At 41.4% G+C, this 144179-nt stretch overlaps 1 protein-coding gene across 3 annotated transcripts; it reads right to left on the reverse strand.

Moving 5' to 3' along the window:
- Positions 1-4587: 4587 nt before the first annotated feature.
- On the reverse strand, positions 4588-104888 carry LOC309662161 (contactin-associated protein-like 3). 3 transcript variants are annotated; one of them, XM_082478868.1, is made up of 5 exons: positions 96576-96793; positions 60021-60131; positions 46906-47099; positions 5568-5672; positions 4588-4723 (listed from the first exon to the last, which is right to left on the reverse strand). In XM_082478868.1, the coding sequence occupies exons 1-4, from the start codon at positions 96658-96660 to the stop codon at positions 5631-5633; spliced, it is 432 nt and encodes a 143-aa protein (XP_082334994.1). In that variant the 5' UTR covers positions 96661-96793; the 3' UTR covers positions 4588-4723; positions 5568-5630. The 3 variants fall into 3 exon arrangements, 2 of the variants coding, with proteins under 2 accessions (XP_082334994.1, XP_082334993.1); XR_014264551.1 differs by lacking the exons at positions 4588-4723; positions 5568-5672; positions 96576-96793 and adding exons at positions 98571-98662; positions 104837-104888 and having other exon boundaries at positions 46384-47099; XM_082478867.1 differs by lacking the exons at positions 4588-4723; positions 5568-5672 and having other exon boundaries at positions 46384-47099.
- Between the last annotated feature and the right edge of the window lie 39291 nt (positions 104889-144179).

A 144179-nucleotide genomic window follows, 5' to 3' on the forward strand; every position in this document is an offset into this window, starting at 1 on the left:
ATATTTGATTATAAATATTTTAATAGAGGATCTGTATGATACAACCAAACAAGACCTAAATCAATGGAGAGACATATCGCATTCATGGATTGGAAGACCCAACATAATAAAAGGTCAACTTCCAACAGAATTTTTTTGTCAACATGGACAAGCTTATTCTAAAATGTATGAACAAAAGGTAAAGGCAAAGGAACCAGAACAAGTAACACAATTTTGAGAAAGCAGAATATAGTTAGAGGATATTAAGACCTACTGTAAAGCTATAAGTAAGACAGTGTGGTATTGGTGGAAGGATAGATACATAGTTCAATGAATAGGATAGAGAATACAGAAATAGACACATGCCAATACAACAAACTTTTTTTTTTTTTTACGTAAGTTAAAAAGCAATATAAAAAGCAAAATCTCTAGTCCTTATAATAACCCTGAAAGGAATACAAATCTGTTAAATGACTAAGCAAGACCATACACTTAGTGGCAGCACCAGAATCAGAACACAGGTCTACCTACTCTTGCTATGACTGAGCCTCTTCCTCTACATCTCCTAAACGTCACTCTGAGTTGAAGAGGGGAAAGAAACGGGAGGCCACCGTGATGCCACATCCTGTGCTTTAACCAGTATGTTTTCTTTATATACTGGACCATCTATTTCAGATTTTATTTGAAGCAAGTTTTGGCTTGCTTCAGTATGTATTTCATTTTCTATTTATTACCCTCTTTCATTCATGGCAGACAGGCTCTAGAGGTCCTGAGAATGTCTGAAACAAAGAATGCTATAAAACACCTTAGTAACTCTCGAAAATGCTAAGTGGACCCTGAATCAAAACTTCAAGTTTCAGAGAACTTACAGCCACTAACAATCTGCAAAACAAACAAATAAACAAACAAACAACCCCACACCCTAGCAACTCTCAACCTTGGATCAAACTACAATATGTTGGAAGAGGTATTACTGAAAAGAGCTTGAAAGGGCAGCCTAAAAGGCAGAGGGTACAGAACATGGGCCATGTCCCTGTAAAGGGGACATGGTTCATAATATTGTGAATCAAGGGGCTGGTTCACAATACTGGTCATGATGTTCAAAACTGTCAATCAAAGAGAGGTGCATTATTATATATTTGCTTGTTGCTATTGCTTTTCTGATTAGAAGATACAGAGTCACTTTAGGTAACTTCCATTTAATTTAATATTTATCTTCATTTTATATCCGGGTCACATTTTCTACATTAAAATATAATCATAAAAAAAGTATATATATATATATATAAAATCATGCTGACTCCCCCCACCCCCTACACCCTCAGAGAAAAAAAGTGAAGAACTTTACACAACTTGAAAGAAAGATGGAATGCACAGAGAAGTTGCTATTGCACCCAAGTAACAAAGAACACAGAGAGACCAAACAGTAGACATGTCAGAAGTGCATAGAAGACAGCTCAGGGCTCGCAGCAGGAAGGAGGAGGAATTAAAAGACTAAAGCTTTTAAATGCTATCACTTGTGCCTCAAGATTACCCTGAAAAGGCAGATAGGTCAGAAAGCAGGACCAAACAGGGGATTTTCCAAAGGCTGCTATCAAACAGAGTTTAAAATATCCATAGATTATATATATATATAAAACTCCATACACAGAAGAGCTTTCTCTTCCCCACCTTGCCTCTAGCATCCGGTCAACACTTTAGAAACTTAAAACCACTGTTAGCATGTCCGAATGTAGAACCGATATAGGTTTTTTCTTTCTTAAAAAATTGTATCCCAACTCTTTCCAACCAACAATTCTGTTAATTATTTTCATTATGATTCCTCTGCATGGAAACCCAGTAAGGGATCATCAAGACAGGGCATCTCACTACTATCAGATCAATGCCAGTTGGGCAAAAGCTGCATGATTCTGTGTTACTCAGAGGGAGGGAGAATGGTAAGACACAGGAGTTGAAAGTCATCCGTACCAAAGAGGAAAAGGAAACTCCTTTTCTAATCTATTCATTAAACAGGAAACAGCAGGTGGACAGGAAAAGCCGTCTGCTTAGAGCAGACCCAGAGGCACACCGAAATCTTAAAACAAGTGCTCAGGAAAGCGTCTCGGCTCGGAGAGGAAGAGTCTTTCAGACCCTATCTTGTCCCTAGTTTGGAGATCAAAGCATTGTAACTTCAGATAGTGATACTCTGGAGGGGGTGGACAGGGAAGGTCTGAGAGACCCAAATAATGAGGACACTAGGCAGCTAACTACACCACTACGTACAAATACACACATCAGTACGAAAAGTTCACCTCCAACCCTCAGCTACTTTAAACAAAGCATTGCAGGTCCAGGTTTTCTGAACAGGGGATATTTTAAAGTCTGTTAGCAGTTTGAAACATTGCAACACTGGCACAATATGTTACCTATTCTTTGTTTTTAATTACAGGGCAACACAGTAAACTCCAACACAAAGGTGGGGATGGGCGAGTGCAAAAGGAATAAAGAAAACAGAACCAGTATTTCACAAGAGCATCGAGCCAGCGATGAAGTAGCAGCTAATGCTTTGCAGCGTCTCGAGGGTAGAATTCGCTCAAGGTGCTCTGAGGGATTCTCTTCAGCATTTCTTTGGGGAAGATTCGGAGCAGTTGCCAGCCAATGTCCAAAGTCTCATAGACAGTGTGCTTTTCGTTAAGGACCTTACAAAACATTGAGATTAGATGAATAAAGGCCAAGTACTTCCAACTTATCAGCGTTTTTCAAAATTTATTGTTATGGGTCTAGCACTGTGAGCATGAAGTATAAAAAAGAGACACAAAGCAGTCAGGTCTCCCAGGACTGGATGTGACCAAATGTGGAAATGAGGGTCTAGACAGTAAGTACCCCTGGGAATCAGAGAAAAGGGAGAAAGCCCGCAGGCGAGACGTTGGGCGTGTGCGTGCGTGCGTGCGTGTGTGTTTAACAACGGGTGGGATCTAAAAACACTCCACTGAATAATGGAAACTAGACCCAGAGTTTTGTCCAGAGAGTAGTGAGAAAAGCAGTTTCCCAGCAACACAGGCTGACCTGAAGGAGGCTAGTACAGATACTTAGAAGGCCTTAAATGCCAATTAAGCACCTGAATAGGTCCATGTGAAAGTTTTCAAACTTGCTATTGCTATTATTATTTTTAAAAGCAGCATCATTCTTACCCTGCAAATAAATCTCATTTTTTAACGAAGGAGTTAGAGTGGCTAGAGTTCTGCATTCTTTTCTCTACCAGAATAATTTTTATCTTTTTAAGATATTAAGGTTCTGCATAAATTTTTTTTTTTTTTTAGAAAACCCAACAATCATATGTTCTGGGGATTTTAATGTTACTTAAAAAATGTATCACACAAATAGAAAAGTGCACAAATCCTAAGTGTGCAGCTGATGCATTATTCCAAAATAAACAAACACATCGTTTGTAAGTATCACTGAGGTCAAAAATAGAGTTTACCAGCATTAGCAGGGGTGGCAGGGAAGAGACCAAACAAAACAGCTTGAAAGCCCTACACATGCTATGTAATAAAAACCATTATAGACTTTTTAACAGAAGGACAATCAATAAAATTAATACTAAATTTACCCCGGCAATGGCACATAGAGAGTCAGGGAGACTGGTGAAGATGCTGGCACTAACGGTCAAGGATGATGGGACAAAGGTCTGGACTAGGTCTTGGGACACAAAGAGTGGTCAGAGATCAGCAGCTTCAACGTCACCCAGGAACTTGTCAAAATACAGGCTCTCTGGCCCCACCCACACCTACCGAATCAGAATCTGCACTTCAACAGGATCCCTGGTAGATTCAAAAGCATATTCAACTTTGAGAAACACTGGCCTAAGTTTTTTTAATAGGAATGAAAAGAGAACAGGATAAGATGTTTCAAAGGAGAACAATGCAAATTAGCAAATATTTGATGACTGGAGAATACATGAAGAGGCTTAAGAATGCCCAATTCCTGAGCTTGGGCTAACTAGGGTAATGGTCATGCCAGAGGTAGACAGAAATTGAAAAGGGAATTGTTAGGCAGGTGGTCAGTTGGGAAAATACTCTGGCTCTCACCACGCTGAGCCAGAGAGGATGGTGGCATAAACACAGGCTTCCTAGCTGGAGATGTGGGATTAGAGCTTCAGAAAGAGGGTAAAGGCTCATACACAGGAAGTTAGTCGTCAGCATAGGGGAAAAAAAGCGCAGAAAGAACAGGTAATTAAGCCTTTGGGAACATTAACAATTAAGAAGCAGGAAGGTAAGAAATCAGGAGGATGAAAACAGATGGACTGGGAAAGTCCAAAACCCCCAAAGCCAGAGGAGAGCATTGCAGAGAGGTTAAGAGGGAGGAGACGCGGCAATGGAGGTAGGAGAGCAGAAGGCCGGTTGTAAGGAAGATAAAAAATAAGACAGGAGCTAAATAAAGGGATAAAGACATCGAAGGTAGAGGGGAAGGAACCAGAGGGCTAAGAACAAAGACATGGCAGGCGGCTGGAAGAACCTCTTCTCTCATCAGAAGGAAAACTGTATGGAGACCAATGTAAATTCTCTCAGACTAGGGAAGAAGTCCTCAAAACTACATATGATGCGGTTTCTATTCATAGGAAAATAGTAATCTTACCCTGAGCAATGAAGTTCCTCTCAAACTTCTGCAGAAATTCCAAGTAAAGCAGATCATCTGAGGTAAGGGCTTCTTCTCCAACTACGGCTTTCATGGCCTGCACATCCTTACCAATAGCATAGCACGCATACTAAAGAGAAAAGAAGGTTTACATGAACCTTTATAAATGGTAACGGTACTCTGGGCTATATAAGTGTATTGCTGTAGCTATCTTCACAGTATTTCACATTATTTCCAAACATAATTCACATATGCAAGTACTGGAAAGACTTTATTATACAGTAGTCTCACTAAGAAAGGAGTCTTCAGGCATGCAATACATAGACATTACTAACACTCTACAAAAAATACACTCCCTCAATATATCAATGAGCTTCCATTTTGTAGAGCATTTAAAAATCAAAACTTACACAATAGGAGAAATCCATCTCTAAATTCTATTCAAAAAAAAATATCTGTGTTATCAGTAGGTTTATTTATCATTTCTACTTTAAGGTCAAATGTATTTTTCTTTAATTATGCTTGGTATACAATCTCAGGACTATAGAAACCAAGGATTTCATAGAATATACACAGCTGTATCCCTTAGCGTTCTGGTGATTGCCTAATATGTTAAACAAAAAATTAGTTAGAATAGTCTTTCAGAAATACTCTATAATAAAGGTTACTACTAAAAACTTAATCGTCTTATGCCTTTTTTATTTAAAAACTACCTCATACAGCATTAGAGGTGGGTTTCAAGCATGTGATCTTTAATCTTTGTCATGAGCAGTTATCCTTATGAAAAAGACTGTTTGGCTCTAATGAATGTTTCTGTATTCCAGTCTTCTGTATTATATATTCTATATTAAAATTCTACTTTGATGGGGGGAGAAGAAAAGTGATATGGAAGAAAGACAAGAGGTATAAGACAGCAGAATGAACTGAGAAAGTATTCATTTCTTTAAACACAATCCTGGAGAAAACATACGTACCAGCTGGTTAGATACATCGGCATGATCCTTTCTGGTCATACCTTCTCCAATAGCCCACTTCATTCACCGAGACAACGAGGGCAGCACATTAATAGGCGGGTAAATCTTGGGTAAAAGGGGAAGGGGGAAAATATTATATTGAAGTACAAAATTCAAGCTTTACTGGTAGTAAAGGAGGATTTTGAAACTCATTTTTATTGCTTAAATTGCATAAAACTGCTACATTTGTTTCCTAGATGATTCCTAATATCTCTTCCTGGTAAGAAAAGGAAGTAAGAAACATTTTACAGGTTAAGATTTCTTTTTGAGAATCAAATCCAAAAAGTAAAATCTACAGAACAGTACAAGATTCTATTAAAAAACTGAATTTTCAACATCTGCCTACAATAGCAAATCCAAATGGTCTTCTGAACTCTGACTCATAAAATCACACATAAAAAGATTAACAAGAATTTCACCTAAAGGCTGATATCAGAAGCTGGCATCTACTAAAGAACCAATACAAAATCTGTTTTTGATTATTCAGTCATAAAAAAGAATGAAACCTTGCTGTTTGCAACATCATGGATGGACCTTTAGGGCACTATGCTAAGTGAAATAAGCCAGACAGAAAAAGATAAATACCATATAATCTCACATATATGGGACCTTAAAAAACAAACAAAAAAATGTCAAGCTCACAGATAGAGAACAGACTGGTGGCTGCCTGAGGCAGGGGATGAGTGAGCCAAATGGGTGAGGGAGGTTAAAAGGTACAAACTTCCAGTTATAAAATGAGTAAGTCATGGGGATGGAACTTTCACAGCATGGTGACTATGTACGTTAATAATACTGTATTGCATATTTAAAGGTAGCTAGAAGAGTGGCTCTTCAAAATTCTCATCACAAGAAAAAAAGTGTTGTAACTATGTGAGGTGGTGGATGTTAAGTGGACTTATTGCGGTGATCACTCTGCAACATCTACAAACATCAAATCATGACATTGTACACCTGCGACCAATGTAATGTTACCTCAATTATACCTCAATTAAAAAAATTTTAACAATAAAAGACAAAGAAAAAACTCTGAAAAATCTGTTCTTGTATTAATAACAAAAGTGTGTGTGTTTAACAACGGGTGGGATCTAAAAACACTCCACGGAATAATGGAAACTAGACCCAGAGTTTTGTCCAGAGAGTAGAGAGAAAAGCAGTTTCCCAGCAACACAGGCTGACCTGAAGGAGGCTAGTACAGATACTTAGAAGGCCTTAAATGCCAATTAAGCACCTGAATAGGTCCACGTGAAAGTTTTCAAACTTGCTATTTCTATTATTGTTTTTAACAGCAGCATCATTCTTATCCTGCAAATAAATCTCATTTTTTAACGAAGGAGTTAGAGTGGCTAGAGTTCTGCATTCTTTTCTCTACCAGAATAATTTTTATTGTTATATATATTATTATTATATGTGACCTGGAGGGAGTCACTCACTCTTTGAGACCTTGTTACAGGGAAGAACCAAATCTGACTACACGGTGGATCTGTTTCTTTTACTTTAACCTTTGCCTTCCGCTGCTTTTGTTCACTAAAAGGATACATAATGGCCTGCCTCTGGGAACCCTGTTCCTCTGTCTGAATGTTAATCCAAAGTGCCTTTGTTCAGAGAAACATACGGACTCTGTCCACCTGTGGATGGCTGCAATTAAAAAGAAATTAACACATCCCCTCCCTGAGGCTGGCCATTCCAGGGGATATTCGCAAAACTTATGGCCCTTTTACTTTACCTCCTCATCTCCTCCCTATCTCTGTGCTATAGAAGAAACTGGCATCCAAACCCCGATAAGATGGTTATTTTGAGACTTTAGTCTGCCGTCTTCTCGGTCTGCTGGCTTTCCGAATAAAGTCGTATTCTTTCCCTCAATGCGTCATCTCTGATTTATTGGCCTGTCGTGGGGCAAGCACAGCGAGCTTGGACTCGGTAACAACCTTAGTTTATCCGGATGCGGGTGCTTTGTACCAGGTGAACTCTAAAGTTTTCCCTTCTGTAGATAAGTTTACCTCAACACGTTCCAGAAGGGAAAAGAATAATCTCTCCTTCTGCTTGATTAAAGTAAGCAAACATCTACCTAAAGTGCACTTAAAATATTTGCTTTCCAGACATTTAGGTAATATATTCCGCCATGAAAATCTCAAGTTGTGGTCAATGTGTTGGAAAAAGTATGCACTTAATCAGTATTTCCAGTTTGGGTTTATGGCCTCTTGGTGGAAACAAGTCAGGAGAGTCAAAAGCAGAAAGAGATAACCATCTCCGTGTGTCCCACCACCTTCTCCTACAGCAAGAGGGAACCCACCTGCCCCATGGCTGAGCACAACTACACCACACAGGAACTCACAGCGCCTGGCCCTGAAATAATCCGAACCCCAGGGCCAATGCAGATCTGTGAAACTGGGTCCTAAATGCTGCTTTTAATTGACATGCTTTTGTTATCTGTATTGTTTAGACAGCTGCAACGTAAGCATGATAGAAATATTATTGAAATCAAGTATTTTTCAAACACATTGCTAAAGTTATAGGCTTTTACTTTTTTTTTTTCCCTCCTGCTTGAAATATTATTAATCTAGGATGGAACACAGCTCACCCTTCCTGTGCAGCAAAAGTACAGCTCAAGTTTCTCAATACTCTTTCGTTCCCAATCTTTCTAAATGATCAGGAAGAAAACATTTTAGAAGACATCTGGGAACATATCTTTTGCTGGCAAAGATGTTGAAAACAGAGAAAAAGTCAGAAAAAAATTACTTCCAGTGACATCAAGACCGTATTTTGAAATTGTTACCGACCAAGGTTCTTGGCGTCCTTAAACAATAAAAATTGATCAAAGGCCAGACAAGAAATTCAGGCAAGGCTTTATTGGGGCCCCTGCTGCAGCAGGGGGGAGCGAGAACAAACAACAGGTTCCTTTGCTTGCGTGCTCCCTAAGCGGGGGCGAGCTTGCTGCTTATATGGCAGTGGTCCCCAAACCTTTTTGGCACCAGGGACCGGTTTCATGGAAGACCATTTTTCCACGGACCGGCAGGGGGTGGGGTGGGGGGATGTTTCAGGCAGTAATGTGAGCGATGGGGAGCAGGAGATGAAGCTTTACTCGCTCCCCAGCCACTCACCTCCTGCTGTGCAGCCTGATTCCTACCAGGCTGCGGCCTGGGGGTTGGGGACCCCTGTTACATGGCGTGAGGGCAGGGGTGTGTCCAGGGGTCGGGCCAGAAGGGTGGCTTAGGTGGTTTGCCCACCGCTTAGGTGGTGTTGTGTGCAGGGGGCACGTGCAGTACCCTGCTTTTGCTCTGGGATCTTCAAAAGTGGCAGTTGGGTTTTTTGGTCTCTTTGTATCTTTTGTCCAGAATTTGCCCCAACTGGGCATGCACGTCGTTATTTTTAGTCCCATACAGTTTCTTTGTTATTTTGTTGCTCGAGGAGAGGTGTGTCGAGGTGCAAGCACTGCAACACTGCAGCAAAGGGCCCCAGGTCCCAGCAAAGGGTCCCAGGTCCCAGCCTGTCTCAAAATCAATATATGGCTGTTGAATACAATACTAGAACACTGCAAATAAAAGTATGTTATTTGATACATGGCACAAATTTAGTTCTGACAAATGAATTGGCTTCTAAACTTCAAGAGTAACACAAAAGAAGAAAATGAAGTATGCTTAGTGTTATTAAGGAATGCCTCAAAGGAGTGCTGGGTAGTGGGCATATTCTATTAGCAGCTTCAAGGAATTAAATAAATTAATGAAATTAAAGGAATTAAAGTATTTAACTGTGAGTCTAGACTGTTTTAGGACTACTGGGAGAATAGCACTAACCCAGTGGCCTCCTGTATATGTTGAAAATAGTAATATGCAAATTGGGTCATTTGTACAAAATTTAGGAAGATTTCTCATTAAGAAGTTCCATTGACTTAAAGTGATACCAATATGTGTTTAGTTCAACATTAAACTACTTCAAATGGTAGGGAATTCCTTTAACCTACTGTTATGTTGAAGCCCTAACCCCCAGTACCTCAGACTGTGACTGTATTTGGAGAAAGGGTCTTTAAAGAGGTGATTAAGGTAAAAGGAGGCCATTAGGGTGGGTCCTAATCCAATCTGACTGGTGTCCTTACTAGAAGAGGAAATCTGGACACAGAGAAGCACCAGGGAAGTGTGCACACGGAGGAAAGACCATGTGAGGACACAGCAGGAAGACAGTCATCTGTCAGCCAGGGAGAGAGGCCTCAGAAGAAACCAACCCTGCCAACACCTCGATCTGGGACTTCCAGCTACCAGAACTGTGAGAAAATAAATTTCTGTTGTTTAACCGTCTGAATGTGGCATTTTGTTACTGCAGCCCGAGGAAAATAATACTCTTAGCTTCTGGATTGGCCTGTGGTGGCCTTGCTGAGTGACTTGGATCGGTGAGTCCCTTCCGGCTCAGCCACAATCCGTTATACTCATGACCCTCAGGGTCTCACAAGGTTTGTATGCTGGGTGGGTGCCATGTTCACTACCACTCTCTAAGTCTGCCTTATTTCCAAAGTAGTTTAAGTTTCTCCTCAGACCATCACTGACCAGTCTAGTTCTGGCAAGCAGAAGGCACTCGGTGGCATTGTTGAAATTCAGGAAGTTTTCAAGTTTAATTGTGTCTGCCAGTTGAATTCCCGGAAGAGTTTGTGTCTGAGAAGGACCACGATGGTACCTCCTAGCTAACTCAGACCATCCTTAACCACATTCCACACCGTCCGTGCCTAACAGACACTTGTTCACTGACTCAATTTTCAGGGCCAATTGGTCATTTCTAGGCCTTTCCATTCTTTCTAGCGCAGGCTCCTTGTTCTCTCCCATAGAGAGGGCCAGTCCAGAGGTGTCCTCTATGAGCCATCGCTCTTAAGGACTCAGGGAAATCACCCTGAGTCCTTATTTTTGAAATGTGGCATCACTTATTTTTGAAATGTGACAGATTAAGCGCCTTACTAGGGAATGACCATTTCTTAGGTAATGAATGAAGGGCCTTGGTCGTGCCCTCCTCAGGAGCAGAGCCTCCAGAGCTTCAGAAGGACTTGGTGTGTTCTGTTCACCTTAGCGCAGGACCATGCTGGTATTGTCATGTAAGAAACTAAGGGTGTTAAATCAGATCATCTTATTAAAATAATAGAATATAAGATTGAAAGTAAGAAAGACTGAAGGAAAGGAAGAAAAAAAATCAGAACCAAAAGAGATAACAGTGATAACATCGCAGGCCTGAGTCACCATCCTGAGAAAGGCTTGCTGGTGTCTAGGCACCTGAATTTTGGGAGGGCTTTCACCACTCCCAGAATTGATAAGAGTGGCTCACTGCTGCCTAAGATGTTTATGCAAACAATGTGGTTGGTGCTGAACACTTGCTTTCCTTCTGGAATCTGGGATTTTGATATGTACCAGGGAGAGGGTGCCTACATGACCATCCCCCATAAAAGCCTGGGCTCCTAGGCTGAGGCTAAACTTCCCTGGTTGGCAACATTTCACACATGTTGTCCTCATCGCTGGAGGACTTAAGCGTGTCCTGTGTGGTTCCACTGGCAGAGGACTCGAGGGAACTTGCCTCTGGTTTCCTCCAGACTTTGGTCCACTTGCCTTTTCCTTTGTTGACTGTACTTTGTGTCCTTCTGCTGTAAGAAATCACAGCTGTGAATATAACGCTAGGCTGATTCCTATGAGTCCTTCCAGTGAATCATGGAGCCTGGGAGTGGCGTGGGGGACCCCAATACAGGAGTGATCACGGAGAACTGCCAGAGGCAAAGAACCCAGAGTGGAATGCAGCCTGGAGACATTCCCTATAGGACACAAGTCACCTCCATGAGAACTGCACAGAACAAGCTCTTAACATAGCGTCCTCCTTTCCACCTGTCACAGATGGGCCTTTCATAATAACAGGAGATCTGTTCTGCATTTCCACACTTTCAAGTAACAATCACAGGTCACAGGAAGACGCGTGACACAACATACTTATATATTCCAAGCGCTTTATCTAGTAACAGGCCAACTCTACGAGGCTTTCTCAAGATTTGGCTCTTTCGGTGATTTCATTGCTTCTGAGAATGAGATTATTATCTTGCGCTCAATAAAACATACAAACAAATAAATGTGTTAATGTCTGTACTAACTGTTAGATTTGGGTAGACTAGTATAGGCTATGTGTGGTAGGATTAATTCTTAGATTTGCCAAAGTCCAAAAGAAGAGAACCAGGTAAGCATCAAACTTCACACTTGTCATCACAAGAAAAAGAATGTGTAACAATGTGAAGTGATGTTTGTTAACTAAGCTTATTGTGGTAATCATTTCACAATATATACATACATCAGATCATTCTTTTGTACACTTTAAACTTACACAGTGTCATGTGTCAATTACGTCTCAATAAAACTGGAAAATAAATTTCACGCTAATGGTAGACATCTTGAACAAAAATTCCATTTTTAAATAATTTGTGAGGAAGAGTGAAAGCCACTGAACAACTAAACCCTTCTGAGACATTCCGTATGGATTTTTAACCTCTTTCAAGAGGCTAACTGTCCATTTTAATATTAGGGAAAAGTAGACAATCCTGCAACAGTGGAATGAAAAATTCCTCCATTCAAAATTTTCTTCTCAAATCAGAATATTTAGATTTATCCTACACTGTGTTTGTAAGGGAAACATACTTACTACCACAAGATTTTGCTCTCATTTATGCAAAAAATAGTAGCTCTCTTACAGTGTTTGTCACAATTTCGATTTCAGAGGAAGTGTTAACTTACATAGGATTTAGCCAAATATGTTTTAAAATATGTCAAGATTGGGACTTCCCCGGTGGTCCAGTGATTAAGACTTTGCTTTCCAATGAAGGGGGTGCAGGTTTGATCCCTGGTCAGGGAGCTAAGATCCCACATGCCTCAGGGCCAGAAAAGCAAAACATAAAACAGAAGCAATATTGTAACAAGTTCAATAAAGACTTTAAAAATGGTCCATATGAAAAAGCTCTTTAAAAAAAATATGTCAAGATCAAACAGCTGTTTTTAAACTAATTGTGTATTTAAAGCTCTTTTGGTAGTTTTAGTGACAAAATAGAGATGCTTTTTAAATTTGAGTTAGCAATACTGTTAAACCAAAATGATTAAGGTCATACGGTTCACACTGTAATTTCAAAATTAACTCTTACACAAGAGAAGTTAATCTTAGAATAGGACAAAGAAATATATATTTGAAAACTAAGTTTAAGTAAATGTGAAATAAGTCCTTTGCAACATATAATTGCCATTTCATAAGAAAAGTAAAAGGCTGTGTGTTAGTCAGAGCAGAGGTAAGACAATTCTCCATGGGCTTCTCACATTTCTGCACATCTTACAAACAGAAGCACCGACAGCCCTTTATGCTCAGCTATCTTTCCAAGGATGTTTATATAGAAAACAGCCTTGTAAGATAATGTCTTCTTCCAGAGGTAAGGGCAAGCATGCTTACCTCCCAAAAGATTCTGATTCCCTGAACTCTTGTATTATAACCCACTGTGTGTGCAGGCATCCATCTGGGCCTAGCCACACAGCCCCTGTGTGACTCAGGGTCAAGGAGAACCAAGGCAAATATTCGGATGCCCATGCTGGCTGCAGTGGTTTATGAGTAACCAAGTAAGTAATAGAGTCCTTTGTTTCTGACCCATAAGTCTTCTGTCTTCTACCTGCATCCATGGAAAACGGCAGCTTAACTTGTTGCAAATAGGGCAAAATCTCAGATACTCCAAAGTTCTGGATGGAAAGATTAAAGTTCATCTCTCAGAAGACTTACTATAGAATGCATATGAAAAGGTCTATGACTAAATAATCTATTTATTTCAGGTCACTATGCAAACATTTATATATTTTAACATATTGATCTGCTCAATATGTTAAAATATATATGTATGTTTGTGCTCTTTTGTTTTTTATTGATGCATGATTAGAAATTCTTCTTTGTTTCCTTTTTAAAAATGGTATGTATTGCATTGTTTTTTGATAGAAAATAACAATGAAAAAAAATGTAGTCTGTGGTCTCACTAGTCAGAAAATCCCTGGTGACCTAAAAAATAAATAATAGACATAGGCACACTTGGCTAGAAAATTCAAATAGTACAGAAAAGCTTAAGGAACACAGAAGCCACTCTTTCCAACCCAGCACCAACTTAACCATTTTTATGGCTTATTAAAATTGTCTGGGCTTTCCTGGTGGCGCAGTGGTGGAGAGTCTGCCTGTCGATGCAGGGGACACGGGTTCCAGCCCTGGTCTGGGAAGATCCCACATGCCGCGGAGCAACTAGGCCCGTGAGCCACAACTACTGAGCCTGCGCGTCTGGAGCCTGTGCTCCGCAACAAGAGAGGCCGCGATGGTGAGAGGCCCGCGCACCGCGATTAAGAGTGGCCCCGGCTCACCGCAACTGGAGAAAGCCCTCGCACGGAAACGAAGACCCAACACAGCCAAAAATAAATAAATAAATAAATAAATAATTAATTAAAAATGAATATCTGCTTAAAAAAAATTGTCTTTTACTTCTGCATTTACTGCTTCCCATAAATCCTTTCTTTTCAGATTTTCTGGTAGGAAACTCCACAATCTAAGACAGGGAAGGCATCAGGTTCCTGGTTTAGGCACGGTGGCCACCATCCCTCTGCCATGAGATCCTTCTCATCATTAACAATGTTCTAGGGAAGCTGCAGCTTAGGTTCCAGGCACTGGGGGAAACGTAAGCAAATACTTCCTCCTTCCTCTTCCCAACAGGGAAGTGTGCTGGGCCCACAAGACTCCAGTCCCTGTCACCTGGGGACACCCTCCCCTTTTCTCTTCCAAAAGGGAAAGAGAAAAAGATCTACCATGGCCATAGTTAATCTTCTGAAGAGCAGATCAGGAGCTTATTTTTGCTTTAACCATGTAGAAGCAGGATCAACTGAAGTCACTATTGTGAACTGATTACCATTCATTTTTAATTAAAATGTGACATAATAAAAAGCATGCATCTCGTTAACTATATGTCACATTGGCTCAGCTCTAAATTTTGCTACACCATATTCTATTCATGTAATTTCAGTCTTTGAGTTTGTTTCTGCAGTAAAATTTCCACCTACATAAAATTTAACAGAATTGAAGAAACATGTTATGTGTACAGCCAGGTCTTTATCATTTCAAAATGTTTATATCCATACTTCAGTATGCTTTGATGATCTTATTTTTAACCTCAGAGTACAGGTTGGACTCTTTAGATATGCAGATTAATCTATGATCTTGCGATTTCAGAGTCACAGGCAATGATGGTATCATTCACCAACCAATTGCTAGTGTCAGGAAGCAGACTTTTCTTCTGCCCTATTAGGTTTAGTAATTAGAGGCCTGCAAATTAAAATGACAAAAGATAGTTTAACAGGAGAAGAAGTTTATTCATATATATGGGAGCTAACAAGAGAAGTAACTATCTCACTAAATGTTTAAGTTAGAGGTTTATATATCTAACTTAGCAGAGAAAAGGAAAGTGGAAGAAAGGACTTCTATTCTTTTAGAAGAATAAATGAACGATAAGTAATTTTGTGATTATTTTGTGTCTGCACGTTCAAGGGGTCTTTCCTTCTTCTATGCGAATCTCCCCAGAGAGGGGATTTGTGGTAGGTTTACTCTTGATTTCTCTCCTGGGAGTAGACCTGTCTTGAAGAGGGAATCATAGAAGCCTCATTTCTCAGAAATGTCTGCTTTTCGTCAAATAAGGAAAGCTCTTTCTGCATCTGTTGATTCCCAAATGTTTTGAGCTTAAAATAATCTCCATACCAACTCTGAGGGTCCAACTGGGTCTCTAGGCATTCCTCCCTATATGTCCTCACTTGTAATGCTGTGAGGCAGTGCCTACTCTACCTTGCACAGATAAGGAAACTGGCTCAGAAGGACTCAGTTACCTGCCCCCGGTGAACAACTAGCCAGTTTCAGAGCTGGATTATTACAAGGGACATCTGAATCCATGGCCCAGCCTCTTAGCCCTTTGAGACATGATCACTCAAGAGATCTTAGAGGGCTTCCCTGGTGGTGCAGTGGTTAAGAATCCGCCTGTCAAGGCAGGGGACACGGGTTCGAGCCCTGGTCCGGGAAGATCCCACATGCCGCAGAGCAACTAAGCCCGTGGGCCACAGCTACTGAGCCTGTGGGCCACAACTACTGAAGCCCACATGCCTAGAGCCCGTGCTCCGCAACAAGAGAAGCCACTGCAATGAGAAGCCCGTGCATTGCAACGAGGAGTAGTCCCCGCTGGGTGCAACTAAAGAAAGCCCATGCGTGGCAACAAAGACCCAACACAGCCAAAAATAAAATAGAACAACAACAAACGTTTAAAAAAAATAAGAGCGATCTTAGAGCTCATGTGATCCAACCCTCTTTATGCTATAGAATAAATTTGTTTACCTCACTGTCAATCACTAAATCACTAAATGGGGGGTCTTGGACAATTTTCTCAGCCCATTTGTGTCCCGGTTTTTCCATCTGTAAAATGATTACAGTACTCACTTCAGAAGCATGCTTTGAGGAACAGTGCCAGCCACATAGTAAGTGCTAAGTATCTGCTCTTATTATTATTTACTTTATAGACATCAACACATTCTTATAAAATATTCCAAGACTAAGTGTACAGAATAAAACATGTAAATCATCTCTTACCCACCTGCCCACCCTCTTCCCAGGGGTCACCATCAGTGGATGTGTTTCTAGTCCTTTACCATCATAGTCATACCTATTTTTAATCTGTGCAAACACTCATGAGCTGTCTTCATGCATTTTAAGAGAAATGGAATCATATTTTGCAAATTATTCTCCAACCTCCTGTTTCCATTTAAACCACTCAAGTCTTATAGATCTTTCCATGTCAGAACATCTCAGTGTTGCTCATTCTTTTTTAACAGCTGCATGGTGTTATACTGAATGGACTTAAAATGATGTACCCTTCTGATATTGATAAGCTTCTAGGCAGTTGTGGGGCTTTTGGTTTTGTTTTTTTCATGTAGCTAGACAAGCCCTTAGTGATTATAGACATGTGGAAAAGCTAAAGAGAGCATGTTGTTCCAGAAAAGTTCACATTAATATACAGCAGAGACTCTTCTCTCATGATTGGCTTCGTGTCTCTCCAGCTCTGATAGATAATATCATCTAAACAAACATTTGGGGGTTTTTTTTTACCCATTTCTAGTGGGGCTGCACTTTTGGTTCCCTAACAACTTGCAGCTTCTGATCTGGGCAGAGTGAAGAACAAAAATAAAGGTGATGGTGGAGCTTGTGCCTAGGATGACACCCACTGGACTGAGATAATGAAACAGCCACTGAATGATGCACGTTTGACCCTGGGGATGTCAGAGGTTCCTAAGGGAGCTTTTAATGGGCTAGTATCACAGGGTCACTTTTTAAAAACAGGTTCTACTTAAGTGGGACTGCATCTTTCTGCATGTTTCTTTCTACCATCCTAGTTTCCTTCCAAACCAACGGGATGACAGACCATGCTACAATAACATGAACATGTCGGTTTACATGAGGGAGCAGGGAGTTTACCCTTATCTGGGGAATTCTGAAATAGAGACTCCTGGAGGCACTATTTCTACCTGAATGTTTTGCACACTGCTAACTAATCACTTCTTAACTGCATGAGAGAGGAGTTTTTCTATGTACCATTTCAAATCAGAATCCGATGGTATTTTACCATTAGGCAACAAAACATCAGCAGTTTCCAAAATTTAGTGAAATTTACAATAATTGAAAAAAAATTTTGTGCTAGCAAAAGTATCCAAGAGAGAAGAATCCAAGCCAGGAGCAAATATATTATCAAATTATTCATGAAATAATAATGATAATGATGTTGTGTGTTTGTGGAGAGCTTCCCATAAATGACGCCCTGAGCCAAGCACTTGGCTTAGATCACCTCACTTAATTGTCTCGACAGCGTAATCACTCTCACCTAAATATGAATTCAATCAGTCTGACTGGTTGAAATGCAAGGAAGAGTTCACTGATGTTCCCTGGTTTATAAAGAAAACTGCTTGTTATTACTTCTCTTCTGGATTATTTCACAGACATTAGATCGAAGTTTTAGAAGAAAATTCCCCATTTTAGTTTAGCAGATCTTCCCATGTTTTTATCATGTCTTAGCTATAAAAATTTCAGAAATGCAAATATAGAATGTAATATAATATACTCTTTACAAATAAGTAAAAGCAAAGATTTATCTCATTCACAAAAATGCTAAAAAAGCAAGATAGCAGAATTAATGCTTTAAACTTACTTAACACCTGACTACTACAGGCTACTACAGATGAATAAACGTCTATAGAAGACAAACTACAGGGACTCCCCTGGTGGCGCAGTGGTTAGGAGTCCGCCTGCCAATGTAGGGGACACGGGTTTGAGCCCTGATCCACGAAGATCCCATGTGCTGCAGAGCAACTAAGCCCGTGCGCCACAACTACTGAGCCTGTGCTCTAGAGCCCGCAAGCTCTGCAACATGAGAAAGCCACCGCAATGAGAAGCCCGCGCACTGCAACGAAGAGTAGCCCCCGCTCGCCTCACTATACAGAAGGACTATATGATGAACAGCATCAAATTTATAATCACTGGGCAAACCATGAGGTACGATTTGAAATATACTAGAAATAGCAGTGTCTTTCAAAATATCCCTTCTAGTCTTCCCCATAGTGTCTAAGGGGGCACCATGGCATTGAAATATTGATTTACTGTGAATCTCAAAGACTTTTCAATCTTAAGAAGTGTCTTTCTGAAATGGAACTACCCTTTGTGGCATTCTTTTTTTTAAAAAATTAATTAATTAATTATTTATTAAAATAGATCTTTATTGGAGTATAATTGCTTCACAATACTGTGTTAGTTTCTGTTGTACAACAAAGTGAATCTTTCAAGTCAGGGTCTCTCATCCGTTTATTCATCCAACAATATTACTTGAACCACAATTGCCAGCAGGCGCCGTGTAAGGCTCTGAAGAGGATGGGAGACAGAGGCAGAGCTTTCCTAGGAAAGCTCACATTTTCACCTCCTTTATTTTCACCTGAGAGCAGCTGACACAGAAAGAGCAGGAGAAAATGTTGATGTCTGAGTAGGTAAGAGGGAAAGGACAGAACACTCTCTTTGACCGCCTTACTATGAGCTGCCATGGGCTGGCTCTGTGGACAGAACATAAAACATGTGGAAAGACTGTGCTGGGGTAAGTGGTTTCTACATGGACTATTTCTAAGACAGTGTTATGCTCTTACAATTTCTCACTTTCATTGTATAACTGTCTCTGCTCTGAGTACATTTCAGAGAAAAATCTTAGGTGAGCATTCAAGTAAAGCAATGAAAATGTACTGCAGTGTGATCAAGCGGGTATTTTAGCGATTTATAATTATGCCTCTAACATATAAAATGCTCTACACTTCACAAGTTGGGCTTGTTAGGAGGCAGATAAATTCATGAATGTGTGCAGTCTCTATTATATTTCTATCCTGGACTATTTTACTTAAAGATTTATATAGCTGCATAGGAGGTGATTTTAAGAAAAATACTTTGACTACTTTTTCGTGTTAAATACTCACTACAAATATTGTAGGAATAGTCAAAGATAGAATTCTTCTGTTCACCTCCTGTCTTGAAGAAGCTTTTACTTGGTGTTTTTGAGTGACATAAAGTCTCTTTGACTTTGTGTTTGAAAGTGACATAAGTGTGGTAGGTGTCCTGATACAAGGATGGCATTTTCGGTTCCGTGCCTGTCTCTCAAAGGTTCAATGAAGCACAGAGGAGCAGGTGACTTCCTTACTGTTTCTCTGTGGGCTCTGCCTGTCCTATCACTGAGTCTGCCTGTCATCCTTGTGCAAATGGGCAGGCAGTTTACAGGCCCCATGGGGTCTGTGTCCTGGCTTCAATGTTGGACCCATTAGGAGAGCCCTGGGGGGCCATATGAGTTGCCCACAGGGTCCTACCTGAGCTCAGGGGAGCAAAGGTGGAGATTGAGGGCAGTGAGAGCTCTCAGCACCGCTGCCCCTGGGCTCCCTCCCTGGAGGTAGTGATGAATGCCCAGACCTAAGAGCCTTCTGTCCATGTTTGCTGCACATACAAACTTAGTGAGGCAGTGATGAATTTGTGGAGAAAACAATATTTTTTTAAGTCCAAAGAACTAAATTAGAGTTCCTGACCTGTTGTGATTCCAACTTTGTATACATCTCTTAATCTCCATGAACCTCCATTTTTCTGCGCAAAAGAGAGGTAACAGTGATTGCCCTGACTACCTCCACGATGGAAGATGTATTGGTGTTTTATGTACAATGAAAAACTATACAGGAGTTCCATGGCCGATGGTTTGTAGAATGAGGCAAGGTAGAATAAAAACAGTGACAGAAGGAACAAAAACAGAAAGACGGGGTGTTCTTTTCTTGTTAAACAATAATGAATTCACTGAGGAGTCTGAAAAGTTCCAGGAGCTGGGTGCTGCAGAGCCCAGCGGACACCATGGAAACCTCAGCAGGATGTCCAGTGTTTCAATGTTGCATCACCGTTAACTAATAGGAAGCCAGTTTCCTCTCCCTAACTTTCGGAGAACTAAGGATTGTATATTTTGGAAAATAAGGTTGAAAGTGAGAATAAAGAGTGAAGATGATTGGATTGTAAATTTTTTTTTAAATTTCCTATTTTCCTGCTGCCTCAACACCCAGGGGACCAGGTGCGTGGGTGTGCCCAGGCTGGTTCCTGCCGCAAGATTCCCTTTTTGCCCTCCCCGACTGTGACCTAGACATTCCAAGAAACAATGAAATCTCCTCAAGCCTTGTTTCTGCTCCACCCAGACTTGCCCAAGGTCCTCACTCTCTCTCGACTCCCCACCTGCTAGGTGGCTGCTGAATGGTGAGGTGCGCCCTGTCTTCTCCTCTAGGACCTGTGAGTATAATAAACCCTGTAATTTCTTCTGCAGAAATATTGCAGTGGCCCTTAAAGACCCTACAAGGGGGACTTACTCCCCCATTTACAATGATACTGGCAGCAAATGGAATTTTAATTCCAAATGTATGCAGTTTGGGAAAGCTAGATGATTTCCTATACAGACTATCTAGAAGGTTCTGTTGGCTCCTAGACACCCAATAAGCTATTAGAGAGTCTGTTTCCCGGACCTTGGCTCACAATAGCTCAGTTTCTCAGGCCCCATCTTTATTTTCATCCTCCCCATTTACACTGGCGCTTAGGACTGTCAGCCATGGTTTATGACTAATAAAACCCTATTGTGTAAAATGCACTAGAGTGAGGACTTTGCACAACAGGTGATTTAGGCATAAGAAGCTATCCTTCTGCTATATTCTTTTAAAATACTGAATCATTTTTTAAAACATGAATTACAAGCTGTCAGGGATGTCAGTCATGTACACGCAGATATGCAACTAAAATTGTGCAGGTGTATCCCTCAGATTGTTTAGTGCTTACAGTTTATTTTTGAAAGACATTTTGTGCTAAGTGAATGTAATCTAACATATAATTTTGGTATGTTTTACGAAAGGGACAATCATACTTCTCACTATTATCATTTAATTAATATGAAAAGAGTTAGTTTGGCTTTTGCTCAATTTTGAATATGATTTTTAAATCTCATTTTATTAATTTAGATGAACTATAGAACTATGGTATATCATAGTATCAGCAATTCAGAAATCCTCAATGCAGTTTAACTTTCAACCTGTTCCAAGAGGATTTAAGGGCATCGTAATGTCCCAGGGCTGTAAAAATTTGCTTGTGGATGTATTAACGATACGCTTATCTCACATACAACTTTTCAGTCTTAGAATGAATGGTTTTTGTGAATTAAAAATTATTCTGCAAAAATTAGCATAGCTGTCCTTGCCTTTAAGCATCACTCTGGTGAGCTGGTATTAGGAATAATGAGAAGAAACTTGTATCAACCCTGCCCCCCACCACTGGTTAAACTACAATATGCTCTATACACCGTGAATCACTTCTTTTAAGAAAGTTACCTTATGAGATGGCAGCTGCTTATACCTGGAAATGTAGAAAATACTTCACTCACAACGTTTACGGAGACTAACTGATGAGGAAACACCCAAGGCAGAGACAAATGAGACGGAGCTGTGTGCTCAGGGATGCACAGGCTGGGATGCAGGAACCGAAACTAGCACCAAGTGGCCCCTGACCTGACGTGATTCTGCAGGGAATTGCAGCAGATACGTTTGCTAGGAAATCAGGCAATGCTCAAGGAGGAGGAGGCTGCAGATTTGTAATTTAATAACGAGGAATTTAAACTGTTGCCACAAGAGGAGGGGCATTTCTGGTAGAGCAAACCTCCATGCAGAGGCCTGGACTTGGAAGAAGGCGGTACACTCTCCCGACAAGCAGGATGCTGGGTGGAACTTGGCTGAAGTTTAGGAAACAGGATGGTGAGAAGAGTCTGGGGAGTCAGGTCAGGGCCACTCTGTGAGGGGCCCTGAGTGTGAGAGTAAGGAAGGGAGACCGCAGTCCCCAGGCAAGGGGGTGCCCAGGGAGGCACGGGGGAGAGGGGGGAATATGCCCACCTTCTCTGGGGGAAGATGCCTCCCCCCTCCCCAGGCCCCACAGGGGTGGGAGGCGAGGCTGGGGGATTTGCTTCAGAACACAGACGGGAATCTATTGTTATAGACTGTATCTGAAATGAAGAAAATTAGTAATCAGTAATGAGTTAAAATAGAGATCATTTCATTTGGAATTAGACAAATCCTTAAAAGGTGCTACATACACATGGAAGTTCATTTATCTTCTGGTACAGAGTCAGGTTTTGGTTTTAGTTTTGTTTGTTTTCCCTTTTTTCTAACCAGCCACAATGAAATCAGGGCTGGGGTAGAGTTCTCAGTAGCAGTGACTGCATTCCGGAGGGAGGGGCAGTGAGCAGGGTCTCACCTCCTCGCCTGGATGCAGCTCACCGAGCTCTCAGGGAGGAGGGCGAGCTCCCTGCCGTCTTCCGCGGTCCCGAGCCCTCGTCCTTCTCCAGCCCGAGGTCAGAGAGGTGAGCGGTCCCTCCTTCCTCAAGGGCACAGCCCTGCCTTCCCCTCCTCAGGAGTGTCTCCTGGGATGAGCCCTGGGTGTGGGGCCCTGAGAGGCTGCCCCCGGCAGCTCCCTGCAGTACTGAGGGCTCCTCCCAGCGTTTGCCAGCAGCTTCCGTGCTGGTGCTTGTTAGGGCCGCTGGGCTGGGAGGACGTGACCCACAGAAATGTGTCATTTAGTGACTCCACAAAGTAGCATCACTCAGCCCGGGTTGTTAGGATCACATCCAGATGGCCCTCAGGAAACATCTGATAGAAATTGGTAAGTGTAGGTCACCTGAAATGCACCTAGAGAGAGGAGATCCTGGGGCAGGGAAGGGCTTAGGGGACCGGCAGAGCCAAAGATAGCCAGACACAGGATAAGATAAGGCCTGGGTGGGTCAACAGGGAGACATTAGATGAAGTCATTAAAGGAGCTCAGGGTCAGGTCTGGTTTCTAACTGTGATACTAATTTTTTATCAAATCAAATCCTGGCCAGGTACTTCCTATGTGGAGTGAAGGCTGCCTTAGAAACTGGCATGTTTTTATATCTACAGTACTTCTCTCACTTCCTGAACAAGTATTGGCCTGGGAGCACGTCAGTACCCTTTATTTTTGTGAGGTGTCCAGGCATGCAGTGTTCCATTTCTAGCAGCATCTGGAGAGACTGACACCACCCTCAGCAGAGGGAGCAGAGCTGTGTTTGAGGGGAAGCATCTCCAGTTATACAAGGTCAATTGGTTCTCTGTAAAAAGTGACAGTGTCCACGTGCAGTCCTAAGGGCCCTTTTATCCATCACACGTGACAGGTTGGCAGAGTAAAGACTCTTTTCTTCCAGCAGTGATGAGAATATGTTCTTATTTTGATTTAAGTACATAACCAGAAACAGACTAAAAAGGCATTATAGAAACTATAGAAATGAGTCAAAGATCTACAACAACCAAGCGAACGCACCATCAAAAAAATGTCACATTTAAAAGTGTAGGAAACCTGTGGCATTTTTTAGTCACTTTTAAGTGCAGCTTGAGGAAAGTGGCAGCCAGATCCCCAGCCCCCTTTTGCAAACCTGAGAGAGAGCAGACTGATCTGCAATGTTCTAACCTGTCTGTGGGCTGCCTAAGGATTGGTCTTTTGACACCTAACTCAGAGTTCAGACAAACAAAAATGGCTTAGATCTCAGAATAAGGGAGCCATGGGAAGCAGCGGGTATGATTTGTAAAAACGGTTGCAAAGGTAACTACAGACCCACAGACACCAAGGACAAGAGATTACTGACTGAGGAGTACAATAGAACAGCTAAGGCCCCAAGAGTAAGCAAGAGTGAGACTCTTAGAAAAGCAAGACATTTAAAAGCAGATGTATAAATAGGAGAACTGGGGGAAAAAAAACACACACACTGGTCCAGAGACAACACAGGCCTGAAAAGACCCTAAGACATCACATTAGGCTGATTACAAAGGTCTTCCCCTGTGTAGAGCAAGTATAAGAAGACTGGGAGAGGTGGCTGTTTTTTAAAATGCCCAGTTTTCAACAAAAGATCACCAGGCATACAAAGAAACAGTAAAACTAGGCTCATTCAAAGGAACAAAATAAATATCCAGACACCATACCTCAAGAAACAGGTTTTGGACTTACTGGGAAAAGATTTTAGAACAACTATCTTATGTATGCTCAAAAGGTTAAAGGAATACACCAACAAAGAACTAAAGGAAATCAAGAAAACAATGAAATGAAAATGAAAGTGAAAGCACAACTTACCAAAACTCATGGGATGCAGGGAAAGCAGTACTTAGAGGAAAATATAATGTAAAAGCTTACATTGAAAAAGAAGAAACATATCACAATCAGCCACCTAACCTTACACCTTAAGGGACTAGAAAAAGAAGAACAAATTAAATTGAAAGCTCAAAGAAGGAAGGAAATAATAAAGATTAGAGCAGAGATAAACAAAGAGAGACTAGAAAAACAATAGAAAAAATCCATGAAACCAAGAGTTGGTTCCCTGAAAATCAACAAAATTGACAAATCTTTAGCTAGATTGACTAAGGAAAATAAAAAAAAGAAGACTCAAATAATTGAAATCAGAAATAAAGACAAAGACATGGCTACATATTTAACAGAAATAAAAGGATTATAAGAGATTACTATGAACTGTACACTAAAAAACTGGATAATCCAGGTGAAATGGATGAATTCCTAGAAACACATAACTTACCAAAACTAAATCAAAAAGAAACAGAAAATTTGAATAGACCTAGTAAGGAGATTTAATTGGTAACCAAAAGTTTCCTGGCAAAGAAAAGCCTTGGACCAGATGACTTCATGGATGAATTCTACCAAATATTTAGAAGAACTAAGAAGAACCAACACCAATCCTCTCAAACTCTTACAAAACTTAAAGGAGAAGGAACACTCTCTAACTCATTCTGAGGCCAGCATTTCTCTGATACCAAAGCCACATGGACACTACAAGAAGAGACAACTGTAGACCAACATGCCTTATAAACAATGATGCAAAAATCCTTAACAAAATACTGGTAAATCCAATTTAGCAGCATATTAAAAGGATTATGCACCATGACCAAGTGGGATTTATTTCTGGAATGCAAGGATGGTTCAATATATAGAAAACCAGCAATGTCATATACAGTATTAATGAAATGAAGGGGAAAAGCACAGGATCATCTCAACTGATATAGAAAGAGCACTTGACAAAAGTCAGCACACTTACATGATAAAAGCACTCAAGAGACTAAGAATAGAAGAAACTACCTCCACATAATAAAAAGCCATATATGAAAAACCCACGCTGAACATGATAATTTTTGGTGAAGGTTGAAAGCTTTTCCTCTAAGATCAGGAACAAGACAAGGATGCTAGATTTTGTCACTTCTGTTCAACATAATACTGGAAGTCCTAGCCACAGAAATTAAGCATGAAAGACATCCAAATTGTAAAGTAAGAAGTAAAATTATCTCTGCAGACAACATGATTTTATATGTAGAAAACCCTAAAGATCCACCCCCCCCCCCCAAAATTGTTAGAACTAATCAGGGAACAATGTTTCGGGATACAAAATCAATACACAAAAATCAGTTGCAATTCAATACACTAGTAAGGAACAATCCAAAAATAAAATTAAGAAAACAATTCCATTAACAACATTATCAAAAAGAATAAAATACTTTGGAATAAGCTTAGTCAAGGAGGCAAAAGACTTGTACTCTGAAAACTACAAAACATTGCTAAAAGAAATTAAAGACACAAATAAATGGAAAACCATTCTGTGTTCATGGATTAGAAAACTTAATATTTTTAAGATGTCAATGTTTCCCAAAGTGATCTACAAATCATTTTCAACAAGGGTACCATGTATTCAGAAAGGACAGTCTTTTCAACAATTGGTGCTGGGAAAATTGGATATTCACATGTAAAGGAATAAAACTGGACCCTTACCTTACACCATATACAAAAATTAACTCAAAATGGATCAAAGTCCTAAACCTAAGACCTAAAACTATAAAACACTTAGAAGAAAACATAGTATAAAAATTTCATCACATTGGATTTGGCAATGATTTCTTGCCAAAGAAACATATAAACATATATGTTAACCTAAAGTATAACATATAGCTATAAATGCTTACATTGAAAAAGAAGAAATATCAAAACATAACAACAGAATTTAAAACTTGGATACATCAAAGAACATTATCAACAGAGTGAAAAAGGCAACCAATGGAACAACAGAAAATATTTGCAAATCATATATATGATAAGGGGTTCATATCCAGAATATATAAAGAACTTTGTACATCTCAACAACAAAAAAATCAATCTGATTTTAAAATGCACGAAGTACTGCAATAAACATTTATCTAAAGAAGATACACAAATGCCCAATAAGCACAGAAAAAGATGTTTGTTAGGGAAATACAAATCAAAACCATAGTAAGATACTACTTCACTCCCTTTAGATTGGCTATTTTTTTTTTTTTAATGGAAAATAAGATGTGTCGGCAAGGTTATATAGGAAACTTCGTGCACTGCTGGTAGGAATGTAAAACAGTGCAGCCACTTGCAAGACCGTTATGGCAGTTCTTCAAAAAATTAAAAATAGAATTACCATATGATCCAGCAATTTCACTTCTGGGTATATATCCAAAAAAGTTGAAAGAAGGGTCTCAAGGAGATATCTGTACACTCATGTTCACAGCAACATTATCCACCATAGCCAAAAGGTGGAAACAATCCAAATATCTACCAACAGATGAATGGATTAAAAAAATCTGGGATATACATACAGTGGAATATTATTCAGCCTTAAAATGAAGGAAATTCTGACACATGCCACAGAATGGATGACCCTTGAAAACATTAAGTGAAATAAGCTAGTTACAAAAGAACAAAAATTATATGATTCCACTTATAATATGAGGTATCTATTCAAATTTATAAAGCCAGTAAAATGGTGATTGCCAGCGCCTGGAGAAAGAAAGGAAATGGGGAGTTAGTTTTTAATGGGTAGCAAGTTTCAGTTTGGGACGATGAAAGAAGTTCTGATGGATGCACTTGGAGGGCATTGTGCTGAATGAAAGAAGTCAGACAGAGAAAGACAAACACTGTCTGATATTACTTACACGTGGAATCTAAAACCTATAACAAACTAGTGAATATAACAAAAAAGAAGCAGACTCACAGATATAGAGAACAAACTAGTGGTTACCGGGGGGAGGGGGGCAAAAAAAGGGTGGGGAGTGGGAGGTACAAGCTATTGGGTGTAAGAGAGGCTACAAGGATGCCTTGTACGACACGAAGAATAGAGCCAATATTTTGTAATAACTGAACATGGAGTGTAACCTTTAAAAATTGTATAAAAAATATACACAGTAAATATTAGTTGTTTTACCTCTCAAAAAAATTCTGAAGATGAATCGTGGGGTGATAGTGACACAACAATGTGAGTGTACTTAATGCCACTTAAAATACTTAAAAGGGTAAATTATATGTTATGTATATTTTACCACAAGAAAAATTTAAACAAAGTAAAAGTGCATTTTCATTTAGGTGAAATGTTAGCAATGAGACCCAGACTGATACAATGAGAAACAGAAAGTTTCCTGCCTATGAACTCCCTGTGGTAATGGGATACTCTACTCGTCCCAGCCACTGCTGCAGATTTCCTGGGCACTCTGGGTGGGTGCCACCACGCCCACCCTCAATTTCATGTCAGTGACACAAAGCCCATTGCGACTGTACCTTGCTTGGTGTCACGCGGTGGCAGGACAGGACAGAATTTCTCAGTTCTTACCAGGGAATATAGTCATCATCAACTTCACACAGTGAGAGTCTCAAATTGCCCACAATCTTATCTAGCTCTTGCCAGCAGGAACACCTTTTTTATCTTAAGGTAATGAACTCTGAATCATTAATACAAATCAAGAGCTGAACGACGACGGAAAGTTACACACCCATGATTCAATCAAGATAAACGCCGAGAGGCCACGTGCTCCCACCCCCTGTGATTTGGATGCTTATATTACCCAGCTATGATGAGCGAGCCAGTTCTGACTGAAACTGCTTCCCACTGAAAACGGGTAGCGGAAAGTCTCCCAGGAGATTGTCTGTTAGGCAGCTTCCCCACTGTTTCTTGGGGAACACAGTGCAGTAAACAGATCATCTCAGGGGGCTGTCAAATAGACAAAACAGGAGTGAAGGTAACAAAATCAGCCCTTAGCAAACAACGTAAACTGGCATTAAGAAGAAGAAAATGGTGATTGAAAGAAAAGTGTTACTTGAAAGTAATAAAGCCAAAATCAGGAGAAAAAAGCAGAAAGCAAAACCAAAGTAAGTGTAAATGAGAAAATAAATTAAAATGACATTTGAAAATGACCTAACAACTTTCTAATAGAGAGAACTGAATCCAGTCAAGCTCTTCAGGCTCCAATCTGGAGGCAGGTAAAGTGAGGTGTGAACAATCAAGGCCACTTGCTTCTGTTCTGCAGGTGACAGCTGAGCTAGGACCCTTACCTGTGCACCTCTCCCCTGCATCCTCCTTTCATCCTTCCTCCCCTTCCCTGGTTGATTCTTGGCCTAAGGTAGTTCTTGAGGACCAAGCATTGGGTTCAGATTGATTTAGGGAATAATATACATCTTGATGCATCTTGAGGGCTTCCTATGACTGAGGAAAGGACCAGTAAAGGACAAAGACTCAGGAAAAACTGATGCTCAGAGAGGTTGTGTCCAGATAAGAGGGCAGAAAAGCAAAGCCTGGCCTGGAACTGCTCTGTCTCTCATTTCCCTGAACCAAGACGCCCCAGGTCCTGAGCTGAGCAAGTCCACACCCCTTTATGAAGCAGGGAATGCGTTTTGTCCAACGCTGAACTCCTCGTCGCTGGCTTCCAAACCTGGCAGGAACATCTGTGTCTATTCTACATCTCACTCCCAGTAGGGAGACAGAATTCACAAAGGCACCAAACAACCCAGCATCTTTGTTTCTATGTGGAACCTTGAGCAAAGATGGCAGATCCCTAAGAACAGAGCCACAGCCTGGGCTGGGACAACGGCAAAACCACAGCACATACGTGTCCATTCAGGATCCTGAGGTCAGCAGTTCTCCAGGTCTTTTCTGACCACTGCCCTTGGGTGCACCCTCACCTCCTAAACCCAGCCCTGAGGTGACCCAGACTTGCCTCTGCCCCACCAAGAACACGATTGCGTTGTAAAGTCTTCCTCCCTCTCATCCTCTCTTTCTTCTGTGTGTTCTGGGAATCTATCTCACTGCACATAATTAATAATAATAATAAACAGGAAAATAAAGGGCTACTTCAATCATACCTTAGAATATTCCAGAGTAACACAGAAATTGACCATTGTGTAACTCTGAGCCTCAGTTTCTTCGTCTGTAAAATGAAGACACTCATGGAGAAAGATTAAATGATATGATGCACCTGAAATGCTTAAAACCATGCCTGGCTCACAATAAACACTCAGTAAATGTCAGACACCAACCACGGTTCTTCACCTTGACACAAACTCCAGCCTCCCTTTCTAGATGCCACTCCTTGTAATACTCAGGGGTGTTGTTTGCTCATTTTCTCACATTCCATTTGCCATGGTGTCCAGAGCATTTCTTACCAATTTCTCATCAATTCCAGATTAATCTTCTTCTTCCCTTACAAAAAGTGGGCACAACAAACAAAATGAGAAAGTGCCTCTTTTCCTTTACGATAAGCATTGTTTGACGATAGCCACCTCTGTCCTTCCAGGCCACTGTCATGGTCACATTGAGATATATTGGAGTTCTTACTCGGGAACCTGTGAATGTGAACTTATTTGGAAATCTGGTCTTTGCAGAAGTCATCAAGTTAAGATGAGGTCATGACAGAGGACCCTAATCCAATATGACCTGGGTCCTTACAAGAAGAGAAGAGACATGCACAGAGGGAAGATGAAATAAAGACACAGAGGGAGAACACCCCATGACAGTGGAGGCAGATATTGGAGTGATGATCTACAAGCCAAAGAACTCCAAGAATTACTGACAACATCATAAACTAAGAGAATGACCTGGAAGAGATTCTCCCGAGACCCTTGCCCTGCCCATGCCCTGCCAAGACACTGATTTTGGACTTCCAGCCTCCAGAATTATGAGAGAATAAATTTCTGTTGTTTTAAGCCCCTCAATTTCCAGTACTTTGTTACAGCAGCCCTAGGAAACAAATACAGGGAGAGATTTAATTCCTTTCAGTTTAAAGGTGCCCTGTACTGTTTGACAGGGGAAGGTTTTCAAAAGACCCTAGATATCACAGTCAGGTTCCTTTAATAAGTGACTCATGTATTTATTATTTATTTAATCTAAGGCTAGAAAACTTATTGGCGATGTAATTCACTGACCATTTCACTTATTATGACTTGGGTATATATGGATGAAAAAGTGTTGCCACAGTAATTTTGCATTCCATTCTGACGATATTTTTTGGTAACTCTCAAATTTGCTTCCAATATGTAGGAGCTTTTCCTATGTCTGAATTTTCCATCAGTGGGAACTTTAGCTAATAAAGCATTTGCTGCAGCATACACAAGAGCTCCCCAGGGATCTCTTTCCACTGCTCAAGTGATTTTTCTCTTCTCTCTCTTCTAAAAAAGAAGGATACTGAATCATTAAAATGTTCAAAGCTGTGAGAGGAAGATAAGCCATTCAGGTTGAATGATTAAGAACATTAAAAAACACAAAAGAGAAGACAGGAGTTCAAATCCAAATAAACTTCATTTGTCTAATGCACATCAAACATTATTTATTTTGAACTTCTCTCCCTTGGCCAGAGCTGTAGTGTGAGGCTAAGTTCTGGTATTTCCACCACCTGCCCTTCTTCTTTCTTATGCACAGCTCCTTCTAGAAAAATGCCCTGACCTTCGACTCTTCTTCAAAACTGCTCTTCCTTAGCTCTTAACTGATCCCTCCTCAAGGACAAAGTGAAAGGTAGAGTATGCCAATAAAATAAGCAGAGGTTTTCAAGCACACCACAGGGTAATTGGGAAAATGACTGGAAGATGAGTCATGTGCTTCAGGTCCGGAGCTCACCCTATAGGTATTTAGGGTGCATGGCAGACAGATGCACTCCTGTCCATGCATCCAGACCAATGTAATATAATCTCAGAGCCAGCTTATCCTTTTATTTTATTTTATTTTATTTTTTTTTAAATTGAACTGATTGATTTTATCCTTTTTTTTTAAAATAAATTTATTTATTTATTTTTGGCTGTGTTGGGTCTTCGTTTCTGTGCGAGGGCTCTCTCCAGTTGCGGTGAGCTGGGGCCACTCTTCATCGCGGTGCGTGGGCCTCTCACCATCGCGGAGCACAGGCTCCAGACGCACAGGCTCAGTAGTTGTGGCTCACGGGCCCAGTTGCTCCGCAGCATGTGGGATCCTCCCAGACCAGGGCTCGAACCCGTGTCCCCTGCATTGGCAGGCAGATTCTCAACCACTGCACCACCAGGGAAGCCCTAGCTTACCCTTATATATGCCAGAAGAAAGCCACCTCACCATAAAACTCTTAGAAGAGAACATAGGCAAAACATTCTCTGACGTAAATAGTACCAATGTTTTCTTAGGTCAGTGTCCCAAGGCAATAGAAATAAAAGCAAAAATAAACAAATGGGACCTAATCAAACACACAAGCTTTTGTACAGTAAAGGAAACTATAAATAAAATGAAAAGACAACATACGGACTGGGACAAAATATTTGCAAATGATGCAACCAACAAGGGCTTGATTTCCAAAATATACAAACAGCTCATACAACTCAATAACAACAACAACAACAAAACCCAATTGAAAAATGGGCAGAAAACCTAAATAGACATTTCTCCAAAGAAGACAAACAAATGGCCAACATGCACAGGAAAAGATGTTCAACACTGCTAATTGTTAGAGAAATGCAAATCAAAACTACAATGAGGTACCACCTCACACCAGTCAGAATGGCCATCATTAAAAAGTCTACAAATAACAAATTCTGGAGAGGGTATGGAGAAAAGGGAACCCTCCTACACTGTTGCTGGGAATGTAAACTGGTGCAGCCACTCTGGAAAACAGTATGGAGGTTCCTCAAAAAACTAAAAATAGAGTTGCCATATCATCCTGCAATCCCCCTCCTGGGCATATATCAAGAGAAAACTATAATTAGAAAAGATACATGCACCCCAATGTTCTTTACAGCACTATTTACAATAGTCAAGACATGGAAACAACCTAAATGTCTATCGACAGATGAATGGATAAAGAAGACGTGGTACACATATGCAACGGAATACTTCTCAGCCATAAAAAGCATGAAATAATGCCATTTGCAGCAACACAGATGGACCTAGAGATGATCATATGAAGTGAAGTAAGTCAGATAGAGAAAAAGAAATATCAGATGCTATCACTTCTATGTGGAATCTAAAATACAACACAAATGAATTTATCTAGGAAACAGAAACAGACCCACAGACATAGAGAACAGACTTGAAGTTGCCAAGAGTGAGGAGGGCTGGGGGAGAGATGGATTGGGAGTTTGGGATTAGCAGATGCAAACTGTTATATATAGAATGGATAGACAACAAGGTCCTACTGTATAGCACAGGGAACTATATTTAATATCCTGTGATAAAACATAATGGAAAAGAATATGAAAAAGAATGTGTATATATACATAACTGAATCACTTTGCTGCATGGCAGAAATGAACACAACATTGTAAATCAACTATATTTCGATAAAATTCATTTTTAAAAAAGAAGAAAGTCACCCAAAAAGGTTTTTCTTAACTTGAAATAGTACTTACTCTTATCTATATCATCTAAAAGCCTGTATTAGGAATATATTCACTGTGGAAATGACTTAGAATCTACTTACATGAAGGAAACTTAAGTCTAAATCCCAATTTGAGCTGAAAATCTCAAGTAAGTAATGAGCATATTTTTATATTTTTTATGTTTAATAAAAAGGCCATATAAATGGTTTGACTTCTAACAGTTAGTACACAGATCTTATATTTGACATAATTTAGGTCGAGTGTATAATTTGGGAAACAAGATCAGCAGAAAAGCACCATGAAAGAGAAAAGACGATAACTGAAAGCATTCCAAACACCAGCACAGAGAGACTGAGCGTCGTATAGTTCATGGTCATCCAGAAAGACATCTGAGAAACGGCACCATTTTGGAAGCTGTTCGCGTGGCAGAGACACGGCTTAGTGAATACTGCCTCGGTTTCCCATGAACCTCCCTATGTGCTGCAGGTAATGCAAAGGGTCCAGGACGGATGATGCTGCAGGCAGAGGGCTGCCTTAGAGGATCAAGCACCACGCTCGGGGGATTCACTGCTCTTGTAATGAGAAGATGCAGACCTGCTCCTTGCCTGGGGGAGGCTGGCCTCTCATCTCTCAGGACTGCTGTTTCGCTAGCACACCCTGAGAATGGCCTGGATAAAATGCAGCTAGAGCCTTCACTCTTAGCCTATCTAGAAAGAGCACACAAGCACTCAGGGTCCATGTGGATTGCATCTCCCCACATATCTTGAGGCTATTTCAGTGGGTAAGGGAACCAAATAAAAACACTATTTAGGGGAGGATGCAGAGAAATTGGAACCCTTGTGGAAATGCAAAATGGTGCAGCCACTATAAAAAACAATATGAAGGTTCCTCAAAAAAAGTAAAAATAGAATTAGCATAATAAGCTCCAGCAATTCCTCTGCCGGGTATATGTCCAAAACAACTGAAATCTGGATCTTGAAGGGATATTTGTATACCCATGTTTATCACAGCATTATTCGCAATAGCCAACAGGTGCAAACAACCCAACTGCCCGTAGATGGATGAATAGATCTCTTAGTCCATTCAAGTTGATATAACAAAATACCACAGACTGGGTGGTTTACAAACAATAGAAATTTATTGCTCACGGTTCTAGAGGCTGACAGTCTGAGGTCAGGGTGCCAGTAAGTTTGGGTGAGGGCCCTCTTCTGGGTCTCAGACTTTTTTTTTTTTTTTAATTTAATTTTATTTATTTATTTATTTATGGCTGTGTTGGGTCTTCGTTTCTGTGCGAGGGCTTTCTCTAGTTGTGGCAATTGGGGCCACTCTTCATCACGGTGTGCGGGCCTCTCACTATCGCGGCCTCTCTTGTTGCGGAGCACAGGCTCCAGACGCGCAGGCTCAGCAATTGTGGCTCACGGGCCTAGTCGCTCCGCGGCATGTGGGATCTTCCCAGACCAGGGCTCGAACCCGTGTCTCCTGCATTGGCAGGCAGACTCTCATCCACTGCGCCACCAGGGAAGCCCTGGGTCTCAGACTTTTGTTGCATTCTCTCATGTTGGAATCAGGTAGGGATCTCTCTGGAGCCTCTTTATGAGTCACTAAGCCCTTTCTTAGTGGAAGACTTAGTCACTTCCCAAAACCCCCTACCTACTAATACTATCACCTTAAGGGGTTAGGATTTCAACGTATGAATTCTGGTGGGATACAAACATTCAGACCATAGCAACTGATAAACAAAATCTGGGATATACATACAATAGAATATTATGCAGCCCTAAAAAGAAGGAAATTCTGTCATGTGCTATAATATGGATACTCAAGGACATTATGCTACTTGAAATAAACCATCACGAAAGGACAAATACTGTATGATTTCACTAATATGAAGTATCTAAGGTAGTCAAAATCATTGAAACAGATAGTAGAGAGATGGTTGCCAAGGGCTGAGGGGATGGGGAGGGAAAGTTGTGTTTAGTGGGTTTAAGTTTGCTTTACAAGTTGAGAAAGATCTAGAGATCTATTCCACAACAACGTGAATATACTTAACACCACTGAACCGTACACTTAAAAATGGTAAGGATGGTAAATTTAATGTTATGTGTTTTTTACCACAATTAAAAAACTATTTTGTATTTCCTTTGCTTTTTTTCCTCTAATCCTTTCAAAACCTGGTATTGAATTGAACAGCAATATACGCATGTAGTTTAAAAATACCATTCATTGCGTACTCATGGCATATCTTTACCCAGAATGAGAAATGCTATTAATAATTTATCTTGTATGCTTCCAGAAATAGTCTATATATATTTACATGCACATATACGTATATGTTCATCTTGGAAATTTCTAATGGGAGCACAATAAATACATCCCTTTTCCTAGCTGTAAAAAAAAAAGGTTTCTTAAATCTCATTATGAATAAATGCATTTGATAATCTTGTACACATGAAACTTATATAATGTTTTAAACCAACGTTACCTCAAATAAATAAACAGATCAATTAATTAAATAACCTCATTGTTTTCAAAGGAATGAATTCCATATAATACTATATTATTCCATAAAATGGAGTATCGTAATTTCTTTGTGTTCACCTATTGACAGAAAACTGGATCTTGACTGTAAACAATGCACTTAGTTTTCTTACAGGCACTTTCTGTGCACCTCTGAGTGTTCCTGTGGGACTAACTCCTAGAAGTGGAATTGTTACTTGGTGTAGACGATATATTGACAGGACTTAAAAGCATTACTCCTTTTGGGCTGTCATCTTCAGCGCTCTAACTAGCGGGTGCTTTTGAACGCTTAAGTTTATAGAAATTGTCCTCCAAGGACGTGCATAATGCTGTGATGAACATGGGTGTACAAACATCTCTTCAAGATCCCGCTTTGGGTATATGCTTTGGGCATATCCCCATCTTAGGCCATTTTATGCTCCTACCAGCACTGTCTGAGAGTGCTTGCTTCCCACGCCCTGAGGAGGAGGATCCCCATCCTGTATCATCACTTTATTCACCTCCAACATGAATCCTCTGTACTGTGGTGAGGTGGTTTGAGTGTGGGCCCTGCAGCCAGACAGCTAGGGTTCAAATCCTTATTACATCACTAACTAGTTCTGTGATTTGAGGATAGTGAACTTGAACTTTTCATGCCTCAGTGTCCTTTTCTGTAAACTGGGCATAAGAGGGCTGTTGTGAGGATGTGTTTAATAAATATGTATAAAGCGCATGAAGCAGTGTCAGGCACTCACTAAGTACTCAGTATAACACTTCTTATTGGTTTAATAGTTTTCTTTAAATTGATTCTCTTTTTAACCTTAGTTTTATGCTAAATGCTATGTAATAATATCATAGATCAGATGTATACTATCTATATCTTATTCTGAAAGACATCAAATTACATGCATACATTTAAAATGAAAAGAAAGTTTTTCTAGGACACAGTTTGAAAAGGACTGTCCTAAGCAAGAGTATTAGCAAAGGTTTTGTGGAGTTCAAGTGGGAGAGGTTACATTGTGTCACACTGATGTTGTAATTTTCATTTCTTCATACTGAATCCACACATCATACCTTAAATAGATACAAAGTGGACTAGACCAGGGGTAAGCAACCTAAACCCAGAACCAGCTGGCTGTGTGGCTTTTTAAATAAAGTTGTATTGGAACACTGCCACACTCGTTCATTTACATATTGCTTCTGGCTACTTTCACACAACAGCAGAGTTGAGCAGTCACAACAGAGACTGCATGGTCTACAAAACCAAAAATATTTATTATCTGTCCCTTTATAGAGAAAGTTGGCTGGCCCCTGGTCTAAACCAATATTTCTCTCTGTCTGAGACCCTTAAACATGCTTGAACAGCATCCAGCTTCTCAACTGCTGCCCTAGTCTTAGCCACTCTGAAAGTTTGAGGTTTGCTGATCAGAAATTCTCAACATCTCAAGAGTTTTGAGACTGTGATATTAATATTAAAAAAAGTACTCAAAGCCTGTCTTCCTGTTTTGCAAAATTTTAAACTTTCATCATTGCTTTTGTCTATACAAATATATAAAATGTGGTCTGCATCAAAGGCAGAAAATTGTTCTAACTGTTAAGTGGCATAGGACTGCAGAGTGCAGAAACCATAGGAGTTATCAAGGGCTGTGAACACAGCAGTGCTCTAAACACTCCACCTCTGCTGTGGGCCATTTTCTCAAGATCCCAATTAGTTTGGTACCAAACCACTTGAGTCTTTTATGTCAAAACAACAGACCCAGGAAATCACCCATGAATAGCCTGAAGTACATACCATATCTGTACCTTCTGTACATTTACATTATGTGTGCAAATTGTAGAATTTTTAGACTTTGACTGTCGTTCCCTATGAGACCCACTATTAGTACAACATCCTATGAAGCTAAGCTGCCAGAACTGCAGTCACGAGGAAGAATTTCCATGAAACCCTGGTGAGATGCTCCCTGGGCTGTCCTGCCTTCCACCTTCCCAAAACTTGGCTCTGCAGCACTTCCTTTCAATGAGTCTGCTGCCGGAGCACCTTTTTTGGTAAAAATTCACTTTTTCCATCATTTACTTTTCTTGATCAAAAACAATACTCTTGCCATCTCCCAAATGAATAAAAAAGTCTACTTATAAAGCTATTTCCCCCACAACTCTGCCATACTCTGTTCATATTACTGTTTAAGATTTACCTTTTTCATAAAATATATCCTAATTTCCATATATCTCTAATAACACCACTTCTGGAACTACTTCATTCCAGGAAAAGTAAAACTGTAATTTGTAAGATGTCTCAATAGTTGCTATTTATCCTGCTGCATATTTAAAATTCTACTCACCACCACACCCCTCCCTCCCAACCTGATAACACCTGGCAATTCAAATGAGCAAAATCGTTACTTTTGCAAAGCAATAAAGTAAGTACAAAGATATCGGGATAAACAAGCTGTAGTCCCTGATGCCAGAATTGATGTGAAATAAGCACGAGGTGAATAAATATGGCAAAAGAAAAGTAATACTTGAGAAATAAAAATGAAAAATCCTAGGAGTAGAAAAAGAAGGGCGTGTCTACACAATTTTAGTACAGAGTAAAAGGGATTTGAGTGAAGGTTTTCAAGTTGGGAAGGAGTGTAATCGACAAATGGAAGGAAGGACGCTCCACACCCACCGAATGCAGCTGGCCCTGGCGAGAGGCAGTTGTTACTGGATCCTGGGTTTCCAGGGACCCATCGGCTACTTTGTGGTAGCAGCTCAGGTGTCTCATTCACTTCTCTGCCTCAACCTTTTCAGCTGCTCTGAGAGTTTTCGACAGACCAAATACAGCTTTTATCTCTATTGTCACTGAGACCTGCAATGAAGGGCAAATGGAACCACCTCTCTCTCAGGTTCAGTAGGGCATCGTCCTTGTACAACTTTGTGGGGAAGAAGTGTTAAGCCTCTTGTTACACTCAGGCTTGGCACCGAAAGCCTCTCATCACACAAGCAGCATCACACAGTTGGCTAAGTTTTAACTTAACTAACCATCTGGGTTGAGGTCTGTTTGAGAACAGCAACTTTTCCTTAACTCAATCTAACAACTCCTTATTGAGAATCTGTAATAGGCCTCGCCCTCTGAGGAGATTAACCCCTGACCTAACGGCTCTCAGAGCCCAGGAGGGGGAGACATGTACAGAAAATTCGACTGTGGTCCACAATGGTAAGTGCAATCAACAAGACTGTCCATGGTACAAAGTCACTGCCTCGGGGATCAATGCGCTTGACGTAATGAGGTGAATGGTTAGGACGGAGAGGGCCGTGTCCCTGACAAGGCCAAGTACATGGAAGAGATCGATACACAATCATTGAAAGGCTGCTCCTATTCTGCCCAAAACCACCCAGTCTCAGAGCCAAACTTGAAATCGGCAAGCCTGGAGCTGGCACAAGCCTCAGACAGCCAAGGCACACTCTGCAGACCCTTCTTTGCAACCTCCTACCTGATGTGGGGCTTGGCTCTGTTGAGTCATCAACTCATTAGCAATAAATGTATTAACCTAGACCTGAAATAAACCAACATATATTTAAATGACTGAATTAGCAGGAATCTCTGTCAAGAGAATTTCCGCTCCTTCTACCAATAGAGCTTCACACTTAGCAGAGTGTCTGCTTCCTTACATACAAACCCTCCTTATCTCTGAGTCCAGTGTTTCTTATTATGATTTGACACTGTTCTTATCCCTCTTTATTCTGAAACTACACAGTCATATGATCTTTCTATTTATACCAAGTAAACGTAATTCTTTTAAACCTGAATCCAATATTCTTTATTAATTTGATTATGCAATATTTCAAACATCCCCCCAAAACAGATATGCATGTACTGATAATCTAGATTTATTTTAACAAGGTAAATATTTTGCCATATGTGCATCAGCTCTTTCTCTTAAATAAATGAAGTGGGGCAGGTATAACAAACAGTCCCCTTCCCAACCCCCATGCTTCCAGTATTTCCGTGTCTTTCTTCTGCCCTGCAAATTTGGGGTCACCTTTGTTGCTCTCTTAGAGCACTGTGAGATTGTTGTGAATCTTTCAATACAATATTAATTAGCCTTATTAATTAGTCTACTTGGTGTTCTAGGTTGGAAATGATCTAGAGAAGAACAAAGGTTCAAACGATTTGCTATGTCTATTTTATATTCATTTAAGCACCTACTGCTACCTATTTTTTCAAGGCGAAAGAAATCTATTAAATAGAATTATTTATACTAGAACTGATGTTTATTTCAAGTAATTTCTTTTCTTATTTTTCTCAAATATATTTTGCCAGTCCTTTCCTAGAAGAATGCCTTTTTCACACAGAGGGCCTGCATAGGAAGAAAAATGCACTTAAATTCTAAGTTTAATTCAATGCATCTTGAATAACAATTTCCATCTTAAATTCATAAAGGATATAACTTCTGAATTAGCGTTCTGATGAGTTTTTAATATGAAGAATAAACTCCTAATGAATGCAGAGTATAGCGATTCAGGAAATATTATAGTTCTCAAAGATAGGACTAACTTTAACCACTTGATTGTTATTCACTGATAACAATGAGAAAATACCTGGGCTCCGCCCCCCTAGGTTGGTGACTATCAGGAAGAAAGAGGGTGTCTTGCAGTCAGAGGGCACTGGAGCAAGCTTCCTGAGGCCCTGTTACAGAGAGCATCACCTGTTCAGGCTAACACGTGCGTGGGATAAGCTGCATCCTAGAGCAGGCGGCACAGTCTCCTCTGATCCAGGCAGCTGGAGGATAGTTAAGGGGCAAAACAATTTCCCCCACAGATGGGACTTGGTTCATCCCAGTCAGTGCTTCTCACAATCTAGCTTGTACTGGAATCCCCTGCTCATCTTGTTAAAATGCAGATTCTATTCAATAGGTTGGGGTGGGGGCTGAGATTCCATATTTGTATCAAGATCCCGGGTGATGCTGCTGGTCCGTAGGTTACATGTTGAGTAGCAGGACTCATAGCAATCTAGGTCCTTTAATTCATAGAGAAAAAAGGAAGGCGAGGAGGAGAAAGATAAGATGTATAAGGAGAGGAAAGCAGAGAAATAGAAAAGAAAGCAAAAGGTCACGGAGAGAGAGTGAAAGAGAGAGAGAGAGAGACAAAGAACAGGAAATTTGATAATATGGCCCTCCCAGCATCCCTCCCTTCTAAGTGCCCCATTAGGGTGGACATCAAGTCTTTACATGGCCCCACCCCCCAATCCAGGGGCTTCGGTGCTAAGTGTAGGGTGGCCTGGGAGCCGTCCTGATCAGATCAGCTCTTCACAGGTGGTGAGATCTGAGACTCCCCTCAGCCAGAGCCAAGTAAGTCCGAGCATTTCCTCAGATTTTTGAACCAATATAGGAAAATGAATGCCAGAAGCTAATCCACAGAAGGCACAGGGCAGGGCTGCCTCTTAGTTACAGCCATGCCAGAGACCCAGCTAAATCCTCCCCTTCTCCGTGTGGTCGGATTCCCAAATTACCTAGACTGATTCAAGTTGATTTTCTAGAATTTGTAACAATACAGATAGAAGAGGGATATAGGGAAAAATGGAGAGAGAAGAGAGAAATAAGGAGAAAAGTATTTAATGATAGGTGAAAAAAATACATAAGGAAAGAATAGAAGGATAGAGGAGAAGAGGGAGAAATAGTAAGGAGATGAGAATGAAGACAAAGTATTGATAAAATAGAAGAAAAAACACCCAGGAATTGCAGGAGGAAAGGTCCCCATGGCCAATAGGGACCCAGTGGTCCCTGGGCCAGATAAGCCTCAACAGAGGACACCATTGCAGTGGACACCATTAGGCACGGTCTCCCGAAAGGAGAGGTGGGTATTGGCCTGGCTCTCATTGAGTCAGCCCATTGTTCCCAAACAACTGGAACGGGGAGGGAGAAGAGACAGAGTCAGGGCAGGCAGGTGGTCTGGGAGGGACAAGGCTTGCTATAGGGTCCCAAGAAGACCAAATAGGTGCCCAGGAGGGTGGTGATGGAGCTGCCCCAACACCCCTCTAGAATACTGCCAGCGCTCTAGGCTGCCCACTCACAGATCTCTCCTGCCCACCAGGGATGCTCACAGACCCAGACTCAGAGCAGGACAGTGGTTGGCGCCCACACCTCTCCCCAGCCTGGTCCAGAGGCCCCCAGGGAGCTCAGAGCTCACATTAGCTTGCAGGTAAGAATCCTGGTTCGCAAGGGCTGCCCCACAAAATTCTTGTAATGAATCTAAGAGTCACAGTAGATTGATGTAAGTGTTGGCTGACATATTCTCAGGGAAACAGTAGAAAATAAACATTAGTGAGCTCTGTCAGTGATCACTGATCTGCTGCACTGCTCACTGCAATGCTGTTCTATGATCCTCAGCGTCCTAAGACTCTGGCCACTTCCTGATTTAGTTGGGCTGAAGTTGCAAACTCATCTTCTAAGTCCTATGGACGTTTAGCACCAAGCTTGGTCAAGCCACCTGGTTTACTAAATGACCGATATAAACCATGATTGTTCACATCGTATAGGAAATGCACCCCTTCTAAACTTGTTCCAACAGTGATACTTCTTCCACTACATTTCAAGTGAGGACATTTACTCTGCACATCAAAAGAGTTTGTATGTCGTGAGATGTAGTGCATCCCTTGGTGAGAGATGGTGATGCCTTTTCTGTCATGTAAGACACATGCCTATATTTCCATTTAAATAAAACCCTTTTGGAATGTATTTCACAGATCTGAGTATTTGTTTAATTTTTTTGGTTATTTTCACATAGAAATCCAACTCAGCCATGGAAGCAGTCACTCATTAAGAAAAAATATTAAAGTGGACCATATCACCAGTGAAGAACATAATTTCTTTTTTTAAGAAAGTCAATTTGGATAACTAACCTTCAGTAACTGGACCTGCAGTCCTCAAATCTTTTCTTCAAAGACTTTGTGGCCAGCCATGTCTCAATTTTATAATTTTGAGAATTTAAAGAGGTATACATTGCATTTCACATATTAATTAATATTCCATGGCAGACATGTGGCAAAGCATATGGACAACTTGCCCAAAGGAACATAAGTAAAGACCTTTTGTCTTATTATCATCTCATGTCCATTTTCAGTAAGGAGTTAGGATAGACCTTTTTCTCAGAGTTTTCGGAATTTGGAAAGAGTTAACATGTATTAGCGGACAGAGTTAGCACAGACAGCAGATAGACCCAGAAGAACAAGAAAAGTCACTTAAAAAAATTATGACAGGGAGAACATCCACAAAACTTTTAAGGCCAGAGAAGGAGTGCTTGATTTGGACTTTCTTATAAAAGTAGAAGGAGGCTTCCTGAGAAGAAAGCCAATACACAGTCTTTCTTGCTGGGGGTCAAGGTTACATCAGCGAGACCACAAGCTGGGGACACTGCTGTGGGTGAGAGCAACACTAGTGATGGCGGGGCAGCAGCCTCTCAGGGGGGACACCTGTGACACACCAACTGCGAGCAGGTGCTCAGATACCCCTGCAACATGACTTCATATGACTCTGGAAAACATCTTCAGATCCAATGAGAAATGTGTTTGCTAGGAAAGGATACCAAATGCAGAAAGAAAAAAAAAATCAGAGATGTATAAATACAGTGGGGTGGGCAGAAAGGCCTCAAAGATGTCCAGGCCCTAAAGAAAGGAACTGTGAATATGTTACTTTGCATGGCAAAAGGGACTCTGCAGATGGGATTATGGTTAGGAAGACTGTCCTGGATTACCCAAGTCGATCCAGTCTAACCACATGAGCCCTTAAAGTAGAGGACTTTCTCCAGCTAGAAGAAGAGGAAATCAGAGAGGTGCAGCAGAAGAACAAGAACAAAGAGCAATTTAAAGATGAAAGGGACTTGACCCCCTGCTGCAAGAACAGGCCACACAGAAAGCATAAGGGATGTGGGAAACCTCTAGGAGCAAAGACCAGCCCCCAGCTGGCAACCTACAGGAGATCAGTGTCTCAGTCCTACACCCACAAGGAAGTGAGTGAGTGTGTACGCAGAAGCATCAGGAGGGCAGTCCTGACTGCTGCCCTCTGAAAGGACTGCTTGCAAGGCTGGCCCATTCCCAAGACTCTAATGATAAAGGTGGCTTACTGTGCCTAATGTTTGTTCAAACAGTGTGGTTCCTACTCAATACCTGCCTTCCTTCTGGGAGTCTGGGATTTTGTTACATGCAAGGCAGAGGGTGCCTACATGATGAGCCCCCAGTACATGAGTTCACCTGGTTGGTAATATTCCATGTGGGTTTCTATAACTCACTGCTGGGGGATTAAGCTAGTCCCATATGACTTCCCTGGGGGAGGACTGTAGAAACCTGGGCCTGATTTCCTCTGGGCTTCACCCCAAGCACCCCCTTCCTTTGCTCATTTTGCTCTGTGTCCTTTCACTGTGCTAAATCATAGCTGTATGACTACACACTGGTCCTGTGAATCCTCCCAGCAAATCATGGAACCTGGGGAAGGTTCTGGGACTCTCCAGACACCTTGAAGGACAAGTCTTCCCCAGAGGCTCCAGGAAAAATGCCTTAAGCAGAGAACCCAGCCAGGTCTACTGTACTTTAGACCTACAGAACTATGACATAATAACTCTGTCTTGTATTAGGTCACTAAATCCATGAAAATTTGTTAAAGCAGTGATAGGAAATTAAGTAAATGGCACCATGAATAAACATATTACTTTCACTAATGAAGAGTATAATATCTCAAGGACATTTTTTAAAATCTTAAATTCATTCTCAAGTTAACATCAGCAATTCATATCTAAAACAACCACGTGAAGAAGGGGTAGAACCTCTGGTAAGGTATATGGTTGATTTTTAAGAGCAGCTGACATTTTGTGAAAGGTCTGGAAAGCAGCCAAACCAGCCCAATCTTTTTAAAGAAACTGTGAGTATAATGTCAGAATCATCAACTAGTGTGATTTACTGCTGTCAATGCCAGTTGTGTATAGTCGGGCCCAGATTAGGAGAAGAATTCACTTAACCCACGGTGGTGCACGCAGAAGATGTGAGGATGAGCCCTTTTCCTAAAGGAGCTCAAACTGTAAGAGAGGAGAAACACCTCCACTGGAGCTTCAAGGATCACTAAGTTGAGACCAAGGGCTACAGAGAAGCACAGAGCAGGGAGCCAAGGAAGGCATCCTGCCAGAACGTAGATTCCACTCATTCGTTTTAATTCAGCAAACATTTACCAACGTGCTTGGCCCCAGGCACCATGAAGTGCTGGGGACACAGGGAGGGATGCAAGCTCAGCAGGAGTGTAAGGCAGGCCACTTTACCCATGTTTATTGTGTGACAGGATGGATAGGATTGAGGGGTCCACTTCTGCCCTCACCTGCATGATCTAGGATTAATAATGCCACTATATTCTTGACCCTACTTCCCCAAGGGTGCCTGACCTTTAAAGAAATCAGCAGAGGGTGATGCTTACATTTGATTCCTCTCCAACCTGCTTAACTAAAAACAAGAATTGTTAGAGTTGCTCAATCAAATGGGATTGGAGCGGGGCGAAAATATGAACCTTAATTAATACAATGAAGAATAAGTAGGCATTAACTATTAGTTAACTAATTTTGAAAAATAATATTTAATTTTGAACAAAAGTTCTCTATGTAAGTAGATGTTTCATTAAGCTTTAACTTACTTAAGCAATATTGACCTTAACCCTGCTTTGGACTTGGTGTTCTTAGAATAAGCACAACATTAATATCTGCTTCGGATCATACACACGGCAATTACTTGTTTGGAAACCTTAGGTCAGCCAGCCCTAAAAACATTCACATAGCCCTTCCCACTTTGTTCTTTTATCTAGTATTAGACAACTAACTAGTTTTTCTTGATTCAATTTGCATCAACATTTATTGACTAACTAATAAAAGCTCCAGGGATAAGAAATTAAGTAGACCACAATCCATTAAGTTATAATAAGCTACAGAGTTCTAAGGAAATTCAAATGAGGGCAGTTTGTTACACAACGAATATTATCATTTTGTTGCCTGTTAGTTTTATGGATAAGCTATGTGCTAAGACATAACGGCTTTTTAGCTGACAATTTTCTTCTTACTCTGACAATTAAGAAAAAAAATTTCTTAAGTGATACAACATTCTTAGCCTAAATTAAATGGAAGATACACTGTGTATTTTTTATTGTGGTAAGATATACATAACAAAAAGTTTAGCATTTTAGCCACTTTTAAGTGTACAGTTCTGGACATTAACATTCACATTGTTGTGCAAACATCACCACCTTCCATCTCAAGAACTTTTTCATCTTCTGAAACTGAAACTTTGTCTCCATTAAAACACTTACAGTCCATTACTCCCTTCCCCTGGCTCTTGGCAACCATCTAAATTATATTTTTAATAAGAAGAAAAAAGTGGGCTTCCCTGGTGGCGCAGTGGTTGAGAATCTGCCTGCCAATGCAGGGGACACGGGTTCGTGCCCTGGTCTGGGAAGATCCCGCGTGCCGCGGAGCAGCTGGGCCCGTGAGCCACAACTGCTGAGCCTGCGCGTCTGGAGCCTGTGCTCCGCAACAAGAGAGGCCGCGATGGTGAGAGGCCCGCGCACCGCGATGAGGAGTGGCCCCCACTTGCCACAACTGGAGAAAGCCCTCGCACAGAAACGAAGACCCAGCACAGCCATAGATAAATAAATAAAAAAAAAAAAAAAAAAAAAAAAAGAAAAAAGTAATTTCTTCTCCACCTGATGAATCTTCTTCAGGCCACACCCCCTCAGCCAATTGCAAACCTGCTGCAGACCTTTACAACACTCTACTCTTAGAGCTTCTCATTCAGAGCAGACTGTGATTTAAAGATATGAAATGATAAATATAGAATAAATTACATAAATTTTAATATTCAAAAAGTTAAGCAAACAAAATTTAATTCTTCTAAAAGAAGCATGGATATGTAATCAGAAGTAGAATCTATGTCACTGATGTAAAACAGTTATGATTCCAAAGAATCCTAGGGATCTATTGTCCATAAATTACAAGGGGCCACATGGTGCCCAAGGTCCTGTTGGAGCAGGAACTCAACATATCCCTCAACAAGTCCTCCACAGAGAGACTCTCCATTACATCTATTTTTACATGTTCAGGGTCTTTCAGAAATTTCAGTTTATCAGAGGGCACAGAGAAAATGAATTTGCTTTATTTAAAAATGCTGAGGCAATATAAACTATTGTGTTTGTTATAAAACAAAAATAAAATCAGTTGTATGTGACTTATTTATTCCTTAGACTTCACACTATTTAAAGGAATAATGGGAAGACATTTTCAATATTTCGCTACATTATAAAATTGTTTTACTTATTTCGTAAATTAGCCATGGACGGTGTATTCTGGAACGTCACATGTGGCTTACATTCAGTGGAAACATTTTCAAGTAACTTAGGAGGCTCTGGTTCTATACTTGATCTGACAGATGGGCAGCAACAGGCAGTAACTGGCATAATTCATACTCCGACAGACTGCTTTTCAATAAAGCACATACCCAGATGCTTTCCTCTCGTCGATATTGCTTCCAGTTCCTCCCGCCATCGCCGAACATCAGGAGGTAGCTGGTCACCCAGTCGGAGCTCCCGTATCCTCCCTGGGTGGCCACAGCTGTGACCTCCATTCTTTCTCCAAGGTCAATCTGCAGCCACTGGTATTTATTTGACACAAGGGGAGACCAGCCACCAGCTCCTTTTTGTGGGAATAAAAATAAGAAAACCGGTAAAGACAGAGAAATCTTTGAAATCTATATTAACCTGTAAGAATGGGGTCATAAATAAGATTTATGAAAATCATAGTTTCAAATTCTGCATTATATAATGCGCCTCATAATTATATAAACACACTCACATACACACACACAAACACAAAATAAAAACACAGGTTAAATGTAAATGGATGAAGCCTATATTAATTGTTTTGTTTCTTAGTTCATAACCCCTGACTCTCTGGTATTGGGGTGTCCCGCTAAGTGAAATTGCTTAATGTAATAGGTGGACAACTAAACACCATGCCATTACATCAGTGCTTGGAACTAGTGTCTTTATTGGCTTCAATGCATGACTTGCCATTTGTTGGACATAAACAAAGGGCAAACCTTCCTTTGTTGGAAAATAACAAACTTTCCTTTGTTGGAAAATAAAGCTAGAAAACCTTAATTCTGGATTCCCAGCATGAGGAAGTACCATGTTGAATGTTGGGATAACAAAGATGGCTATGGCATAGCCCTACACTCAAGGTGCTTACAGACTCATAGGAGAAGCAGACATTTCAAAGAACAATTTGAAATGCAATATGGGAGGGGTGGAGGTGAAAGTGATTTCTGTGCAGGGAGGGAGAGTTCTAAAAAGGTAGCAAGGAGGGTGAGAGAGAACCCAGAGGAAGTGAATGAGGAGGAGTTTCTCAGGTATTCAAGACAATAGGTGCAGAGTGGAAATTACTGTGCTTTGTCTTCTCCAGTGCCTGTGAGACACCGAAGAATTAGGGATACCTGTGAATGTATGATTGATATATCTTGTTCTTCTAGTTTAACAGAAACATGAGTTTTGAATTTGGATTTAGATGTCATATTAAATTTTCTGAATTTAAATTATTATGCAATATAAAAATTGGGAAACAGGTTTGAAATGCATTCTGGAACTGATATTTTGCTAATTATCCATGTCTAGAAAACACAGTGTCATGTAAACAGTCCCTAACACAAAAAAACTAGCTTTAAAAAAAATTTTCCCCATTGTCCTGACATCTCATTTGAGGCTCTCATAATAAGGTCTGACACTTTAGACAACATTTATTATCTTTTTTATTAGGGGCTATTATTAACATCCATGTCCTGTTTACAAAAGCTGTTACGACCAAGTACATGTCAGGAGGTGTGTGACATGGTTACAAGACAGCTCAAAGGAAAATGGAAGTGGAGCGCTTACATCAGGATGTGGAGGTGAAACTACCAAGTGGGCACATCTGTTGCTTCACTATGTCCTCCGCTAATGGCACTACGTGTATAACCCTTAGCAAAATTTAAAGCTTACAAATTCTTTAAAACTCAAATTCTTTCTAAGATTTCCTCATTTCCTGCAATCTTTATTCCAAAATTCCAAAATTTCCTCTCAACCACAAGCACAATGTCTTTTCCTTTGATCCACATCTTAAACATGCCACAACTCTGGCTGTTCTGTAATGCATTATTAAACTTTTTATTTTGAAATAATTTCAGATTTACAAACGAGTTGCAAAGATGGGATAGGGAGTTCCTGTCTACTTTTTACTCAGTGTGTCCTAATGTTAATATCTGACATCACCATGGTATTTTGATCAAAACTAAGCTATTAACACTGGTACAATGGTAACAAAACGACAAACTTTATTTTGATGTCTCCAGTATTTCCACTAACTAACTCCCTTTTTCTGTTCCAGAACCCCACATTGCATTTAGTCACCTTGTCTCCTTAGTGTCTTCCAACCTGTGATAGTTTTCAGTCTTTCTTTGTCTTTAATAACAAGATTGATCACCACCCAACACCTCCCTGCTACTTCTACTGATTTGTGCGAAGGTCCCATCTAATGTTTGATGAATGATAAGTCCTTCTGGGTTCTAGCTGAGGGTTAACTAACAGTCCCAAGTAACATTACTCTGCAACTGCCTGTAATTTTATAATAATTGCCAAAAGAAGTCAGAAATTAGGTGTTGGCTTTTAGCTGATCATTTTAACTTAAAGGTTCTACATTTGAAGTTTTATATGAATCAGTTTCAATCTCTGAGAAACTGCTAAATGTCCTGTATTCTTAGTATCAAGGTTGTAAAGAATGTACTGAAGATACTTCTTCTTTTTGCATTTCACAATCTTTCTCTGTCATCTTTCATCTCTCTTGAAGCGGGAAGTATCATCAACACGGGCACCACATGTACAGAAACGCAACAGAGTAAAAAGCGTCAGCATGCTTCCAGCATCTGCCCTGGGACCAGCCTCTCCCACAGATGCAGCCACGTCTCTGTCAGCCACTCTTCACCATCTGCAGGTAATCAACCTTGAACATTTCATATTCCTTACCTGTGGTGAGAAGGTGCTACTGGTATGCAAATTAAGCTATCTGATTAAGTAGGTACTCTGATAAAGTAATGAAACTGCAGAATTCCCTGTGCTGCAAAGCAATTCATTTCAGCTGGGTAACACAGCCACGGCGTAATCCCCAGACCCCTGTAGGGTGATGATGTTGAATTACTGTGCATTTGCCCATGCACGCAGTCCACTGGGGTAGATGCCCATTTTTCTAATGACTGGAAAAAGTGGGAAATGCACAAACATAACCTGAGGACTGTTAGGGAGCCCCGAACAGTTTTACTGACGGGTAAGGGAGATCACTGTTCTGTAATGGAAAACAAAACAAAATACACTGAAACAACATTAAAGTGGGTACGCTTGAGCACAGCCGCCCCACCAGCTCTTAGCTGCAGAGCAGTGGTTCTGAAACTGATCAGCCTGCATTATTCAATGTTGCAAATCTTCAGTAAATTCCCCCTGGGAACCAACACCCCCTGAAACAGAGCCCAGGGATTTGCAATTACTGTTTTGGAGTCACCAGTGCTGAACCCACAAGAAAGGCACTTGCCCTCCCACCCAGCTCTTCCCCTGACCACACCACAGACTGTCTTTTTCCATTGTCACCGTCCTGTCTCCTGCCTCAGCCCCTTAGTTGAATGAAGTGTCACAATTCATACAAAGGAAAACATGTCCAGAGGATCTGACTTGCACAGAACAAGGTTCCACAGCTTAGGACACTGAACACAAAACATCCCTCCCAGCAAAGTGTGATAGGTATGCTTTAGGGCTGCAATGAGAATTCAACAAGAAACTGTGTTAGAGCATCTAGCACAATACTTTCTCTCCCATACACGATCACAAGACGGGAGACAGTCATGGTGAAAGAGGAGTGACATCCAGAGTGTGGGGCATTGCAGTCTTTTCATTACTGAATGGCCCGTTACCTGCCACTTTATACTAGATAAAGGAGAGAAAATGAGGAAAGCCAAAACTTGTCACAAGCATGTGATGTGTTCAGGACCCTGCCAGATGCTCTAAGTGCTACCTCACAACTCCTCCATGCACCCGGCAAGTGGGACGGGTGTCACAGTCTCTGCTTTGCAGACAAGCAAAAAACAATCATTTTTGGTTGGGGTGAGGGTATTTTGTTAAAGCTTAGCTCCCTTTTCATTCTCTACCCCTTCTAAGAACATATCCCTGTGATGTGTCAGTTATTCAGTATTGTTTGCTCATCAATAGCAGACTGTCTTTTATAGTGATACACTGGCAGATATATTGGAAGGTTTCTGTCTCTAGTTATGCCTGCGTGATTGTTTCCCCCACCTTTCGCTGGCTCAGACACAGGCAGTGACTTGTGTCTTTGGGGAGAGGAAAGGCTGAACAGGAAACTCTCAGCGAGGGCCTTAATTATTCTGGTCACTGATCAAGATGAAAATGACCCCTGCCCCTGGTGGCCACGGGGCATGCACTGTCATAATGAGTGTCAGCTTTGTGCAGAGGGGGAAATTACCCAGAGGTGGAAATTACCCAGAGGTGAAAAGGAGAATAGCTCATGCCTTCTTCAAGTTGGAACAAGGTCCAGAGCAGAAAGATACCAAAGGGAGCAAAGTCAAGTGGGATAATCTGAAGTGAACAGACTAACCTATCTCCAGGGCATCTAAATGTCAAGCAAGTAAATGGCTACATTGAAACTGTAACCAAGGGAAGTTTCCCTCCAAGATCTTCATTACATTGTCTCAAATGGGAGCTCATCAAGCTCTGTGTATTTCTTTCCTCACTTCAATGCATCTTAATTCACAGAAAACTCATTCCAGATTCCAGGCGGTGCTGGGTGAGTGGGGAGAGGGTGAGATAAGCAGGAGTAACAGATGTTCCCAGGAAAAAGGGGCCATAGGGCAGCAGGCCCTGGGGATGCTCCCTGACCATCCCACTCAGAGATCTCTGGGATTTATATATTGGTGTTTTTGTCACAACCCTGCCTACATTGCTGAGGGAAATTTAAGCATTTGCTCCAGCTCTGATTTCTTAAGGAGCAATTCCAACTCTCTACATATACCATTTCTGGCTATCAGGATGTAAAAAATGCAGAAATCCTCCCTCTGGACCTGTCTAGGTAACCTCTGATTCCCTTTCTGCTGTGCTTCCTGCAGTCTGCTAGCAGCCTGAGCAGGAGACAACAGGTAGTTTTCCAAAAAGTGCATCCATAATGAAAAAATCACACAGAGCTGCCTAATTGTAAAACAGATTCCTCTACTAAATGCAGACATACCCAGTAATGGTTTTGTAAACAGACAATTTAAAATTAAATAAAAAATAAGTGTATACTTGTTAATTTGTGATTCAAATTAAATGCCAGTGATATTAAAGAAAAAAAGTACAGTGTGACTGTTCACACGTGACTCCCTTAAGTTCTGTGTGCAGTGTCCCGAGGGACAACTTTCAATGCCCTTGGCAATTAACATTCATCGCTGCAGCTCTTTCTGCATAAAATAAACAAAAATCCACTGCTACTGTGTGTTTTGTTTTGCTTCTCTCATAGACACTCCTGACCAAGTTTTAAAGAAACACACAGTAGCGAGGCATTCAGATCTGAGTTGATCTCAGGCTTTGCAGTTCTTATGTGTTTGAAGTTCTGTATTGACAAGACTATAAGATGATTTTGCTAATTTCTCACCTTAGAAATAAAATACGAATTGCCCAGCAAGCCTATAAACCATCCGAACATGTACTAAATACCTCATTCATGACTGAATAAAATGTATGACCAAGTTTATTTGTGCATCTCCCGGGAAATCTTCATGTTTAGGAGAGATGCAGCTCTGAGATCTGGTCTAATTCTATAAAAGCATCATTGTGCATCTTTCAGAGGCCCCCTGAGTTATTCAGAACAGATATGATTCCAGATCATTCTTGAGGCCACTCAGAATAGCTGCATCTCCCTCTGATATGTAGAGAACAGTGGGGAATCCAGGATGCCCAGAAAGGCAGGAGGCCAGGCGTTCTGCTCCAAGGCCCCCACCACTTCCCAGGGACACACCGTTACTCTTCTTAAGGCAAGAGCTCCTTTTTCTTTTTAATTAAATTCAGTGTAGGATCATGTCAGGAAATGCAAGGGTGAGATGCTTAGAAATAAAACCATGAGTACTAAATTATCCATCCATACTTGACTGCTCAGTTAACCAGAAGCCTTTGGAAAAAAAGTCCATTGATGGTAAAACTTACATTTTCTTTAGTGATGTTATGGAGCTGAATTCATTACAATTTGTAAGCACACTGTGAAAGCCTTGGATAAAAAGAGATATGTACAGACGAGCTGCTATACAAAATAGAGTGGTAAAATGAGAATGCAAAAAGGATAAGGTCTGAGCATCACAAAATGTAAATACTACTGACAAAGGTGCATTTTTTGGGGGGTAGGCATTCATCCCCAGCAAAGTATGGCATTATTTTGTGTCGAAGAAAAGCCTGCTCCACTGGATTTCCTTGGAGGAAACACGGCAACAAGGAAGAGTCTACTGCAAGGATCACAGGACAGAGAGAACAGGGAACCCCTGAAATACCATCTTCCAGTCAGCCCCTAGTCCAGAAGCTCCTCATTAATGTTCAGAGCAAAGGTGGGAGTAGCTGACCACAGAGTCCACTGAGATATTCCATTAGCCTTTGCCACTGGCTGTGGCCTTCCTGGACCAGTCTCTGTGCCACAAGTTAAACCAGAAGTTCAAGACTCCTGTGTGCTTTGGTCATTAGTGATCCCAGATGCCTCATGAAAGGTTGCTAATTGAACCTCACCCCTTTGGCAGGATTGAAGGTCACCTCACTTGGTACGTCTTTCATCAGTGACTCCAAACAAGAAAAAGGGAATATCCCTACAAGAGGCAATGTAATTGCATTGGATGAGTAAAGCAGTATGTAATGGGATAAAATATATCTCCATAGGGATGTCAATAATATTTATTAAAAGTGGAGTAAACAAAGACATCATGGTGTATGTCAAGGATACATACTGTTAAATAAATAATTTTCATGAACATTTTTGTATATTATACATGATATAAAAGTGATTACTTTGGAAAAGAACAGAGTAGAATTTGCTAGACAACTATTTTTGAATTTGGATAGTGCTTAGAAGGGCTTCCACATATCTTTTGGGAAGTTGCCAAGTACGTCATAGGCAGTACTTACTTTTGGAAAAATACTATGGCAAAATTGTGGCCACCATAAGATACTTACTGGGCAGATAATAAACACAGACATAATTTTGCAAGGATAAACTGTTGTGTTTTTCATTCCTCTCCGGTAAATCCTGTTAGCCGGTGATCATTATCCCATGAAGCCCTAGCGAAGCCAGGGAGGGCAAAGACCAACTAAGAAAATAGGAAACAGGACGTGTGCTGTCTCCCTCTTTGGCAGGAAGAAGAGATGGGAACCCAGACGATCGTGGGAAAGAGAGGAAATGGAGGAAGGGCAAAAGGTGGTGGGAGGGTGATTCAGACACCTTGCTCAGGAGCGAAGTCCCAGGGGGATCAGAAAAGTGAGAGGAATAAGCAAGCTGTGGAAAGGCTTTGTCTTGGCTTCCATTTGGAATTTTGGGAGATCACCTTGTAGGGGGCTGTGTAGTCATTACTAATGGTTGCCAACTATTTCCCTTCTTCTACCTTCCAGGCACTTGGAGGATTGCGATTTCCACACCCCCTGGTGGTTGGGTGGGGCTATGTGACCAGTTCTGGCCAACAAGCTCTGAGTGGAAGTGATAGGTTACTTCTGGACTAAACTGCCAGAACAAAACCATTTGACGATCTTTTTCCCCTTGGTATGGTGAACCAGACTGCCCACAGGCCATCAAAAGGGGGCACAGAAGTGAGATGAGAGTCTGACTGGATCTGAACAGAAGGTCAACTTGGCAAAGGCAAATTAAACCTGTAACCAAGGCTGCTCAGGCTGGAAACCAAATGAGACTCATGGTCAGGCTTCAGGGAGGCAAGAAGTGACATCGCAAAGATCCCGGAAGGGACAATGACCTGTTCCCTGGGAACACGGTCTTACCAAGAGGTAAATCCGCCACAGGCTTCAGGAGCAGGTGCCAAGTAACCCTCAGCGTTAAAAGCAGACAAACTCCCTTCAGCAGATAGCAAGGAGCTGAGCCCCAACGTGAGAAGCCCCACCATCCAGCTGCATGAGGGCACCAGCCCTTCTGTAAACCCAAACACTGTCTTGGAAAGAAGGAGGAACAAAGAAATCTGAGCATCCCTGGAAGATGCTCACCCATTCCAAAGAGTCCACTGAATTCAAAAGAGACTGAGGATTGCCTTATTCTGGGGGTAGTGCTATAATTTGGGCTACTTGGTAGAGAGAAATGACAACATTGCCTCCCTGAAGGTTGTTGACAACGCTGAAAAACACGTTTGGTTTGTTCTGGTTTGTCTCATCTAGCATCTTAGGTTCTATGGAGGTAACCTGGAGACTCCAGACCTTGAAAAGGACCATGGGAAAACCTGAGCAGATGAGTTCTGTGTGACAACTGTACAGCAGGGTCTGCACGAACCCTGGGATTTGGGGGCTTCTCCTCTCACATGCTACCATCAGGCTGTGATTTAATAAAGTTGCATGGTCACCAAGACAGTGCTCTGTGCTTTAGTACATGGGTGTATTTTACATGGATGCTATTACATTTGGCCTGTCCACTGCACTCAATACCCACAGTTGCATCTGCAGGATCATTTGTTAAGAAAAATCGGAAAAAGAATGTGTCTTGGCCCTAATAGGTCTAAAAACTTTTAGGAAGCACAGATAAACAGAATGAAAAATCTGACATCCAGAGGCAAAAATTCCCCAGTACATTCATATGCCTTTATAAAAATCTGGTTTGCAAGCCCTTTTATTGCCATCTGAATTGCTCAGACTAGTATTTGGGAATACTGACCAGTTCTACCAGGCACCTAGCCTGTGAATAAAAGATAGAAATACTGGAGAACTACGATTTTATGAAAAAATATGAGGGACAAGTTTATTATTATAAGATTTGCATCAAACATTTTTGATGTATTCAGTAATATTCTGATTTATATCAGGAGTTGATATACGTCTAGATATTTTAAATTATTATTCACTCTTTCCATTTTCTAACATTTCTTTGTAAAAAACAGTAAATTTTACATCATAGCTTATTTGGGATATTGCAGAGTCCAAATAATCAGACGTTCCAGGTTATAAGAAAATATTTAGTGTCTGATGCCCAGGCCTAAGCATTTTCTGCTAATCTAATCATGTGTATTTATTTCCTGCTAAAACCTGGAGTATTAACTTGTACTAGTAAATGTACTTCCTAAAGTGAGAAATAAATATCTTAAAGCTGAGAATTGTTGCTAATATGCTCAGCCATTAATTGTATTGGGAGCATTAGACAAAATCTTTCCTGGCTCCACCAACACATAAGTCTGTTGTGAGGAAATATGATCAATGTCTCAGTACGGGAAAGGTGAAGAATTACAAAGAGAAAAGAAAACATCCAGTCAGTTCAGCTTGTCTCCATCTACTTTCTGTTTACAATACACAATATAGTAATCTGATATGCCATTTTTGATCAAGTTAAATTTAAAGCAGTCTCATTTGCGCTGTCAGTGATCGAGTGGCTTGCCCCATTAGAGGGCGTGATTTTCAGCATCTGGGCCATGAATGGAGTTGTCCCTCTTTCTGGGGATGACTGTTTATGCAAGCACTTTGGGGGAACAAAAAAGGAGAACAAAATGTGTGTACACTTCCTCCTAATCAATCTCAATCAGCTCTGGCCAGACCACTCATCTCACCACCATGCCTGCGGTGACTAAAGAGAACACGTCACATGGCTAAAAAGAACACGTTATCCGGAGTTGGAAAGCAGCATCTGAAATGCTAAAGCCAGTTTCATGAAGGGTCACCTACAGTAACAATAATTGTAAAAACAAAAGGTTATTTCCACATGCAAGATCTAGAATGAAAGTCCAGCATGGTTTACTCTAAGGTAGTTTTTTTACTTTTGGTTTTGGTTTTTTAACTTTTGTTTTGAATAAACTTGGATAAACTGCATAAAGTTCCTTTAGGAGATTTTTGAGAAGAAAAAAATGAAGTCAATATTATAGCATGTTCTTATTTAGAATACACAGATTTCAGCAACCTTGATTTTATATGAGAAATATTAGGTCACTTGTAATTCTAGGAAATATCAATTTAATATTGATGGAAAGAAATTCAGCTAATAGGAATAGTCAAACCCAATTTGACTGTAAAGATGTAAAGCTTCAAGAACTTTACATTTTTAGCTAATGGCATCAATTTTCTTGAATAGGTATATGAATACATGTACGTGTCTGTGTTTTACCCCTTAAAAAAAATCCATCAGTTCTGAAAAATTATACATTCAGGCATTTCCAGTAATTTGTGTTTCTCTGTATAAAAAGGTAAGGTGTATGACCTCAGAGGGGATACTTTGTTAAATGTATTATCTGGAACCCAATCCCAGACTTCAAAATGGGAATGCTAGAGGAACCAGACTAGAAATTTCAAAAGTAAACTCCAGGAGCACTTAGTCCAATGTTGAGTGATGATACTAGCCCATTACTATCTCTACAATAACCAACAATTCCATTAGGGAGCTCACAGAAAACACTGGCAAACAGGTGGTAACATGCTCAGGAATCATGGTTTTCAAAGATGCAAGGTCTGCATCTCTCTGCTTTGGCCCACCTGTCCCTAGAAACGCCTGGATCCCTCCTAACTTCTCTGCTCATTCCTCTTAATATCCTTCGTAGACTTCTTTCTTCTATTTATTGCAAAGTCTTTTCTAAGAAATATTTTACTACTTTTCATAAATTAATAGAAAACAAAATAAATACATAAACTGCATAAGTAAAAAATATGTAAAAGAGAAAACATGAAATGTGCAATAAGTTCTAGTCAATTAATTAACATTTGTTATGTGTTGAATCAGTGAAGTACTTTAAAATCATCAAATGCCTTAAAGTTTGAATTATTTGGCTTTGGGGGGTTATACAGTGGGTCAAATTTATATATATGCACACACATACAATCAAAAATTATGTATAGACTATTCTCTTACTACCTTTATGTATCAGGTAGATGAATTGATCAGCTGCTATGTATAAAGTTCTTGGTGGAAGCTGTGATATTTGAGACATTTCTAATTCTTAATGAACATTCTAGAAGCGCAATGACTTATGGGCAAAATAAGAAACTAGGGATGTAAGACAGACCACCTTCTTTAAAACTTCCAAATACCACAACACAGACCAAGGAAATTTTAACCATACAATCAGGGAGTCTAACATGATTTTCCTCACTAGATCATACACAAAATATTCCAAAAAGCTAAAACTACTATATATGAAGAATCATCGCCCTCATTATATTCATCCACATTTCATACTATCCACATTTTACATCATAATAATATAAACTAAAGTGAACTAATATGTTCTCTAGCATTTACCAAGGCAAAGGAAATGTCAATAAAGACTCTGGGATGCTGGCTTTTAACAGAAAACACATATAGATAATCCTTCAGAAGGAATATTGATAAATTGTGCTGTCTAAAGCATGCTTTAGAAATGGGTCTGAAATCAGGTGGTAATATCTAGGGATATTTAGTGAAATGTACACTATATGCAATCAGAGTAGCAACAACCATTAAAAAGAAACCCTCATCAGTTGATTGCCACTCTTAAAATAATTAATTTAAATTTGCAAAGAGAGTAGTTTAAATATAAAAGATAAGCTTTGTACTTACCATTTTATAATGATGGCTTATAATATTCTGAGTTATTATTTTTTTAATTAAATATAATGGAAATAAGTTCATCTTAAGCTTCAGGATTTTCCCTTCTAATGTTTATAAACTTCCCAGTGCCACCATATTGATAGCACTGGAGGCCTGAATCATAAAGATACTCTACACATGCAAATTAGAAACACAACACACAAGCCCCTCGGGCCTCTTTAAACTAATTAAATATGGCTTACTTAGTTTTTACAATTTTAGGGAAACCACTGGAAAGTTTAGATGTTAAGCTGATATTAGAATAACCACCAGACCGAAAATGGGTAATTTGATAACTGATCTTATTGAAATCTGGTTTCAATGAGAATATATTTTTACTGGGGTGCTAAAAATGATTATGAATGATGCTTTGAGGAGTAAATATCTGGCCACAAAATGCTTTTTCCTGGGAAAAGACCATGAAGCTGGACAATTAATGGACATGCCTTCCCATCCTGAGCTCATTGAATTTCTTCACCTGTGTTCTTACTCTTCCCTGCCAATCTATTTGATCACTTACTAGGTTCCCAAATTTGATCCTTAAGGACACAGTAAAGCTCAAGCTAGACTTTAACTCTGATCTTAGAAATGTCAAAGAAAGGGAGGAAAACACTCAATTCCTTAGTATTATCTCCAGAATTTACAGCAGTGCGTTTACATGGGACACAGTTAATTTTAACTTTTACTTTCTGAATTAATCTTTCATTTAAAAAATCTATCCCTTAAAACAGTAGCAAAACAAAAGCAGAAATAGAGACACAGACGTAGAGAACAAACGTATGGATACCAAGGGGGAAAGGGGTGGGGTGGGAGGAATTAGGAGACTGGGATTGACATATATACATTATTGATACTATGTATAAAATAGACAACTGATGGGAACATACTGTATAGCACAGGGAGCTCTACCTAATGCACTGTGGTGACCTAAGTGGGAGGGAAGTCCAAAAGGGAGGGGATATCTGTACGGGTGTGGCTGATTCATTTTGTTGTGCAGTGGAGGCTAACACAACATTGTCAAGCAACCCTACTCCAATAAAAGTTAATCAAAAAAAGTAGCAAAGCATTTGAATTTGAAGTGTATGTATTCACTTATTTAATCCACTGAATTAGTATTTGTGCAATAGAAGAGGTAATTCACTGGACAACATTCAAGTAGCAAAAATGGACCTTTCCAAAAAGTAAGTCATTAACTCCCTTCCCACTAATAGGAAGGGAATCTTTATTTTCAGTGGCAGCCTTCACCTGGTCTCCTCCCAGGCCAAGTCCTGGGAATGGAGTCATTTTCCCATGACATCCTTTGGCAGCCTCACATCTCGCAAACATCACGCGGTGGCCTGTTCAGTTTTCCCCAGTGGCTGCAGCACTGGCTCCTTCTTGTGTTGTTGTAGTTATTCATGACCAGCGCACTTGACTAGTCACCCTTCTGTCGCCGGTCCTAAAACTAAAAAGGGATGATAACCCCGGAAAAAATCTAGACTCCAATAATTCCCTTCTCATAAATCTTATTGATGATCATTTGCTGGCAATCAACAGGGAAGGAAGATATCAAAACAAACCAAAAAATGGATCATAAGCAAGAAGAAAGCTAGCAGAGGAATACTAGCAGATATGATGAACCTGCTGCTTTCTTCAGTTTCATTCATTAAACTCAATATAATTAAGTTTTGACCTATAAGAAGGAATATGAACTAAAAATGAATATAATTCTCTCTGGGAAAGAATCAGCGTGGATTGACAAGAAGACAGCTGCAGACTCACCGTCTCTGCGATTAAGGCTTGCGAAGCCAGGGCCGTGGCTGCTGGACCGCTCTGAGGAGCTGCTGAAGGAAGCCCGGGGCAGGGCAGACGCCAGAGGAGCGTCACAGCTATCTGGGGGGAAACACCACGTGCGGGTTAATACACTGAGTAAAGCTTTCCTGTCCTCTCTTCCTCTCTTCTTCCTTCCCTTTTACTTTCCTTTCCTTCCTATTTCCCTGCCACCCTCCCTTCTCTTCTTCCTTAATTTCCTTTCTTTTTACTTAACAGGCTAGGAAAATGCTAGAGCCTGTGGCAAACATCAGTCTTGATCAGAGGTGTGTTAGTAAACGTTGAACAACAGGCTCTTAAGGAAAATTAAAAACCCTGATTGGCAGCATTTGCCACTTTCCATGGTGTAAATACTCCTACCATGGCCAATTCAAAGCTATCAACGTGATGTCACTGACCAGGAAGTTGGAAAAAGAATCATTATATAGTATTTTCACCACGCAGACACAAGGTATGTAAATCACCTCAAGAGCACTGATAACAGCAAGATGACATAAAATAAAGTAGGAAGTGGTGAGTTTTCAGAATGTATTACTTTTGTTTTAATATGATTTAATTAATTATGTTTATATAATTTAATTTTTAATAATGATTGTATTCTCATGCAAAATTCATGAAAAGTTAATGATTGGCTCTTGCTAGCTGCTAAAAATTGGTTCCAGCACATCACTCCTAAATGGGAAAATATTAAAAGTATTTCCTTGAAAATCAGAAAGAACACTTTCACAGACACCACTGTTTCTATTGAACATTGCACTGAAAGTCCTATCAGTACGTAAGAGAAAATTTAAAAATTAAACGCACAAAATTGGATAAAAAAGAGCAACCATTATCGTTTCCAGATGATACGATTATGGAGGTAGAAATTCTGAAAGTCATTGGCTAGCTTAACAATTCATTATACAAAAGCTGATAGTATTTCTAAACTTATCCATAGTTAGAAATTAAATAGAATAGCAAATACTAACAAAACATATAAAGTAGCTAAGAATGAATCTTACAGAATTTGCAGGACATTTATGGAGATTATTATAAAAATTGTATTGAAAGACATTAAAGAAAAACTACATAAATTCAGACTACAATGATTGCAAATAGGAAGACTACTTTTAAGGTACTGGTTTTCCCTAGCTTGATCTAAAGATTCATTAGAAGTTCAATCAAAGCTCAAGAGGGTTTTTCACAGAACTTGAAGCAGTGAACCACACAGCTCAGGGGTTCTTAACATGTGGTACAAATATGATATAGGGGGTCTGTTGAGATGAATAGAAAAAAATTACATCTTTATTTTCACTAACCTCTAGCTAAAATTTAGCATATTCTTCAGTCACAAATGTAGACAAACCAGACTATATTCACCAGTGCCCGTGCATATGTTACCAACATAAGTTACAGATATTTTAATAGCAATCGTTGTCACAGACATCTAGAAATATTGTTTATGGTCCCCTTTACTTCAAAATAACAGTATTTATTAAAGTCACCACTAGATCTTGTTTTTGAATGCGCTAATAACTAAGAAGACACTATGTTACAATTTCTAGTACATTGATATCAGCATTTCAATGTAACTATTTACTTTGTAACCCTATGTATACATTTTATGCATTTACAAGCATTGCTGTGAGAAGGAGTCAGGCTTCAGCAAAGTGCCCGAAGGGTCCTTGGCAAAAGGAAGAGCAAAGAAGCACCCGTTGTGAGTGTGTGCACTGCAAGTACAAAGCTGTTGAGACATTACTGGGGCATTATTAGCCATTCAGAAAATTCCAGAAGATTGGGATCATCCACAATCCACAGTCAGCTGTGCTAACTCGAATGTTAACGTGACAATTTCTCAGGGGACAATTTCTCTGCCTGTTGAGCAGACCAGGCCTGCATCATTCCCCCTTTAGGTAAAGGGGTCCCAGGGATCTAAGTAACCTGCTCAAAGTCACAGAGCTGGTTGAGGGTAAATGAAGATTATCTCCATCAACTGTTTAGCTTGGGAAGCCTGCTCCTTTCCCAGCCTCCCCCAACCCCCCCAGCAGGGCTTCCTTTCTGAGTCTCCCCAGATGCTCCCCACTCAGTCCCCTCTGCTCACATCTTTCTCATCTCACCGTATTGGGGTCTCTCCTTTCTGGGTTGGAAACAGTGAGGACCAAGTGTAGATTCTGGAGCCAGACAGGGTGTGGGCATGACATTTACCAAGCTGCCTACTCTTGGGAAGTCACTGGCCCTCCCTAAGCCTCAGTTACCTCATCTGTACAATGAGGATGTCACACAACTGAATCACACAACTGGACAAAGGGGAATCACACAATTCATAGGGTTTCTATGAGGATTAATAGTGTTTGCTCTTATTATTTTCAGTATGGTAAGACAAGTCATCACATAAGCTTCTTCAAAATATTCTATAAGGACGTTTTCCCTATAGAGAGATATAGAAGGCAGCATTCAACGTTCCAAGCCATATTCTCATTTTTTATTCTTTCCTCAAAAGAAGGCATATGAATCTTAGCCTTTAAAAAAAAAAAAAAAAAAGAGTAAGATGTACTTGCTCTTATGAAGTCATCTTTGCCTTTGAGAAACAATTTTAAAAGTGATCATTTTCTTTAAAACCCTAATTGGTTGTTCCAATTCACTTCCACACAGTCAAATTTGAGAATGCACGTGATCAAAAAACGTGACCACGTCCAATAAGGTACTTGGAAAAGAGCTGCTCTGTGTTTGGACAGTGTTTTCTGTACATTCACTGTGTTTTTAACTAAATTACATTCAAGTAAGGTGAAGTCTCAGATGCCACCCAAAAATCTCCTAAACCATTGTTTTCAATCTGAAATGTCTATATTTTATACTACGATTCCTGGAGCCAAAATTGTTAAGACACAATTTAATTTTCTTTTTCTGGAATCATTAAAAAATATTTGATTTCCACTGAATATTATTCTTATCAATAGTCTGATACATACTATTTCTATCCAAAAAAAAAAAAGATGAATCCTGAAATGCTTCAAAGCTACAACAATTATTCATAAATAATTGTTTTTAACAAACGAGATGGCAAAACAACTGAAAAGTACAACTATTTACCACTTAGGGGGAAAATGAGGTGAGTACAAGTAATAATCTTGTAAGAATTAACAAATGAAAATAGACAGATAATATTACAGTTCAATAGGCTAAAGCAAGTTTATTTCTCTTCATAATAACACTCATATTAAGAAGAAATTATTCTATGAAATAATCTCAGTTTTGAAATGCACTTATTCCTTCAAAAGTTCAAATGTACTCAGAAGCTCAAATGTTCTCAGAAAAGCTTAGGAACTCTAAAGGGAAACTGATGATCCATTGTAACGTGTCTTGTGGAAAATACAGACACACCGTAATTGTTCATGATTTATGTGTGATTCAGATCAGAGTGCTCAGAGCATCCTTGTGTGCATGCTTCTAGAATAAGTTCTTATGTATTAAATGAGCAAACATTGTCTCAGTAGTTGTACCTATTGTAACATCATTTTAATCAATAGCCTATTGTTTGTCCTGCCAACAGAACAGCTTTATACTGAAATTATTAAACAATATTTCAGCTTCTGTTTTTAAAAATTATATATATATTCTTTTCTCCAGGTAAAATCTTAGCAATTTGGAACTTCCCATAGCTGGGGAAAACATAGTTGCCTTAATCCTCTCAATCTAAGTGACACTATCTGAGTGTTTTCCAGACCCTTGACCTCCTCCTAAAACTACTTAAATCTACCCCCTCCATAAATAAAAAACAGTCCCAAACAAATCTCTTTGGATTACTACAGCTCCTTGGTGATGCATGCTCTTAGTTTCTTCAGAACTTTCAAATCCAGTTTATACACAACTGTATATAAATGGCATCTTTTCAATATGCATTATGTTCTAAAGTAGACTAAAAATTCCTCAGCAAAGAAAATGTCACTTTACTGAATTCATTGATGAGCTCTAGTAGTTATCTGGTAGCACCTTTAGGATTTTCTATGTCTAATATCATATCATCTGCAAACAGTGACAGTTTTACTTCTTTCTTTTCCAATTTAGATTCCTTTTCTTTTTCTTCTCTGTTTGCCACAGCTAGGACTTCCAAAACTATGTTGAACAAAAGTGGTGAGACTGGACATCCTTGTCTTGCTCCTGATCTTAGAGGACATGCTTTTAGATTTTCACTGTTGAGTATGATGTTAGCTGTAGGTTAGTTGTATATGGTCTATATTATTTTGAAATATGTTCCCTCTAGGACCCTTTCTGGAGAGTCTTTAATCATAAATAGGTGTTGAATTTTGTCAAAAGCTTTTTCTGCATCTATTGAGATGATCATATGGTTTTTATTCTTTAACTTGTGGTGGTGTATCACAGCCATTGATTTGCAGATACTGAAAAATCCTTGCATCCCTAGGATAAATCCCACTTGATCATAGTGTATGATCCTTTTAATGTACTGTTGGATTTGGATTGCTAGTATTTTGTTGAGGACAGATGAATGGATAAAGAAGATGTGCTACATATATACAATGGGATATTACTCAGCCATTAAAAAGAATGAAATAATGCCATTTGCAGCAACATGGATGGACCTGGAGATTATCATACTAAGTGAAATAAGTCAGACGGAGAAAGACAAATATCTATTAAAAAATTTGAAACAATAATTCAAATAATTATTTTAATAATATAATACTAACCTTCCAAAACAGAAAGCACAAAGTCCAGAGGGCTTCCCTGGTGAATTCTGCCAAACATTTAAGGAAGAAATCATGCCATGTCTCCATAATCCCTTTTAGAAGATAGAAACAGAGGAATACTTTTTAACTTATTCTATGAGGCTAATAGTACCATAATACCAAAACCAATCACAGATATTACAAGAAAAGAAACCTACAGACCAATATTTCTCATGAACACAGATGCAAAATCCTCAACAAAATATTAGCCATCAAATCCAACAATGTATAAGAAGAATTACAGGGAATTCCCTGGCAGTCCAGTGGTTAGGACTCCATGCTTCCACTGCAGGGGGCCCGGGTTCAATCCCTGGTGAGGGAACTAGGATCTCACAAGCCACACGGTGTGGCCAAAAACAAAATAATAAAGTAAAATAAAATAAAAATTTTAACAGATTTTTAAAAAATAGAAGAAGAATTACATACTGAAACAAGTGGAATTTGTCCCAGGTATTCAGGGCTGGTTCAACATTCAAAAATCAGTTTATGTAATCCATCACATCCACAAGCTAACAAAGAAAAATCACATGGTGCTATCGATAGATGAAGAAAAGCATCTGACAAAATCCAACACCCATCCATGGTAAAAACTCTTGGTAAACTAGGAATAGAGTTGAACTTTCACAAATTGATAAAGAATATCTACCGAAAACTTACAGCTAACACCACACTTAATGGTGAGAAACTGGAAACTTTCCCCACTAAGATCAAGACTAGGCAAAGATTTTCCCTCTCACCACTCCTTTTCCACATCCTACTAGAAGTCTTAGTTAATGCAATTAGACAAGAAAAGGAAATAGAAGGGATACAGATTAGGAAAGAAATGTCTTTGTTATGGATGACAAGATCATCTATGCAAAAACTCCTGGAACTAATAAGTGGTTATAGCAAGGTCACAGGATACAAGGTTAAAATACAAAAGTCAATTGTTTTTCTATATACCAGCAATGATCAAGTGGAATTAGGAATCTGAAACACTATGCTATTTACATTAGCACCTAAAAAATATAAAATACTTAGGTATAAATCTAACAAAATATGCATGAGATCTATATGAGGAAAACTACAAAACTCTGAGGAATTAATCGAGGAAGAACTAAATAAATGGAGAGATACTCCATGTTCATGGACAATACTCAATATTGTCAAGATTTCAGTTTTTCCCAATCTGATCTATAGATTCAAGGCAATCTCAATCAAAATTCAAGCAAGTTATTTTGTGGATATCAACAAACTGATTCTAAAGTTTATGTGGTAAAGCAAAAGACCCAGAATAGCCAAAACAATATTGAAGAAGAACAGAGTGGTAGGAATGACACTACCTGATTTCAAGACTTACCATAAAGGTACAGTAATTAAGACAGTGTATTGGCAAAAGAACTGACAAATAGATCAGTGAAACAGAACAGAGAGCCCTGAAGTAGACCTACACAAATATAATCAATTGACCTTTGACAAAGTAGCGAAGGCAATACAATAGAGCAAAGATAGTCTTTTCAATAAGTGGTAATGGAACAAATGGACTTCCATAAGCAAAAACATGAATCTAGACACAGACTTTTTACCCCTCACAAAAATTAATTCAAAATGGTTCACAGATCTAACTGTAAAGCACAAAACTATAAAACTCCTTGAAGATAACATAGGAGAAAATCTAGATGAACTTGTGTTCTGCAAAGACTTTGTAGATACAAAGCCACGATCCATGAAGAAAAGAACTGATAAGATGGACTTTATTAAAATTAAAAATTTCTGCCCTGAAAAAGACAGTCAAGAGAATGAAAACACAAGCCATAGGATGGGAGAAAATATTTGCAAAATACACATCGAACAAATGACTTTTATCCAAAATATGCAAAGAACTCAAACTTACCAATAAGAAAACAAACAACTCCAATTAAAAAATGGTCCTAAGCTGACTTTAACAGACACTTCACCGAAGAAGATATACAGATGAGAAAGAAGCATATGAAAAGATGCTCCACATCATACGTCTTCAGAGAAATGCACATTAAAACAACAATGAGATACCACTACACTCCTATGAAAATGGTCAAAATCTGGAACACTAATGACACCAAATGCTGGCAAGGATGTAGAGCAACAGGAACTCTCATTGGTGGTGGGAATGCAAAATGGTGCAGCCTTTTTGGAAGACTGTTTGGCCGGTTCTTACAAAACTAAACGTATTCCTACATGCAATCCAAAATCTGTTCCTTGGTATTTACCCAAAGGGGTTGAAAACTTATGTCTACACAAAAACAGGCACAAAAATGTTTATAGCAGCTTTAGTCATTAAACGTCAACACTTGGAAGCAACCAAGACACCTTTAGTAGGGAATGGATAAACAAACTGTGGTACATCCATATAGTGGAACATTAGTAATAAAAAGAAATGATCCATCAAGCCATGAAAAGACACAGAAGAAACCCAAATGCATATTACTAAGTGAAAGAAGCCAGTCTTTAAAGGCTACATACCATACGATTCTAGCTATATGATATTCTGGAAAAAACAGAAGTGTGAAGCCAGTAAAATGATCAGTGGTTGCCAGTGTTTAGATGGGAGAGAGGAATGAATAAGAGGAACACAAGGGATTTTAAGAGCAGTGAAACTATTCTGTATAATAATATAATGCTGGATACATGTCATTATACATTTGTCCAAACCCACAGAATGTACAACACCGAGAGTGAAACATCAACTATGGACTTGGGGTGACTATCATGTGTCAGCACAGGTTCACCAATTGTAAACTAAAAAAAGTATCAATACCACTCTGGAGAAGGATGCTGGTAATGGCAGAGGCTAAGCATGTGTGAGGGAAGGGGGTATATGGGAAATCTCTGTACTTTCTGCTCAATTTTACGTAAACCTAAAACTGCTCAAAAAATAAAGTTTATTTTTAAAAAAGGGCAGGGTGGCTTTCTCTTTATCAACTACCCTGAGTATTCACTTAAAAATAAGTGCTATGATTTAAATAACTTACTGAGAAAGAAGAGAAACTTTCAGGGTTTTTTCCCCCCAGTTATACATCCTGGAGCCCATTTATAAAACTTAGTTCTATCCCTTCATGGTTTTAAAATTGTGCAAGGGTGTGTGACTCTACCAGCCTTCAGAGGAATCAAATATCTGGAGGGAGAATGGCTGTAGTTTTTCATGGATTGTCCTGCTTCAGCACCCTAAGCAGACAAGGATTTAGACCTGTTTTAAAGGTCAATTTTAATTATCCCAATTATTATTCACTCATGACTGCTGAAAAATTATACTCGACAAAAGGAACAGATTCCCAGTGGTGGGAGTGTTTCTAAAATTATAACTTGTGGCAGTTTAATGAATCATACTGCTTCTCATACAGGAACAGCACTTTTTTTTTTTTTTAAAGAACCACTATTTATCTTTATTTCTTCAGCTTCTATCACAGTGCCTGGCACATGGTAAGCATTTGATAAATGTTTGCTGAATTAAATTGATCACAAGTCCGAGAGCAACTTTCTTAAATCTCCATATCTAAGTTATATTTCAACCCTGACATATATTGAGCTTAAAACATTGAAACAGCCAAGTTCATCCTAAAAGAAAAATCATGCGGTCTTAACTTCCAGGCTGGGTGTGGGGTAGGTATGTGATAGTGGGACCCAGGAAAATATAGATAGAGAAGAGGGGTTCTCACTAATAGGAAGGGACTGCCAATGAAGTATTCATTTCAGAAGGCATTCTCATTCCTGCTTAAACAGGGCATGTCAGTAAAATTCAGCAATCCAACACACTCAGATATTTTTCAAAAATAATTCACAAATGGAAAGATGAGAACATGTCTGTGTTAGAAGTAACATGTCTAGATTTATCAAGATTGTATAATTTTGTGCAATGAAATTCAGGGGAGAAATAGACACAGCAGTTTTTCAGACACTGATACCCAAGGGGCAATTCCCCATCCCTGCCCCTGAAATTCTGATTAAGTGAGAGGAGTTATTTGTGTACTTAAGGCAGACACATTCTGTTCTTCAGAGAAGAAAATGTACAACACTCGGGACAGGAGCTGAGAGATCTCTGCAGTGGATGAAAACCTCAACTGTGCCAGGAGAGACCCTCAACGTGGCCACCAGGAGTGTGCACTAAATTGCAGTTTTCATATGAGTAGCCCTGGTATCTGTATTATGTTCTGTGGTTATTAAACCAGAATTGGAGAGTTGGGCAGTGTAAAAGACATACTTTCAAAAATCTGAAGCCCTATCACGCTAGTGCCCAGAAAGATGCACTTGGGAAACTCAGCTGTTGACTCATATTAGTATTGATATTACTTTAGATATTTAGTTTAAAAAGACTTTCACTATCCATAGCTCATTAACTGGAAAACTTCCTTGCTTGTATATAAATCTGAAATATCCATTTAAGGGGCAAAGTCTAATATTCCACACAACTTACTCAAATTGTTGAAATAGTCACAGAGCAATGAAATATGCGGTTTTGGGGTGACGTCAGTATCATGATAGTGTGAATCGTTCCTTTTTTCTCTCTCTCCTTTGATTTACAACTATTAGGACGTCCATAACCAGAAAAAAAAAAAAAAGCAAAAGCACCTATCCACAGCATACAACGACATCCAAGAGATCCATCCACCTGTGCATCCAAAGTGGGTGGGTTGGACCATGGAGTAGGTAGCAGGGGTTGAGGTAAGTGGCTGCAGAGCTGGTGGCAGGAGGCTGTGACAGCACAGAAGGCGGCTGCTGTTCTGGCAGCGAGCCAGCACCACCTTTCTGGCAGAGGAGCTGGAGGATGAAGGCAGTGACTGGAAGTCTGCCCAGCCACGTGTGTTACAGCTGGCGGGACCAGTTGCTCTCTCTGAGGAGAGACTGCAGTGAATGGGCAGAGGGAAAGGAAAGGTAAGTAGACAGACAAAGAGAACTGAAGTAAAATGTCTCCTGCTGTCTGCCCCTGGAGGCAAGGGGACCGACCACCCTAGGACCCCTGGGACACCGCCCCCATCCCAACTTGAGGATACCTCTACCAGGCCATGGACACCCACAAAGCCCCAAGTGCTAAGTACACACACCTCCCCCCTGCGCCCACATTCTGCCACCACGCATTGTTTTTGTTGTTGTTTTTGTTTTGTTTTGTTTTAACTGTGTGGGTTCCCAATCTTAGAAGCCGCTAGTTAACGCTGGTAAGAGAAACCAAAAACTTGTGCCATAGCGCCACCTTCTGGAAAGGAAAGCTCCTAACTACCGACCTGTTGCATTCTTAGGATCAAAGTAAACAAAGTCTTAACTAAATAAAAATGGTGTTCCATTTTTTATTTAGGGAATCATGGTAATACGGTATCACAAAAAAAAGAAAGACAATTTTCCAGTAGCCAAACCCAAAGGTATGGAATATTGTGCTCTAACTGATAAAGAGTTTTAAATAGCTGTTACGAAGAAATTCAATGGAAAACTCATAAAGGCAATGCAATGATATTAGGAATGAAAATAACAAGCAGAAGGAATACTTTACCAAAGAGATTAAAATTCTAAAAAAGGATCTGACAGATTTCTGGAGCTGAAGAACTCAAATGAGATAAAGAATGCATTACAATGCACTGGAAATAGAGCAAATCAGGTGGAAGAGGAATTAGCAAGCTCAAGGATAGAAATATAGAAATAATTCAGGTGGAAGAAAAGAGAGAGCTAAGATTTTTAAAAAGTGAAGCCTATGAGAAATATCTGATTCTATTGGAAAGGGAAACGTAAGAATAATGGGCATCCCAGAAGGAGAAGAGAGTGGGAAGGGGACAGAGTTTATTTAAAGAAATAAGAGCTGAGAAATTCCCAAATCTGGGGAAGGGATGAATATACAGATCCACGAAGCTAACAGAATATCTTGTTATCTCATCACAGAAAGACCTCCAAGACACATTTTAATGAAGCTGTCAAAATTCAATTATAAAGAAGCAATTTTAAATGCAGGCAGGGGGAAAAAAAAAAGACAGCAACCTACAGAGGTACCCCCATTAGGCTACAGTAGATTTCTCAGCAGAAACTTTGAAGGTCAGGAGATAGATAGTGGAATGACATATTCAAAATATTGAAAGATAAAAATTTCCATCTAAGACTATGTGGCAGTTATCCTTCAGATATAAAGGAGAATTAAAGCCTTTCCCAGACAAACTAAAGCTGAGGGAGTTTACCACCACTAGACCTGCCTTATGAGAAATGTTGAAAGGAGCTCTTCAAGCTGAAACAAAAAGACAAAAGTACACAAAACTCTGATTAAGATGATAAATACTCATAATTAGAATACTGTAAATCTTTTCTAGAACAGTATATTAAATTCTTAACTATAATATAATGGTTAAAGGAAAAGAGCATTAAAAATAGCTATAGATACTACAACTTGGTAATGAAATCACAGCATAGAGATCATTTCTAACATTAAAAATATAAAAGGGGAAGAGTAAGCAGATGAAACCTTTATAGGTGAATGAAGATAAACTGGCATCAGCAGGAAAGGGGCTATTTTACCTGTAGGATGTTTTATGTAAACTTCATGGTAACCACAAGCAAAAATCTAGAGCAGAAACATAAACATAAAAAAGGGGAGAGTGAGCAAATCACCATGGAAAACCACCAACTTGTAAGGGCAGACAGAAAGAGAAGAAAAAAGGAACAACAGAGAGACAAAATAAGCAGAAGGCAAAAGATAAAATGGCAATAGTAAATTCTTACATAGCAATAATCACCCCTAAATGTAAGCAGATTGAACTCACCGATCAAAAGGCACATAGTGGGTGGTTGGCTGAAAAAACAAGGTCCAACTCTATGCTCTCTACAGAAGACTCATTTCAGCTCTAAAGGCACATAGGCTCAAAGTGAAAGGATGGAAGATGATATTCCAAGCAAATAGAAATGAAAAGAAGGTGGGTATAGCCATCCTTGTATCAGACAAAACACACTTCAAGCCAAAAAAGGTAAGAAGAGACAAAGAAGGTCAGTAAAGGGGTCACTACATCAAGAAGATATAACAATAATAAATATGTACGTTCCCAAAACCTGATCACTGAAATATACAAGTATGTAATAATAGATATTAAGGAACAAATAGACAACAATGCAGTAATTGCAGGATTTCAATACCCCACTATCAGCAATGGATAGATTGTCTTGACAGAAAATCAACAAAGAAACGTTGGACTTGAACCACACCTTAGAACAAATGGATTTAATAGACACATATAGAATATTCCATCCAACAGTAGCAGAACACACATTCTCCTCAAGTGCACATAGAACATTCAGGCTGGATCATATGATAGGTCACAAAAGAAATCTTAGCAAACTTAAGAAGACTGAAATCATATCAGCTATCTTCTGTGACCACAATTGGTATGAAACTAGAAGTCCACAACAAGAGGAAGATGAGAAGATCTACAAACATGTGGAAAGTAAACCCACGTCTAAACAACCATTGTGTCAAAGAAGAAGTCAAAAAGGAAATAAAAAATATCTCAAAACAAATGAAAATGAAAACACAACATATCAAATATCATGGCATGCAGCAAAAGCAGATCTGAGTGGAAAGTTTATAGCAATAAATACATTAAGCTGTTAGAAATATCTCAAGTAAACAACCTAACTTTATACCTCAAGGAACTAGAAAAAGAAGAAAAAATTAAGCCCAAAGTTAGCAGAACTAAGGAAATAGTAAGTATCAGAATGCAAATAAATGAAATAGAAACCAGAAAAACAACAGAAAGGATCAAGGAAACTACAAAATGTTTCTTCAAAAAGATAAACAACATTGACAAACCTTTAGTTAGACTCAGGAAAAAAAAGAAGAGTCAAATAAATAAAATTAGAAATGAAAAGAGAAGACATTACAACTGATACTACAGAAATACATAGAATCATAAGAGACTACTATGAACAGTTATATGCCAATGGATTATACAACCTAAAAGAAATGGATACATTTCTAGAAACACACAACCTACCATGACTGAATCAGGAAGAAATAGAAAGTAGGAACAGACCAATAATGAGTAAAGACACTGTATCAGTAATTTAAAAATTCCCAACACAGAAAACTCCAGGACCAGAAAACTCCCCTGGATAATTCTATCAAACATTTAAAGAAGTAATACCAATCCTCCTCAAACTCTTTCAAAATATTGAGGGGGAGAAAACACTTCCAAACTTGTTCTATGAGGCCAGCATTACCTTGATACCAAAGCCAGATAAGGATACCACAAGAAAAGCAAACTATAGACCAATATCCCTGATGAACATAGGTGCAAAAATTCTCAACAAAATATTAGCAAACCAAATTCAAGAACACATTAATAGAATTATATACGATGACCAAGCGGAATTTATTCCTAGGATGAAAGGATGGGTCAACATATGCAAATCAATAAATCCAACACATCACATCAATAAAAGAAAAAATAAAAATCACATGATCTTTTCAATAGAGAAAGAAAAACCATTTGACATAAAACAACATCCTTTCATAATAAAAACCCTTAACAGACTGGGTATAGAAGGAACATACTTCAACATAAAGGCCATGTATAACAAACACAAGGGTAACATTATACCTGATGGAGAGAAATGGAAAGTGTTTCCTCTGAGACCAGGAACAAGGCAAGGATGCCCAGTCTCACTATTCTTATTCAATATAGTACTGGAAGTCCTAGCTAGAGCAATTATGCAAGACAAAGAAATAAAATATATCCAAATCAGAAATGAAAAAGTAAAACTGTCATTGTTTGCTGATGATATGATTGAATATATAGAAAATCCCAAAGAATCAGCCAAAAAACTATTGAAATTAATCAACAATTTCAGTAAATTGGCAGGATACAAAGTCAACGTACAGAACTCAATTTCATTCCTCTACACTAATGATAAAGCATCTGAGAAAGAAATAAAGAAAACCATCCCTTTCACAATAGCATCAAAAACAATAAAATACTTAGGAATAAATTTAACCAAGGAAGTGGAAGATCTGTACAATTAGAACTGCAAAACTGCTGAAAGAAATCAAGGACACCAACAAATGGAAAGACACAAACAAAATCAAAGAAATTGAAGACACAAACAAATGTTCATGGATCCAAAGACTTAATATTGTTAAAATATCAATAGTTCTAAAGCCATCAACAAATTGAACATAGTCCTCACCAAAATACCAAAGGCATTCTTCACAGAAATAGAAGAAACAATCCTAAACTGTGTGTGGAACCACAAAAGATCTCAAACAGCCAAAGCAATCTTGAGAGAAAAGAGCAAAGCCAGAGATACCACACTTCTGGATTTCAAGCTATACCACAAAACCATAGTAGAAAAACAGTATTGTACTTGGGGGGAAAAAAGACAAATTGACCAACGGAACAGAATAGAGAGCCCAGAATTAAACCCTGGCATATACGGTCAACTAGTATTCAACAAGGAAGGCAAGAATAGCCGGTGGAGAAAGGATAGCCTCTGCAACAAATGGTGCTGGAAAAATTGGAGAAACATATGCAGAACACTGAAAGTAGACCCCTATCTCACACCACTCACAATAATTAGCTCAAAATGGGTCAAAGACTTAAACATAAGACCTGATGCCATAAGAATCCTAAAAGAAAATGTTAGGGGAGAAGTTTATTGATATTAGTCTTGGCAATAATTTGGTGGGCATGATGCCAAAATAACAAACAATAAAAGAAAATAATCAAAACATGGGACTACATCAAACTCAAGAGCTTCTGCACATCAAAAGAATAAATTAATTAACAAAATGAAAAGACACCCTACAGAATGGGAGAAAAATTTTGCAAACCATTTATCGAATAAGTGATTAATATCCAAAATATATAAGGAACTCAGTCAACTCAATAACAAAAAACAAACAATCTGGTTAAAAGATGGGAAGAAGAAGTAAATAGTCATTTCTCCGAAAAGGACATCAAAATGGCCAAGAGACACATGAAAAGATGCTCAACATCACTAATCATAAGGGGACTGCAAATCAAAATCACAGTGAAACATTACCTCACACCTGTGAGAATGGCTATCATCAAGAAGACAAGGACCAACAGATGCTGGTGAGGATGTGGGAATGTAAATTAGTCTAACAACTATAGAAAGCTAGATGGAAGCTCCTCAAAAAATTAAAAGTAGATCTATCATATACTCCAGGTATTCCACTTCTGGGTATACAACCAAAGAAAATGAAAATAGGATTTTGACAAGATATACGCACTCCCATGTTTATCACAGCATTACTCACAATAGCCAAGATACGGAAACAACCCAAAAGACCATCAGTGGATGAATGGGTAAAAAAATATGTGGTATACATACACCGTGGAATGTTATTCAGCCATGAGAAAGGAAGAGATCCTCCCATTTGCTACAACATTATGCTAAGAGAGTAAGTCAGATAGAGAAAGACAAGTACTGTATGATGTCACTTACATGTGAAATCTAAAAGTTAAACCTGTGAAAAACAGAATAAAACGGTGGTTACCAGGGACAGGGACAAGAGGGATGGTCTTTAAGGGTACAAACTTGGAAGAATTGGTAAATGAACCATGAAGATCTAATGAACAGTATAATAAATAGACAGTAATACTGTACTATAATTACATAACGTGATCATGTGTATTATAATTATGTAATGTGATATTACTTCAGCAATCACATTAACAATATATAAATGTATCAAAGTAACATACTGTATACCTGAAACATATGCAATGTTACAAGTCAGATTTACTCAATAAAAAAGTGTGCAATTTTATATTTTTCTGTTCATACATTGTTCACGTGAATTACCAAATTACTGTAATTGCCAAAATCACATAATTTTCTTCTACAAATGTTGCTGCTATATAAGTTGCTTCATGGAGCAAGGACCTAATAAATTTTTTTTTTTTAATTCATTTTTGGCTGTGTTGGGTCTTCGTTTCCATGCGAGGGCTTTCTCTAGTTGCGGCAAGCGGGGGCCACTCTTCATCGCGGTGCACAGGCCTCTCACTATCGTGGCCTCTCTTGTTGCGGAGCACAGGCTCCAGACGCGCAGGCTCATTAGTTGTGGCTCACAGGCTTTGTTGCTCCGCGGCATGTGGGATCCTCCCAGACCAGGGCTCGAACCCGTGTCCCCTGCATTGGCAGGCAGATTCTCAACCACTGCGCCACCAGGGAAGCCCCTAATAAATATTTTTTGAGTGAATAATTTATTTTGAAACTTTAGAGATTTTTTTATCCTTCAATTTTCTCCACTAAAAATTGGAGGCAAAATTATGTATTTCTTTTTGTATTATGTGATTGTAGAAGAGTTAAAAACTGCTGCACAAATTTTTTAAAAACCTGTGATGAACATGAAAGGGTTAGATGTTCCTTTATATTTACAGGAGTGCTTCTTCTAAAAGTCCATGTAACTTTAAAAACTTACAAAATTTAACAAAAAAATAACACCTATACTGTAATATTTGATCCATAAATACTATAACAATTGTTAAAATTTTAGGACAAGATTTAAGTTACACAAGAAATTTTTACACTATGTTTGGTAATTTGGGCATTTTCATTGGAAAAATTTTAAAATAAAATAACCAACATATTCCAAAGCTAAAGATTCACTGCTTTGTGGTAGAATGAGAAAAGAGAATACACATCATTGCAAAGAAATGTGTATTTGGTGCTTTAAATAATCAACTGGGCGTTTCAAAAAGCTTGTTTAACCAGGATAAAACTCGATTCATACGCTGTCTTGCAATTTGGAAATACTTTCCTTTTGTCCATCCATCTCTCCTCCTCCCACCCTCTCCTTCTTCCTTGTCTTCCTCCTTTCCTCTCTTCCTTCTTTTCTCCAAGATATTCAACAGGGGACAGTTGTCAAAAAGATGTTCATAGCTAAAGGCAGCAAGTACAATCAATCCATTCAAAGCACAAGTACCTGTTAATGATCCCTCCATAAAATACCGCTTTTCTCATTTTGCCAGAGGGGAAAAAAACAAGACAGTAACTTCTTTGTAGAGTTCCAAGAATATACACAAAATATATAGGGGAAAAAGGAAAATTTTATAGTTTGGAATTTGGATCCAAATGACACCTAAAGTTTTAAAATAATTAATTCCTGGTAAATATTTTCAGGTTTAATCTACTGAGGTACACTATTATAATATAGCATTGCTGTTTAATGTAATGTTTACCTAAAAATTATTTAATTATTAATAGCAACAGTTCACTGAAAACTTGGGTCTCTGACCAAAAAGTTTCCATAAAACAATCATTATGCTTAATTGTTCATGTTTATTCAAAATTACAGGCCACTGCTGTTACAAGAGTAGAAAACCCAATCATTTTACGAAGTGTGTGTGTGTGTGCACATGCACACGCATGCGTGCACGCACATATTTAACAAGTAAATAAAAAATTAGATTACTATTGAATAAAGCAGTGCATTCTCAGGTACCTCATTAGATACATATATAAAGATAAAATAACTATTTGGACGTGAAAACAAAGACTATTACAAGAGACAAAGAAGGACACTACATAATGATCAAGGGATCAATCCAAGAAGAAGATATAAAAATTGTAAATATTTATGCACCCAACATAGGAGCACCTCAATACATAAGGCAAATGCTAACAGCCATAAAAGGGGAAATCAACAGTAACACAATCATAGTAGGGGACTTTAACACCCCTCTTTCACCAACGGACAGACCATCCAAAATGAAAATAAATAAGGAAACACAAGCTTTAAATGATACACTAAACAAGATGGACTTAATTGATATTTATAGGACATTCCATCCAAAAACAACAGAATACACTTTCTTCTCAAGTGCTCATGGAACATTCTCCAGGATAGATCATATCTTGGGTCACAAATCAAGCCTCGGTAAATTTAGAGAAAATTGAAATCATATCAAGTATCTTTTCCGACCACAACGCTATGAGACTAGATATCAATTACAGGAAAAAATCGGTAAGAAATACAAACACATGGAAGCTAAACAATACACTACTTAATAACCAAGAGATCACTGAAGAAATCAAGGAAGAAATCAAAAAATACCTAGAAACAAATGACAATGAAAACACGATCACCAAAAACCTATGGGATGCAGCAAAAGCAGTCCTAGAGGGAAGTTTATAGCAATACAATGCTACCTCAAGAAACAAGAAACACCTCAAATAAAAAACCTAACCTTACACCTAAAGCAATTACAGAAAGAAAAACAAAAAAAACCCCAAAGTTAGCAGAAGGAAAGAAATCATAAGGATCAGATCAGAAATAAATGAAAAAGAAATGAAGGAAACAATAGCAAAGATCAATAAAACTAAAAGCTGGCTTTTTGAGAAGATAAACAAAATTGATAAACCATTAACCAGACTCATCAAGAAAAAAAGGGAGAAGACTCAAACCAACAGAATTAGAAATGAAAAAGGACAAGTAACAACTGACAATGCAGAAATACAAAGGATCATGAGAGATTACTGCAAGCAACTCTATGCCAATAAAATGGACAACCTGGAAGAAATGGATAAACTCTTATTAAAGCACAACCTTCCAAGGCTGAACCAGGAAGAAATAGAAAATATAAACAAACCAAACACAAGCATTGAAATTGACACTGTGATTAAAAATCTTCCAACAAACAAAAGCCCAGGACCAGATGGCTTCACAGGGGAATTCCATCAAACATTTAGAGAAGAGCTAACACCTATCCTTCTAAAACTCTTCCAAAATATAGCAGAGGGAGGAACACTCCCAAACTCATTCTACGAGGCCACCATCATCCTGATACCAAAACCAGACAAAGATGTCACAAAGAAAGAAAACTACAGGCCAATATCACTGATGAACATAGATGCAAAAATCCTCAACAAAATACTAGCAAACAGAATCCAACAGCACATTAAAAGGATCATAAACCACGATCAAGTGGGGTTAATCCCAGGAATGAAAGGCTTCTTCAATATACGCAAATCAAAGAATGTGATACACCATACTAACAAATTGAAGGATAAAAACCATATAATCATCTCAATAGATGCAGAAAAAGCTTTCAACAAAATTCAACACCCATTTATGATAAAAACCCTCCAGAAAGTAGGCATAGAGGGAACCTACCGCAACATAATAAAGGTCATATATGACAAACCCACAGCCAACATCTTTCTCAATGATGAAAAACTGAAACCATTCCCTCTAAGATCAGGAACAAGACAAGGGTGCCCACTCTCACCACTATTATTCAACATAGCTTTGGAAGTTATAGCCACAGCAATCAGAGAAGAAAAAGAAATAAAACGAATCCGAATCGGAAAGGAATAAGTAAAGCTGTCCCTGTTTGCAGGTAACATGATACTATACATAGAGAATCCTAAAGATGCTCCCAGAAAACTACTAGAGCTATTCAATGAATTTGGTAAAGTAGCACAATACAAAATTAATGCACAGACAGCTCTGGCATTCCTATACACTAATGAGGAAAAATCTGAAAGAGAAATTAAGGAAACACTCCCATTTACCATTGCAACAAAAAGAATAAAATACCTAGCAATAAACCTACCTAGGGAGACAAAAGACCTATATGCAGAAAACTATAAGACACTGTTGAAAGAAATTAAAGATGAGACAAATAGATGGAGAGATATACTATGTTCTTGGATTGGAAGAATCAACATTGTGAAAACGACTATACTACCCAAAGCAGTCTACAGATTCAATGCAATCCCTATCAAACTACCACTGGCATTTTTCACAGATGTAGAACAAAAAATTTCACAATTTGTATGGAAACACAAAAGACCCCAAATAGCCAAAGCAATCTTGAGAAAGAAAAACGGAGGTGGAGGAATCAGGCTCCCTGACTTCAGACTATACTACAAAGCTACAGTAATCAAGACAGTATGGTACTGGCACAAAAACAGAAATATAGATCAATGGAACAGGATAGAAAGCCTAGAGATAAACCCAAGCACATACGGTCACCTTATTTTTGATAAAGCTGGCAAGAATAGACAATGGAGAAAAGACAGCCTCTTCAATAAGTGGTGCCGGGAAAACTGGACAGCTACGTGGAAAAGAATGAAATTAGAACACTCCCTAACACCATACACAAAAATAAACTCAAAATGGATTAAAGACCTAAATGTAAGGCCAGACACTATCAAACTCTTAGAGGAAAACATAGGCAGAACACCCTATGACATAAATCACAGCAAGATCCTTTTTGACCCACCTCCTAGAGAAATGGAAATAAAACAAAAATAAACAAGTGGGACCTAATGAAACATAAAAGCTTTTGCACAGCAAAGGCAACCATAAGCAAGACGAAAAGACAACCCTCAGAATGGGAGAAAGTATTTGCAAATGAAGCAACTGACAAAGGATTAATCTCCACAATTTACAAGCAGCTCATGCAGCTCAATATCAAAAAAACAAACAACCCAATCCAAAAATCGGCAGAAGACCTAAACAGACATTTCTCCAAAGAAGATATACAGATGGCCAACAAACACATGAAAGAATGCTCAACATCAATCATTAGAGAAATGCAAATCAAAACTACAATGAGATATCATCTCACACCAGTCAGAATGGCCATCATAAAACAATCTACAAACAATAAATGCTGGAGAGGGTGTGGAGAAAAGGGAACACTCTTGCAATGTAAATTGATACAGCCACTATGGAGAACAGTATGGAGGGTCCTTAAAAAACTAAAAACAGATCTACCATATGACCCAGCAATCCCACTACTGGACATATACCCTGAGAAAACCATAATTTAAAAAGAGTCATGTACCACAATGTTCATTGCAGCTCTATTTACAATAGCCAGGACATGGAAGCAACCTAAGTGTCCATCGACAGATGAATGGATAAAGAAGATGTGGCACATATATACAATGGAATATTATTCAGCCTAAAAAAGAAACGAAACTGAGGTATTTGTAGTGAGGTGGATGGACCTAGAGTCTGTCATACAGAGTGAAGTAAGTCAGAAAAAGAAAAACAAATACCGTATGCTAACACATTTATATGGAACCTAAAAAAAAAAAAAAAAAAAAAAAAAGAATGGTCATGAAGAACCTAGGGGCAAGACGGGAAAAAAGACGCAGACCTACTAGAGAATGGACTTGAGGATACGAGGAGGGGGAAGGGTAAGCTGGGACAATGTGAGAGAGTGGCGTGGACATATATACACTACCAAATGTAAAACCGATAGCTGGTGGGAAGCAGCCGCATAGCACAGGGAGATCAGCTCAGTGCTTTGTGACCACCTAGAGGAGTAGGATAGAGAGGGTGGGAGGGAGGGAGACGCAAGAGGGAAGAGATATGGGGGATATGGGGATATATGTATACGTATAGCTGATTCACTTTGTTATAAAGCAGAAGCTAACACACCATTGTAAAGCAATTATAGTCCAAAAAAGATGATTAAAAAAATGTCCATATTTGCAAAAAAAAAAAAGATAAAATAGCTATTTGGTATTATTTTCACAAGGTACAACTAAACATTTCTTTAAAAATTTTTCTGAAGAGGGTGTTTTTTTCCCTTTCTGTACAAAACTTCCAAACTGTGCTGGTATACAGCACTCATGTCAAAATAGAAGGTGAAACATTTTAATTCCGCAGCAAGTGGAAATTAAAAATTCACAGAATTTGTTGAATTATACCAGGTATGGAAATGGCCTTCTCTTTCGTAAACCTGACTATATGTATATTATACATAAGACTACATATAAGCATTATATAAGATTATAGAACTTAAAATTAGTTTATAAAAGATACAAATCTGTTAACCTAAAAGGAACTCCAGATTTTTATAGAAAATTCATGATAAGATCCAATTTCATTCTATTTAAAAATCTGAGAAATCGACAAATATTTTAATCACTTACAGGAGAATGTTTCAGTTATTTCTCAGCAACAATAATTGGTGAAAGTTTCTATGTATAATAATAGTAAGATGTTAAGGACATGAATTATATTGTGTCACCCAAATCCACCCAGTGGTGCTACTCATCATCCTTAACAGTTTTCACAGGTCTGCTTCCTCAAGCCAACAGTAGTCTATAAAAAAAATAGATTGGGTAAAAAAATCCACATGCTTAAACAGCTTCATACACCTATTCTAAAGTACAAACAAACTTTCACTGTTTAACCAAGAATATTCTCACTATCAGATGAAAGAACAATGAATGAAAAAACATGCAATCATATTAAAACATGAAACAGAAAACAGGACTTTTTCTGAGGAGGAAAATCAGTTTCATGATTTTGAAAAGCACACAAAATATCACATTTAATTTATTTTCTACTGATCATCCTTCTATTTATAACGCAACACTTTATCTCAATTTTTAAACAATGTCCATGGTTAAATTCTACTTATGTCTCAAAGAACATTAGCAAGATTTTAGTCTCCCTCTTCATCCTCTCCACTCATGTTTTACGATGGTTTAAATAATAGTTTCTAGTAAAAAAGTTATTTTCCTTCAGAACTTATACTTGTTTCTATATTTCTTTTTGCTTCTTGTATTACAGCTCTGCTGAAGTTAAACTAGCTCTCATTCCATTATAGCAAATAAGTTTATATCATTATTTTTGGTGGTTTAAAATGTGACCATGTTTCTAGGTATTTTTTTTTTAATTATTGTTTTCCATTCATCTAACGCAGCACAATATGAGCTTTTATAAGTGAGATACATTATTGCTTTTCAGTTTTAAGAAATTTTATTTTTATGTTACTAATTCTTTTAAATTTATTGAAACTGGTTTTATGGTTAAGTAAAAATGTAAATATTCCACATGTAATTGAAAAGCCTGCATAATATTTTCTAACTGTTATATATATATCCTTAAAATCAAAGTTAGAAATAATTTATTCAAATCTCTATATCCTTATCACTTCATTTTATTCTATTTTATGCTTATTTGTCTATTTTTCTCAGTTATTTTCTCCTCCCCTCTCTTCTTGCTTTCTGTTGAACAGACTGAAATCTACCCCCATCCCATTCCATTTTTCCTACTGGTTTGAAATGTGTATGTCTTATTACTCTTCTTTAAGTGGTCATCCTTAAAATTTTACACTGCATTCTGCTTAACAATTTAACAAAGCCTAAAATTAAACAAAATAATGCAGGGACCTTAGAATGCTTTAAGTCTGGTAAGCCTTTTCCAACTATATTTTCAATTGTTCTCTTAGATTTATCTTGTCTTCTTCTTTGAATTCCATCAACTTCATAAAGATGTTGTTGTACAAACAGCTTTATTACTGTTCAAATATGTGATTATACCTGAGGACCTGCCATTTGTTTCTAGCTACTAGATTAGAAGTACTCATAACTGCCTTCTGTAATAATTTTCTTTCTTGCTAAGTATATCCATTAACACTTCTTTAGTGAAGGTTAATTGGCCTTAAATGCTCTTTGATTTTATATTTCTGTGAATGGCTTTATCTTACCTTCATTCTTGAAAGAGAAAGAAAGAGAAAGTCAATGAGTCTACAGTTCTTGGTTGGTAATTATTCCCTCTCAGAACTTTAACAGTTCTTGTCTCTGATTTTGTTTGTTTATTTATTATACTTATCTTTTATCTGCTTTTAACATCTCTTGATTCTGGTGTTCTACAGTTCCAATATAAAGTGTTGTTTTGGGTGGGAATTTATTTTCCTTTGTATCACTATTTGAGAGGTTTCCTGAATCTAAACATTGGTGACTCTCTTCAATTTTGGGCAATTCCCATAGATTATCTCTTAAGTATTTCTTTTTCCCACATGCTCTTCCTTCTAGAACTCAGATCAGATACAAAAATCAATCGCTTTACCCTGTCCCCTAACCTGGCTTTCATATTTTCCATCTCTTCATCTCTCTGTAGTGCATGCTGGTTATTTATTTCAAACGTGTCTTCTAATTTGTTGAGTCTCTCTTCACCTGTGTCTAATCTGCTGTTTCAGCATTCACTAAATTCTTTATTTCAGTGATTACATTTTTCATTTCTCAATACTACTCTTTTTCAATTCTACTTGATCATTTTGATAGTCTCTTATTCTTTCCATTCTTCTACTCTTTTATTTCTTTATACATATAAAACAAATTTTATATCCTAAATCTATTTCAATATATACATTTATTTTGGTCTAATTCTGTAGTTTATTATTTCTGATGATTCTTCCTCTTGCATTTTATGTTTTTATTTTTATTGTGAGCATATGTTTCCTGGAAATGGATCTGTAAGAGCCTAGATGACTATATTCAACAGGAAGACAAGACATGGAGAGAAAGTGCCAGAAGTAGAGGGAGGGGTAACTGAAAGTCCTGATGGAAGAATGCCAGTGTAGCTAGGTGGTGGTTGTAGTTTAGGGTCAGTTAAAGGAGGGACTAGGAACAGGAAGTGAAGGGAAGGGACCTTTCAAGGAATAAATGTGTGTGTGTGTGTGTGTGTGTGTGTGTGTGATGTGAGGGAAGATTCGAAAATCTTTACCCAGAAAAGCAAGATCATCAGGTAAGTGGTCTTTAGAAAGATTATTCTGGCAGCAGGATAGCAAATGGATCAGAAGGAGGTGAGGTAGAGACAGGAAAATCATGAAGACAACAATAGTAAATGCCAGAGATTTAGAGGGTTTGAATAAGTCAGTGATGGGATGACTGAAGAAAAGGGGACATGAGAAAATTCAAGAGATGGGGCTAAACCTAACCTTTCACAATCAAACAGTAATGCTCTCTTTCCAAGGATCCACACCAAAGTTTTCATACCCATTCTAAGTGAGATGACATTCCACAGCATACAAAATATGTTTGACTTGGACACTAACACTCATTTCACTATCATAAATGTCAAACAACCCATATTGATGGTCAGATACTATATGTCTTAGAAGACTTCATAAAAAACAGCCAGATAACAAGCAGTATATGTTTCAGCAGCATATTGTCTTAATCTGGGGAGTCCTTTTCAGCTAACGGAAAAATATATAAAACCGAAAGAAGTCAAAGTTGCTAGTGACAATTTAATCCAAATAGCTTAATCTGAAAAGCTTTATTGCTTAGAGAGATATAATATTACAGAAAGCTGAAACATATCAATGTACTGTTAGAGTTTCTAATTCTATGACATAAACTTATTTTTAAATAGTCTTCTTTTGTAATATTGTCTTAATCTTGCAGTATTAGTGATAATACTTTGACTAATGGAAATACCCAGTATAAATGCCTTTCCCTAAAATTGCTTATCTGATTATTCTACCCAAAATCATGGACCAAAGTCACATTTCTGATTTTACACTTGAGATCAACAGGAGCAATAGTAATGGCTAAAATTCACTGAGGACTTACTATGTTCCAGGCATTATTTATATATATTAATTCATTTAATCTTCATAACAAGTCTATGAGATGGGTTATAATTATTACTTATATTTTTGGAGACAAGGAAGCTGAGACACAGAAAGGATAAGCAAATTACCCAGGGTCACACAGCTGGCATTCATCAGTGGAAGCAGAAACCTAATCCAAACATTCCTTTCATAACCACTCCATTCCACTGCCTATCTGAAAGTGTGACTCATTATGTTAGTACATCTTGTTGAATTTTATAGTTTTATGCTGTTTGAAGGAGTGCTGCTGGAATCATCTTCATTTATATACCTCCACTGTGCCCTTCTATGTAATTCTGAAAATACGAACAACCTTTGTTTGAAAATAGAGGTAGTCTTTAAGTGATAGCATGTGCATTTTGTCATGCCTTTGAGCTAGCTAGTCATAAAACTTCTCAAAGATAGTAACAGGTTTTGTTGACAGTAATGGCCAGCCATAAACAGACTCAGAAATTCCTCACCCTAGACCAGGGGGTCAAGTCTGCAAGCACAATGGGAGCTTCCACTTGATGTTGCAGGTTACTGGACACAGAGTCCATGGTTCTCACTCCCAGAGGCAGCTGTGACCCAAATGAATTTAGCCTCATGGGTGTCAAGGAGACAACTGGACACCTACTCTGAAGTGCAATGGCCACCTGTGCACCTGCAGGCCCTCTGCCCTGATGTGCAGTGAGCCTTTCCCACCTGGATTAGATGCTGCTTCAAGTATCAGGTAGACACTATGAACCAGGCTTGTGGAGAATGCCAATTACACACTGCCCCCAGGCACCTCTGTTTCAGGCTCCTCCTGAATATGGAGCCTTGCTGAGATCAGACTTGATCAAGATCTCCCTAGATAATAGTCATCTTGCCTAATAATACCTGCCAGAAGGCCTCCTCTTTGCTGCTTGTTGGTCTTTGGTAGTTCCCCTGACACCTGGCCTTTTCAAGCTCTCCCTCAGGGCTTCCCAGCAACTTTTACAACAGGCACCATGCTTTTTATCAAAGCCTTGGGTCAGAAGTTATGTCAGGCATTTTCCTACTGGAAGAAAACAAAACACTCAAAATCAGCCAATGGATCCTTCCATGAACAAATCAGTTGGCTAGTAGAGAGCTCAGGGATAGTCACATAAAAATTCATTTTTATTAGGCCACCTAAAAAATGATTATAAAATACACGGGGGGATTCTGCAGATATTCTATATACTTTCAAGGTAGCATATTTAAAATATATTAATTTCTCCATTTATTTGGTACTTACTGAGTACCATCAGCAAAGCACTGCAGGAACAAAGAAGCGTGATTCTGTTTTCAGGAAGTTTAAAATCTGATTAAGGAGGGAGACATGTAACCACGCATCTGTTCTATGAAGCCAGTAAGAGCCTGAAAGCTAGTGCTTTTCATAATAGATGTTAAACTAATTACCTAAATGGATTGTGCATTTTGCTTTCTTGTCAAAGTGATGCAGTCAAAGCACCTGGTCAAGGATCAAGTTGCAATCACTTCCTGGCTCCACCACTGGTCATGAGGGCCAACCTTTCCTGTCACAGTAGCTGGATAAGAGCAGTCACAACACAGACAAAACAGTGGAAGTCAGATCTGGGGATCTTGCTGGATGTTTGGGGAAAGAGAATCATTCACCTTTTTACTTATCCAACAAATATGTATTGAGAACCCACTGTCTTCCAGGACCATCCCTGTGCTCTGGGGATTAGGAAGTAGGAATAACAACAAAAAAGAAAGAGGAAGTCTCTGCTTTCTTGGAGCTTGAGCTGAGGGAATAAACAAATAAATACATGCTTAGTGCTTCAGGGTAATAAGGACCAAAGTCCAAATAGAGGAAAGCATTCTATCACTGTGATTAGGAAGGTCGACCTTGGACATGGAGCTACCAAGCAGATTCCTGCCTGAGCATCAAGCTGACACTGGGAAGACAGAGCGGAAACATGAAGAGAGGCTGATCCTGATGGCACAGCCTCATCTGGATCTAACCTTGCCTGAAATGCAATGATGTGAACCAACAATTCCCCGTTTTGTTTAAGTCACTTGCCAATACCCCAGTCCTTCACACTCCCATTTCTTATTATTCCACATAGAATCAAACAACCATTAAGTCCTGAAAGTGTTCTTTGTGTGCAGTGTCACTTTTTCATTCTCACTGCCATCCTCCCACTTCAGTCCCTCTTACACCTGGGAAATGGAATAACAGTGGAAGACCTCAGGGGGATGGATCCCACAGGAAGTAGTGAAGGAGGAAGGACACCTCTTTGGCTGGCCAAATCCACGCAAGTCAACCCAGGAAGTCATTCGGCATCACCTCCATCTAAGAAAATGGAAGAATATGCTCGTGAAGGCTCTGGGCATGTTGATGCTGGGGGTTGGGAAGGAGGCCTTGGGAGGGTGGGTAAGCCAGTCTCATCCCTAGGGAACTGGGATGGAGATTAAGATACAACATATGTCCTTTTCATGCTCAAATGCGCAATAGCCTGCAGGATGTATCTCCCCACTCTTGCTTCACCTTGCAGCAATATTCATGAGGAAAAGGAACTTTCCCTAGGCAAGCATGCAGCCTATCTTCCAACAAATGAATCCTATCACTTACAAGAAGAACAAGTGAAATCAGTCCATAGCGATGCAAATCTCCCAAAGATCAGGTTTTCAGGTTTCTTAAAATAGATCAGTAGTTCATCATGACAAAAGAATAGTAAATAATTATGATCCAAAGTTTATTCTTATAAACTGGAGAATCAATATTATGTTTGTTAACCTTGTACCATAGTTCAAAATAGATCATTTGACTTACCTCTAATAGGTAATTGACTCTGAGATCTGTCAATTCTACTGTGTTCTATGCCAGAAAAAATAGTTTTCAGAAATGTTCCTTGTCACTTTAAGAAAGCAAAGAGTAATTTGGCGTTCGCTCCCTTAAACTCTCTTATACGTACCTTAACTAAACTCTAGTCAACATATCCTCTTTCAGTCCCCCAATTTTTTTAACCCCTCGCAATGACGGCATGGTTCACACCATAGAAAAGGATGTGCTCTGAAATGTCAAGGCTCACAGGTTTTCTTATCAGAACTTCCGTGAATCGAGACTTCCCTGGTGGAGTAGTGGTTAAGAGTCCGCCTGCCAATACAGGGAACACGGGTTCGATCCCTAGTCCAGGAAGGTCCCACGTGCCGCGGAGCAACTAAGCCCACGCACCACAACTACTGAAGCCCTTGCGCCTAGAGCCCACGCTCCGAAACAAGAGAAGGCACCTCAATGAGAAGTCCGCGCACCACAACAAAGAGTAACCCACGCTGGTCGCAACTAGAGAAAGCCCGTAGCCTCAGTGCCGCAATGAAGACCCAACTCAGCCAAAAATTAATTAATTAATTAATTAATTAAAAAAAGAAAACTTCCATGAATTAACACAACGTTGCAGAGAAGCCTAAGAATCACAGACACACAGCAGCTAGCCAGCTTGATGATATTACACAGCTATATTTTTCTTTTTATGTTGTATTATTATACTTTTAGTGTATAGCAATGTCCTTATTCTCAAGTTTCTAATCATCAAAGACACAGCAAACGTAAAGCTATATGACAAATCCTTAATTTTGATAATCTCCAAACATTTGAACAGATGTCTATAGAAACGTATTCTTTTTCTTACATCAGCCAAATCTGAGACATTAAAATAGTTAACAGTTCTTAAAATATTTTCTTCCATAATAGAAGTTTATATTAAAATTACTTTCTTTGACCTGAATCAAATTACTGAATTATTTTCGCATGCTAATCAGATTCCCTTTATTATATCTACTCGCCTTTAAATCAAAATCCTACCAGCCATTCCTTAGAACTGTATTAACAGGAAGCAGGACCTGGGAAGGCCTCAGAGGCAGGTTAAGTGCTGCTGGTTCTAACGGTGGCTGCATAGCAATATCCTAGAACACAAAACACCTCCGACACGTGAAGGCAATAGTTTCAACTGGGGTTCAACTGGGTCAGGGCAGATGTCTTTGTATTTCCTGATTACTCACATGCTCAGAAATCCAAAGTGGAGAATATCCGTTCTGCATGGTAACAAGTAAGAAATAGCTCAATCCCACGTAACTGGATTGTCACCTAATCCAATCTGTGCCTCTCTTACAACTATTGACAGTGGTTTTTAATTCCTTCGGCAGGTCTCTCTACCCAACCAGCCTCCCTTAAGACACACAAACATACGTACACACACATGGTTCATTCTGCCACTTCTCCCACCAATTCACCACTCCGAGGAAGAGTGTATTTAGCTTAACTTTATCAAGCTCTTTGGCTGCCTGAGGATTTATAAATGTTAAAATAAAAACTAATTACAACCTTGAGAACTGCAGGTGGCACCTGGTCTTATGTCTCAAGGCAGCAGGTCGCTCCTGCATCATCCAAGCAGCAATGTCACTGCTTGCTCCTAAGCTCCAGAGAAACCCTCTGTTGGGTCTCGAACACCCCAAGTAATGAGATGCTACTGAAACGAGCATGTGGGGACCCTAGGTCTACGCCACAGCGTTAAGTGGCTTCTGAGGTTATCGAAACTGCCACTGATTCCAAACAAGGTTCACCAGCCCCTTCCTCCCACAGTGGTCCAGTGAACACGTGGCATAAAAATGCCTTCTCCACAGGTGACAGCCACTAAGGCCAGAGATGGAACCACAGGTGATACAACTTAGGAACACATACATTTAAATATCCGATACACCATTTACCATAGCCCTAAAATGACTCATCCGAAAGTATCATATTTGCCAGTTTAAAAAACAAACTTTTTTCAAGTTTCTCTCCATGAGTTAGCTATAACTAGCACATCCTCCATGAGTATCTTTTCCTGATGTACTACCGAGTAAAAACTTAATAAAAGCCATAGCCTAGATAAAATATATCATTTTTTCATTTGTGATTAACAGCCTTGGAGGGAGGTTTTTTTTTAAACTGGTCCATTAAATGGGCATATATTTAAATAAAAATTATATAGTTTCTAACTTTAAACTACTCAAAATTTCAAGTACTTTATGTTTCAATTCTATTTCAAATCAGTACACTGAAAATACCCATTACCTGGAAACTAAGGAGAATATTTTTATTTTTTATGGCGAGCCAGACTCCCTATATTATTATTGAAAAGTAAAGTTTCTAATGAACCAGAAAGGAAATTTATTGTAAAGCAACACTCAAACTAAGCACATGTATTATCACACAAGGTTATGTGTACACCTACCAGACATGTGCAATCTCTATGTCAAAGCATTGTTTTCAAAAAGTTAAAAACACAACACGTACAAATATAGAACAAATGCATGCCAAAGAATCATAAACTCATTAATGACTAATCCAGTAAAAGAGCATTTTGAGAAACTAGGAATTTACAGGCATTTATAGAAGAACATTAGAATGAGATTGCTAGGTTACAAAAAAACTGATCAATGTCCTACAGGGCAATAAAACCTTTGTAGTTACCATATGTACCTGAAAAAAAAAAAAAATCATCAATTTCAGCTTCTAAACTCCAATCAAATAGTAAATGACCAAGTCAGACATGGGTGCATTCTTCTAGGTAATTAAACAATCATGTGGGCCTATTAAACAATGTTCCTGCATAATGTCAAAAGGTCACTCTATCATACCCTCTCTTTTTTTAACTTTTTATTTTACATTGGAGTATAGTTGATTTACAATGTTGTGTTAGTTTTTACAGTATTTACAAGTTGTGTATAACTTTAATTAGCACACAGATTTTAACCTTATGCCATAGAACTCAAACTGGAAAAAACATGTATGATATTTTGAAGGAACGTATTACATATGGTTTCCTGCCTCTCAGAAATAGGTAGACATAAATAATTCCGTTTTTAAAAGTTATTCAATATGATGCAACAGAGCCTATAGCAATCAGCACCGCAACGGGCCCCAGGTAGGCAGATTGAATGGGGACACTTTGGAAGTTACTCTGAAGAACTTTGTATGTTGAAGCCAAGCCTTTAAAGGCTCTGAAAAGTTAAGTGGGGAGAAGATCCAGAGGTTAATTTCATATTTGTTTTTCAGGATTAGAATTAGAATTGCAGGTAAACCCTGGATCTATTCATTCCAAATTGTTTGAACTCTTTTATACTTTTATAAGTATACTTTTATATTCAAATTCTGATTTTGATTTAAAGGGAAAAATTCAAATTCAAATTTGCTCAGTTAATTGAGATTTTTGTCAGTGAATATGTCCTTTATTTAGTACTCTTGAATGATTTGGGGTTGTTTTTCCAAATCAACTCAAAGGAGCAGACATTCTTGAGCTCCAGTCTTCTCCCCAGAACAGGCTTTCAGGCGTGGGAGGGTCACTGATAATGTGTCTTTAGGGTCATTTTGTTTGTTTGTTTGCTTAAAGAGTCTCCCCCAGTTGCATAAGCTTCAGGACCCTCACAGCTCTAGCCTTGCCTGTCACTCTGTGTTGATAGTCACATGGACTTTGTAAGTTTTTTTGGAGAAAAAAATGTTGTTGTTTTTCCCGAAGTTTTCAAAAATATTCTGACCTCAGTATTTCTGGGAAGTTTATTCAAATATGATTTTTAAAAAAAAACCGTCCGTTTACCAGTTTGTTGAAGACTCTTTCCAACAAGTCCAAGCTCCAGTGCTTACTAAATACCTCTCTCCATATTCTATGCTCATTTTCCCCAACATGTTTCACTGAATCACGAATGGATTCCCCATTCACCTGCTCCAGGGGCACATCCTCTGATAGGCTCCCTCCCTAAACCAAGGAACATATTACATATGGTCTAATGCCTTTCAGAAATAGGTAGACATAAGTAATTCAATCTAAATATCAACCAAAATACTGACATTTTCTTATTCAGATTATATCTCTTCTTCCTCCCCAAAGATCTGAAAATTCATAAAGAAACAGTAGATTCACAGGGATAATCCTGATTAACTTGGAGGATTCGACTCACTCTAGAAAACCACTAAGCACACTATTGAGACAAAAAGAAGCCTGCACCAATTAAAACAGCAGCAGGATTTTAGTCCATATTACCCAAGGTGAAAACTTCTTTATGGACTGTATTGTCTTAGCACACATGGCATTACTTGAGATTGACTGTGCTCACATAGCAATAGAATATGTTGATGACACTTAGCAAATAATTACAAAGAATCTGTGCCCATTGAAATAACAGGAGTTCTGACAAACAATACCCTTGAGAAGAGACATTTGATAAACACACTATTAGACATTCACTTAAATCAATTCTCACGATTTTATACTTCTTAGCAGTTGTAGCATTATGTTCAGTTCCTCCATTCTGCAATTCATGTATTTTTATACCAAATTCTTAAGGTTAATCATGTTATTGGGTTAGGATAATTTATACAAGTGTCTCACTATTATACGATGTATGTTATTTTTATTTTAAAAGAATAATATTGTGTGATACTATCTATTAGAGGATCATATTAATAAACTTTCATTAAAGATGATACAGTAACACTTTAGCACATAAGGAGCCATTGCTCCAGTGAAGAAAGGATTCAAATCTGATACAAATCTTCAAATTGAGGTGCTAATATATTTGCCTAGATCAAGCACTAGGTATTACATGAAGAGCACATGATGTTTGTCTCCCATGCTGGCCAACAAAATGGGCTTGATCTGCTCCCCCAACCAAGGGCAGAGACCTCTCATACATATGCAGGACATAACAGGGAGGAGACATTGTTGGATAAAAACAAATCCTGATTACCACTCCTAGAACAGTGATTCAAGTTGTGTGCCCCACCTGTAGTGGGCCAGAAATACATCTTTTCTTCTCACAACAAGAAGGGCACTTTTGACAGGGGAAGGAAACAAAAGAAGACTTCTAGAGAAAATTACAAGTACTGAGATTTAACAAGGTGCGGATGAGTGTGTAACACTCACTAAATTGAACCTCTGGGTCTACAAATATCATCACTTACGTCAAATAATCACCATCAACAGCGGCTGAAATGTCTAACACTGGCTTCAGTCCTTTTCAGAGACTTCAGTCCTTTTTCTTTTCACTGGGGAGTAGAGTTAGGGAGGACAGCAGCTACTAGCTATAGCTGGCACTTTACTTATATGGGGAAAATAATTCAGCTGTAAATTAACTTCCAATTGTGTTGTTCCTTAATCGGGAAAGAGTGAACATTACTCCTCAAAGTGACATGCGATCCAGGAGACAGATTTACAATACTAAATATGCAATCAAAATACTGACATTTTCTTATTCAGATTATATCTCTTCTTCCTCCCCCCCCCCCAAAAGATCTGAAAGTTCATAAACAAATAGTAGATTCACAGGGATAATCCTAAAACAGAGAGCTACTGCCCTCTTCCACTTGTGGCTCATGGTAGGAAGTGAGCAAACCAACCACTGTCTGCACAACAACTTCTGGAAAACAGGGCTCTAACTTGGAATCTATATTCTAACTTTCCTCTTGCATTCCATTTAAGAGGATAACTCCATTAGAATAACACTTAAATCTTGAGTAAATACAAAGAGTTCTAGAAGGCAGACCAAGTAGAGATGCACAATTTTTAAATATCAGGTCCTAGAGGATGCTGTCCATTCAACTTGTTTTATCTTCAAAAAGACAGAGAATAAGAGAAAAAAAAAAAAAGCCCATGTTTTTGGCTATTTAGAAACATTACTCTCGCTCTGTGTAGACTCCTCCTGATTTAAAATTTCCCATTAATTATAAAGATTCGTGTCAAAACATGGATAATTTCTGAGATGTCAAATGTTTCAATCAAGTCCTGTATGAGAGTATGTCTTATGCCAGAACCTCACCCAGGTTGACCTCACCCCCACCCCCCCGCCCCGTCTGACTAATTTACTACTGAGAACCAGTTGTAAATAGAGGAAAAATGTCACTGTATCCTTTTGGGGAGAAGATCTTTACCTTTTTAAAAATTTACATACAGTTCTCATTATTTTATCAGGGCTTAAGAATATTTCATTTTTGTTAGTTTTAAAGTCTTGTCTGAAAAGATTACTTGAGTTCTTAAAACACTTCTTAGGAATAAAAGGTTAGCGATCAAAAGACTTGAGCAAATGCTGGTGTTCGTGATTTCTTGTTGGTAGCCTAAATCCCATCCTGCTGGCAAACTCCTCTTTAGAATTTCTCAAATGATGGGACAGGACTAAAAGAACCCTCTACCTTGATTTATGTAGTAACAAATTTCAAATATGGGTTTGAAATACCTTGCTTGTATATACATCTACACATACAAACAAACACCTCCCAAATATTCGAGAGTTAAGGAAAAATCCAATTGGTCAAATTAGCTAATCTAGACTATAATAAGATTCATTCACCATTACTTCTACTGCTACAAAGGATACTGTCAAATGAGATTAGCAAGCAATTATCAAACACAGTTTGTGTACCCTCTATGAATCTTTAAGTCTGCAAAGACATTTAAATATATACTTGACACTTGAACAACTATAGTAGCCATCTTTGCAGTGATCAAGGACTCTATAGTATCTAAAATGTTCTTAGCCATGCAAATTTACATAGGTACTTTTAACTTACTGAACTTTTAATCAGAGTACTAAACACATCTAAATAAAACAGAGGCTGAAAAGTGAAAACTAGCATTGACATTTGAAGAGTCAGCCAGAGACCCAGACGAACTGAGCTTAGAGATATATTCAATTCAGAAAAGGCTATCTGCCTGGATATTCAGACATGGAGCACCTCAGAGCATGTGACTCTTAAAAAAGATGCTCAGTATGAAGAACATGATACCTCTGCGGATTTCAGGGAATAAAATACAAACAGAAAATAAAGAAATATCAAAATAACTGATCTTGCAATGTCCTGTAATCACAACTAAGGAGACAAGAAAGGCAGCACAGCACTCTGCTTCTCTTATAAGGGAAGGATTTTTGAAGCCATGTTTCCTTTAAGTAAGAGTGACCTCTGGTGACTTTTTAATTGCACCTCAGTGTACTATGTTAAATTATTCTACAATTCTTTTATACTAGCAAATCATTTAGTACTACATTTTAAATGTCTTAGCAAAGTGATAAACGCTTTACCGCAGGACCTAAGGATTTCATGTAAATGCCTCCATTTTAATTAATTCATGGAAATTGTGCCCAAAGCTAAATTAAAATTCTGTCTGAAACACGGGGCAGTATTTTCTTAAAGGAGACTAAGGCTCATTTTCAGGAGTGACTCATATAATATGGCATTAAATCAGCTGATACTAAATGATGACAACACAAACTTATCACAGCCTCGGGGCATATATGGATGAATGCTGGAAGGGTAACTATTTGTACAATATGCTTTTCACTTTAGCACAAACTTCCTGGTAAGGGCGGAGTTCCCCAGCCCACCCCACCCCCAGATAAAACTGGATACCCAGCAGCAAGGTCGGTTTCTAACATGCCTACTAGCACTTTCTTGAAATGCATAATAGCTTGCCTTACTCCCTACAACCTGATTTAAAAATTTTTTTGAGGGGGATGGGGTGTGGATGTAAGATTAACGGGGCTTTCTTCCAATCCCTCAAGGAAAGAAAAGCCCTATGATGGAGATTTCAATCTGAATAACACTTCGAAAACTTTTTCCGATTTCCAGATTAAAATGCCTTGAGGTCGGCTGAATCAATTTGGCTAGCATCTTTAGATCAGACTCACATTGCCAGTCCAGAACTGAGAGGTTAATACATCTTCACTGAACCAACAAAATGAGAAACACAGCACATCACAATATACGAGCATGTGCACTTGCAAATGAACCTGAATGGCAGGTTATGTTTTTCCTTTAAGCAAAAGCCTTCTAATTCTGAGGGGTCTATCCTTCTCGTAATTCTCGGGACTAACCAGGTTTGCCGCCTGGGCTCTGCTGCGGAACCTGCCCGCCGCTGCAGCGCCCCAGTTCTTGGTACCCGATTCCGCAGGGCGCCAACTGCAAACATCTACGCTAATGCAGGACCCGGCCAGGTCGGCCAACGATTTCCTTTCTGACATAAATCCTGCAAAATGTATTCATAGTAAAAAGAAATAAATGACATATTGGCATGCTCTTCTCTCCTCATCTCCTGCTATTCTCTCTCTCTGGTCTCTCTCCACCTCAATATTCTCATGCTAATTTTAGGTTTTACTAGAACTTGAGCTTTTTCAATGAATATTCAAAACAACAGCACACAGACAAAATTCACCTCACAGACAAGTCAAAACAGGCTTTGTGTATTACAGACTTGACAAGTGGAAAAACCATTGTAAACCATCCTATCCAAGCGTTGGGACTTTGCGATGTTTTTTAAATGCCTCATTTTCAGAGGCAGACCAGTGATTCCATTTGTAAAATTCAATTTTTTTAAAAAAAAACACGAATTCTCAGTTGCCAGTATAAGTTTTAAAAGATTTGCTGTACTCACAAGTATTCCCTGCTGCTAATGTACTCCAGGGCTGGGCAGACAAAAGAAACAGCATCCTGAGACAGGCTCCCGCGGCGGAGTCCATGTTCACAGTCGCCGGGGCTCCCCACCCCAAAACCCAAGGTGTCCAGACAGCTGCTCTGAGCCGGAGTCTGCAAGCTCCCTCCCGCTCGGGGTAGCTAGCGCTCCCTCCTCCGGGCTCGGCGAACCCGCGCAGCCGGCGGGCGGGAGCCCCAACCTGCAGCCACACCCCCACCCGCTCCCGCCGCGCTGCGAGCTCCACGCGTCCCGGGCGCTCCTGGCGGTGGCGGGAGGAAGTGCGAGTCAAGTCGGTGAAGGTCTTCAACCTGCACTCGCTCCGAATCCGAATCCGCGGTCCTAGCTCCTTCACCGGCAGGTTTCCCACTCTGAACAGCTGAGCAGGTCAGTGGACTTCAGTCTGAGACCGAGCTTCACCACGCTGATGATGCTTGAGGATTAACACCGATGCTAGGAAAAATGTGAGTTTCTTTTTTTTTTTTTTCTTGGTTGAAAAGAACTTAGGACAAGTAACTAATCCGGTTTGAAGAAAATATTTACATGTACTGAGAACTGTTGTAAAAAAGACTGCTTTTGTTTTCCCAAGTCATTTAATGATTCATATTTAAAAATAAAAACCTAAAGAACCTTATTATGGTAATCATTTCGAAATATATACGGTTATATATACAGTGTTATGTGTCAAAATACATCTCAATAAAGCTGGAAAAAATTAAAATTAAAAAATAATTAATTAAAACACCGACCCGACTTCTACTATAATGTCAGCATTTTATTATGTATATTCCTACTTGGAGATTTGAGAATTGTGGTCAGCAGATATATAAAACTAAAAACTGGCATCCTGGGAGAAGGAATCTTACTCCAAATATCATCAGGGAAGTGACCTTATGTTAAGTAGGTAAACTGAATACACTTAATTGAAGAATGAAGAGTTCTGAATCAACTTCTATATACTGTATGTGTATTCCTTTCCATTCAAATTCTTTAATACAGTTACCCAAAAGTTCATATTGAAAAATGATGGAATATAAAAGGCGTCTTAAATAAATAAATAAATGGATAGATAAATAAATGGATAGATAGATAGGCAGATAAATAGATAAATTGTTTCAGAGTATACAGATAGAGGCCTGATGGCCCATGGAGGAAGAAGGATTTCAAGATCCATGACCTTGAGGTAAGTCACATGGCCTCCTCTACTTCCTAAAGAGGCCGCCAGCAGATGTAAATGAAGGAGGGATGAGCATGGCATCACTAGGATCAATACTCTCCTAAAACTGTGACCAGACTCATGACAAATGTGCTGAGACTTAGGAACAGTGTCCAGGCATTCTTGCACCATCCAAAGTGATCAGAATATGAAAGTAACTTTAACCTTGAGTAGGGCATTCATTATATGCCTGAGAACAAAGCAGAAAAGCTGTTTTTATTATTTCTATTCTGCAACCTGGGTAAAAAACAAAAACAGGAATAGAAAATGTAAATAGCTTGGCAAGGCCACAGAATTTACAAGTAGAATTTGACCCAAATATGTAGATTCTGATCCCAACTTTCCAGCTTTCTCCACTCCTACTCAGGGCCCCTGGGAATCAGGAACTCTTCCCACCCACCCCATCAATCAGCAGTCCTGGGAAACACTGAGCAAAGCTTGCTCGGAGGGTGCATTTAGAACCTTGAAAAAAGCCACAAGCGGTAGAGTGACCTTCATTTATTAGTCAGACATTTTCCTAGTGCCTAATACATGTCCCAGAACCTGAATATGGTATTTCTAATTTATAAAGCAAATATAAATTAATGATTTACATTAAGTGTCTAATATTTGTTAAAGCCTATACAACAGACAGTCTGTGTGTGTGTGTCTGTGTGTGTGTGTGTGTGTAATCTAAATAAATGGTCACAGCATTCCTTTGAAGTAAATGTTACTATGCCAATTTAATGGATAGACAGACTAACCTCAGAGAGTTTAATGGATGTGTCACAAAGCAAGCCAGACTTGGACCAGGTCAGCTGAGCTCTGAAACCCCTTCTCACTGGCCCTCAGGTCTCTGAAACAGAAAAGTTGTCACCTGCGAAAACTCTATTCAGTTGTTCATGGGAAATCCATTTAAAATGGGTTAGAAGGCGCCTCAATAATTGATGTCAATTAAAACCAAAAAGGGCAATGCTGGTAAATTACTTGAGCAGACATTCAGGATGGATTTTCCAAGTCAGAGATGAAACAGCCCACGAGGGATTGAGATTTGCAGGCAGATGTCCTTGTGCGGTGCACAGCATTGACCACTGGACAGCACTGGGGCTGTTACATGATCTTCCAAGACAAGGGCAGCCCCAGGTGAGGAGGCTTGAAGAGACCAGGCAAAGCAGGGCCCAAAGCAGGGACTTGCTAGCAGACAGCTGATGCGACTCCTGGTTTTACCCCTTTCCAGCTGCCTTCTTTCGCTGGAGACTTCGTGGCTTTGTGCTTCACTTTTCTTGTGTGTAGAATGGTGATGATAGCCAGTCATAGAGCCATTATGAAATTACAGGTCTGAAACCCCCACAAAGGGATGGAAACTGCTGAGCATTCCACGTACCAGCCCCAGAGCTGCCCTGGGAGTTGGTACCCACCCGTGAGACCCCCGGCAGCTGCTCAGCATCTGTGATCCTCAGCTTCGTTGTCTGTTTCATAAGATAATAGAAGTCTTACCAGCAGACAACTGATCCAAGGGTTACAGGAGAAAATGAATGTCAAGTACTTAACACCATGCTCATCCACAGGGCGCTGGATCAGGTAGGCTGATGCTAGAGCTCCAGGCTCAGAGGAGAAAGGATGCCTAACGGGACCGCCAAGGCCTCCAAGCTAAATCCCTGCAGGTCAGGGGCAGTCCGCTGCATTCTGTGACCTGTTTCCACAGCCCTTTGCTCTTTTATGTAAGAAAGATGACAGATAATCAACAAGGACCTACTGAATAGCACAGGGAACTCTACTCAACATTCTGTCATAATCTATATGGGAAAAGAATCTGTAAAAGAATGGACACATGTATATGTATAACTGAATCACTTTGCTGTACAACTGAAACTAACACAATATTGTAAATCAGCTATACTCCAATATAAAATTAAATTAAATTTTAAAAAATCAAAACAAAGCAAAGGTGAAGAAAATGTGTAGATCTAATCTTGCACATTTCTCTAAGTGATGATTCAAACCCCACAAATCACGCATGCGCATATATGTATGTGTCTGCAGAGTTCACACCAAACACAAAAGAGAACTTGAAATCAGCACACGTCACAAATAAAAGACAAGAAATCAACTTCCGATGTTCAGAAGTGTGTGGACCCTCATATGTGTAAGTGCAGACAGGCTGCCTAGGAAAGTATATTCTAAGTGAAACTACACCCTTGGCATTTCCTGACCAAAGTCTTCTGTTTTCCTGCTCACCTGGGAGCAGTCTGTGCACTCAGGATTCCCTACCGAGAAGAGGAAGGATCAACTCACCCCCCCCGAATGAAATACTTTCTCAATGCTCTCCATAGATCAAAACATGACTCCATTCATTTTTCTTCTTTATTCAGCAGTTTTCTCCCTGTAAATTATTTCTGCGTGTTTTATCTAAATCTGGGAATACATTTAACTTTCCTCTTGTAATGGGAACAGATGTATCATTAAATCCTCTGAAAGAATACTGTGAATAAAATAGAATAGTATTTCTATTAGGAGTCATTTTTCCCATAAGCCCCCAGGCAACAAATCCTGAAGAACAATTATGGAGAGACAGACTGCAGGGAGAAGAATTGTCACATGTGTGATAAAAAACACACTGCACGGTGTCTTCGCAGGTTATCTCTGATGAGCTATGTTCCCTATAACTAGCCCTTGGAAGCCCTGGTTTTAAAAACCAAAGGATTATGCATCTAATTACATAAATCTCAGCTAGAGAATAGTCAGCCTCATATTGTTATCCGAAAAACTAAGTTTGCCTCTTGGTGGGTGTCGAGCCAAAAGACACAACCAAGACAAAGAGTGAGAGAAGGAAGGATTTGTTACTTGCAGCAAGTAAGTAGAACACTAGGGATCTTTCCCAAAGCGGTGTCTCCCCAAACAGCAAAACTGGGGAAGTTTTAAGCTAAGGGTACATGTATATTCATGAAAGGGCTTGGGAGGTAGGCAGAGCCCAGGCTTTAGTTGATTGAAATCCGGAGGATCAGAAAAGGTCAACGCCATCATCCCTTAGGTTCCGTTTGACCTGGTGCTTGAGTGCTTCAGGCTAATCTTTACCATGGAAACAGAACTGGAAGTCTTTACAACTGATACATTATTACTAGTGCTACTTCTCTTGCCTGATAACAGTCAGCATTCTTGTTTTCCCTTAAGATCCTTCATTACTGAGACCTGTTCAAGGGCAAGCACTCTGGCCAGGCTTAGATCACAAAATGGCTTGTACTAAATTAATAGGTGTTCTCTTATGTCCAGAAAGCCATGCCTGGTTTTCTTTCTCCATAGACCCCCTACCTTATCTGCTTATACTATTTCTTTCCAATTCAGCCCATTTCAACCCAGTAGGACTTTTGGGGACTAACAAACACTGGTATCTAAGATAGAACAAACCACAACTAAGAACTTGAAGTATAAAAGCAATACTGCATGGTATTTCCAAAAGTGCTTAATAAACATTTCACAGGATTGTGCATAAACAACACACTTTTTCTGACATTCTGGCACAAGTAGAATCAGAGAGGCTTAACGTTAAAATGAAGTGCAGAGTCAGCTGTCCAGCATTCTACCCAATTCAAGCACCACAGTCTCCAATAGCATCTTGCACACATGTCCACTGATGGCAGCAGCTGAGGTGCATACATATAGAGAAAAGGGAGATTCTAGAACTTCCTTCTATCATATCACAAAGAAGGATAAATTCACAGAATCAACTACATGAGTGTCCAGGAAAAAAAATTCTTTTTTTTTTTAAACTTTTTAAATTGAGATATATTATACCCTTTAAACAAAATTTCTAATTTTATGAAAGGCATAAAAGGTCACAATTTTTCTTTACTCCTTTGGGGTAGGAAGAGGGAGGCAGAGTTGAGTGCATCCTTAAAAGTCCTTTTCTAATTTAAAATTAAAATCAACATCTGATCTTGACCTAAGAATTTTTCTATTGAGGTATAATTGACATAGAACACTATATTAGTTTCAGGTGTACAATTCAATGATTTGACATTTGTGTGTACTGCAAAATGAACATCACAGTAAGTCTGGTTACCATCAATCACCATACACAGTCACAGATTTTTTTCTTTCTTCTTGTGATGAGAACTTTTCAGATTTACTTGCAGCAACTTGTAAATATGCAATACAGTATTAATAACTATATTCACCATGCTATACATTACATCCCTGTGGCTTATTTATTTTATAACTGGAAATTTGTACCTTTTGAACCCCCTTCACTCATGTCACCTACTTCCCACCCCCATCCCCACCCCCCCAGTCTGGCAACCAACTATCTGTTCTCTGTATTTATGAGCTCCTTTTTTTTCTTTTTAAGATTACTCATATCAGTGAGACCAGAGGTTATCTTTCTCTAACTTATTTCACTTAGCATAATGCTCTCGAAGTCCCTCCATGTTGTCACAAATGGCACAATTTCCTTTTTCTTAATGGCTCAATAGTATTCCAGTGTGTGTATCACATTTTTTTATCCATTCACCCATCAATGAACACTGAAGTTGTTCCCATGTCTTAACTATTGTAAATAATTCTGTAATAAACATGGGTGTGCATATATCTTTTGGAGTTAGTGTTTTCATTTTCTTTGTACAAATACACAGAAGTGAAATTGCTGGATCATATGGTAGTCCCAGTTTTGATCTTTTGAGGAAACTCCATGCTATTTTCCATACTGTCTGTACCAATTTACATTCCCACCAAGAGTGCACAAGTGTCTCCTTCTCTTCACATCCTTGCCAACACTTATTTCTTACCTTTTGATGATAATCATACAAACAGGTGTGAAGTGATATCTCATTGTGGTTTCGATTTGCATTTCCCTGATGATTAGTGACGTTGAACATCTTTTCCTATACCTGTTGGTCAACTGTATGTGTTCTTTGGAAAAATGTCTATTCAGATCCTTTGCCCATTTTTAATTAGATTGTTTGTTTGCTATTGAGTTGTGCGAGATCTTTATATATATTAGATATTAGCCCATTATCAGATACATGATTTGCAAATATTTCTCCCATTCAATTGGTTGCCTTTTCATTTGGTTGATGGTTTCCTTTACTGTACAAAAGCTTTTTAGTTTGATGTAGTCTCACTTGTTTATTTTTACTTTTATTGCCTTTGCTTTTGGTGTCATATCCAAAAAATCATGGCCATGACCAATGTCCAGGAGCTTACCGTATATGTTTTCTTCTAGGAGTTTTATGATTTCAGGTCTTAAATTCAAGTCTTTATTCCATTTTGAGTTAATTTTTGTATGGTGTAAGGTAGTAGTCTAGTTTTATTCTTTTGCATGTGGCTGTCCAGTTTTGCCAACACCATTTGTTGAACAGACTGTCCTTTCCCCATTGTATATTCTTGGCTCCTTTGTGATAAATTAAGTGACCATATATGTGTGCGTTTATTTCTGAGCTCTCTATTCTGTTCCATTCATCAATGTGCCTCTTTTTATACCAATACCATACCATAGTTTTGTAATATAACTTACAATCAGGAAGCATGATGCTTCCAGCTTTGTTCTCTCTTAAGATTGCTTTGGTTATTCAGGGTGTTTTGTGGTTCCTTACACATTTTAGGATTTTTTTGCTCTGTTTCTGTGTAAAATGCCATTGGAATTTTGATAGGGATTGAATTGAATCTGTAGATTGCTTCTGGTAGTATGGACAGTTTAACAATATTAACTCTTCTAATCTTTGAGCCACAGAATATCTTTCCATTTATTTGTGTCTCCTTCAGTTACTTTCATCAGTGTCTTATAGTTTTCAATGTACAGGTCTTTCACCTCCATGGTTAAATTTATTCATAGGTATTTTATTCTTTTGATGCAATTGTGAGTGGTATTGTTTTATTACTAGCATATAGAAATGCAACCAATTTTTGTATATTCATTTTGTATTCTGCAACATTACTAAAGTTGTTTATTAGTTCTAACAGTGTTTTTTTGGTGGAGTCTTTAGAGTTTTCTATATATAATATCATGTCATCTGCAAATATTGACAATTTTACTTCTTCCTTTCCAGCTGGGTGCTGCTGATTTCCTTTTTTTTTTTTTTTTTTGCCTAATTACTCTGACTAGGACTTCTAATACTATGTTGAATAAAAGTGGCGAGAGTGGGCATCTTTCTCTTATTCTTGATCTTAGAGGAAAAGCACAGAGTATGACATCAGCTATGGGCTTCTCATATACGGCCTTTATTGTGTTATAACCAATTTGATTTTATTGCACAGAATTGAATCTAAATTCAACCATAAGCATTTTAATGATTATCATTAAAAGTCTTTTTAAATTGAAAACAAGACTGAGAACTCGTAATAGTGCTGGTTAATTAAAAAAATACACCCTTAAGGATTAAGTTTATTCCATAATTCCAGTGATATATTTTTAGGCTGAAGTACTGATGAATGAAGTACTCCAATGTAGAGGAATCTTGAAAATACTCTGAGTGAAATTAGTTAGTCATAAGGAACCATATATTATATGAGCCCATTGATATGAAATGTCAAAAAGGACAAACCTATAGAGACAGAAAGTAGATGAGTGTTTGCTTGGGGCTGTGGGAGATGGGAGACTTGTAGGCTAGAAAAAGAAAGATTTCTTTTTTTGGAAATTGATAAAATTTCCAAAATTTTTTTTATCAATAAAATTGATAAAATAGATTGTGGAGATGAATGCACAACTCTGTGAATATACAAAAAAACAATTGAATTGGACACTTTAAGTAGGTGAATTGTACAGTAGGTGAATTATATCTCAAAGCTGTTTTTAAAAAGGAATACAGAAACTCTAGAAAAACATTGAATCCATTGACATCTACTTTACCACACTATTCCAAATAGAAATGTAACTGAAAAATGGGAGTTAAAAAACATAAGCAGCAATATCCGTTATTTACTGCCATAATAATGCTGTGAATCAACCAGAAACCTCAGTGGCAGACACCACTTTACTGAGCTCAGGGGTCTCAAGACCACACTCTTGGCTCAGCAGGTGTTCTGGTCTCCTGCGCACCTGCCTTGGGGAGGCTGTTGTCCGCTGATGGAGAATGGCCCCATCTGAGATGACTGGACTTGTGTATCATTGCTCAGCAAACAAACCCAGGCACCTCTCACCGCGGTGGCACAGAACTAAGAGAAGAAGCAGAAAAATACAAGTCTGTTCTGATCTTCGTGTGTCACATCAGCTGGCATTCCATTGACCGAAGTAAATCTCATAACCTAACTCGGGATCAAGGGTCGGGAGAACAGATTCTGCCTCTTCAGTAAAAGGAGCTGAAAAGCCATGTGGCAAAGAGGGTGAATCCAGGAGCGTGAAGAATGAGGACCATTTAGACCTCAGTCTCTGCCCAGCACAGGGTATTTGTGATGGAAGAAAACTGAGCAGAAATTAAATATTTGCCATCTGGCAGCTTCACTTTCTCACCATTTTCACTTAAAATTGTATCAGAGGGCTTCCCTGGTGGCGCAGTGGTTGAGAATCTGCCTGCTAATGCAGGGGACACGGGTTCGAGCCCTGGTCTGGGAAGATCCCACATGCTGCCGAGCAACTAGGCCCGTGAGCCACAACTACTGAGCCTGCGCGTCTGGAGCCTGTGCTCCGCAACGAGAGAGGCCACGATAGTGAGAGGCCCGCGCACCGCGATGAAGAGTGGCCCCCGCTTGCCGCAACTAGAGAAAGCCCGTGCACAGAAACGAAGACCCAACATAGCAATCAATCAATCAATCAATTAAAAAAAACAAAAGACTCCTCATTTCCTCCTCTTCCCCTTTAAAAAAGAAAAAAAAATTGTATCAGAAACTTTGAAATATCTTTCTGTTTCATCGTGATTTAGATAATAGAAACATTTAACATTTTTGTAATTTAGCTCAAATAATGGCTGCATAATTCAAGTAGATTCAAAAGCAAATACAATCTAACTTATAATAGCAAGTTTTGATATAAATGCCACTGGATGATACTGTGAGTATGTGACATGAGCTGGATGACTTGCTTTTTAATTATAGGAACTTTTAGCTTTTGCAAAGATAACTACTTTTTAAAATGCTTTTCTAGATGTTCTTGTCTTATCACAGAAATACATTCTTATATGTACATGTATAATTCGCATAGAGAAGTGTTAATAACAACTCCCTACACACACACACACACACACACACACACACACACACACACACACACTTCCATTGCTCTATTGTTATGTCATTGACATAACTGATGAAAACTAGTTTCCTTCATGTCCATACACACATTTATAGGATTAGGTTCATTTTCCTTGTATTGTAATTACAATATGATGTTATTCCTCAGCTTGAACTAGATTAAAATTTTGCATTTGTATTTTTCATTTCCATGTGGAAAATGAAATCTTATTTTTGCCTGTCAGTCTAAAACCACTTTGAATCGTAAATTGGTCTCCTATGGTAAACCTTTAAGACCTGTTTTTTTTGTTGCTGTAACCTTTTCTACATGGTGGACTTTATTAGTTACATTAATTAAATAACAAATGCCCACCTTATTGAGCTGGGTATGCTTTAATCCACAGGCACAAATCAAAAGAAAGAAATGATTATAACATTAGAGTTAAAAAACAAAAAGCTTTGGTTGATTTTTTTGTAAAGAATGGTTGAAAAGGAACCTAAAGTCGTTCCTTTATTTGAAGGCTTAAGTAATTGTACCTGCCAGGTAATATATGAGAGGGAGGCCTCTCACTTACCCCCCCCCTTTTGTGTGTTTCAATTACTGGGAAGGTTAATGGTGCTGAACAGCTGAGGTATGAAGGCACCTTTCATTATCTTCCCCATCAGAAGTCCCCAGAGCCCTTTCACCTTCCCTCGTGTTTATGGGAAAAGACAGTGTTCACTCACAGCCCAGAGTACATGAGAACCAACTTCTCACAGCCTAGCAGATCTTTGCCAACATTTTCTGGAAAATAATTCCGCCCCTTTCAGAGCCAGCGTGCAATGTAATTTGAACTCAAATACCAACATCATTTAGAATGACTGAAATAATACCTTGATCTTGTGACTTGTATAGTCTCATTCTTCTAAATTTTAACTTTAATGAGGCTTATTTATTAAGCAAGTACAGAGTATATGGGCAGAATTTTTCTTTGAATATTTTATATTGAATGAATTGAAATAATTGGGATGTTAAAGGACTAGGGAATGATAATGAACATGTATGCACTGAAGCATTTACTCTGTACTAGGTAGGTTCTCTTCTGTATCATATCCCTTTAAGACGCCTCCTCTCTGAATATCGTCCTCCATGTTGACTCCATCAGGATTCACTTACCTAGAAACAATAGGTAACCTGTGACCAGGGCAGATGTTCAGGGAATGGAAAGGAAATTACGGCTCCACCAAACCTCTCTTGCACAAGTACAGATGTGTTTGTATTTAGCCTGAGACAAAAACTTTGTTCCTTTTCCTTCATTATTGTTCCTAACATGCGACAAAGGCAATTGTAGGAAAGGCAGTGTGGCCCTAAATTCTCCCTCAGCTGATCTTTAAGAACGTCCGACATTTTCCAAAGAAGATTTTGATCTAGGGAAGGATATCAAGCTCCAAATTAAGGTGGAATATGTGGGAAAAAGGTCACTGGGATAGGGTTGCCAGGTAAAATACACCATGCCCAGATAAATTTGAATTTCATATAAATATATAGTTTGGGAGACATACTTACAATCAACAAATATAAATCTGGCAACCTAACATTGCACTGCACGGTATAGATGGCAGATGATTTTAAAAAGGAGGGTCATGGGGATATAAAAAAAGAATGTGAAACTCAGAGTTTTTTCTAGGGTAAGGGTCAACAAACTGGCATGAGGTCCAAATCTGCTTTGTTCCTGTCTAAACAATGTTTCATTGAAACACTGCCACACCCATTCATTAAGTACAGTCCAAGGCTGCTTTCACTCTGCAGTGGCAGCGTTCAGGAGTTGCAGGCCCACAGAGCCTAAATATTTACTATCTGGCCCTTTAACCAAATAATAAAAAATAAAAAGTCCCAGTTAAACTGCTAAAATTACAATTGTCATTCTAAATACTCACTATTTCCCCTCTCTGATGAAAGGCTTCTTTCCATAGGCGTGCCTGATATTATAAAGCTGAAAATATGTAGGCTTTTAAATAAGTAATATTATTCTACTCAGTGGATTTAAACATAAGGCAATATTGTCACTTCAAGAAAAATAAAAAGAGCTTTGAGAATTTTTTCCATATGTCCACATTTGTGTTTCACAACTCCAGACCACCTAATGCAAACTTTCATTTCTCAGCAAAATGAAGCAGAGAATATTACAAAAGACTCAGCGATGTCAAATCCAGCCACCAGTTAGATCTTCCAATTTTCAGTACAACATTTCCTGCCAGATGTGGCTCAATGTGGCTTAAAGAAGCAGTTGTTTAATTCTCATGTGGAGAACTATTGTTCTGGAAGAATGAGGGCATTATAGGATTAATCTCCAAGTAGTAAGAAGAAAAGCTAGGTTTACAAACTCTGTATGACTCTGTATGTGCCAGTGAGTAGCTGGAAGTAAGCGTTCTATTGGAAGATAGGATTTTGTTCCTCAGGAAACCAACACACTCCTGGGACCCTGGGTTGAAGCCATTTGATGGGTGGAGAGCATGAGAAAGGTCTGGCAACCAAAGTCACCCCATGCTGCTGATGCAGACAGCTGGCAGAGACAAGATAAAGTTCACACAGTCACTTGAGGCTTTAAAACCTAGTCTGCAAACGAAAAGTAGAGAAGAAAATTCTATTTCTAATCTACCAGTGAAAGATGTGCATTTCATTTTCAGATTATGAAAGTATCAAAGGAGAAAGGCTGTGCTGTCATGAGTGACAGTGCCTCGGCCGCCAGGACTCCAATCAGAGGCTCAGTGATAAGTGAGAGTGAGCCCAGACTACTGCCAACGCCATGGCCAGAGACCGAAGAACACACGGGGAGGGGTTTCCTAAATGTGTATGGTAAATAACCCTGCATACAAATCCTCCAAGCCACGACCTGGGTAGTGTATTAGAGCAAAGAAGTAACAAAGAAAACAGGCAGGTTGACGTTGAGGAGAGAGGACCAAATCAGTTTCAATAGACTTGAGGCTCTGTGGACCTAGGGAAGGAGAGGGTACAGAGCCCAACAGGATTGGAGACAAGGAAGGCGTTGGAGCTCTGCTCCTCACCAGAGCTCTCTAAATCTCAGTATCCACATTTAAAAAAAAATTTATTTATGTTTATTTATTTTATTTTTGGTTGCCTTGGGCTCGTGGGCTTTCTCTAGCTGCGGCAAGCGGGAGCTACTCTTTCTTGCGGTGCGCAGGCTTCTCATTGCGGTGGCTTCTCTTGTTGCAGAGCACGGGATCTAGGCGCGGGCTTCAGTAGTTGTAGCTTGCAGGCTTAGCTGCTCCGCAGCATGTGAGATCTTCCCAGACCAGGGCTCGAACCCGTGTCCCCTGCATTGGCAAGTGGATTCTTAACCACTGCGTCACCAGGGAAGCCCTCAGTATCCACATTTTTAATATGAGAATAAAATCACGTGTATTTTATACAAACACTTCCTGGAAAATGGTCACGGCTAGATATATCATGAGACTTCAATAAATGGCTTATATTTATAATTACTAACAAAAATAAATACAAGAAGCTAATAAGAATATGTTTTATAACCTAATGCATTTTGGATCACTCATTTCTATCCCAAAGATTTAATCTATACCATCGTGGTCTCTAAGCTGTAGTTTATATTATGTTTGCCACGAGTTGCTGTGACCAAATGTTACTGTTTTTAGTCCTATAGTTCCTGTAGTTTCTTGTTGCAGTGTTACAAACTAATGTTTCCCAAAAGTAATTTTTGTATGAATAAACAAATAAAAGTGAGAAGCACTATGAAGCCCTTATTAAATATGAAAGGATAAACAGTTCTAATTGAAAAATAAAAGAATTATAATTTTAAGTGCAAATTTGACTAATTGTGCTTTTCAAAAGCTACTGTCAAATATTTTTCACAACAGTAAATCTTAAGTTATGATAAAAAAATTCCTTGTGAAATCACACCTGACAAAATGAACCCTAATTATGTATACTATCTCCTATCTAAACACATTCTTAAATAATTATTTCAATTTAAAATAAAGAAATTATCAGATTGGGTTGGAATTTGTCAGTTGGTTATCTCTCCATGAAGCACCGCTAAGTTTTTTAAACCTCCATCAGCGAGTGAGAACACCACACCTTGGCAGAATCTTAGCAGTTATCAGAAGCAGGAGTTGTGGGAACATATTTACAAGATTAGGGGTCTGAACTCCAATGGTTTAAGGTGGATTTTCAAGATGGGAATCTGACTGGGTTTGGGCAAAACTCATGACATAATAGTTTTGATTTTGTGCTACAAAGGCAACTCAGTAGAGAAAAGATCGTCTGTTCAACAGATAGTCCTGGAGCAATTTGATCCTTGTGTAAACAAAAAATAAATTTTCATTCATATCGCACACTTTATACAAAAGTTAGCTCAAAATGGATTGTAGACCTAATTGTAAAACCTAAAATTATACAACTTTTACAAGAAAACATAGGAGAAAATCTTTGTGAACTTGGGTTAGGCAAATATTTCTTTGATATGACACTAAAATCACAATATATAAAAGAAAAAATCAATAAACTGGACTTCATCATGATAAAAATGTCTGCTCTTTGAAAAAAGCATTCACAGTTAAGAAAATCGAAATAGGAGCCATGGACTGGAGAAAATACTTGTAAGTAACATATTTGATAAAGAACTTGTATCTATAAAGAACATATAAAGAACTCTTGAGGGAGCGCGGGGCGCCACCGCCGCCGCCGCTTATCCGCTGAGGTCAGTCTCCTGGGCTGCGCCCGGGTCGGCGGCCGCGGCGGCTGAGCAGCGAGAGCCGGGAGCCGAGAGACGCGCTCCGCCGAGTGTTGGGCACGGCAGAGCCCGCGCCTTCGCGGCGTCATGGGCCCCCTCCTCGGGCCACAGAGGGCACCAGCCGCAGGAACCCCCGGGCCTCCTCGCGGCCGAGCCTGAGCGACCCCCGGGTTCTCCGGCGTCCCCTCCCTCCGCCTTATTTTCTTCCCTGCTCTCGCTGCTGCTGCCGCTTCAGCTCTCCGTTATGGCAACGGAGCCGCCATCCCCTCTCCGGCTTGAGGCGCCCGGCCCCCCAGAAATGCGGACCCCACCGGCGGGTAAGGAAAAGTGTATCTGGATATAGTAGATCGCTTAAGGCATCCCTTAGTATTACCATGTTCTTTGATTAAGCTCAGTGGAAAACTACAACAACCCAGTCTAGGCAGGGCTACTAATGACCCAGACTATTCAAGAAGCAAGGATTTGGTCACCCACCAGGGAAGAACCACGATCTGCTGAGGTGCTTGCTGAAGATAGAAAGAATACAGAATGGGTATAAGAAAGTAGTTACAAAGACCAGCTATAACTGACCACTTACAGAAACGAGGACTGTAATTGTCATGAGTACACCATTTTTTTTTGCTATGAATATATTTGTGTTAAGTGTGTATTTGTTTTTTCTCTCTCATATTCCCTTATTATGTAACATGAGTTGTATTGATCTTATATCATAATATGTAAGTACTCTTAATTTTACATTATAGTACTTTAAGTTATATCACAAGGATTTACCTCCTCTTCTGGGGATAAGGTTAGTGTATTTTGATTGGACTCAGAATTGTTGTATCATATTAAGTGGAATTAAGACCTTGTTATTGTCTTATTTGGGGATTAAGTAAGATTTGAGGAGATGCATATGGGTGTCATGTTGACACAGGGTCGACTTGTGATGATTAGTTTCATGTGTCAACTTAACTGGCTATGGGGGACCCAGATTAAAAATTATTTCTGGGTATATTTTGTGAGGGAATTTCCAGGTGAAATGAGCATTGAAATTGGTGGACTCAGTAAAGTTGATTGCCCCCCCCCCAATGTGGGTGGACATCATCCAGTCTGTTGAGGGCTTGAATAGAACAAGAGCTGGGGGAAGGAAGAATTTGCCCCTTTTTCCTGCCTCATGGTGTGAGGTGAGATATTTCATCTTCTCCTGACCTCAGACTGGAATTTATATCACCACCTCCCCTGGTTCTCAGGCCATTGGACTAGGATTGAATTATATCACTAGCTTTCTGGGGCCTCCAGCTTACAGATGGCAGACTGTGGGATTTCTCAGCTTCCATTATCATAAGAGCTAATTCCCTGTTACAAACACATGCATGTATTCTATAGGTTCTGCTTCTTTGGAGAATTCTGACTAATACAACATGTATCCACCACTGTAATATCACACAGAATACTTTTACTGACCTAAGAATCCCCTGTGTTCCACCTATTCAACCTACTCTTCCCTTCCTCCACCCAAACCCCCAACAACCACTGATCTTTTTACGGTCTCCATAGCTTTGCCTTCTAAACTATCATATAGTTAAGAATTATACCGTACGTAGCCCTTTCAGATTGGTTTATTTCACCTAATAATATACATTTAAGTTCCTCCATGTCTTTTCATGGGTAGTTTATTTCCTTTTGTTGCTGAATAATATTCCATTGTATGAATGTGGAACAGGTTTTTGTTTGTTTGTTTGTTTGTTTTTAATCCATCCATCTATGGAAGGGCACCTTGGTTGCCTCTAATTTTTGGCAATTATGAATAAAGCTGCCACAATCATTCATGTGCAGGCTTTTGTATGGACGTAAATTTTCAGCTCTTTGGGGTATATACCAAAGAGCTTGATTGCTGCATTTTATGGTAAATTTATATTTACTCTTTTATTAAACTGCCAAACTGTCTTCCAAAGAGTCTGTACCATTTTGCATTCCCTACAGCAATCATGAGAGTTCCTACTGCTCTGCATCCTCACCAGCATTTGGTGTTGTCAGTGTTCTGAATTTTTGTCCTCTTCATAGCTGCATAGTGGTTTCTCATTGCTGTTTTAATTTGCAGTTCTCCAAACACATAAGGTGTTGAGCATCTTGTCATATGCCTATTTGATATTTTATATCTTCTTTACTGAGGTGTCAGTTTAGATTTTTTGTCCACTTTTAATCAGGTTGTCCTCTTTTTTTAGTGGTAAGCAGTAAGTGTTCTTTGTATATTTTCATACCAATCCTTTATCTGATTTGTCTTTTACAAATTTTTTCTCCCCATCTATGACTTGACTTCCCATTCTCTTGATATTCATATCTTTTTAAAGTTTTTTTTCTTTTCTTTGTGTGTTTATTTTGAATAATGTATATTGCTTTTTGTTCAGTTAACTAATTCTTTTCTGCAATGTCTAATCTACTGTTAATTCTATCCAATGTACTTTTAATCTCAGCTATTTTAATTTTAATCTCTAAAACGTTGATTTGCTTTTTAAAAAATACCTTCCTTTACATGTCCAATCCCTCCTGTAGCTTCTTGAAAATATGAAATATAATTATAATATCTACTTTAGTTTTGTTGTCTACTAATGCTTTAATTTTTCTATTTCTGGGTCAGTTTTAATTAGGTTTTTTCCCCTTCATTGTGGTTCTATATTCCTGCTTCTTGATATACCTGGTAATTTTTTTATTGGATGACAGTCACTGTAGATTTTCTTTTTCTGGTGCTAAATATTTTAGTATTTCTGTACATATTCTTGAACTTTGTTCTGGGATGCAGTTAAATTACTTAAAAATAATTTTATCCTTCTGAGTCTTGCTTTTAAGCTTTCTAGGTGGAACCCAAGTAATGTTTAGACCATGTTAAGTTTTTCCCCACATTTCAGGATTGAAAACTATTCTGAATACTCATGTATTAAACAGTTTTCCATTCTAGCTGGGAAGACCAGGCTTTCTTTTTTTTTTTCCCTTTGTGAGTGTTAAGAACTTGTTCCTTCTGATACATCCAGGTGGTTCTTTCCCTGCCATGAGTAGTGTTCTTACATGCATATGCCCATCTGTACTCATAGGCCTCTGTAACCTAGTTTCCATTCACCTATCCTGCTTCTCATCCCTTCATTCACTCTTCCACATTCACAGTGGGGCTTGTTTAATTTCTAGAACAAGCCTGGCTCTTTGCACACAATTTTTATTGCTTCTGCTTAGAATGTGCTTCCTCAGCCTGGCTTGACTGGCTCCAAAATGGCATTCAACTCTGAACAGGAGGAATATCACCTTTTCTTATGCAAGTAAGGTTCCCCAATTTTCTCTCAAACACTGTTTCTTGCCTTCAAATCATTTTGAGATTCAAAAAAACTTGTTCATGTGTTTTTTAAAATTTTGCTTTCCCAGGCTATCTTACCCAGGAGTTGATAACTACATGGGGACAGAAACTCTAGAAAAGAGATAATTTAATGATGAGCTTTCTTTATTCGTCATATTTTATACTGTTAGAAGAATGAGGCTATCAACTGAATTCTGTCCCCCCAAAATTCATACATTCAAGCTCTAACAAAGTGATGGTATTTGGAGATGAGGCCTTTGGCAGGTAATGAGATTAAATGATGTCATGAGGATTAGGCTCTATTAGTGCCCCTGTAAGAGGAAACCAGAGAGTTTTTTCTGTCTCTCTCCACCATGTGAGGACACAGTGAAAAGACAGTTGTCTGCAAGCCAGGAAGAGAGCCCTCACCAGGCACTGAATTGGCCAGCACCGTGATCTTAGACTTCCAAGCCTCTAGAACTGTGAGTTGTTAAAGTCACCAAGCCTATAGTATTATGTTATGGCAGCTTGAGCTATAAGAGTACTAAATGGAAGAGACATGGAGGAACCCTAAACACATATTGCTAAATGAAAGAGGCCAAACTGAAATGGATACATACTGTATGATTTCAGCTATATGACATCCTGGAAAAGGTAGGGCACTGAAACTATTCTGTATGATACTGTAATGGTCAACGCTTGTCATACATTCGTCAAAACCCATAGGATATGCAACAGAGTAAACTGTAATATAAACTATGGATATTAGTTAATAGTAATGTATGAACTTTGGCTCATCAATTGTAAAAAATGCCCCACACTAATGCAAGACGTTAATAATAGGGGAAACTTTGGTTTGGGGAATAGATGTGAGGGGGTGTATGAGAACTCTATACTCTGCTCAAATTCTCTTTAAACTTAAAACTACTCTAAATATAGTCTACCAATTTATTTAAACAAAATAAATCTAAGTTGCCTCATCATATTGTGAGGTTATTACCATCTTACAGTGTTTCTATTTGACCGACTTCTTTAATGTTCATTTCTATCTTCTTTTATCCTTGTAAAAAATATATCAAATGTTTTGTACTATTTCACCTCCCAGCCTATTATCTTTTTAGTTATATGTCTTTCACAAACTTTCATTGGAAACTACATGAGATATCCTTGACTTATTACACTCTATGCCCATTACTATTTTCACCACCTCCCTAGTAATGCTTGAACCTTGGCTATGACCCATTGTCACCTCTGGACAAATAGTTTCTGCTCTATTTTCTGTCTTCTGTCCTTCTGGGCCACTTCTATCTACCATCATTACCCAAAGAACTGACTTTACAGATTCTATATGCCAGTGTGTAAGACTTGCAGTGTTTTAAGAAGTATCCCAACTTCATGATGATGATTTGGGGTCATTACCAAAGCACTCGGGATCATACATACTGTCTTAAGGTAGTTTTATGGGGCAACGCACATTGGTATTTTCCTCCTATTAACAGAGTAGGAAACTGTGGGTTGATCTGCAGCTATTTTGATTAAGAAAGCAGGATATGAACTCTGCTTCTTTGCTGGGGTACTTGGCACTGCTCCTTCTCTTGCTGGGACATATTTTGCGCCTTTACAGCCTGGCATCTAGGCGTCCTGATCAGACTAATGTTTGGCTTTATTGGATACGTTGACCAGTCTGATTGATATTCTGGTACATACAGGGTACTTGGTCATGGTTGCTCACCTCTGAACCTCAGCTTCATCACCTGCAAAGTGCAACTAATAGCACATCCGCTTTGTGGGGTTTTTATGGATTTGGCAAGCGTCATAGTGCCTGGCACGTGCTAGAGACTCAGGTGATGCAGTAATTACCCAAAGTTGCATTTTCAGTGGATCCTTCCCACCGGGAGAAGGTGACTCACGGCCTTGGGGGAGGAAGAGCAGGACAAACAGCAAGGGCAGCAAGGGCCAAGGCAAGGAGGTGAGAACTGACATGCAGGGGGGCCTCATGCTGGTATCACCAGAGGGCCCAGAGTGAGCCAGGATGTGGGGAGAGACTGGCCGGTCAGTAAGACCAGGCCAAGAAGGGCCGTGTGAGGGGGCTTAGCTTTTACCTTGTGGTAGAGGCCATCCAAAGGAGAAAGTGGAAGATGGGTAGGTATAGACTTCTCCCTTAGGAATTGTCCTCGGGGTCTGTTTATCTCCTGGCAGGGTCCGTTCAATGAGTTGGCCCCTCCAGCACATTCTAGAGAGGACTGGCCATGTCTGACCCTCTGGAGACACAGCCCTGACCTCCTGGCCACCTCACTGAGGAGAGGGCTCACGGGGGAATCAGCCTCACTCTGCATCTGTCCACCAGTCCTGCACCCTGGACTCCAGGACCACTCACTTGCAAGAGACACATCCAGCTGCCGGAGGAAGTGACGTTTCCTGACTCATCTGGCTAAGAATGAGCAGAGTATTGCTGACCATTCCAGGGGAGTAGCTGCCACAGAAGATCAGGATGGGTACAAGCCATAGAAGGTCAGAAGGAACAAAGGTCAGTCCACGTGGGAGTTCACATGGGCGCCTCACAGTCACCAACCTGCCCTCGAGTTTCCCTTCCAGCCCAACACACACTCCACCTGCCCACAGTCGCCTGTGCCACCATCACACAGCCCCACAGAGCTCCAAACATCCTCAAACACACAAACTCCCTACCTATAAGCAGATGCCTGTGTGCCCAGAACCCTCCTGCTCCAGTATACATGCACTACAAACCCCAATAAAATCACAGCCACAGTCTTGAATACAAAAACACACCCCCAACGGCCCCCGATAATCAAACACCGAAATCCTCACATCCCACAAAAATCCACCCAACCCCATATAACCCCCCAATGCAAACACACAAACCCTTCAACAATAGCCAAATACATTCAAACCAAACTCACATACTTCTTAATATAAGACACAACCCCCAAAATCCAAATATAACACATACAGTCCCCCCACAGCTGTGAACATCCACGTATGTACAATGCCTCAGAAGCTGAGACAAACACAAAATACCATCAGAGAGACACAATGTTTCCAACCTTCTCCTAAATACTCCCCCCAGAACACATGATGAACTCACACCCCCAATACAAACATACACCCATCTCCCTCTTGAGATACCATAAACAGCCTCTGTCACATCCCCTGATTATACACACACAGCTAACAACCCCAATTTACACTGACATCCCCAGTCTCTGCAAATTCCTCCACACCAAAAATACACTCCCTAAACTCTTACCCTACAGGATGAGCATATGTATAACCCCTATACTCTGAATACACACAGATCCAACACACAAAACATTAAAATGCATACCCTTACCTCTTCTCAAATGCCTGCACACAGAGCCTCAAAACACCCAGAACCAGCCCCACCACCCAGCCGCACCATGCTACACCAACCGTACACTCATAAAGGCACTCAGGCCCCTCATCTCTCCCCAGATCACACATACACAGTCTCTACACAGCTTTACTATTACCCCAAACCGTCCTATACCCCAAACATACATCCATGAGTTCCCCACACAGCCCTAACCCATGACAGAGGCAGCTCTACCAGGGGCATCATGGCACCCCGAGCGGGCAAATGCCGCTGAGGTAAGTGCCTCCTATGTTGCTGCAATTCTTGCTGCTGTTGCAAATCATCCCTTGACCCCACCGAGGCTGACTGGGACACCCTAAACGGGAAGTGGCAGCATATGAGTCAGGGAAGAGGAAAACTCCCTTCCAGGTATTCCCTGTCACCATCCGAATAAAGTCATATTCCTTGCCTCAACACCTCATCTCCCGTTTATTGGCCTGTCGTGCGGCAAGCACAGCAAGCTTGGACTTGGTAACATCTTTACGCAGGACACGGTGTCACAAAATGGGACATTGTTTTGTTTGTTTGTTTTGTTTTTGTGTTTTGTGTTTGTTTTTGTTTTGGGCTGCGCCACGTGGCTTGTGGGATCTTAGTTCCTCGACCAGAGATCGAACCCGCGCTCCCTGCAGTGGAAGCTCGGAGTCCTAAGCAATGGCCTACCAGGGAATTCCCATGGGACACTGTTACCTTGCAGTCATGGTCCTCACCTTTGTGAGACAGAGGTAGTAGTGCAGCAGGATGGAGAACGTTGTAAAGTTTAAGATAAAGATTAGGTGGTGAAAGCAGGATTTCACAGGAAGTGAATCTTGTGACACTTGCAGTGAAACGTTGCCAATTCAGAGTTAAGAAGACTGTGGACAATGTGTGGAGTTGGCAAATAAACTTCATTTTCTAGAGTCAAATCTGCCAAGGCTTCCACTAAATTTGCACTTGTGGCTATAACCTTAAGACAACTGAGATAGGCATAAGCAACTGACTCAAGTTGCATGCTATAATAGGCAAAAGGCCTATGTTTACTACCATGCTCACATAGTTCCGCGGGGCCTGATTATGCCATTCATGCACAAATCAAGTAAAAGGTTTTGAATAACCTAAAGTTAATCTATTAGGTAGAGATCTCTTTGCTAACTTAAAAGGGCTAATATATTTTGCCTCCAGTGGAGATCTCACCTTAAAGTTTCCGGATCAACCTGAACCTGATCATTTGGGGAACCCTAAGGCAGGCAGCTCTTGCAGTGCTTGTTTTAGCCTTGTAAAAGCCTGCTTATGTTTATCTTCCCAAGCAAAGGATTCAGGGACTAAATCTTTAATAAGTTCATAGAGTGGAAGAGGTAACAGAGAAAAATTTGGAACCCAGAGCTTGCAATAACCAGCTAAACCTAGAAATCCACAATGCTAGCACTTAGTTGTGAGTCTAGGAAGTTCCTGTATCAGCCGAATTCTCTCTGCAGATAGCTGAATTCCTTCAGTGCTTAGATTATGTCCTAGGTAATGAACAGTTTCTAGGGATAACTGTAATTTTTCCTTTGTGTTCTTTCTCAGCTAACTGTTGCAGCAAATAAATGGAATCTTTTATGCATGCCTTATGGAATCTTTACAGTAGCTGAGTACAGCAGGAGGTTATCTCCATATGGTAAAAAGGTGGATTTCTCAGGGAACTAGAGGGTACTTAAATCTTGGTGAGGTACTTGGGAGAAAAAAGAAGGGGTCCCAGTGAACCCTTGAGGCATAAAAGTGCAGGTATATTGTTGATTGTTCCAAGTAAAGGCATATAGATATTGGCTGTTGGGTCTCCGGGATGCTGAAGAAAGGTGAACAAAGGTCTCCAACAGTACACCATTCCAAGTCAGTTGAAACTTGTGACAGAAGGGTGGCTAGGTTTGGAACAACAGGAAAACAGGGAATAACTATTTTTATTAACAGCTCCCAAGTCCTGGACAAATCGCCATCCTGCCAGGTTTCCAACCAGGCAAGATTGGCATGCTGCAGGGACGAGTACAGGAATGACTACCTCCCGGGAAATTAAGTCTTCTACAATAGGTGTGAGACCTTGTATGACCGCAGGCTTTAATAGTTGTTGAGGAAACCTAGGGAGAGGTTTAGCTACATCTATCTGAATCTTTATAGGTTTGCATTTTTTTTATTCTTCTGATGTTAACACTGTCAGAAGTAGCCCCCAAATTTGCAGGCATCTCCATCAAATTAGAGAACTTGTGCTGAACTTCCTCTTTTATGTCCAGGACAGATTGTAAGGAACATAAATAATCAGGTTCAAGTTGATCAGGAAACTTTAAGGTGAGATCTCCACTGGAGGCAAAATGTACTGGCCCTTTTAAGTTACAAAAGAGATCTCTACCAAATAGGTTAACTGGGGCTATATTGCATAGCAAAAAGGAATCTTGGTTGAGATTAAAAATTCTCTCTGAACTTTATTAGGTACTCCCACCATGGAAGCATCCTCTTGACTCAGAGGGACCTGTTGTTCTTTGAGGGTGGGATTTAGAGTAGAAAGCACAGATCTGGTTAGGGCTAGGGCTAGGGCTAGGGCTAGGGTGTTAAAGGGTTAGGTAATTACGTTTACAGTTAGGGTTAGGGTTTAATGTAGATTTCAAAGTAGAATATGAGAGTGGGGTTTAAAGTAGAAAGCATAGCTCCAGTATCAACTAAAATTTGGCAGTTTTTCATTAATTTTCATTCTATTTTCCGCTGGGCTGTTTAAGGTAATTGCTCGCAATCGTTTACCAGAGAACCTCTGGAGTTCTGCCAACTAGGGGAGAGGGTCATGGTGGGGGGCCCTCCCTTTGAGACAGATATGAGAGCATTTGTGAAGAGTTTGCATAGGACCTTTGAGGACACCTTTTTTTCTAGTGTCCTCACTGATTACAAATGAAACATCAACTTTGGGTCATCGAATTGATCATGGACCCCTAGGAGGTTGTAATGGGGGGAGGCCTAGGTGTTATTTTGTGTCTCTTGCCTTAGAGCTGTTGTAACTGTAAGGCTATGAGCTTGGTGGATTTCTGTTTGTGATCTTGCTCCAAGGTCCTTTCAAAATGCTCAGCTACAGTCAGGAGTTCAGTCAGGCCTACAGCTTCCCAGCCTATTTTCTGCCCTTTAATCAGTCCACTAATCTCAGAAGATAATCCATTTACAAAGAGGGCAGTTAAAGTAGGCTGAGTGGCCTTTTTATTGCTTGCAACCCCAAATGCTGTAAAAAGAGAGCCTACAAACTGGCTCTAAAGTCTTCCACAGATTCACCCCTCTTTTGTTTGTATGAGTGAATAATAGGCCAATCATTATTAGGCCAATTAATAATAGACCAAGTGTGAGCAGGGAAGATTTTAGGAATAGCTTATAAAAGGTTACTTGTTATTCTGCAAGCCTTTTTAGGTTGAGGATCTTGAATATCATCCTAGGGATTATGTCATTTTGCTTCCCGCGTCCATTCTGGGGCTTCCCCCAGTCCTACCAACATGTGTACAAGCGGATAAAGATCTAGCAGTTTGGGGACATAGGCCGTGACAGTGACTCTAAATTCTTCCAAAAAATGTTGGGGGTTCCTCCCTAGGTTTAGAGAATTCTTTGACTATAGCTCTCAGTTCAGTCTTTGACCAAGGGGTAAAGGACACCTGAGGGGGCTCACCTGCAACCTCAGCTAGTTTTACTTTAAATGGCAATTGTTAAATATTCTCTTGGGAATAGAAAAGTATTTCAGACAGAAAATGAGTAAAACAAGAGTACTCAGGTGAAAAAGGAAAGGGGGGGACAGTAGGAGTTCAATCTGCAGTCACATCCGTCCTATGGTCTTTTGTTTCAGGTACCTTTTGTCTCTTCAATATTTCATTAGCTTTTTGTTCTAAGTCTCTAAACGAAGCTATGTTGGAATCTTGAAACCTTCTTTAAACTTTTACATAGCAACTAAAGCAGGCATCTCATTCTCCCTGTCCAATTTGGGAACCCTTGCTCTCCAGTGTTTTCCTCAAATGAACAATCTTGTCTAACTGGAACATTCCCCACAATGACCATTGTAATTCTAGATCAATATTAGTATAATTTTGCCATCTTTCTAAATATCTACAGCCTCCAGGACCATAGTTCTCAAATATAAAATAAGCAGGTGTGCCAGAAGCTGGCATTCTCAACTCTTTGGTGATAAAGGATCTCATTTCCTTAGCTAGCCTTTGTCAACCCAAAAGAACACACAAAAGAACTGCGCCTTAATATATCAGCAGTAACAAAGAGATGTCACTATGTCCTGGCCAAAAGAAGGCCTGGTATGCACCACCACCAATTCCCAGGGATCCCTGGACTGAGGAAAAAGATCCAACCAGCAAATCCCAAGGAATGGGGACTGCAAACTGATGCCAAACAAACTGGAGAACTATAGCTGCCACCAACAGTTCCAAGCATGGAAACTGAGGGCTGATTCCAAACAGATGGGGAAGTGCAGACTACACTGCCAGCCGTGCGCAATGTGGAATCCAGGGAACAAAATTAGGGGCTAAGGTTTCCCACTCAAAAATATACTGGCAATAACCAAGAGATGTTACTGTGTCCTGGGAATTTCCATTTGAAAGGCTAGGGGTTTGGCCTCAGGGAGAATCCTCTACCAGCCAAACTGACCTGCCCTGTAAAGGAAAGCCAATTAGATTGCGAGCACAAACTCAATCAAAGAGAATGGAGCTCAAACCAAGAGGAGCTTACCAACAACCTTCAGGAATGGCAAGAAAGACAGTGAACTCAAAGGAGTTGTGGGCACTACACCTGTTTCTCCTTGTCCCAAACGTTATCAGAAATTTGCTTCAGATCCCATCACTGCCACCAATATATTTATCTTTTGCTTTTTAAAAAGATAAGCATTTAATCATAAAATCATCCTGTTAGCAGGAGGAATCATAAGAGTGGATTTTAGAAAAGTGCACATACATATTTTGATACAGAACATTTCTGGAGGGGTACATATGAAACTGTTAGCGGCCACCTCTGAATGCCACCAATGTATTAAAAAACAAAATTTAACTGAGTAAATGTGATGAGTTACTTTGAATTTTGAATAAATTGGCTTTATTAAACGATTCATGAATTAGGCAGCATCTCATCTGACAGAAAGGGAGATACTCCAACGGGTTACACAACATGGAAGGCTTTTTGTTTTTTGGCCACGCCACATGGCATGTGGAAATCTTAGTTCCCCGACCAGGGATCGAACCCATGCCCCGTGCATTGGAAGAGCAGAGTCTTAGCCCCTGGACCACCAGGGAAGTCCCAGAAGGATTTCAAAGTAAAGAGGGTGGGACAAGGAAAGAAAGTCATCATCAAGGGAAAAAATGAAAGTTCACTGGAGGAAAGTGAAACTTCAGGTGACAATGGCTTCTCATTGGCTAAACTGCGGAATTCTCTATTAGCTATTTCTATTTTCTATTTCTTGTTGCTGGCCAGGAAGGAAGTCTTCCCTCCTCCAGCTGGGGTAGTAAAGTGGTCGCACTTCCTGTTTGGGGTCAGTGAATGACCTCTTCCTGTTGGGGTCATGGATGATGAGTGACACGGCATGAGAGCTCCCTCTACGGGCCTTCCAGACTCCAATTCTAGTTGAGGTTTCCTTTTGTTAACATTCACAGCATGTTTTATTGGCAGGAGGATTCCCAATGAGGGAGAAAAGGCCACAAGACTCACCATAAAGAAGGCTCAGAAATTCCTGGGTGGGTCCAAGGAAGGCACAAGGTGGCTGTGGGGTCAGCTGGTGGCCACAATGATCACATGGTTCCATCTGATGGGTCTGCAGCTCGATGTGGAATAGTGAATAAAAGGGTCAGTTCATCCTATCAGAGAAACATGAAACTGAGATAAGCTTCCCACTGCTAGAAGCATCATGAGCCTTCAGAAAAGAACAGAGAACATGGCTAAAGGGTTTGGGAACATCAGAGCCATATCAGCCATATCTCCTCAGAGTGGGACTCCCCAGGCTCTCCAGGTCTCAGTCCCCAACTCTCCCTCAGGGACAAAGCCTCCCCACCCCTGTCCTAGTCAGCTCACTGATCCCTAGAGGTCCTGCCTACCCCTGAGGACTTAGATTTCCATGGAGACAGGTTGGTTGAGACCTAGTGATACAGTTGACCAGCCTGATATGCAACAGTTCCCACCACCCTGGGGCAGTTGGGCTCAGGGACACGTGGCTCTGGACCCCATGTGGAGGGTGTCCTTGCACGTCAGCTGTGCCCCAGAAGAGCCAGTAACGCCTGTGGCTGTCCAACTGATTCTCAGGGTATTTTCCTGGGAGAGCCCTTGGTCATCTGACCTCCTATCCAGGAAGCCCCGTGACTTTCTGACTGCTGCCTGTCACGCCAACAACACACCTGTGAAGGTTCTGCTCTGCATGGCCATCTGTCCACCAGGCCCCCCCTTCTAGGGACCCAGATGCTAGGACCACACAAATGCTGAAGGAGTGTCCACCTGCCTAAGGTACAGACACCCCTGTATCCATCTGCATGATTTCTACTGGGAATCTACAACATTTATGGGGATTCTTTGGCCCTAAAGAACAGACCAACCTGATAGGAGCAATGCAATGATTCACAATTACCAGGGTCAATGCACATATACAGGGGCCCATAGCCCCAGGTGCCCCACTCACAATTCACATGGGTGTCCCATACGTATCCACCGATGCCCAAATATTCTTGCTTCATACATACATACATCCAAACACGCACATCAGTGGTCTGCTGGGAAGCGCTAAAAAACTCTCTGAGAAAGGTGGGAAAGACTTCACTTATGCTATCTACATGGTATAAATATTCCCAGCATGACCAATTTCAAGCTACCCACCTGACATCACTGAACACAGAGCTGGGAAGAGGTATGCACCATTGACTATCCCAAGATAGTATGAACCAGTTCCAGCACATCCCATACCTTTTCCTATGAATTTGTGCACACAATCCACTTACACCCCAAGTAGACCCCTCAACTCCCACCACAGATATACAACCAAAAGGATACCACATATACATATGTGTTTGTACATATACATACATATATATATATATATCCTGAACACACACGTACATTTCTACCCTCACCCTGAATAGATACACAAACAGACCACCTCTTACTATCTAAATTTTTACAAACGAAACCTTACTCACCCTGAATATTCACATTCCACTCTCACAACTATATATACACGCACAACATGGGCCTGAAAACAAACACGTGCAACCAATATGCCATCCAGATGTACACACTGAGTACCTAAACACACAGGCTCACCAAGTACACAACTGTCTCACGTGCAACCCAAAAAAGACCCATATGCAGTCCCACAGCCCTAAAATACATATACTTCAGGATTCCTGCACACACACATAACCTACACCGTCTACTGGTTTCCAAACACACAAACTAAACTCTCACATCCCCCAGAATACATACCCCAGAAGCCCCAGGAACTCAAAAACACACACAGCCACAAATAACCTATACTTATCAAATACAGCTGACCCTTGAACAACTTGGGGGTTAGGGCGCCAACCCTCCATGCAGTGGTTCTGCATCCATGGATCGTGTAGTAGTCCTGTAGTATTTACTGGGAAAAAAATCCACTATAAGTGGACCCGTGTGGTTCAAACGTGTGTAGTTCAAGGGTCAACGGTACATATAAGTCCACCTCACTAATACTGAGAACACACATACAAGCAACACCACTCAATTCTTCAGGCATTACATGTTGAAATAGACCCATAGAGGACTCTAAGCCTCCTGATATACTCACAAATCACAAATACACACACCCACAAACTACTCATGAGTATACACCCCAAATGCTCAGACACACTCAAAACAGAAAAACACCAACAACCTCTGCAGTCTTACTAATATACATACACAATTCTCACACACGTATGGACACACACATGCAAATATTCCCAAGCCCTGAACATACAGATCCCCTCCCAAACACTATACATTATGCTACCTCTCCAGAACACAAGCTCCCCGCCACTACCCCAACATATAAACTGTATATGTGTGGGGGTGTTTATATATATATATATTTCTACCCTCACCCCGAATATATAGACAGACCACCTCTTACTCCTACCAAACACATGTATCAACACCCTAGCATTCTCCAAAGAAATACACTTTGAATACTCCTAACAATTCCATACCTTATGAACAAACTTTGATAATGCATGAACCTGATGATGGACACACACACAGATTAGAATACACAAGTAAGATACATGGAAGTGTCTCCAGCAAACCATTTATGAAACAACTTCCATATATCAAATTATCCCTAGCTATTAGGAGCCAGCTCACACATATGCAAGTACTCACAAATACCCGTATCACATATTTCTAATACATAGAAATGCAATTGTCCAACTTCCCTGTAGAAACATAGAACCCCACCTCTTTATCAGATACACATGTACTCACTTCCCAAAATACATAAGCTTCAGAGGCTCCTACTGAAAATTACAAATGCACAGCCTCAGCAAATATTCCTCCAAGTGGCCATGCCCCTTGAATACACACACAAACTCATTTAACACATAACTCTCCACAAGTCCCAAATGCAACCACAATTACCCAGAACACTACAAATATGCAATAATATCATCCTATATGCCCTTTGTTCCAAATACACATACAGTACCACACTACTGGCATATATATAACCCCACATTCCCAACCTCTTACACAGAACTAACTCTGCCATCTTGCAGAATACAGAATCATACAAACACAACATACCTACATATACAACATCCACCAGTCCCATAAAATAGCCACAGACTTGCCCTCTACACATCCAAATATACATAGACAGCTCCTGAAAATGCACACACCCAAACACCCCATAACCATACAACATGCCCTGAATACACAAATGATCATCCTACATTCCCCAAATATACAAAATAAACAGACTGGACACCCAAAGTAATATACACCACTACTTTTCCTGACATTGCCCTTATGCATATGCAGATAATCCTTCCAAATCCACCATTAGACACACATAAATCCCCAAATTCATGGGTGAAAAAAACACATGTAAACATATTCCCCAAACAGCAAATTACAAACACCTAACCACCAACTCCTTGAGTATGCCTGCGTCACATCTCAACACCCTCCAAGTAGAACACTCACTCTTACACGCTCTCACAAAAACACAGGCACGACCTCCCTTCAGACACAAACATCCACAGACAAAACCAACCCACACATTTGACTACATATCAGATTCCCACCAACCAATTAAATATGTACAGACCCCATCTATGCTTGCAAATCAATCATGATGTGACATCAGACTACAAATACATGTTTATTACCACATTCAGCAAAGTTGCTCCCATCACTGACAAAAGAATGCAGTTTGGACATAAGTGGTGATTGATGTTTTTATGATAAGAAGGAAGACACTAGTGAAACCATGAGTGTGTTCCTTCACTCTTCACTCATTTTCCAATCACCTGAGCTACACCTTTGGAACCAGATGAGGGTTTTCAACTCGCAGGAACGTCCCTCTAGCTTTTGTACTCTTCAGAACGCGCAGCCTAGAACGGCACCTGTTTAATAGCTCACACACACTATTTCCCCCCCACTGTAGGCCTCGCATTCACTGAACACTTCATGCAGCCGGCTCTCCAGTGGGGCAATAACCCTGGGGTAAACCCCTCAAGGGAATCGAGCTCTATGGGGGCGTGAATCCACATTGTGGGGAGTCTCCTTACACGGACAAGGGCACAAATAACCCACAGGGTGAACAACAGCGCAGAGCGGTGACACCTGAGGGGTCAAAAGTCCCCGTACCCCTTACCTCAGGGTTCCTGGAATTGACTCTCGAGGCCGCCATGACAGGCCCCTCCCCCGCCGGACGGCCCTTGGGGCCCCACCCTCCACGCTCGCGCATGCGCTCCTGTCTTCCGGAGCCGACTGCCCCAACTGACGCCAGGAGCAGTTGGAGGACGGCGGTCCGCGTGCCCGAGAGCCCCGCCCTAGTGAGCGTGCGCAGGCGTGCAGGCGCGGGGCGCGTGGGGACCTGCTCTGGCAGCTCTCTGCCAGAGAGGAGCGAGGTGGAGTGTCGGGCACGCTGCGGAGCGTCTCTGGCGACGCTCCTCGCCGGGAACTCTCGTGATGGTCTCTTCTTAAAACCAGCTCTTGTGAGATGTGCACTCGTGAGTTTTCTATTGCACACGTGAAACCCATGCACTTAGCTACAAAGAGTTCTGGAGAGCTCTGCTCTAAGCACAGTAGCCTCCAATTGGGGCAAGTGCTTTCATGCCCTTTGGACTGCAGTTCCTTGGTTCTTGTTTATGCCTTTCAAAAAACAGTAGGTCCTTTTTCCTAGCAAGCCTGAAGTTTCCGTTAAACAATTCTAGCAAAGAATTCAGACCTGGGAAACACTCTTAAGATACTGTCTCCTGACTCCGTTCCTAGAGTTTTTCCAAACGCATTTACTCTACTAGAATATTTTTTCTCAGTGTATTTAATACATGGAGGTTTTTCAATAAATGTTGATTCACAGGTGTTTCCTTTGTACGGTTTTTTTTTTTTTTTTAATAACTTTGAGAGAGAGTGGACAATCTGGGCCAATTTCAACACAGCAGGTAGTATGGGAACAATTTTACTTTCCCTCCCTCCTTTTTTGTAATATCTTGCAGACTTTCAGTTGGCATTAAAAAACAACAACAACAACAAAAATAGTAGCGGGATCAACTTACTGCCCTAACTTTGTAATACTTCCCAAAGAAACTTCAATCATCAGATCCTCTTTCTGGTCAATTGCAAGATTAGAGCATTTCTCACTCAACAGGATGCCTCTGAAGACCCCTCACATCTAACAGCACTAAGCGCCTCCAAGTGCACAGACTTCAAAACTCCACAAGACACAAACATGGTATCTCTTCATTTCTTTAATGTTTCGTGATTGAGTGGAAGATGAACTGTCTTCTGAGGCTTGTGATGCATGTCCAGAGTTGTTTTTTCTCAGTAGTCAACGCCTGCCGGCAGCCTCTGTGCAGGAATAGTCAGAGATCATGATCCAAAGGACTTTTAGATACTCCCTTCTGTGACTGCTCTTCCCAAATTACATTTGGGCTAATTTGATGATCTCTGTCTCTGGGGTGTGGGATTTTGAAGTATTACAAAAGTGATTGCAGAATTGGGACTGGCTAATTTTTGCACAGTGCAATTTTTGTATCAGTGGCCTTGAGAAGAGTCCTTCAAATCCTGTATCAGAATTATGAGTGAGATTCTTGTAAATAATTGGTTGAATGACTGAACAAAGGGAGGAAGCAACAAGGAAGCCTGCCTTTCTCGAGTGCCTGGGTACAATATTTTGCCTCACCATCCCTCTAGTATGAAGTTATTGGGTGAAAATCATATGCGTTTTCCTTCATTGTAAAAGCTCCAGTACTGAGCGATATTCCCAAACTGTTTATTTTTTTCAGCCCCCGACAGGAGTTTCTTTAGATGTAAAGTTCACCATGATGTTGCTTGAAATATTCTCACCTTATCTTCTCATCTTCTTCGGAGTCAGTTTTTCCTGACAAGGGGCAAGGAACTTCTTAAGCACCAACAGGAGTCTTTTTCACACTGTGGAACAGTCCTTCTAAACCTCTGTTTCCTTCCCCAACACCCCACAATCAGTTGGAGTTCTACTGCAGCTACAGCAGTGAGAGAATCTCGTCTCCCAAGTGATTTGGTTGCCATCCTCTGAGGTTTTCAGCCTTCATCTCCCTTGACAAGTTTCCTAACAGTCCTCTCTTCTCACGACACAAAACACGAATACTCTTTCATATCATTTTGATAGTGGTAAACTGACTGACATGGATTCTCAATATGAAAATCATAATCAAACAAGTTTTGTAAAAGGAATGCTACCATGATTCCCATGCAGATGGGGCCATATGCAATGATGAGCCTAGATTGTAAAGAGCAAGTGTATGTAATGCAGACAGGAAATGAACAAACTTGTAAGCAGGGCTTGCAGGCTAGGATTTCGATGGAAGTGGGCTTGTCTGGGGATTGGACACTGGTGGATAAACTCTTGGCACTGTGTCAAGGTGCACATCCATCTCATGGGTAGTGGACTTTTAACACCTAGAAAAACCAGGGCTCTAGGATGTTTAGTCCCTTTAACATAAGGAAAGAGAAGAAGATTTTCTGCCTTCTTGTTCCTTACTTCTGTCCTTACCGCTACTAAGCCAAGATGTTCAGTGCTATATGATGACTCTTCCAAATCCATTTCATCCAAAGAGCCTGCAGATTTTGTGGATGTTTACAGTTGTGTTTTCTGTTGGAACCAAGGTGCACACTTGAGTCTCGTCACTCCAAGTTCTCTTTGTCATAAGGATGAGTAACTGAGAATAGCTTAGTATGTTCTGATTTTTTGGTAGTGTTGCCAGATAAAATACAGATTTCGAGTTAAATGTAAATTTCAGATAAACAGGGAAAGAATTTGCAGTAAAACTATGTCCAAAATGTTGCATGGGACAAAGTTGTACTAAAAATGAATTCATTGTTTATGTGAAATTCAAAAGTCAAATTCAGTTAGGCATTTGTTACTTTTCTTTACTAGATCGAGCCACCCTATTCTTTCAGGTGCTTTGAATTTTAAGAGACTAGAAATTCTTGTTCTAGGAATCTAGTGCAGAAACAGAGGAGCCACGATACCCGTACAAAGACAATCATTGGAAATATCCTCAGATATATTGGAACATACATGAATTTTCAACTAGAAAAAAAATGAAGGCATTTTAAAAACTGAAAACAGATTGCCTTCGCTTTTAGTTGCATGACGTATCTCTGGGAAGATTTTAGTGAAAGAGATAACACTGGTTTCCTCCGGGAAAGAGGATTGGGTTGACAGGGGAAAGAGGTGGGAGGAGGACTCGCCACTGCATATTCCATTTTGCACAATTTAATTTTGAACCATGAGAAGGTGTGGCTCGCTTAAAATATTATACTAAAATCATTTAAAAGGTACAAAACTAAATCTTTTACAACCATGGAATACTATGAGAAAGACATTTAGTGAATTCTGGTCTTGGACATGGGGGCTGCATGATGGTTTTTTCATGGACGGGGGCTTTCCAGCACAAAGGAACATTAGTAAGGCTGGTCCTGCTGGATGTTGGTTGGAGCACAAGGACCACTCCCTTAGGAGTGATGTACATACAGCAGTCAAAGACACTGGATCTGCTGAGACAATCCTAATTGCAAATACTCAGTTCCATGTGGCCATAAATACCCAAGTGTTTATCAGACTAACAGTTCTGAATTTTGTTCAGGAAGTCTAGTCTCTGTTGAAGTAAGTCAAGAGCCAGGTAGGAAGCAGAGTGTGTTGAGGGACACAAAACTAGGTTGATGGAAAAAGAAGTGAAAGGAAGGGACCGTCAAGTCCAACCTCGGTGCCGTGAATCAAGAAAACAGTCTATAAACTGCGTAAAGAGGCCCACGCCAATTGTGTTGCCACTGTGTGAGGTGGAAGGAACTTCCGGTTCTTGCCTACCTGCCAGAGCCCTCGTGGAATGTCTCCCCACCCCCACCCTACCCAGACCCACGTGCCCTCTGCCCCTCCCCCACTGCAGAACGTTTCAGCCACATTCTACTTTTATGATTCAAACCTGGCCCTCCTTCACTTGGATCCTGAGCGTCTGCTGAAGCAGGTCACTCTCTGGGTCCTGGTCTTGACTTTTCTCATGGAGGCTACCAGGCAGCAGTAGTCCGTGCCCAAGCCTGCAGGATGGCTTCAGAAGGAGGTAAGCCTATAGGCTGGGGGTGTGTTCTCAGAGACCCTGCCATCCCTCCCATCCTTCGGGTTCACACGTGACACTTCACGGTGGGCACACAGTTGGACTGAAGTAGAGGGAGAAGAGAGCCCTGGACACACAAGGACATTTCACCTGGGAGACTGGGGAGCCTGAAGAAACCTGAGACTGCACTGGGGAGGAGGGGTCATTGGAGGTGGATCAAGAGGAATCGCCCTGGCTATGGAGAAAGGATGGCAGCAGGCAGGTTGATTCTTTCTAGAAGGGAGACCAGCCACTTTGAAACGTGTGTGTAAGGATGTGTGTGATGTCCTGGTGGTGACACAGGGAGGGTCATGAGGAAAGCCTAGACCTGTCTTGTGTTCCTGAGGCGCCTGAAGCTTGCCTCACCGTATCTTTCTACGGGATTTGAACAGGAGCATACTGTGTCTCAGGGGGCCGTGGGGAGAGATGGTCTTGGTGAGAAAACTATTCAGTGGGGCTGTGTGTGGCCACGCCTGCAGTGAAGTGTCCTCTCCGAGAGCTAGGCCGGAGGTTACTCGAACTGCCGCAGCCCACACCTCGTCCACTCCTCCCAGCCCAGAGCTCACTTCTCAGTTCAGGCAACTGTTGCTTTGGATTCCACAGGGGATGGGCAACCGTGTAACTTCAGCCAAGAGAGGGCTCAGGTTCCTGAGTTGCTCTGAATTGTTCTTCCTTTTGTGGAATCGCAGTACTTCAGACCTACTTCATCTCGTCCAGTATCTCATGGTGGACCCTCAGGCTGCCTTGAGAGGAAGAGTTTGTTCATATTTCCTGTCACTCCTTCATGGACAGGGGACAGATGTGGAGTGGGGTTGTTTCGGGTGGAATGTCTGTGAAGGCTGCTTCCTCTTTTAAAGGGGGAAGGAGTGTAGCCCAGGGGCAGGAAGACGATCTTCTGTGTTATTATTAAACGTCCTATGACACCTGTTCCGGTTAATTAGGTGCACCGTGGTGAGTACCTTGTTCTCCTGAACAGGGATGTGATCCAGACACTTGATCGCCATGGCAACTGGCTTATGCCTGCTTCTCAGATTGTCTTTCCGTTATTGGGAGCTGGAGGGGGAAGGACCACAGGCGGTCTGTACTCCCATGACCAATGTAACATGACAATTCCCTGGCCCTTGTTTAATCCTCTGCAGCCATCACTGGCTGTGAAATGACAGAATCTAAGGGACACGTGCCTACTTCTCACACACCACTCCCCCCACCCCCGCCTCCTAGGAACAGAACTCCTGAGTGATGACAGTGACTCTGGGCACTGGGGAGGGGGTGGCAGGACCTGGCCCATGTTACGTGTCTGCTGTGGGTTGTTCTGAGATGCAGGTGCATTCTGGGCCAGTGTTCTGGGTTTGTATCGGGATTCCATTAGAGAGATATTTTCCAGCATTTTGTTTTGTTTTGTGAGGCTAGGAAAGAAAGAGGGGATTTCTACTGAGCATCAGGAAAAGGAGGACTGAGGAGGAGGTGGGGCCCTAATATTTTACACAATACCTGTCCACAAAGGGCCTTTGGGTGCCTAGAACTTACTTTGGAGAAGGTCCCTACCTGCTAGTACGCCGGCTGAGGGGCATTTCTCACAGAGCGGATGTCCACACAGTTCCAGGTCTTGGGAGACAGCCTGTGAGGCTTAGGTGACAGGGGGTGCCTTAGGGAGGCTCTCCAAGTCAGTGCTTGCTGAGGCGATTTCTTCTCGGCAGACAGGGGTCAGGGACCTTGGTGGATGGGCGCGGGGTCAGCAGTGGAATAATTCTCAACTGGAGGTCAGAGCATGAAAAACACTGGAAGACATTTGCACGCTGCACAGTTTCCCTTGTCCAAGTGTCCCTCCCCTGTGGAGATTTACACTCTGATGCCACAGAAAGCCTCAGTGCCACGTGCCCATTCTCCTCCTGCATTCACTCCTTTCCTTTGCCTCCACAGCATCTGCAGTGCTGGGAACGGATATGACCATGACCCCCGGGGCCTCCTTGTCTACTTTCACGGCAGTGCCCTTCCCTCCACCCATTCCTGGCGCCCAGCACCGGCCACCCTGGCAGCAGCACCTGCCACGTCCCATCACGCCAGCATTCCCTCCTGGCAGCAGCCTGCTGTTGCCAGCTTTCCCCAGGACGCCTTTGGTGGCTAATGGTGGCCGTGGCCCCAGTGCCCCTGGGTCTTGCAACCTCACTGTACAAGTCAGGTCACAAGGGAGGACAGTGGAGGTCCCCCAGACTCAGACCTTTGTCGTTACTCAGGCCCCCCTCAACTGGAGCGCGGCAGGGGCCCTCAGCAGGAGTGCTTCATGTCCTGCACCCGTATTCGTAGCAACCCCTGTGATGGGGACCGTGGTGACTGCTTCAGCTGTTGGAGTTAGTCAGGCTGGCAAGGGAGGCCGGACCCCAGGCTTTCCTCCTCAAGCTCCACCACCAGCTGCCCAGCTGGCCCCTCTCATTCGCCCAGTGAACTCTGGGCCATGGCCACATGGCACTTCCAGGGAGGGCCGCCTGGCCACCAACCAGTCCAACGCCTCGCAGGATGGCTCCTCCAACCCTCAGAGAGAGTACAGTAACTTCCGACGTTGGCAGCACGTCAAGCCCCTGGCCCGGAGACACTTTTGCCTGAGTCCTGATGCAGAAGCTTTTTCCTGCTTTCTCATGTGAGTGAACGCTCAGGGGGTCCTGAGCTTATGGGAGCTTTTAGATAAAGAGGAACTGGGGATGGACTCGCACGTTAGGTTTCTAGGGATACTGGAAGGAAGGTGTGAGGGCGATGTCCATGCTATGAGAAGGCACACTGTCGGTCACATGGGTGGGCCTGCCAGTCCGTGACATCAGGACTGACATGTGCCCTATCTCAACTGGCCCCACCACCCTGTGAGTCTGGCCAGCTTGCTCTTCCATGATTCTCATGGTAATATGGACTGAAGACTTGCAGTCAGAGAGGGTCGTGGTGTAAGGTGAGGAGCCGAGGAGCGGATGCCGCACTCTCCTGTGGTGCCGTGTCCTTCATACAGGACTTGAGCGTACATGGCCAGGGGAGGTCACTTCAGAGGAGGGGGAGGAGCGCGGGGCCCAGGAGAGCGCTTTATGCATGCCTCCACTTCGTTGTGGAGAATTCCACTAGGAACAGGGTGATGGTAGAGCTCTCCTAAGGGCGTGGGCTCTCTCCCACTAGAGTTGTGAGCCTGGCAGGCATTTCCATCCTAAACTTCCGGTCCCTCGTAAAAAGGGGACAATTACACTTCACTCAGAGGACTGTGCAGAAGACGCCTTGGACTAATCTATGAAGTGTGAGCAGATTGCTTGGCACTTGCCATGCCTCATTGATGATAGTGATTTTTATTATGAAAATGCAGCCTTGAGGAGGAAAAGAGCTCCCCAGGGCACAATGTGCCAGCTCTAGCCTGGGAGTGGATGGCCATCCTTGAGTGAGTGTGAGGCGGTGACAGCAGTGGCCGGGAAGGCTTGTCTTTGCCCTCCCAGACGCCCGCCTCTCACCCTCCTGTTGCTCAGTCATTCTGGGTTGAGTGATGTGTGGTCCACATGGGCGGGTGGGGTCAGGCAGGTGGGGGCTGGGCTGGGCCCGGAGACTGACCCCGAGGGCTTACAGCCCAGTGCTTCGATCCGTGGCCCGCCTGAATCCCACCATGCTGCTGGAGGAGGGACTGTGGAGGGCTGTGCAGGAATGGCGGCGCCTGAGCAACCTTAACCGGAAGATCTACTACGAGACGGCGCAAAAGTGAGTCAGCGTCCTGGGCCCAGGGGCTGCGTGGAGGGTGAGGCGAGTGGGTGAGGGCAGGGTCTGGCCGTGGGGGTGCGCATCAGAGAGGACAGAGGAGAAGGGCTGTCACCCAGCACAGGGGCCCCGCAGCCCAGGGGCCCTACTGTCCCCCAGAAACCCCTCCCTCACCTTGAGAGATTGAGACTTCTGTCCTTCCTCCACCAGGAGCTCTGCCCTCCCCTGATTTTGACCTACCCTTACCTTGACATGAAGGTCTCAGGACGGGGCAGGGTGAAGCTGTGAGTCCAGTAGGGGTCCCACTCCGGCCATATGGGCTGGGCCGGGGAAAGAGCTCCACCCGCCAGCCTGCTGCTTCCTTAGTGGTGGGTGGCTGGCGGCCACTAACATAGATTTGGGACCACCTCTCCTCATGAAGAGTGCCCTGAGTGGGTACCCTGGCATCCCTGAAGAGGCTGGGGAAGCCAGCTGTTGTCGGCCCAAGGGTCTCCGGCCCTTCCAGTGTTTGCTCCATGGTAATCCCCTTGGTTTAAGAAACAAAACCAAACAAACGAGCGCCTCTCAGAGGAAGGGAAGGCCTCTCCTCTAAGCTCAGCATCCACATTGTCCAGCCTCTCCTGGGCCCTGTCTCCAGGTCTATGTTGCAGGACTCTCAGTCCTAGCCCAGGGTCCTGGATTCGGGCAAGGACCCCTGTGGGGAGCACATGCCTGTTCCAGCCTCTGGCTGGCAGCCCTGCATGTGGTCCTGGATGGGGACGGGGGCATGAGGAGGGTGCCCCCTGGGTCAGCCATGTGTCCCGTTGACCTGGTTCAATTCAGCGACCTGGGTCTATGCTGTTGAATGCCCTGCAGTGCTGGTGAGGCAGGAAGGGTCCCAGATCTTGTTATCACTTCCAGGAGCAGCTCTCTCCTGTGGACAGCACCTCACAGGGCCTTGACGGCCCCAAGGCACATCCTCTCCCAGTGCCTCATTCTTGGCTGCCTTTGTTGGGCTCCAGAACCCAGGCGTTTTTCTCAGGGTGGCCTGTGCCTCCGTCACCCCCCAGGTTCATGGAATTTGCAGCCGAGGAGGATATGCACATTCAGAATTTGCAGTGGATGCAGTGCGCGCAGGACCCACCGAAGCTGGATCCTCGGGGGCCCCCAGCCCCGAAAGTGGGCCTTCAGCCAGGCACCCAGGTTCCCACTGGAGCTGAAGGCACAGGTAACAGGGGCCTAGGGTTGGCCACCGTCCCCATGTGGATCCTTTTCTTTCAAGACAGGGGCATTGGTCTTTCAACCAAAACAGCCACCGAGGCGGGGGGTGGGGGGGGGGTCTCAGCTGCCCTTTGTCACTACGGGCTATTGACTTGGTCAGTTTTGTAACTCCTCTCACACCTCCCTTTCAAAGGACCCCACACTAAGTCTGCCTAAGAAGTGGGCTTGATGGGGAGACCCCTAGAAAATTGGAGGTTCCCCACTTCCTTACTTGTGACTCTCTTAGATGACCCCCTAACCTCCCCTCTCCAACTGTGCATGAGGCTTCAGATGGTCCTGACCCCTCCCACACCCACATCAACGTCCCCCAAACAATGCCCTCACCAACGTGCGCTCGGTGGTCAGGAGGTGGACCGGGAGTCCCTCACCTTCCTTCCCTTCCTCCTGCTCTGCCTCAGCCTGTGCTCCCAGGATGTCCGGCCCCAGGGCCCAGACCTCGCACCCGAAGCCACACAGATCCCAGCGGAACCCGGAGCCCAAGGCGCCCAAGGAGATTCCCCCTGAGGCTGTGAGGGAGGATGTGGACAGGATGGAGGCGCTGGTGGGGTCCGTCCACTCAGCCCCAGGCAACTCAGATGCAGAATGTGGAAAGGCCGGAAATGAGCTGAAGCAGGAAGAGGACGACACCTACTTGGACCCGTGTCTCTTGAGCTACACTGACGAGCTGCGTTCCCGGGAACACTCTGTCACCAAGGTAGGCTGGGCCTGGAGCCTGGGGTCTACAAGATGCCAGGGCATGGAACTCTCAGCACCCAAGATCTGGGTTCTGCTCAGGCCGATGGGACTTAAGCTCAGCTCCTTGTTCCTGAGCCTGGTGTTAGGGGAGGTTTACGCAGATGTATGTGTGTATATGTTTGTGTCTGTGTGTATGCCTTTGTGTGTCTGTGTATGTGCATCTGTATATGTGCTCTTTTCTGTGTGACTGTGTATGTGCATGTGTGTGTGTGTGTGTGTGCTGACCATCCCCGCCTTGTGGAGGAGAGTGGGGGTGGGTCTCTGCTTTTCACTTTCCCTCCTGGTCTTCTTGTGTCACAGGCCACTCCTGGCCAAGGATGCTCACAGCCTCTTCTTTCTGTCCGAGGTGGAGGCAGTCATTCACCCTCGATTCCCGGCAGAATTGTTTTCCCCAGACCCACAGCTGGATGTCTCGGCCCTTGCTGAGGAGCCGAAGCAGGAGGAAGGACTCACCCCTGAAGAAGTGAGCCAGGGGAGGGAGAGGGACACTTAGGGAGCCAGGGGACTCCAGGGGAGGGGGGACCCCAGGTGATCCAGGGGACAGGGGAAACCAGGTGGCCCAGGGGAGCCAGAGGAGGGAGGGATCGCAGGTAGAACAGGGGAGACAAGGGACACCCAGGAAGACCAGGGCACGGAGGGACCCCAGTGAGCAGGGGAGAGGTAGGGCCCCAGAGCAGGAGGCCCACATGGCTCTGTCCATCCCTTCCCTGCCTCGGAGGCCTGGCATGGGGAAGGGCCCTCTCTGGGGTGGGTGCAGCGCAGGGTGATAGGAAGGGGAGGATGGGGAGCCGGGAGCGCAGGGAAGGACACACAGCTGGGAATAAGGTGCAGGAGGATGGCAGGAATGCCACCGTGTCTGGATTTGGAGTCTAGTCCTGGGGTCACCCGTCCCCTCCTCCCCCCCAGGGCCATTGTCCCACTGCCCAGTGCTCCTCCTCTCACACGTGCGCGTGGAGCCGTCACTGTCCTCCTCCCTCCTACCAGCTGGTGCAGAAACGACTCCTGGCCTTGAAAGAGGACGAGGGTGGGCCGGCAGCCCCGAGCCACAGTGCACCCGGAATGGGCTCAAGTCCATCTGAGTCCCACGCCGGCCAAGGTGCCCAGAGGCACGACCAAGACCGCCATCGAGGGGTCAGTGATGAAGCCTGCCCACCAGAGATTGATGTTGAGGCTCTTCATAGGCCCATCCGAGCAGACACTGGCCCGGTCGTGCTCACAGTCTTTGTTCCCTCTCGAGGACGTCAGGCTGGCAAGGGAGGCTGGACCCCAGGCTTTCCTCCTCAAGCTCCACCACCAGCTGCCCAGCTGGCCCCTCTCATTCGCCCAGTGAACTCTGGGCCATGGCCACATGGCACTTCCAGGGAGGGCCACCTGGCCACCAACCAGTCCAACACCTCGCAGGATGGCTCCTCTAACCCCCAGAGAGAGTACAGTAACTTCCGACGTTGGCAGCACATCAAGCCCCTTGCCCGGAGACACTTTCACTTGAGTCCTGATGCAGAAGCTTTTTCCTGCTTTCTCATGTGAGTGAACGCTCAGGGGGTCCTGAGCTTATGGGAGCTTTTAGATAAAGAGGAACTGGGGATGGACTCGCACGTTAGATTTCTAGGGATACTGGAAGGAAGGTGTGAGGGCGATGTCCATGCTATGAGAAGGCACACTGTCGGTCACATGGGTGGGCCTGCCAGTCCGTGACATCATGACTGACATGTGCCCTATCTCAACTGGCCCCACCACCGTGTGAGTCTGGCCAGCTTGCTCTTCCATGATGCTCATGGTAATATGGACTGAAGACTTGCAGTCAGAGAGGGTCGTGGTGTAAGGTGAGGAGCCGAGGAGAGGATGCCGCACTCTCCTGTGGTGCCGTGTCCTTCATACAGGACTTGAGCGTACATGGCCAGGGGAGGTCACTTCAGAGGAGGGGGAGGAGCGCGGGGTCCAGGAGAGCGCTTTATGCGTGCCTCCACTTCGTTGTGGAGAATTCCACTAGGAACAGGGTGATGGTAGAACTCTCCTAAGGGAGTGGGCTCTCTCCCACTAGAGTTGTGAGCCTGGCAGGCATTTCCATCCTAAACTTCCGGTCCCTCGTAAAAAGGGGACAATTACACTTCACTCAGAGGACTGTGCAGAAGACTCCTTGGACTAATCTATGAAGTGTGAGCAGATTGCTTGGCACTTGCCATGCCTCATTGATGATAGTGATTTTTATTATGAAAATGCAGCCTTGAGGAGGAAAAGAGCTCCCCAAGGCACAATGTGCCAGCTCTAGCCTGGGAGTGGATGGTCATCCTTGAGTGAGTGTGAGGCGGTGACAGCAGTGGCCGGGAAGGCTTGTCTTTGCCCTCCCAGACGCCCGCCTCTCACCCTCCTGTTGCTCAGTCATTCTGGGTTGAGTGATGTGTGGTCCACATGGGCGGGTGGGGTCAGGCAGGTGGGGGCTGGGCTGGGCCCGGAGACTGACCCCGAGGGCTTACAGCCCAGTGCTTCGATCCGTGGCCCGCCTGAATCCCACCATGCTGCTGGAGGAGGGACTGTGGAGGGCCGTGCAGGAATGGCGGCGCCTGAGCAACCTTGACCGGAAGATCTACTACGAGACGGCGCAAAAGTGAGTCAGCGTCCTGGGCCCAGGGGCTGCGTGGAGGGTGAGGCGAGTGGGTGAGGGCAGGGTCTGGCCGTGGGGGTGCGCATCAGAGAGGACAGAGGAGAAGGGCTGTCACCCAGCACAGGGGCCCCGCAGCCCAGGGGCCCTACTGTCCCCCAGAAACCCCTCCCTCACCTTGAGAGATTGAGACTTCTGTCCTTCCTCCACCAGGAGCTCTGCCCTCCCCTGATTTTGACCTACCCTTACCTTGACATGAAGGTCTCAGGACGGGGCAGGGTGAAGCTGTGAGTCCAGTAGGGGTCCCACTCCGGCCATATGGGCTGGGCCGGGGAAAGAGCTCCACCCGCCAGCCTGCTGCTTCCTTAGTGGTGGGTGGCTGGCGGCCACTAACATAGATTTGGGACCACCTCTCCTCATGAAGAGTGCCCTGAGTGGGTACCCTGGCATCCCTGAAGAGGCTGGGGAAGCCAGCTGTTGTCGGCCCAAGGGTCTCCGGCCCTTCCAGTGTTTGCTCCATGGTAATCCCCTTGGTTTAAGAAACAAAACCAAACAAACGAGCGCCTCTCAGAGGAAGGGAAGGCCTCTCCTCTAAGCTCAGCATCCACATTGTCCAGCCTCTCCTGGGCCCTGTCTCCAGGTCTATGTTGCAGGACTCTCAGTCCTAGCCCAGGGTCCTGGATTCGGGCAAGGACCCCTGTGGGGAGCACATGCCTGTTCCAGCCTCTGGCTGGCAGCCCTGCATGTGGTCCTGGATGGGGACGGGGGCATGAGGAGGGTGCCCCCTGGGTCAGCCATGTGTCCCGTTGACCTGGTTCAATTCAGCGACCTGGGTCTATGCTGTTGAATGCCCTGCAGTGCTGGTGAGGCAGGAAGGGTCCCAGATCTTGTTATCACTTCCAGGAGCAGCTCTCTCCTGTGGACAGCACCTCACAGGGCCTTGACGGCCCCAAGGCACATCCTCTCCCAGTGCCTCATTCTTGGCTGCCTTTGTTGGGCTCCAGAACCCAGGCGTTTTTCTCAGGGTGGCCTGTGCCTCCGTCACCCCCCAGGTTCATGGAATTTGCAGCCGAGGAGGATATGCACATTCAGAATTTGCAGTGGATGCAGTGCGCGCAGGACCCACCGAAGCTGGATCCTCGGGGGCCCCCAGCCCCGAAAGTGGGCCTTCAGCCAGGCACCCAGGTTCCCACTGGAGCTGAAGGCACAGGTAACAGGGGCCTAGGGTTGGCCACCGTCCCCATGTGGATCCTTTTCTTTCAAGACAGGGGCATTGGTCTTTCAACCAAAACAGCCACCGAGGCGGGGGGTGGGGGTGGGGGTCTCAGCTGCCCTTTGTCACTACGGGCTATTGACTTGGTCAGTTTTGTAACTCCTCTCACACCTCCCTTTCAAAGGACCCCACACTAAGTCTGCCTAAGAAGTGGGCTTGATGGGGAGACCCCTAGAAAATTGGAGGTTCCCCACTTCCTTACTTGTGACTCTCTTAGATGACCCCCTAACCTCCCCTCTCCAACTGTGCATGAGGCTTCAGATGGTCCTGACCCCTCCCACACCCACATCAACGTCCCCCAAACAATGCCCTCACCAACGTGCGCTCGGTGGTCAGGAGGTGGACCGGGAGTCCCTCACCTTCCTTCCCTTCCTCCTGCTCTGCCTCAGCCTGTGCTCCCAGGATGTCCGGCCCCAGGGCCCAGACCTCGCACCCGAAGCCACACAGATCCCAGCGGAACCCGGAGCCCAAGGCGCCCAAGGAGATTCCCCCTGAGGCTGTGAGGGAGGATGTGGACAGGATGGAGGCGCTGGTGGGGCCCGTCCACTCAGCCCCAAGCAAGTCACATGCAGAATGTGGAAAGGCCGGAAATGAGCTGAAGCAGGAAGAGGACGACACCTACTTGGACCCGTGTCTCTTGAGCTACACTGACGAGCTGCGTTCCCGGGAACACTCTGTCACCAAGGTAGGCTGGGCCTGGAGCCTGGGGTCTACAAGATGCCAGGGCATGGAACTCTCAGCACCCAAGATCTGGGTTCTGCTCAGGCCGATGGGACTTAAGCTCAGCTCCTTGTTCCTGAGCCTGGTGTTAGGGGAGGTTTACGCAGATGTATGTGTGTATATGTTTGTGTCTGTGTGTATGCCTTTGTGTGTCTGTGTATGTGCATCTGTATATGTGCTCTTTTCTGTGTGACTGTGTATGTGCATGTGTGTGTGTGTGTGTGTGCTGACCATCCCCGCCTTGTGGAGGAGAGTGGGGGTGGGTCTCTGCTTTTCACTTTCCCTCCTGGTCTTCTTGTGTCACAGGCCACTCCTGGCCAAGGATGCTCACAGCCTCTTCTTTCTGTCCGAGGTGGAGGCAGTCATTCACCCTCGATTCCCGGCAGAATTGTTTTCCCCAGACCCACAGCTGGATGTCTCGGCCCTTGCTGAGGAGTCGAAGCAGGAGGAAGGACTCACCCCTGAAGAAGTGAGCCAGGGGAGGGAGAGGGACACTTAGGGAGCCAGGGGACTCCAGGGGAGGGGGGACCCCAGGTGATCCAGGGGACAGGGGAAACCAGGTGGCCCAGGGGAGCCAGAGGAGGGAGGGATCGCAGGTAGAACAGGGGAGACAAGGGACACCCAGGAAGACCAGGGCACGGAGGGACCCCAGTGAGCAGGGGAGAGGTAGGGCCCCAGAGCAGGAGGCCCACATGGCTCTGTCCATCCCTTCCCTGCCTCGGAGGCCTGGCATGGGGAAGGGCCCTCTCTGGGGTGGGTGCAGCGCAGGGTGATAGGAAGGAGAGGATGGGGAGCCGGGAGCGCAGGGAAGGACACACAGCTGGGAATAAGGTGCAGGAGGATGGCAGGAATGCCACCGTGTCTGGATTTGGAGTCTAGTCCTGGGGTCACCCGTCCCCTCCTCCCCCCCAGGGCCATTGTCCCACTGCCCAGTGCTCCTCCTCTCACACGTGCGCGTGGAGCCGTCACTGTCCTCCTCCCTCCTACCAGCTGGTGCAGAAACGACTCCTGGCCTTGAAAAAGGACGAGGGTGGGCCGGCAGCCCCGAGCCACAGTGCACCCGGAATGGGCTCAAGTCCATCTGAGTCCCACGCCGGCCAAGGTGCCCAGAGGCACGACCAGGACCGCCGTCGAGGGGTCAGTGATGAAGCCTGCCCACCAGAGATTGATGTTGAGGCTCTTCATAGGCCCATCCGAACAGACACTGGCCCGTTCGGGCCCAAAGTCTTTGTTCCCTCTCGAGGACGTCAGGAGGTCTCTCCATCCCGGGCTGGGCGGCCCTCCCCTCCCCAGGGTGAAAGGCGCACTGGCCCTCGACTGGGACCCAGGGATGCGTCTGTTCTCAGAGTGGCGCCTCCTGTTCGGGAGGCCCGAAGGCCCAGGGACGCGGCCGGTAAGGACAAGGAGGAGCGCCCCAGCCTGGCCTCCCTCTTGGCCTCTCCGCAGGGCCTGCCGCCTTGCCGGCTGTCCCAGAGTCGTGCCCCTGCCTCAGGCCTGGCCTCCCCTGGAGGTTGGGGGGCCCAGAGTGCTCCCCAGGCCCCCTCCCCTCAGAGAAGGGGCCTCAGTCCAGCTCCACCAGCCGCTCCCAAGTCGAAGAAGCGGGCTCTGTGTGGGCGCCCAGCCGCTGCTGAGAAGCTGCCCATCCCCGGGGCTGCCCACGGGGTCTCTGCGAGGCCAGCCTTGGCTCTGGGGCTGGCTCGCCCCTCACAGCCGAGAAAGAGAAAGCGTGACCCGTTTGTCACAGGGAAGAGGAGGAACAGGAAGAGGAAGCGCTGCAGCTAGTAGGGAACAGCCGGGCCGGCCCTCCAGGGCGAGCCCCCCAGGGCGGCCCCCACGGGAGCCTAGGGGCTCCTCCTCACCCCAGTGCTGATCCTGGAGGATGTGGGGGGAAGGGAGGGAGGGCAGGACCACCAGGGCGGGGAGGGGGAGTGGGATTGTGGGGGGTTAGGGAGGTGGGGGAGGTGGGTGTGGGCAGGACCTTTGGAGTGATGTATGAAAATGGTGAATAAAGATAGTTTTGGTGGGAAATGCTCTCAGGCCACTGTCATCTTGTTCGTGTGGAGCTGCTCCACAGAGAGCGATCCTGAGAGGAAGGAAGGGTGAGAGAGGTCACAGGAGCTATGGATCTACAGGTGACCAAACCTTTCCTCCACATAGACAAGGACTCCTCAGGCTGCCCCTGGGAACGCACAGCTCTCACTTTCCCCAGGGACCCCCTCATCATCCCCTTCTCTAAAGCCTGCTTGGCTAGGGGCCTTCTGGGGCATCTGTAGCATCTTCTGCCTCCCTGAACCGTCTGGGGAGGGAGAGCTGCTTTTGTGCCTCTCAGCCCTCTGGACACTAACCAGTTTCTAGGACGGAGCCTGGAGACGGCCCTTGTCTTTATGGAGCTTCTCTCTGCTTCCCTGAAGTGGCCAGGCGATGGCGCTGGGGTGACCCTCCGCTCATCCAGGGTTTCCTGTGTGGGTGGCCTGACCAGACAGGAAAAGTCTTGGCCATGGGGACAGGACTGTCTGCCTCGTCATAGCGGGAGCGTTCTCTAGTCCCACTGGGATTATTGCAATGTGGAGCGTGGTTGAGGCAGCTACCTCTTAATCCCAATGAGGATGCAACAAGGGGAATGGGCGCGGGGAAGTTCATGGGGCACCTGTT

The sequence above is a fragment of the Balaenoptera physalus genome, assembly GCF_965194825.1.
Source record: "Balaenoptera physalus genome assembly, contig: SUPER_5_unloc_1, whole genome shotgun sequence".
NCBI classification, from domain to species: Eukaryota; Metazoa; Chordata; class Mammalia; order Artiodactyla; family Balaenopteridae; genus Balaenoptera; species Balaenoptera physalus.

Bases quoted from the DNA above. Each gene is read 5' to 3' on its own strand.
- LOC309662161 (XM_082478867.1), bottom strand. From the start codon at position 96,660: ATGGACTCCGCCGCGGGAGCCTGTCTCAGGATGCTGTTTCTTTTGTCT. The intron at 60,132-96,575 runs GTGAGTACAGCA...GTTTCCCCCCAG, and splicing joins ATTAGCAGCAGGGAATACTT to ATAGCTGTGACGCTCCTCTG. The intron at 47,100-60,020 runs GTGAGTCTGCAG...TCCCACAAAAAG, and splicing joins AAGCCTTAATCGCAGAGACG to GAGCTGGTGGCTGGTCTCCC.